The following is a 144,179-nucleotide window of genomic DNA, read 5'->3' as shown; positions in this document are numbered from 1 at the left end:
GCATCAACCATGCCAGTGCTGTATCCTTTCTATAACAATGTCACAATGTGCACACTCATGTTATCTCAATCTAGAGACGGACTGACACATATTAGCACGTCCAGAGCTTAAACAAGGATGTTGTGGACTAATTAATGTGTAATACATAGATGAGTAACATTCTTTGATTAGTTTGATATACACTCCTTTTGGGGGCCATGAGCAAGATTTGGTCGGGAGGCCCCCCCCACCTTGCAGGCAAAACATTTTAATGCCCCCTCTTGACAATGCATTTTGTTTATTTTTTTAGTGCACAAATGTATTTTCTGCAATTCTTCACATTTTGCCATAACGTATTCCATGTTCATATGATATCTGTGTGAGATGGACAAAAAAAATCAATGGGGGCCCCTGGAGGTCAGGGCCCCTGAGCACATGCCCTGCATGCCCGGTCGTTAATTTGGTGATGATTAGGCCTACTGCAAGGTTTAGATCGCTGGCTAGACTACCTTACCTAGCAATTGAGTGACTGGCATAAAAAGTGAAAAACTGCTGATGCGCTACCAAATTTTTGTAAGCTGAGACCCCGACGGGGTTCCTTTTTTTTAGGTTGAGGGCCCCCATGCGAACTCTGGGCCAAACGCGCAGTATGTAGTCTGCATATAGGAAGAGGCTGCACTGTACACTCCATTGTTGTTTTGCTACATTTACGGCCTTGAAGGCAATTCATCTAGTGTCAGTGGGACAGTGGATGGAAGTCCCAACTGCATTCCTGCTTGTTTTGACTCCTTGACATACTAAGTATGTATGGAACTTACAGTTGCTTCAAACATGCACTGCTTGTGCCACCCACACTAACGCTTTGCTGCAACAGTCAAACAAATACAATATTTTTTTGAAACGCATTTTGAAACGTATTTTAAGGGATTCTTTACTGAGCAGATACTGAGAGAGGATCACAGATAGGGAGAGGTTGTGTCAAAGGGCAGTAAGCTAGATTGGAACCTATGCAAACAAATAGTCTTATTTTGCCCTTAACTGCTCCATCTCACAGAAACTAGACTTTGCCAATAATGTCCAGCTGTCCCTGACCCTGGCTGCCCTTTCCCTGGGACTATGGTGGACGTTTGACCGCTCGAGGAGTGGCTTCGGCCTGGGCATTGGGACGGCATTCCTTGCCACCGTTATCACACAGCTGCTGGTCTACAACGGTGTATATCAGTAAGTCAAATCATGCTTTTATTTTTCCATGTTACTCTAAGAGCCAATTTATGCTTGATCCGAAAATGTGGTCAGAGACTCCGTATGGATGGTGTGGTGCAATTACGGCGCCTCCGGAGTCACGCAGAGACCAAATTGAACTCTGTGCTGCATCGCTGTGCACCTCCCAAATGTTGTAACAATGCAGAGGGCTCCGTATATACAGCTGAAGTCAGACGTTTACATGCACCTTAGCCAAATACATTTAAACTCTGTTTTTCACAATTCCTGACATTTAATCCTAGTAAAAATTCCCTGTCTTAGGTCAGTTAGAATCACCACTTTTATTTTAAGAATGTGAAATGTCAGAATAATTGTAGAGAGAATTATTTATTTCAGCTTTTATTCCTTTCATCACATTCCCAGTGGGTCAGAAGTTTACATACACTCAATTAGTATTTGGTAGCATTGCCTTTAAATTGTTTAACCTCTCTAGGGTACGTGGGACGCTAATGTTCCACCTGACCAACATCCAGTGAAAGTGCAGGGCGCCAAATTCAAACAGAAATCTCAAAAGTAATTCCTCAGCCATACATGTATTAAACACCATTTTAAAGATAAACTTGTTGTTAATCCCACCAGTGTCTGATTTCAAAAAGGCTTTACGACAAAAGCATACCATGCGATTATGTTAGGTCAGTGCCTAGTCACAAAAAAAACAGCCATTTTTCCAGCCTCCAAAGCATCTGGTGAAAGTGCAGAGAGCTACATCAATTTACAGAAATACTCATCATAAATGTTGATGAAAATACAACTTATGCATGGAATTAAAGATATACTTCTCCTTAATGCAACCACTGTGTCAGATTTCAAAAAAGCTTTACGGAAAAGCACACCATGGAATAATCTGAGTACAGCGCTCAGAGACCAAAACAAGCAATACAGATACTCGCCATGTTATGGAGTCAACAAAAGTCAGAAATAGCATTATAAATATTCACTTACCTTTGATGATCTTCATCAGAATGCACTCCTAGGAATCACAGTTTCATAATAAATGTTAGTTTTGTTCGATAAAGTCAATCATTTATGTCCAAATACCTCCTTTTTGTTCGCGCATTTAGTACAGTAACCAAATGCGCAAGCACTAGGTCCAGACAAAGTCAAAAAGTTATATTACAGTTCGTAGAAACATGTCAAACGATGTATATAATCAATCTTTAGGATGTTTTTAATCAGAAATCTTCAATAATGTTTCAACCGGAGAATTCCTTTGTCTTTAGAAATGAAAGGGAACGGAGCTAACTCTCATGGGTGCGTGCCTGACTGAGCACATGGCCTTCTGGCAGACCCATGACTCAATCAGCTCTCATTCTCTCCCACTTCACAGTAGAAGCCTGAAACAACGTTCTAAAGACTGTTGACATTTAGTGGAAGCCTTATGAAGTGCAATATGACCCCACAGACACTGTATATTGGATAGGCTAAGAGTTGAAAACTTACAAACCTCAGATTTCCCACTTCCAGGTTGGATTTTTTCTCTGGTTTTTGCCTGCCATATGAGTTCTGTTATACTCACAGACATCATTTAAACAGTTTTAGAAACTTCAGAGTGTTTATCCAAATCTACTAATAATATGCATATCCTTGCATCTGGGCCTGAGTAGCAGGCAGTTTACTCTGGGCACGCTTTTCATCCGGACGTGGAAATACTGCTCCCTACCCCAAAGAAGTTAACTTGGGTCAAATGTTTCGGGTAGCCTTCCACAAGGTTCCCACAATAAGTTGGGTGAATTTTGGCCCATTCCTCCTGACAGAGCTGGTGTAACTGAGTCAGGTTTGTAGGCCTCCTTGCTCGCACGCTTTTTCAGTTCTTCCCACAAATGTTCTATAGGATTGAGGTCAGGGCTTTATAATGGCCACTCCAATACCTTGACTTTGTTGTCCTTAAGCCATTTTGCCACAACTTTGGAAGTATGGTTGGGGTCATTGTCCATTTGGAAGACCCATTTGCGACAAAGCTTTAACTTCCTGACTGATGTCTTGAGATGTTGCTCCAATATATCCACATAATTTTTCGTCCTCATGATGCCATCTATTTTGTGAAGTGCACCAGTCCCTCCTGCAGCAAAGCACCACCACAACATGATGCTGCCACCCCCGTGCTTCACGGTTGGGATGGTGTTCCTCGGCTTACAAGCATCCCCCTTTTTCTTCCAAACATAACAATGGTCATTATGACCAAACAGTTCTATTTTTGTTTCATCAGACCAGAGGACATTTCTCCAAAAAGTACAATCTTTGTCCCCATGTGCAGTTGCAAACAGTAGTCTGGCTTTTTTATGGCGGTTTTGGAGCAGTGGCTTCTTCCTTGCTGAGCGGCCTTTCAGGTTAAGTTAATATAGGACTCGTTTTACTGTGGATATAGATACTTTTGTACCTGTTTCCTCCGGCATCTTCACAAGGACCTTTGCTGTTCTGGGATTGATTTGCACTTTTCGCACCAAAGTACGTTTGGACAGAACGCGTCTCCTTCCTGAGCGGTATGACGGCTGCATGGTCCCGTGGTGTTTATACTTGCGTACTATTGTTTTGTACAGATGAACGTGGTACCTTCAGGCATCTGGAAATTGCTCCCAAGGATGAACCAGACTTGTGGATGTCTACAATTTATTTTCTGAGGTCTTGACTGATTTCTTTAGATTTTCTCATGATGTCAAGCAAAGAGGGACTGAGTTTGAAGGCAGGCCTTGAAATACATCCACAGGTACACCTCCAATTGACTCAAATGATGTCAATTAGCCTATCAGGAGCTTCTAAAGCCATGACACAATTTTCTGGAATTTTCCAAGCTGATTAAAGGCACAGTCAACTTAGTGCATGTAAACTTCTGACCCACTGGAATTGTGATACAGATAATTATAAATTAAATAATCTGTAAACAATTGTTGGCAAAATTTCTTGTGTCATGCACAAAGTAGATGTCCTAACCGACTTGCCAAAACTATAGTTTGTTTCCAAGAAATTTGTGTAGTGGTTGAAAAACTAGTTTTAATGACTCCAACCTAAGTGCATGTAAACTTCCGACTTCAACTGTACCTCCTCATTGAAATGATTGGTTAATGGTAGGTGGGGGCGAAAGGTCCTGTATATAAACACGGAAACTCACTTCCTTGACAACTTCCTTCACAACAGCTCTGCGAAGCACAGTAAGTATGAATGCTCTGACTTCTGCAGAGGCCTTATCACAGTAAATGCTGCACGGCCAATGCAGACGTCGGATTGACCATGCAGCACGAACTGTAAAAAATGCATGGATAGTATATTTTGGAGAGGTAATAATAATATGCCGTTTAGGAGACTCTCTTATTCAAAGAATACATTTTTCATATGGGTGGCACCAATAGGGAATGAACCCATATTCCCGACGTTGCAAGTGCCATGCTCTACCAACTGAGCTACACAGGACCATATTATTATGTTATTATACAACGGGTGGATCTAATCCTGAATGCTGATTTATTAAAACCGCATTCCAGCCGGTGTCTATTCCACAAGTTGCCACAGGTATTTTAATTTACTCTGTTCCATCTGACTGCGAAATCCATTGTCTCATCAGCCCAGCCAGGCAATTTATAAATTTGATCTCCACTATAAAATGCATCAAGACATTATCTCACATTTCTATTAGACTAACATTTAGTTTTCAACAGCGGAGATTTGTATAAACCTTGCTGTCTGTCTCTCCAACATTTGCAACATTGTTTCAATATTTAAATTCGATCTCATGTTGACCTATAGTAATGAACGTGTCAGGACGAGACAGGCAGAGTCAAACAGTCAATCATGAATCAGCTGGCATCATTTTTATGGATTTATACAGAAAATGTCAATTGATAAAAGGTAAGACAAAACCCAGCTAATTTGCAGTCTTTCCAGCTTCAGTTTGAAGTGATTGTAAACCTATGACTGTGTTGTTGGCTAGCTCCTCTGAACAACATTGTCTTGACGAGTGAGCACATCTTCTATTCCAGGTGAAATCGCTCCTCATTAGCTCATTGTTATGGATGTATCCAAAAACAAATCACTAGAAAACTGCTTATGCAAATGCAGCTACTTTGCTGTTATTCTGTCTGCACTTTTTGACTTGACTGTAAGTTAGCCGTAGTTGGCTAGGTAGCAAGCAAGGCATAAGAACGTTGCCAGCCAGTATGGCAATGGAACATTTAGAAAGAACGACTGGGTCGCGTCCATAGATACAGAACAGCAACCTTAGATTTGTGTCGGGACTATATCTTGTGGAAGGATTAAATAGTATGAATAAATTAATCAAAATAATGTTTTTAATGAAAATATGTCAATCATTATTTGAATATGTGTTGGTAACCCGTTGTATAAAAGTGATAATACCCTCAAAGCCAGTATTTGGAGGATATATTGGCACGGTTTGCAACAACACCTACCTTTTCGTGGACATTATGGTATCATTTACTTACCTCATAGTTTGAGAATAGCCAGTGAATCAAATAAGGTGTCTTTAAAAAAAATATATATATCTGCTTTGTGAATGATGTATTGAAGTATATTTTCTGGAACTGGTCCCAGTCACTTGATTCCATCAAAGAGGATCTGACTGATGAAACGAAAGCAATTCTTTTGGAGTCCCCCATGCCTCTACGCCCAATTATTGGCCCTCCTACCTGCCTCTGTGGAACCTCTTCAAAAATGTCCTGGGAAGGAGGAGCACTCTGTTGCTTCAGTGAGGGTTCTTACAAAGAGCTGAGTTCAAAAGGCCTCTGCAGCTTCTGTTGAGTGAAGGGAAGAGGGAGAGAGATGAGATGGAGAGGCAAGATGATTTTATATTTTTTTACCAAACTTTAATAATGCTGCTTTTCCCCCTTCCCGAGATTGCCTTTCCTGTTTTAGGACTCGACATGTCTTATTTGAGGCTAGATTTGACTAATGGGGCAGATATTTCATTTAATCTGATGTATTTTTCTCCCTCTCCTGTAGATACACATATCCAGACTTTCTGTATGTGCGCTCTTGGCTTCCATGCATATTCTTCTCGGGGGGAGTGACTGCAGGAAACATAGGACGCCAGCTAGCCATGGTAAGTCCTGCCCCCCCTCCCCCCCACAATTTTCAAATTCTTCTGGATTGTAAAGCACATGAACACATTGACACAGCACATTGACATGTTCATGTGGTACAAACTTTTGTGAGAGGAAAAAGCCTGACACCACAGTGTCGGCTATAATGCCTTTACCAGGTGTACTGCCGAAGTCGGCCCTTATTCTGTGTAGAATCCTTCACGGTCATGTCCGTTATTCAGTTTGACTCAATTAAAGTGTGAAAACAGATTAAGCATGTTGTTTTGTTTTACACAGTAGCGAGCCAGTCTTCGAGACAGTCCTAGAGCCAAATGTGTATCAAAGGGTCATTTTCAGCTTGTTGTTTTTGTTTGATGGGGTTTGAAATGTTGGCAGTTGGCTCGAGCCCTTGCTTGCTCTTTCTTTCTTTTTTTCTCACTCTTGATTGCTCTCTCTCTCTCTCTCTCTCTCTCTCTCTCTCTCTCTCTCTCTCTCTCTGTGAGATGGATTAAGACTTTAACTTTCATTCAGTCTTTTCAAACTTGCATCTTCATGTTTCTCGATTAACTAGCGGTTGAACTGTTGAGACGCTGACTAATACTTTTTGATATCTGACACACACAAACTTTAAAAAATGGCTCCACCCAGGTTTTGGGCTTCAGAGAGTTTGAAATGGCTGAAATATTGTCTTAATAAATAACATTATTGAAAGTGCTAAAAGCAATGTGCTGTTCCTTTTAGTCCTTCATCAGTAGCCTATAGCTGTTTATGGAGCCAGTTACACTGTATATAACTGATTGTATAAGGGAAAGTAAATTAACTTAGAACAGGGGCTCTGTTCAGTTTTGGGATGTATGTTCTACATCTGCTTAGCACATGAGTGAGTGCTCTGACTGGATGTTCTAAATCGAGAGGAACGGGTGAGAGGGAGCACTTTTTCTTCCAGACTGTATACAGTTAAGGGAGGCCTAGAGGAAGGAATATCACATTTTTACTACAACCCCAACGTAGGAGAATCTTCTCACAGCTATGCCTATACATAGGACCCCATGATCCACTGTAGAATAGTCCTATAGTCTACCGTAAAGGACTCGGAACTGAGCCTTAGGTAAAAGTCATCAATAATGTTCTTCTCTAATCCCCATTGTGGATGATACACTGAGTGTACAAAACGGAACGCCCGTTAGCAAGGACCCATAACAAGGAAAGGTTGAAGGGCAGCACCATAGGAGTTAGTCGTAACAGTATGTCTGTGTCCCAAATGGCACCCTGATCAAAAGTAAGGTGCAAGGTGCCCTTTGGGACGCCGACATCACCACTATACCTCCTATATTTTCCAAGATAGAATAAAACGGCATATTAGTGGTCAAAATTCTGAATAAAATAGCATCTACACTGAGTGGACAAAACATTAGGAACATGCTATTTCCGTGACAGACAGACCATGATCCCTTATTGATGTCACCTGTTAAATCCACTTAAACCAGTGTAGTTGAAGGGGAGGAGACAGGATAAAGAAAGATTTTTAAGCCTTGACAATTGAGACATGGATTGTGTATGTGTGCCATTCAGACAGTGAATGGGCAACATAAAATATTTAACTGCCTTTGAATGGGATATGGTAGTAGGTGCTAGGCGCACCAGTTTGAGTGTGTCAAGAACTGCAACGCTGCTGGGGTTTTCACGCTCAACAGTTTCCTGTGTGTGTCAAGAATAGCCCACCCAAAAGACATCCAGCCAACTTGACACAACTGTGGGAAACATTGGAGTCAACATGGGCCAGCATCCCTGTGGAATGCTTTCGACACCTTGTAGGGGCCATGCCACAACGAATTGAGGCTGTTCTGAGGGCAAAAGGTGGTGCAACTCAATATTAGGAAGGTGTTCCTAATGGTTTTGTACACTTAGTGTACAATTAAACAATAAGGCCCGAGGAGGTGTGGTATATGGCTAATATACAGGCAACGTAGATTGTCTGGATACAGCCCTTGGCAATGGTATATTGGTCATATACCACAAACCCCAGAGGTGCCTTATTGCTATTATGAACTGCTTACCGACGTAATTAGATCAGTAAAAAGTTATGTTTTGTCATACCCCTGGTATACGGTCTTTCAGCCAATCAGTATTCAGGGCTCGAACCACCTGGATTATAATATTATAATATATGCCATTAGGAGATGCTTTTATTGATTGAGACATTGTACATGATATTTGAACATGGGGTTTCCCCTCTCTCCCTTCAGGGTGGTGTCGAGAAACTGCACAACGACTGAACAGAGATCAGCTGAAGAGGAGCGAGAAGAACGGCAACCAATACGGAGAACCAGCATAATGGAAAAAAGTCCGACATCATGGGGAGAGACATTTCAGTTTGAAAGAAAACAGACTCTTTTATTTTTTTTTACTACTTTTCTGTGCATTATAACAAAGAGCTAGCCAGAATCTCCTTTACCTAATGTGCCATGACTTCTGTACCTCCTGGTGGCCAAAATACCTTTCCCCATCCCTGTTCGGGTCCAGATAGCATGAGGTTATAAATTAGCCACTAGGCTATCCGTGTTAGGGTCCAGATAGCATTAGGTTATCAGTTAGTTGCTAGACTATTCCTGTTAGGGTCCAAATAGCATTAGACTAGCAGTTAGCCGCTATGCTATCCCTATTAGGGTCCATGTAGCATTAGGCTAGCTTCTAGCCACTAGCTCTTCACTCACTATGTCAGGACAGTATTTGACCTTCCAGTTCTTCGAAATGAAAAGTTAACTGGTTTCAGAGTGAACTATTTGCTTTTTGCTGGTGTGCGAGTGCACGCGTGCGTGTAGATGTGTGCAGGTCTTAACAGAAAAGACGAGGAAAAAATGTGGAGCTAAATGTTTGCTTTTTTGTTATGCCCGAGTACAAAATTATCATAAAAGGGAAATGTTTCAGAGCTGTGCAAAAATGTCTGACACTCACAGAGACAGTGACTAGCAGTATGTCACCTGATGACATGTATTGTGTGTTCCCAATATTGTATGTAATTCACCAAAATAAGTATTTATCTCTGAGAAATTAGAATGCCAACACCTATAACTCCCAAATCAAATACATGAGATCGCAGATGATGTGACCATGTTTTGAACGAATGTACCATGATGCTACAATAAGTTAGCATATTCATAGTTGCAGTAAAATAAGTAATGATTAAAAAAAAGGCACCTGAATATGATCTGGTGTGAAGCTCACCTTTTGGCTGACTTCCTGGACATGGTGTGCCACCTGGACTTGACCTATGAACCCTCAGATTAGTATATGAATGGTTGATTTTCCATTTAAAGTTTTCCAGACTAGGCATTAAAGTTTGGGAACATACATTAAGAGAAGGAGAGAGCACAGGACATTTTTATTACGGCCTAGAGGATTTGCAATCTGTGATTGCCCTTGTATTATACAATTGAGTGCTTTTTGTCACTACCATACCAGTTCAGTTGTATTACTTGTACATAATTATATATTGCTTACATGTATAATCTCTTCCCTTTATAATCAGACCGGTATTACCACACTTTACCTATTTAGTTCGATAGTTGGGGGTCTAGAGGAATAAAAGTGCAATCACATATATACCTGAGCCGATTATTCTTCCGTATTTATTATTTCTGTAAATGGTTAAGAGGTGAAACTGGAATTATATGCAGTGTGGATATAGAAAATGAGCAGGAAAATTAGCAATAACAGCAGTGTTTGTAAAAAAAATAAAGTGTCAGAGATTACTTGCCTTCTTAGACTGTATACCAATGACTATTCTCACCGTGAGGAGAAGACAAAAAAAAACGTGTCAAACCGTTTGTAAAAAATCTCGTAGTAGTTCAACATTCGTAAATGGGAAGACGGATGTATTTATTATTATTTTTTGTTGGTGATGTATAGATCACGGAGGGGTTGGTTGGTACACCTGGTTCGGTTTGAATCTTTGCTCAAGTTCAGGAGTGTATCCCAAATGACACCCTATTCCCTATAAATTATGTGGGCACTTCCATGGGGCAGAAGTCAGTGTGTTGTTTTGATTTTGGATGGCCAGATTGCTAGCGCAAATGACAAACTGCCACGTGGGGAATCGTAAGTGGCTCGTTTCAGCTCTTTTTATCTTGTTCTTTAATACGTGTTTTGATTGATTTCATGTCAGTGCTAATATGGCCAAAATATGCCAGCTAGCTAACCAACAACTGTAACGGTGTACTTCAGAGACGACAAGTGCTCATTGTGCAAATATATTTATGTTTTCAATAAACAGATATGTGAGCTAGAAGAAATATAGCTCACATGTTGTCAACAATATAAGCCAACCCAATCTGCTTTGCCCCATAGTTGCGCACTCGTAGGTTTTGTCGTTAAACAACCAACCCGTCTACGTAGTGCACTACTGAACAGCGCCCTTATGGCCCTGGTCAAAAGTAGTGCACTATATAGGGAATAAGGTTCCATTTGGCAAGCAGTCCAGGTGTGCTGCTGGGAGAAAAGATAGCTTTATTATTGGGGTGGTTGAAGCACCTATTATTTCAATATGTAGAGAGTGAGTGTGTGTGTTTCTCTTATGTCAGCTGTGTATAATTTGTATTACCTTGAATCCAAGTGGAAAAATAAAAAATAAACTCCTAGTGATGCGTGCTTCTACTTTGTTGCGCCCACATATCTTAGCAGAAGGAAACTAGACAGATACAATATGCTTTGTGTGCAGTAATCTTTTGAGCCCAATGCATGCAGTATTTGTATGAGAGTTTACCCCTTTGGTAACGTTACCATCAGAAAATGTAATTGATACAAACAGACAAGGTATGCAAATGTGACATAAATCAAATAAAAACGCCTTCCTAATATTGAGTTGCACCCCCTTTTGCCCTCAGAACAGCCTCAATTCGTCAGGGCATGGGCCCTACAAGGTGTCGAAGGTGTTCCACAAAGATGCTGGCCCATGTTGACTCCAATGCTTCCCACAGTTGTGTCAAGCTGGCTGGATACCCTTTGGGTGGTGGACCATTCTTGATACACATGAGAAACTGTTGAGTGTGAGAAAACCCAGCAGTGTTGCAGTTCTTCATACACTCAAACCGGTGTATCTGGCACCTACTGCCATAACCTGTTCAAAGGCACTTAAATATTTTGTGTTGCCCATTCACCGTCTGAATAGCACGCATACACAATCCATGTCTCCATTGTCAAAGCTTAAAAATCCTTCTTTAAACCTGTTGTGACTAGGGGGCAGTATTTTCATTTTTGGAAAAATAACGTACCCAAAATAAACGGGATATTTTGTGAGGACAAGATGCTAGAATATGCATATAATTGACAGCTTAGGATAGAAAACACTCTATAAAGTTTCCAAAACTGTAAAAAATATTGTCTGTGAGTATAACAGAACTGATATTGCAGGCGAAAGCCTGAGAAAAATCCAATCCGGAAGTGCCTCGTGTTTTGAAAGCTCTGCGTTCCAATGCGTCCCTATTGAGCAGTGAATGGGCTATCAATCAGATTACTTTTTCTACGTATTCCCCAAGGTGTCTACAGCATTGTGACGTAGTTTTACGCATTTATGTTGAAGGATACCCGTAAGCGGCTACATTGTGTAAGTGGTCACCTGATGGCTCTCAGAGTGACTCTCGCGTAAAATACAGAGGTAGCCATTTTTCCAATTGGTCCTACTTGAAAAAACAATTTTCCCGGTGGATATATTATCGAATAGATATTTGAAAAACACCTTGAGGATTAATTATAAACAACGTTTGCCATGTTTCTGTTGATATTATGGAGCTAATTTGGAACATTTTTCAGAGTTTTCATGACCGTAATTTCTGGTCGATTTCTCAGCCAAACGTGAAGAACAAACGGAGCTATTTCGCCTACAGAAATATGAATGAACATTGGCTATCTAACTGGGAGTCTCGTGAGTGAAAACATCCGAAGCTCATCAAAGATAAACGATTTAATTTGATTGCTTTTCTGATTTTCGTGACCAAGTTACCTGCTGCTAGCTGGACATAATGCTATGCTAGGCTATCGATAAACTTACACAAATGCTTGTCTTGCTTTGGTTGTAAAGCATATTTTGAAAATCTGAGATGACAGGGTAATTAACAAAAGGCTAAGCCGTGTCTCAGTATATTTCACTTGTGATTTTTATGAATAGGAATATTTTCTAGTAATATTTATGTCCGTTGCGTTATGCTAATTAGTGTCAGTCGATGATTACGCTCCCGGATCCGGGATGGGGAGTATCAAGAGGTTTTAACCTGTCTCCTCCCCTTCGTCTAATCTGATTTAAGTGGATTTAACAGGTGACATCAATAAGGGATCATAGCTTTCACCTGGAATCACCTGGTCAGACCACTAATAAGTCCGGGATCCTTGGGACACCCTACCTCATTGAAGTTGAAATGTAAAATGTTAAGGGTTATGGTTAAGGTTAAGGTAAGGGTAGGGTAGGGTAGGTGTTCAGGTAAGTGTTCAGATTTAAGCTAATGCTTAAGTGTAATAAGAGTTGCTGAGTAACATAGTGAGTCATCTCTCTCTGGTGTACAAGGACAAGAAGTGTTATAGGGAGAAACTATTGTATGGTTAGATTATAATAATCACAAAGTGCAGGATTGTTTTCTCTTCCATTTGAATCCTCACTGCCCTAATTCTCACTTGACCTGGCGATGAACTCCACATATGTGTACAAAACTGGATGACAACAATAATTCCTGCCACTTAATTACTGTGTCAAGATGACCTCTACAGCAATGGTTTTCAGATGTGCTGCTCTATTGGAAGCTTGGTTAGCCCGTCTTGTTATTGTTGCGTCTATGGCAGGGGAAGCTGAATAGAGCAAGACAGAATTTTGTCTGAGGCCCTGTCAGTCTCAATTCTCATTATAATGTACTCTGCTTTTTCCCCCTTTTTTCCACCCCCCTATCAAACCTCCCAAACCCACCACCCTTCCTGAACCTACAGTATATACCCTTGCCTGTCAGTAGGATCACCATCATAAGGGGGAACACCCTCTCCCCTCCCCAATCTGCCGCCCCCCTCCTGACACACCTTTCTGGAGAGCAGTCTTCTATTTATACCTAGCAGGGGACTGACAGTTAACCTTTTGCACTGGGGACATTTCTGGGAATGAGTCCAATTTTCGGTCTGAATTCGGCCCTCGTTCTGAGAGCATCAGGTCTCTCCCAACAGGGCAGCGATCTAGCGCCACGGCTACGCTCCCCCTCTTATTAACGTCTCCTCCTCCACTCAGGCAGAATAATTGGCGAAGCTTCAACCCCTTTCATTTCCACCCAGAGCTGACTGAAGGACTCCACTAGACAACTGCTCTCTACCAACACAAATCTCTCTCCTCTGCCTACAATGGCTTGCGAAAGTATTCACCCCCCTTGGCATTTTTCCTATTTTGTTGCCTGACAACCTGGAATTAAAATAGATTTTCTGGGGAGTTTGTATCATTTGATTTACACAACATGTCTACCACTTTGGAGATGGTATTTTCAATTGTGAAATAAGACAAAAAATATAACTTGAGCATGCAATCTTTAAGTCATACCACAAATTCTCAATTCGATTGAGGTCTGGGCTTTGACTAGGCCATTCCAAGACATTCAAATGTGTCCCCTTAAACCACTTGAGTGTTGCTTTAGCAGGGTCATTGTCCTGCTGGAAGGTAAACCTCCATCCCAGTCTCAAATCTCTGGAAGAATGAAACAGGTTTCCCTCAAGAATTTTCCTATATTTAGCTCCATCCTTCAATTCTGACCAGTTTCCCAGTCCCTGCCGATGAAGAACATCCCCACAACATGATGCTGCCACCACCATGCTTCACTGTGGGGATGGCGTTCTCGGGGTGATGAGAGGTGTCCAGTTTGCGCCAGACATAGCGTTTTCCTTGATGGCCAAAAAGCTACATTTTAGTCTCACTTGACCAGAGGACCTTCTTCCATATGTTTGGGGAGTCTCCCACATGCCTTTTGGCAAGCACCACAGCAAAACACCACAGCAAAACACCACAGCAAACACCACAGCAAAACGTGTTTGCTTATTTTTTCTTTAAGCAATGGCTTTTTTTCTGTGGAGTGTACGGCTTAAAGTGGTGCTATGGACAGATACTCCAATCTCAGCTGTGGAGCTTTGCAGCTCCTTCAGGGTTATCTTTTGTCTCTTTGTTGCCTCTGATTAATGCCCTTCTTGCCTGGTCTGAGAGTTTTGGTGGGGGGCCCTCTCTTAGCAGGTTTGTTGTGGTCCCACATTCTTTCCATTTTTTAATAATGGATTTAATTGTGCTCCTTGGGATGTTCAAAGATTCAGATATTTTTTTATAACCCAACCCTGATCTACACCTCTCCACAACTTTGTCCCTGACCTGTTTAGAGAGCTTCTTGGTCTTCATGGTGCCGCTTGCTTGGTGGTGCCCCTTGCTTAGTGATGTTGCAGACTCTGGGGCCTTTCAAAACAGGTGTAGATATACTGAGATCATGTGACAGATGATGTGACACTTAAATTGCATGCAGGTGGACTTTATTTAACAAATTATTTGACTTCTGAAGGTAATTGGTTACACCAGATCTTATTTAGAGGCTTCATAGCAAGGGGGTGAATACATGTGCACGCACCACTTTTCCGTTTTTTATTTTGTATAATTTTTGGAAACTTTTCATTTCACTTAACTTCACCAACTTGGACTATTTTGTGTATGGCCATTACATGAAATCCAAATAAAAATCTATTTAAATTACAGGTTGTAATGCAACAAAATAGGAACAACACCAAGGGGGATTAATACTTTTGCAAGACACTGTATCTATTTCCTCTGCCTCTCTTCTCTCTATCCCTCTCGCTCTCTCTCTGTGACCTACTTGTTGTGTGTATGTATTTACATGTATATTTAACTGATAGATTTGCACACACACACACACACACTACATGTTAAGTGTATATAAATTGTAAAGTATTTTGTCTGTAATGTCTTTTTCGTTATATGTCAGACCCCGGTAAGACTAGCTGTCGCCATTGGCGCCGGCTGATGGGGGATCCTAATAAATCAAATCCAAATCTCTCCTCTGCCTCATGTCCGCTCATACATAAAGGAGTTAGAAAACAACACCGGTCCTGACGCAGTGCCCTGAGGGCCAACTTGCCCCGATACTTGACAGTTGGCCTATACATACATATGGTACCTTATTACGCTCCATCTACCTCAGGTGGGGGTCAAAAGCCTATCGTATGTCATCTCAATCTTCTCTGGGGGAGGCCTTAATGTTGTAGTTGTAATGATTGTGTACCTGATTATGTACAGTGAACATAAGTCATCATTTTTCAGTTTCAGCCAACTCCCGATGAATGCACGTCAGCAAGATAAAATTTGATTTGATTTGATTTGAAGATGCACAGTCCAAATTTCAACAACAACAAACAATTCACTGGCCCTGCAGGCATTCATGACACTCCCAAGCCATCACGTAAGGAACACCAGACATTACAAAGAAAAGAACTGGTGGTGGTAACAGAGAAAAAAAGAATAGGCTATAAAATGTCAACCGTCTGACTGAAACAAACAAGGGCGCCCGTCCCAAATGGCACCCTATTCCCAATGTAGTGCGCTACTTTTGACCAGGGCCTCTGGTCAAAAGAAGTGCACTATGCAGGCTATGGGGTGCCATTTTGGGACTCCGACATGGTCTTCACTACAGGACAGATTCTCCTCGGGGGCAGTCGTCTGCTGAGAGACGTGGCGAAGCTCCCGCGCTGCCTATTTGATCTGATATCCAGACAGGATCCCCAGACAGTCCAGGAAGGGTTAGTGAAGTCATTATATGTACCCCTCATCAACATGAAACTGGCACGTACCCACCCCACAGCCATATCTAATTCAACTGGGTGACTGGATAGATCAACACACTACACCATAAAGGATATTTTATTTACGGCTGTTAGACCTTTGGGATGTTATTTTGACTTGGGACAAACACATTGGGTTAACTTTCATAACAGTAGATGTTATATGTTATGCAAAGCAGAAAAATGTGATGATTTTAAGATGTTTTAACAGCAAAGGAGAACAATCCTATACATTCTATTATGGAGATTCTGAAGAGACATTTCTTAGAATGTAGGCTATAGTATAATTTGTGGTGCAGCTGATGCTCTGTGTGTGTGTGTGTGTGTGTGTGTGTGTGTGTGTGTGTGTGTGTGTGTGTGTGTGTGTGTGTGTGTGTGTGTGTGTGTGTGTGTGTGTGTGTGTGTGTGTGTGTGTGTGTGTGTGTGTGTGTGTGTGTGTTTCCCAGAGCACACAGGAGTGGCTGTGCCCCCTCACCTGGAGTTGACTCAGCGGGGGTGGTACCCGGCAGTGGGGCCTGTCCTGTCTCCCCCTTAACTGATGATACACACATATAACTCTCCCAGGCCTTGTCCCGGCTACAGCTTTGATATTCTCCTTAGCGCTGCTTCTCTCTCTGGGAGTACTAAGTGCTTCTAACTGACACTGGTCCCGCTAGATGGGAGTTTTTCTCCAAATCATTTTTTGGATGTTTTCAAATTAAAGGCATGTATTAGTGCCCTACATTTCAAAGATGGAGATGAAGACATTTCTCCTTCTGCTCTCTGAAAAATTAGACCTTAAAAGCATATGGGGGCGTGTGTGTGTGTGTGTGTGTGTGTGTGTGTGTGTGTGTGTGTGTGTGTGTGTGTGTGTGTGGTGTGTGTGTGAGAGATGAGAGAGAGAGAGAGCAATATATGAGAGAGAGATGGAGAGAGAGAGTGATATGAAGGAGAGATGAAGAGAGAGAGAGGGACCGAGAGAGAGAGAGAGAGAGGGACCAAGAGATGGAGAGAGAGAGAGCCCGAGAGAGACCGAGAGAGATATGGAAGAGAGAGAGAGAATATTGGCCTATGTGCCCTACATTTCCAGACTATCGACTATATTAGACCAAAGACCAAACATTATGATATAAAAGGACACAAACTGAGAACAGGACAACAAGGCAAGATGCAATAACAATTCAGTGGTAATTGCTTTTGTAACCACCAGATGACAGTATTTATCCTCAGTTTGTCTGGACATCATTGACTTGACAGCTGTGGACCCCTAGTGGTAAGGCTGACAATATCAACCACTCTCTTGGCTGGAGTTAACTGTCAACAAATAGTTGGTGGGATGATTACAACTTGGACAAGAATGACTGACTTGTTTCTTAACCAAATGCACACACACACACACAAAGATATTGGACATCTGTTCAAATTAAGAGAACATAGACATATACTATTGAATCACAAGAACAGATGAGGTGGACTGCAGAAGAAAAGGGCAACAGGATTCCATCCTATCCCAGAGTAGAGTACTTGACTACCGAGGTTAGTCATTTAGCAGTGTGTGCTACTGAAACTAGTGTGATACCCTCAGGAAATGTAAATATCTAGCCGTGATCCGTGTGTATATGTTACCATCTAAAAGACAGATTGATTGGTTGACAAGTACTTGGGAATTGAATTGGAACCTGATTTGGATGAACGGATGAAAAGATAGACAGTGTCCTGTTATTTCAGTGTCTCTAACTGGTATTATTACTCCTTTACATATAAGGTTGTGTGTGTGTGTGTGTGTGTGCGTGCGTGCATGTGTGTTTGTTTGAACTGCCAGCAGCCCATTTTCAGTCAGTGAGTGCACATGCAGTGGCATAAAAAGTCATACTAAAAAGCACAGCTTGACAGAAAACACCACTAATGGCTCCAGGGAACTCCATTTTTTACAATTAACTGTCACAATTCAAGAGGAATACAAATGCATTCAAGGGAACACCCAAACAGTGCCTGTGTCCCGAACAGCAACCTATTCCTATTTAATGCACTACTTCTGACCAAAGCCCCTTAGAGATATAAGGAAAAGGATGCCATTTGGGACAGTCGGTGAGTCACACACATCTCAAAAAGGTCAAATGTAAGAATTTGAAGAACAGCAAATGTCCTCGTCTCTGTCTTTTAATAAAACAGCATGGTGGGCCGTTCAGGTCTACTGAGTCTACATTACACTAGATCTACACTATATATACAAAAGTATGTGGATACTCCTTCAAATTCATCTATTTCAGCCACACTCATTGCTGACAGGAGTATAAATTGAGAATACAGCCATGCAATCTCCATAGACAAACATTGGCAGGAGAATGGCCTTACCAAAGAGCTAAGTGACTTTTTTTCAATGTGACAGCATCATAGGATGCCACGTTTCCAACAAGTCAGTTCATCCTCGATTGCAACACTCACTACCGAGTTCCAAACTGCCTCTGAAAGCAACATCAGAACAAGAACTGTTCGTTGGGAGCTTTATTAAATGAGTTTCCATGGCCGAGCAGCTGCACACAAGCCTAAGATCACCATGCGCAATGCCAAGCGTCGGCGTGAAGCTCGCCGCCATTGGACTCTGGAGCAGTGGAAACGTATTCTCTGGAGTGATGAATCCCGCTTCACCATCTGGCAGTACGTCGGACGAATATGGATTTGGCTGATGCCAGGATGAAGGTACCTGCCCCAATGCATAGTGCCAACTGTAAAGTTTGGTGGAGGAGGAATAATGGTCTGGGGTTGTTTTTCATGGTTCGGTCTAGGCCCCTTGGTTCCAGTGAAGGGAAATCTTAACGCTACAGCATACAATGACATTCTAGACGATTCTGTGCTTCCAACTTTGTGGCAACAGTTTGGGGAAGGCTCTTTCCTGTTTCAGCATGACAATGCTCACATGCACAAAGCAAGGACCATACAGAAATGGTTTGTCGAGATTGGTGTGGAAGAACTTGACTGACCTGCACAGAGCCCAAACCTCCACCCCATCGAACACCTTTGGGATGAATTGGAACGTTGACTGTGAGCCAGGCCTATTGCCCAACATCAGTGTCTGACCTCACTAATGCTCTTGTGGCTGAATGAAATAAAGTCCCCGGAGCAATGTTCCAACATCTAGTGAAAAGCCTTCCCAGAAGAGTGGAGGCTGTTATAGCAGCAAAGAGGGGACCAACTCCATCTTAATGCCCATGAATTTGGAATGAGATATTTGAGCAGGTGTCCAAATACTTTTGGTAATGTATTGTATTTCCCAAATGACACCCTATTCTCTATACAGTGTGCTACTTTGACCAGGACCCATAGGGCTCTGGTCAAAAGTAGTGCACTATTAAGGGAATAAGGTGCCATTTGGGACACAACCCAGAGCATAGTCACTTCTGTCCTGCCTCTCTCTCTCTCTCTCAGTACCTCTCTCCTTCACTCTCCATGCCAGCATGGAATAATGAATTACAGCGGATGCCAAAGAGGATCTGACTGAAATGGCTGCAAATGGACTCCATTTTAGGTCAAATGACCTACGGCAGATCCCATTCAAATTGTAGTCGTTAATGTTGTACCCTCTCCTATTCTCCACATATCCTTGTCAATGTGATACGGTTGCGGCCAAATATATTGGCACCATTTGTACTTTTCTACTGGCAATTTGCCCCACTCTTCAGCAGCAACCTGCTCTTTCATTTTTGAGGTGTGCCCTCCACCAACTGCTGTTTTCTTATCACGCCATAGGTTATGGATGTGATTCAGATATGGACTCTTCGCTGGCCACAGAACAGTCCAGCAGCTTGAACCATTTCAGAGGGCTTTGATGTGTGTTTGGGGTTGTTGTCCTTCTGGAAGACCCACAACCTTTAACAGAGACACTGTTTTTGGACACCAAAACACCTTGATAATCCGCTGATTTCACAATGTCTTGCAAACTTTCAAGGCCCCCCCAGTACCAGAGGTAGCAAAGCAACACAGTATTATCGAACCTCACTTATGTTTGATTGTAGGGAGGGTGTTTTTTGTGGGCCACATTGCCGGTAGAGAGCTGCAGCAAGCTCATTGATGGTTAAAAGAAGCATTTGTCTGCAGTCAACTTGCCCAAAAGCTGTATAACCAAGTACTAGCTCTGGGCTGCCAATTAATTTTGTCCATGACATTTCTTTTTATTTTCTAAATTAAAATTGTATACAGAAATTTACTAAAATAAAATTGATTCTGCAATGTTGAAAATCCGACAGCAAAGTGTGGAGACCAAAAGTTTTCATCAATGTAAAAATATTTTAAGAGAAATAGGGAATTATCTAAGAAAAGATGCAAAAACTGTATGTACTTCAATAGTTTTCTTCCATTTGAAAATATTTTAAGAGAAATAGGGAGTTATCTAAGAAAAGTGCAAAAACTGTATGTACTTTGAGACAACTGCTGGTGTAAAAAGGGCTTTATAAAATACATTTGATTAATATCTGACCCACTGTTTTGACTATCATTCATTTAGTTAGTCCTGTAAAAGTGTTGCAGTTGGCTTGTGATGGTCAATGCTCCCTGGACCTTGAACTGAACCGTGCAGAGGCCAATTCAGAATACTGCGTCTATAAATGCCTGATTGCAATATCCCAACAGCAGAAGTGATAGAACAAAAATATTTAAACACCATGTTAAAACCAGACAATTGCTATCCAAGCATTCAACGTATGATGAATATATAACTACTATAGCATGTGCTGTGAGTAAGAATATACAGGAAAATCTACCACAAGTGAATAGCATAGAATATAAATGTAAATATCAACCATGTATTTTAACTTAACATACCCCTTACAATTGGAATAGGAAAGAGAACAAGAATACATGGAGATTAAGGGCTTTGCCTTCTCTGCCTTTATCCCATGTTCTGTGTGCAGTACTGTATGCTGCTTCTGACGCTTTTCTCTTCCCTCCACAGGACAAAATTGAGTTGACACGATAAACCTCAGGTGATGCCACATTATGCATCTCATCCCAACAAATCCTTTAGAGTGCAAATGAAACACAAAGCGCACACACACATCCCATATTACGGTGTGGATTAGCGTATGGTAAACCGGCCCAGCATATTACAACCTAATCGAGTTGAGACATGGCGTTGCATTGGTAAATAGAATCCATCAAGGTGCACCTTTTTGTTACAGGGTTTTAAAATAAATAAGTTCAGACAATGACATTGATGTAGGGTAACTACCCCTCTGGGGTAACTGTCCCCCCTGTAATGCTCACACAAAAAAAACTTTATGTCACCAAAGAAATGTGCAACTAATGTTAATAGTCTCATAAACAATGTTTTTTGTCACTAACAAAAGGGTTCTGAGGTAAATTGATCTAATATTTCATCATTTAGAAAAAGTTATATAAATTATCTAATTAAGTTAGATTTATAAAAGTTTTATATATATACAGTACCAGTGAAAAGTTTGGATACACCTACTCATTCCAGGGTTTTTCTTTATTTTTTTCTATATTGTAGAATAATAGTGAAGACATCAAAACTATGAAATAACACATTTGGAATCATGTAGTAACCAAAGAAGTGTATGTTTTATATTTGAGATTCTTCAAAGTAGGTACACTTTGCCTTGATGACAGCTTTGCACACTCTTGGCATTCTCTCAACCAGCTTCATGAGGTAGTCACCTGGAATGCATTTCAATTAGTTGCCTCTGCTGCAGAGGATAAGTTCATTAGAGTTAATTGCACCTCAGATTGCAGTCCAAATAAATGCATTACAGAGTTCAAGTAACAGACACATCTCAACATCAACTGTTCAGAGACTGCGTTAATCAGGCCTTCATGGTCGTATTGCTGCAAAGAAACTTTTAAAGGACACCAATAAGAAGAAAAGACTTGCTTGGGCCAAGAAACAAGAGCAATGGACATTAGACCAGTGGAAATCTGTCCTTTCATCTGATGAGTCAAAATGTTAGATTTTTGGTTCCAACCAATGTGTCTTTGTGAGACGCAGAGTAGGTGAACGGCTGATCTCTGCATTTGTGGTTCCCACCGTGAAGCATGGAGGAGGAGGTGTGATGGTGTGGGGTGCTTTGCTGGTGACACTGTCAGTGATTTATTTAGAATTCAAGGCACACTTAACCAGCATGGTTACCACAGCATTCTGCAGCGATACGCCATCCCATCTGGTTTGCACTTAGTGGAACTATCATTTGTTTTTCAACAGGAAAATGACCCAACACACCTCCAGACTGTGTAAGGGCTATTTGACCAAGAAGGAGAATGATGGAGTGCTGCATCAGATGACCTGGCCTCCACAATCACCCAACCTCAACCCAATTGAGATGGTTTGGGATGAGTTGGACCGCAGAGTGAAGGAAAAGCAGCCAACAAGTGCTCAGCATATGTGGGAACTCCTTCAAGACTGTTGGAAAAGCATTCCAGGTGAAGCTGGCTGAGAATTCCAAGAGTGTGCAAAGCTGTCATCAAGGCAAAGGGTGGCACCTTTGAAGAATCTCAAATATAAATCATTAGGGGAGCCTAAAGATAAATAATCCACTTGTTTACAGATTTTACAGAAGTCATCTGTTTTTAATAAAGCAATAACATTTAAGGTGAGTGTGTCGGGGACAACTAACCCCCCCCCACCCCTAAATGAAAATTTGCCAAATCATGTCCAGTTAGGTTGGTACTTGGGAAAAACACCCCTTTTGTGAAAACAACATTTCATTAAATAAGTAAAAAAGTATAAACTGTAACCACTTACATCTCATCCTAGTTTATTTGGCTTAGCATGACCATCATTCACATACCTCATTTTTACCAAACTGCTTTTTGTGTAACCAATTGCAAATATTTCTCAGGAAGCCCTAGTTACCCCACTTTACCCTAAATATAAACCCCAAAATGAATGTAACTATCAAACACAAAAACACAGTTATCATGTGATTGGGCTTCCACAATCGAAAGAAGAAGAAATAAGGAGAAGAAATTTACCACAAGAAAAAAAGACAAGAAAATCTGTCTAAATTCATAATGCAGTGAAATGTTATTGGTCATCAATATAACGAACTAACTCCAGGCAAGCATGCACTAGCGCAGAAAGTTAGCAAAATATGCAATAAACCAAAATTCATCCTATACCCTATATTAGAATTATTACATCTCCATTCGTTCAATACTAATTACATATTAACATATTCGAGTTAAGAACAGAGCGCCAGACGAAAAAAGTGCAGGTGCATTGCCCCGAGCAACTTGAGAAACACCTGTTGAGACAGAGATATAAGTGTCATGGATGTGAAGGTGGGTGTTCGGTGGCTCATATGACCACGATAGAGATTAAGTGAATGCATATATACATTAAATTATCAGACGAATTTGACCTAATACGAATACTTTTCAACTTTATTTTGCCATGTGTGTAATGGATGAGAAATCTTACTCACTTGCGTTCTCACCCCATAAGTTTTTAAAAAATGTAGAAACAAGTTCAGAATCACTTCCGTATCGATTGTGTTAGTAACAAAAACTTTTTTCTAAATTGTTTACTTTTGGACCCCATAGGCAACTAACGTTCAATAATGTATCCGCCTTTTCTTGCATATCTTATAAACAATTAAGGTCAACGTGATAGATTTGTAAAACATTTATGTTACGCTCTTAAGACGTTATGCCCTGTAAAGTATTTTTGCGTTATAGTTCATTTAAAGCGTGACCGTCTTTAAAGAAAATTAGGTTACCGTATATGTATACAAAATGTAAAAATGTAAGAATTAAAGTGTAGGCTACTCAGTGCAAAATCTAACCGATTTAACGGAGGCCTATAGTATTATCACGAAAAACATATTTAAAGTTACTCAAGAGTTATAGGCCCTACGTCAGACAATAATGTTCCCACTTCTGACACCCGTGTTATAGCCTAATGAAACATTGTTGAATTGAGGTAATTTACTAATACCGCCTGTCGATTTAAAAGTCACCGTCACCATATTTCACCCTAGGGGGTAAAAACTATTCGGGTAGAGAGGGGTGAAAGGTGCTTCATCGACACATGCATGCTTTCATGAGATCCTGCAGCACTATTTTGGCAAGTTAAAACTGGGGACAGTGCAGGGGCATGATGCCACACAAGAAGAGGGGTCAAATAACCTCTCATAACGATTGACCTCTTCCCTAAGTTAAAAGTAAGCTGGACCTAAAAGCATATTGCAACTGGCCACTCACATTTATAACTGAATGAAACATTCGATTTACAGTGTCCTTGGCCAAAACAGATGTAAGGTAAGGGTCAAATTGTCCATTTATGCTATTTTTACTTTATGATTCCACAGTGCTGTAACATTAACCTTTACACATAATTTAGGCTAATTCATGATTTTGAGTTTAGGCCTAAAAAAGTGTATAGGCCTATAGCCTATCTGAGATTAATGCAAAAAATATATATAGGCCTATATCTAGTGGAAATATCAAAAAACGTTCGAATGGATGATGAATAAACATTATCGACAACCTTCGACACCTTTAACGCATAATAATTTCACAAAGTTGATTTTACAACCGTTTACACCATTTTAGAAACTTGAGAAGTTGTAGTTAACAATGGGCTACATTGAGTTTATAGTCTTGTGGAAGTGGTTGGGTTTGGAGTAGCAAGTGCTTCGCACCTGTCGAGGTCCCTGGTAATTGACTGCAGACCTCCTCAGACAGGTGCAGGGGGCATTTCGATCATCTTAAACGCGCGAGGCATCCGGGATACTGCAGTAAAACAGGCAAATATTCAAGACCCATATACGCTTGGGTGGGGGCCTGTCATATACGTTACAGAAGTTGGATCAGGTACCATACCTCTACTTTATTGTTACTGGGCTTTTGTGCGGTTGACCTTTCAGCATGTTTACATTAAATAGGTGTATTGTTTGGCCTGACGAGGTTTTATTAATGAGCAGATTTGCATTGCCAATTGCCTGAAAGTGCCCCCTCCCCCTGCAGGGTATTTGTTCTGTATGACTGAGAATCTAAACCCATTAACCTCACGGAAATAGCCTACAAGTGGCGTTCATTCTTTACTGTCACAAGTAAGACGTCGTGACACGTGAAACGTCTGGCTGAGCGGCTGTATAAACGTGCATGTGCATGCGCGCTTTGATGTTCATCAACAGGATAAGGTTGCCGATGTATAGCCTATATGTTACCATTGGTGAATAAAAACGTCAACACGGCAAGGCTCCAACATTAGACTGGTGGTAAAATGGTCCTACAATATTAAGTCCAATATTTATTTATTTTTAAAGTTAAATAAGTATAGCAATTTATAGCAATAACTCGAGCGAATCCTAGAACTTTCGTTGAGTTTTGAAAGCAGGCTTAAGACTGGCATCTACAAGGGAAATAACGAACACAAAAAAATATATATTCTCTTCTGGATAAAACCAGTCTTTTACCCAGTCTTTTTTTGTAAGGTCTTTGACATGCAAATAGGCTACACTGTAGACTTCTAGGACACTTTTTTTTCGACATAACTTTTATAGCCCATGCAAGGTTTTTCCTTAAAGACTATGCCTTATATGTGGAATTCAAACTATTAACTGAGAAGATTTACATAGACTGAATTACCGAACTGCACTTCAATAAAAAAAATATATATACTCTGAGTCAGAACAAAAAAACACAATATGCTAATTGCATGTAAAAGTGTCAAAATTGATGTTACCTGCATTTGACACTGACATTGTGTCAGCATTTGACACTGACATTGTGTCAACATTAAAACTTTGATTAGTAAACGTTATCCTATATTTGTACATTATAGGCATATTTGTTGTTATGTTACATTGATTGAATGTAACATTGTTTATACTGAAATAAGCTCAGTTTATTTTAGAAATAGACTATCTATCAAAAGTTCTTGGTTCAGTTGACATAAATAGAAATCCGGATGACAAAGACAGCTCAGCCTTCTAAACTTCTGGAACACATTTTTTTATTAAATCTTTTCAAAAATCTTCACAAGATATCTTAGAAGAATATCAAATTAGACCAGAAATCATAGCCGGATGCTTTTGCAAACAATCAGAAATTTAAGCATGTGGTATTTTCGTTGACTAGGCCTAATGATTGACAGCAGAAAACATTCATCATCAATTAAAGAAAAATGCGTTTGATCTCCGTTGTATCTATTGTAATTAGGTCGTAGCCTATAGAACGGAATTTGATGGTCAAACATTTTGGGAATTGGTTATAGGCCCACCTATACACAATAGGCCAAATCACCACCATGCTCTTTGTTTTTCTTGTGATTAGATACGAGACTTTAATAGTGGGTCTAAACTTCTAGAAATGTAGCTGCAGACAAACATTTAAATGGACGACACTGACTTATAAGTTATAAATAGTTTTTCTCCCAATTCTTCTGCATCTTAAACTCAAGCAACACCAAATAAAATATGTAGATGGTTGCAATAAACAACGGACTGGCGTTCAATTAGCTTTATCTGATCAAGACCTTGATTGCGTTCGGGGGATGCAGCAGTGGTTCGTTCATCAGGGCTGCGGTAAACTCGATTAGGACCTCTATGGTGAAATCCGAAGGGATCCCTAAAGAGCAATCCCAATTCAAAGGAGACTTATCTACGCCAGGGCGATCAAGTGGATTTAAGAGTTATTAAACCTACAAATGATCTCCACCCAAAACCTTCAAGTGGCCATTCGCTAGGCAAGAACTCTACGGTGACACGGTCAGATTAGCTTGAAGAAACATTTATCCTAAAACAAAGGATGGGGATTGGACACCATTAAATCGTAATTACATAGGGTGGAGAATCGAAACTAGATTTTTGGGGGAGCTTCAACTAGGCTATAACCTCGGGTCCCATCACATACACTCAAAGTTTGATGAACTTTAAGTTAAAGGTCCAATGCATACGTTTTTTTTATCTCAATATCAAATCATTTCTGGTAACAATAAAGTACCTGTGATTGTTTTCAATTAAAATGGTTTTAAAAACGAGCTTCTTATAGCAAAAAGCAATTTCTCAAGCAAGAATGTTGCTAGGACTGTCTGTGAGTGGTCTGAGTGGGGAGAGGAAAACTGAAAAACTCCATCCAACCAAATCAGGCTGACATTTCAGGCAGTCTTTTCAAACAGTTCTAACACTAACAGCTCTAACACTACTAACAGAATTTTCACAATTTCACAGCATTTTTCCAACCTCATAGTGTGGAAATATAAAACACAGGAAAATCACGTTGTTGACTCCACTGGGCCTTTAGGAATAGGGAACAATAAAGACAGGGAAGGTTTTGGGCTAGGTTTGATGATGTGTGGATTTGATCTGTACATTGACTGTGATATGACTGTGAGTGAGTGAGTGACCCAGGATGACAAAAAGCAGCTCTCACCGAGACAAAACCACAGAAATTATACAACATCGTCAAAATGGGGGAGATGTGCTTTCACGTTTTGAAAGGGCACATGCAGGAAGCTGGCGGATTTGGGCCGACCCCTGGAGACAGAGCTGATATCTTAGCGACCCCATTCGACGGGAGGGGCGGTGGCCGGGGTGGGAGAGGGTGGGATGCGAATAAGGCACATCTGCAACGGTCTCAGAGCCCTATGATCTGTGAGCTAGCACAGACTGTGCACGGTGTCCATTCACAAATCCTTCCCTGCGCGTCACCTTTTGCAGTGGGGGTTCTCAATCCATGGTAGTGAGTTCTTATGACGTCTCAGAAAAGCCCAAAGAAAAACACAGGACAAATAGGGTTAGGGACTCGAGGACGGTTTGCAGTAGGCCTATACGCATACGCATACGCACACGTAGGCCTAGGCTAACCAATGTCTATTTTAAAGGTATCAGTGGGGAAAACGCTTGTACGCGTGTATGCACAATTGGTAGGCATATAGCTCATATGAAATGTATCAACACTGAATTTGGATCAAATCAAAGATATTGATCATTTGGAATCATTGATCATTTGGAATCAAAAAGGTTTACGAAAAATCTATCGAACGAACAAAGGGGGCTTATGGTGCAGGGATGAGTACCCTGCCCTGAATTTAGTCAGTGTCACTAGCCGGCTACCACCCGGTCACTCATCCCTGCACCTTAGAGGCTGCTGCCCTATGTACATAGACATGGAACACTGGTCACTTTAATGATGGAACACTGGTAACTTTACATATGTATATGTGATGGGATGCATAAACATTATGGACAGTATGTGGATAGTAGGTTAACATTCTTAAAGTGACCAGTTTTCCATTATTAAACACCGAACTCCGACATTGCTCGTCCAAATATGTCTATATTCTTTAATTCCATTACTTTACTTTTAGATGTGTGTGTATTGTTAGGTATTACTGCACTGTTGGAGCTCGGAACATATGCATTTCGCTACACTCGCAATAACGTTTGCTAAACATGTGTATGCGACCAATACAATTTCATTTATATAGAGGGGTGTGCCATAATTGTATGAGACGTAATTGTATGTCACAGCATCTTCCAACGTGGACAGTGTTGAACAGTCTTGGACTGAAATAAACTAACTGTTACTTCTCTGTTCATGTATAGGCTAGTTTACATTAAACATTTGCATAACATTTATTAGTCATTTAGCAGGCACACTGCAGGTTTGTATATCGACTGGTTTCGAGGAACATTTGACAGGTTTGGGTTGTATGCATGCATGGCCTTAAGGATGATCAATATTTCCACCTCCCCTGAAGGTGCACATCATTTATAAACGAAAACATACATTTTACATAACCATAACTGAGTTATTGGTTAAAAACATTAATAGAAGCAGCATTTCTGTCCAATTTTAACTGAATTGGTTAGGATACGAAATGTGAACGTTCATAATAAACTACGGATGGCATTTTATTTATCGTGTTAATAACCTCTTGAATCAGACTCAATTGATTTTTAACGTGGCTATACTTATAATCATAGGGGAAAGTGGCGTAGAATTAAATACCATACGCATGAAGGCCTATACCCATCAACTACATAACTGATATTACCATCGTTCTTTGCCAACTATCGCAAGAGGTGTTTTGAAGAGTAAATCCTTAGGAATTCGTTGAAAATGTAGGCCTACTGCTTTGGGTAAATATCTGATTTCCTTCGCCGCGCCAGTGTCCAGGGAAAAGTAGACCTATAGGGTTGCTGTCAGGGCGCGATGTTTTTTTCTTGGGGATTAGACAGACTGGTGCAGAAGTGCAAATACCCAATACATGTTTAGTAAATCATATAAGGGTATAACGACCGTTGAGGCATTGACCACCAGCTGAATGATACACAATGTGCACAACAACAACAACACATGATAAACAGAATGATGTCACATTCAGGCAGAATAAAAATGTCAATGTAGCACAACCCTTTACGCATCCCACTACGTTTTAAAGGGGGCGTTATTGCCAAACTGACGCAATGGTAAAGCATACATCTAATATAGGCATACCATAGGCTACGAGAGATGAGTTACCATATCCATCGTAAAACTAAATGATATGCACAATGCATAAATGCATAACGAGGGCATATTGCAGTCAGAGGTATCGGTAAAGACTGTCCTCAGAAGGTTGTGAATAAATGCAAGTTTATTATCTTGTATTAATAGGCCTATAATGTATCTAAATGTATAATTTATTCACGCATTTAACACAGCAATAAGAGAATTTAGGCTATGGATCCACACCAAATTAGTCAAATTCGTTACAAGAATAAACTATAGGCTACAATTGCAAGAAATACAGGCCTACAGCGAAAACAGATTATGGGTCACGAAAAGCTGTTGGAAATTATACAACAATAAGGCATCAAATGTATGTGTATTTGTTCCTTTTAAATTCATCCAAATTTGAGTTCGTTTAACCTAACCTTTAGGTAACATAAACCAAATAACAGGATATCGAGACAACGCGGTCTTCTTAAAACATGAAAGTGTGCAGCATAGCCTACAAGGTGCACGCACAGTGGAAGAAAACGTAAGGTATGTTGGCCTCTATGTTAATATTTCAAGAAAACTCTCTTAACCGGGTGCATGTGACACCACAATAGAAGACGCCTACCAATTAATGGATATACTATGCCATATTGTCCAATATAATCAATAAAAAACAACGTAGCCCTTCAATAGCATATTGACACGTATATGCCATTGCGGTCCATAGGAGCCGGCAAAACTAGAACTCGATTTCCTCAATCTTCTGCAACAAGAAACCCAACATAGAGGCCCATTGAAGCATCCTGTTTATTATTGGCTGTGGTTTGATCTGTATGACTCTTGACTCGAAATCGTGTGATTTCCTCCACGCCAGCCCTTTTTTGCTGTGTCTGGCAGCGAGAGACTCGAGAAGCGGGGAGGGGGGTTAGAGGCCATGCCTCCGTGGTAACGGGTCTGTCTGGCCGCCATTGTTTCCTGCTCATTTATTTGTGCTCTGGATAATCTGGACATCCCTCACAAGTGAGAAACAATCACAGCTTGAGAGTGGCCTATCTAATTACATCCTTTACTCAGAACTTTCACTATCAGCAGGAGATATAAGACGGTCACTGCATGGTGCATGATGGTTGTGCATGGTACAGGGAGCGCCGCCGCTTTCAACCATGTGGCACTGCTAGAAAATGAATGACGTATGGAGATCGCTCTATGGTGGAAATGTAGGAATTTATTAACGGCTTTCAAAACCACCAGAGTTAGGCTATTTGTCAAAATGACATAAAAGTAATGTAGCCTATCATTAATATAGCGGGCTCGGGTGGGGTTGGGGTGATAGGCCTACACAATGTGGAAGAAAATGTTTGTATGCCTGTTCTAAGTTTATTTTTATGTTGAGCTGACAAACATTAATTTTAAACGTACACAAAGTGAAAACAAATAGTAATGCAATAGGTCACACACGAAATAGGGCACAGTCCGCCATATGACTTGGAAAAGCTATTTACCGCAGGACAATACCTAAAAAGATGCAGCCTAATTATAGGGTCTTAGTACACCACAGAGGAACTGTCATTCTAAAAACGCACTATTGCAGAGTTATTCCACCGTTCCCCAGCACTCTTTTGGGAAATGAATGTTCGGATGCACCATTGATAATGACCTACACAAAGTTGATATAGGCAATGCACCCTTTACGTTTTGGGGAGACTGAGTTGAAATTATAGACCAACTTTGTCCTCTTCATTTTGTCATGTCAAACTTTTAACATTTCTATGGCACCTATAGACCTACAAAGAATTCGAAATTAGACACTTCACGATTACCTTGATAAGAATTTACATCGTATATTACCCACTTGCCCAGGAGAGGTTGAAAAAACAATTCCATAGTTCAGTTTTTTTTTAACCTAAATTTGACAAATGCTATGTTCTCCTTCACTCGCGCGCTCCAGTCCTTCAGTGATGCCCTTTTACGCAGTGCGTAGCCTACATTACATTTCAGATCAAATAGCAATTTAACTTTGGCGACTATTGCAAGGCACGCCCTGAATCCTGATTTAAGAGAAAATAGTAAAGGAGTTGGTCAGTAAAGTTACTCCCAATTTTTGTCTTTGGCGCGACTCTATGTCATGTGCACGGTGAATACAACAGTTTGTTTGCATCACTGATTTATTTTAAAGGGCTACGGACCCATTTTTGCTTCGAACCTCTCGTTTCTAGACATCAGACTATCGAGCGCAACTAACCAAGGACTCAACACTATCTGCACTTTAAATAATTATGGAGGGAACACGAGGAGATGAGAATGAGTTGGAGATTGCATGACTGGCTATGATTGCATGACTAGCTATGAGATTGCATGAATTGTCAATTTACTATGGCACTTTAGAAACTGGGACGGTCAATGCCCTGTCATTGACATGATGCATGCAAGACGAGTCAGCAATAGCCCCATTAAATATCACTCCTCAAAATTAAGAGCTCTATAAAGTAAAAAAAGGTACACAACGTCCCAAATAGAAAACGCGCGAGTTAAAAAATAACTTAAAAACCCCAAACATAGTAGCCCACTAGTTCGAATCTGCTTCGATGGGAGCTATAAACTATAGCCTCCGGTATCCCCCACCCAATTCTGATTGCAGAGACTATTCTTAGTAGCCTAGTTGGTTAGGACACAGCTTCGACAACTACTAGGCTATTCATCTGTCTGAAACAAAATAGTTGTATAATGTAGACTCCGGTACCACCCACCCAATTCTGGTTGCAGAGACTATTCTTAGTAGCCTAGTTGGTTAGGACACAGCTTCGACAACTACTAGGCTATTCATCTGTCTGAAACAAAATAGTTGTATAATGCAAACTTCACACCGCAGGCTATTAACCGACTCTCCATATTTTACCCAATCTTACAATAACATTTCTAGAATGAGTATATTTCAATATCGTTCTTCTTAAGAAATGGCGCTTGACCGTTTCCAGATTCTGCATGCATTACGCGTGAATTGAAAACAGTAACCTTCAACTACAACACAAAGTCACCAATATAATAGTCAAATCAAACATAAGAGATATTTAGGGTAGGCATTTTGTTTTATTTCAGAACGCTTTTCCTTTAAAAAGGCGAGGCTGAACGTTTGTCGATTCGCTCACTAGTCACTGTCATGTGGTAAAATATCTCCCAGTCTATTGGTCCAAGGCACGTGTCTAGGATAACTGCTGCAACGTCACTTGGGGGCTCGTATTGAAAATAAGAGCAAAACTCAAGAGTGAATGTGTTTCAGGATCAGTTAGAAGCCTCTTTATTTACCCTTAGTTTAGTCATTGAAGCACTTTTATTGGATAGACTGAAAACGGATAGTACCAAGTTGGATGGCCAAATGACAAATGGTGTCTATCCAGTGCAACAATATAGGATAGCCAAGTTTGGGAATATATGACCAAAACGATGTTTTTGTCTGTGGGCACTATCGCAAAGGGTTGCATGGTGTCCTGCACACTCAACAAGATTTGAGTTAATTTTTTAAACCTTTATTCAAACATTTAAAAAGCTACGCGGGACATAGAAGTGGATTGCGCTCATTTCGGTGCGGGAGAGCAATAAAGGGGTTAAAGAAAGAACATTGGAAAGTGTATCAGTATGGAAGAAAATGATCATAGCAACAGAGATGAGGAACGTCAAGTGTCGGCGGATGAGTCAAACAGAGCGATACTTCCCCTATTACAAGCGCCGGGAAACATTCAGCAGATCCCGCATCGAGTCACCAATTTCTTCATCGATAATATCTTACGGCCGGACTTTGGGCGGAAAAAAGAAGGCAACACAGAGCAAGAAGAAAATAGTCACGTTACCAGAGAGAACCACAGCCCGGCTGTTCCAAGAACGGAGCAAGTGGGGAGTACTGTGCCAACGGAAGGAACTTCCACTCCTCATCCAGGCGGTGTGGCCAATAAGGCTGAAATAGTGACCGAAGAGCCCCTGAAACCCCGCGGAGAGAATGGAGATCAGTGCCTAAGCTCGGACTCGGATAGTTCTCAAGCCAGCTCAAATGTACCATCCAAACAGCCTATGCTCTGGCCAGCTTGGGTGTACTGCACCAGATACTCAGACAGGCCATCATCAGGTAGGCTACGATTCTTTTCCACTGTCTTTGTATCCTGAAATGCCCCAACCCGTTGTAACACTGACCTCAAACGCCTCGACCGAGTTCTATAAGGAAAGGAGGGCAAACAGTGTTCGCCTCTTTTACAACATGAAAATGGAAAATAGAAGGTTTAACCTTGCAAAATATTCTAAGTATGTCCGTGCAAACATAAAAATGACAATAAAAACATTACATACGATATCATTATCCACGAAAGCTATATAGGGAACAATTTCAAAACGAATTAAGGCGCTAAAAATAGCATCTTGCACTGGTTTAGAGCTGAAATGTTTAAACGCAGGGGTATTGGAAGTCTACACATTAATGTAGCCTAAGTGTGCGGGATAAATAGCCTAGTAACATGAATGGATGAATGAATCGAATTGTAAATAAATATATATTTCAAAATAGGCTATCAGCCAACAACATTGTTGAAGTCATTTTGGAATAGCCTCCCACGAATTGTATTTTATTTAAGTGTTTAGATTATAACCCCATAATAAGAATATGCTAGTTTTGAGCTAGATCATAGCCAATTAACTACTAGGTTACTACTACTAGTTTATAGGTTACTATAAACATCTGCGCGCATATAACCAAAGCAATAATCGTCCTCCATAGAATTCTTGAATGTCCAAAAAAACATGTTTAACGACTTAATAGCATACTTTTCCTCGATAATTCTGTCGTGCAAATCCATTGTTTTTGTTTATGCATGAGTTTTCGCAATGGAGCTGCTTTGGTCTCTAAATATTTAGCCTATTTAGCACAGAAAACATGAACGTTTCCATCACTATTCGATATAGTACTTATTCCAAAAATCGTATTGTACAAAATGTTCTCATGCATTACGTAACGTTCGTTGCATGGAGTGCACTATTATTCGATGGCATCCCAATTGGCTGCCTATCTTAAAACGTTTTACGTCGTTTTATCATCTCCAGCGAGCTCCAAATGTATTAAATAGTATTTATTTGATTGTCGACCAGGCCTACTTACCCAAACAGATGTCACCACTTTTTCATCAAATCGTTTGGGCTGACGATCTTGTAGGCCTAGGACTCAAAACAATTAAGCCCAAATAAAACCATCAATGCTGAGGTCAATGTTTATTTTTATTAAACAAATATTCAAATACAACCAATCATGCTTACCCACCAAAAGTGTAAACTTGGAATAGTATTTTGCAACAGCCAAAGACCGAATTCAGAAACCTGCTACGATGTATTCCACTAGACAACATCAACAAGCCTATAGGCTATTGCCTCTACTGTATATGAAAGTAGAAAGGCGGTCTTAGAAATCAATTATTTACGAAAAATGTATTTCAGACGGGCATTCCAGTTGTGTTGATACATTTCAGGCCTTCTCAGCAATTCCTCCAATGACCATAACAAACTCCGACATAATCCATCAGTAGCCTATTAGCTCTCTATATCTCTTCCAATGCATGGTTGTAGTCTAAGTAGCCTATAGAAGTGCGGAACTACGGTTTCATTTCTAACTATTTTGACAATTATTGTGTAATATGGATTAGTGTGCGTTGAAATTACCAAATGACACTCAAATTCATATTTTGCATTACGTAGCAAATGGGTTATTTATTGGCCTACCTACAGTGCAATAATTAATACATAAGTAGGGCCTAAATTAACGAATTCATTACTACAGTCGTAGTAACTGGGACACTTACAGCCTAGGCTACACTAAGCTTTCACATTTCATATTATGATTGGTTTTGGCTAATAATATATATATTTTTAAACACAGGACCGAGATCTCGAAAACCAAAGAAGAAAACCGCCAGCAAAGAGGACAAGCGACCAAGGACGGCCTTCACAGCTGAACAGCTTCAAAGACTAAAAACCGAGTTTCAAACGAACCGGTATTTGACCGAACAGAGGCGACAGGCCTTGGCCCAAGAACTCGGTCTTAACGAATCTCAAATCAAAATCTGGTTCCAGAACAAAAGGGCAAAAATCAAGAAGGCCACGGGCGCAAAAAACACCCTAGCCCTGCACCTGATGGCACAGGGACTGTACAATCATGCTACGACGTCAAAAGATGACAAATCAGACAGCGATTGATTTCGAGATACAGATAACAATGCAATAATTTCACAGAATAAAGGGCCAGTGTATAGAATATACCAGCATAAATTGATCAATATATATAGATATTTCTGCAATATCATGTCTATGAAAATATGTTGTAAAAAAATGTATGTTTTCAATCTCTTGTAACGTGTCTCGTTTTTCTTCCAGGAAAAGTACAAATGCTTATTATACGCTTCATTTTATATTGCTATTCATTTTCGATTTTTACATTATAGCGCTTTAAACTGGCACTTGACGTTGAGATCTGTCAGTGAAGTGAAAAACAACCTGCTTAAGTCCAAAGAATATTTTCTGCTGCATCCAGGCAACTGTGAATCTTAATAAATTTGCTGACAAGATATTTTATTTCCATGGTTGTTATGGTTTTATTGGGGTTGAGTTTAGTGTAAAAAGGACATAGCAAGGGTTTTTGAGTGTCAGTGCTGTGCAGACTTAATTGAAAAGTAGATGGATTTTGATACTATTTTTTCGAAAATTCGTATTATCACAGAAGTGATTGGTTAGCAATGTTTTGGTTAGCAGACAGAACACCTAAATTGCTAATACGTAGGATAGCCTAAAGCAAGTTCATTTCCATAAACAATTAGCGTGTTCTGTGTTATATCAATGCACCCGAGGCCTCTATACATAGTTTTTGAAGAGCAATATAAATCATATTTTGTAGCAAAATGTTTTGAATTATTATAATGCTGCCTATAACGCGAGAGACAACTCTGTAGCATAATGACAATGATGACAAAACGTTTCGTGCACTCTTGGCTGAAAGTATTATAGGTCTATTTTATCAAAAGTAGACACAAGGTATCGGAACATATGGTCTATATACATCCCATGGAACTCTTTCTCTATATACATTTTTATTTCATATACATATCCATATATATCATTAAACAGGCGAAATCGTTAGTGACTGTATAACAATTGTTGAAAATCTCTTTTATTGTTGTTGAAAAGACTTCATATGTGTATTTATATAGATTATATTGAGAGAAGAAAAAAATCTATCCAATGACCGGTGTTGCTTTAGAGTAGACTTCTGAGGTTTTTACACGGCTTCTTTATCTTGCAATAACTTCTTTTCGTGAATGAAATTGGTTTATGGGGCCTTTGCATGAAAGCTGCAATTTGTTATACTTGGGCAAATAACTGTGTTTATAAACTTTTTTTTTTTTTGTCGACGAGAGTATGATCGAGCTAAGTTTTAGACTGTATCCATACCAAATTGTGGACTTTTGCCTTTTAATTGTTTTGTTGTGTATCTGGGAAAAGTGTGTGTGAATTAAAACCCACCAAACTGAACACACTTTGCCTTAAAGTTCAAGTGAGAACTTTTTATGAAACAGAACTGTGCCGAATCAGAGAAGCAGTAGCCTATCACTTCAAAATGCAGACTATTGATTCAAGATTATTGCCTTTATGAAAAACTGCTGGTATGACATACAGAATATATTCATCAGCGAATATCTATTATATAGGCCTAGGCTAATATGTTTAAATGAAATTACAACACGGAGTTGTATTATTATACAATGTTATTTTTTATTATTTTATGTTCAAAGTATTCTTTGGTATAATGTACATCATTTGAATCATGTATGTATTCATTGTGTAATTAACTTCCTCCTGAAAAACTGGAAAAGAAAAGTAAATAAACCTCGAAGATAATACACTTAAAACTTCTCTGGCATCATCATTTTTTCTATAATCCAGAGTCCAGGATATCTTAACCATGGAAACAGAATGAATTCATTCTATTTATATGAACGCCTGTGAGACATGGCCATCTCTATGCAAACACAGAAAAATCGGAAAGAAAACGTTGACCCTCCACTGACAAATGGTTAGTGCTATCCGGGATCCTTGTGATGGCCCTACCCTAAACCCTAACCCCAGCCACTACCCTTACATCAAACATTGCCCATAACCTGAACCTATTCCTCACCCGAACCTTAACCCTTACCTAACTGTTCTACATTTCAACTTCAATGGAGTGAGGTCAGAGTTGTTCCAAGGAGTCCATTTGGATGGCGTCATTGTTTTGGCAACACCACTGGGAAAATCACCAATATCATTTGTAGTAACCTTTCGACCAAAAAGGTCAATGACAAAATGCACCAAAAAGCTCAAATCTAAAATATTTACATGATTTGGATTTTGCCACCATTTGTTGCGACTATTACTACCCTGGAGAGGTTAGGTCCAGCCCAGAAGGGTGCATTAGTTTAAGTGGTGAGTACTCCCCTTCCCCAGACCATTGACATTACAGTTATCTTATCAATAAGACTAGATAAATAAAAAGGAAAAATGACACCCCCAAAACAATTAATTTACAATGGCCAACAATAAAATAGCATTATCACAACAAAGCTGGTATAATGTTGGGTTAAGTTCCAAGTAGGCCTTATAACTGTGATGTTTGCTCATGAAAAATCGTAAAGTGAATTTCCATCCAATAGCTTAACGTTCCCAGGTTTGTGTTGTCATCACACAGGTCAGGTTAGTCCATAAAAAGGTGACAAACATACAACTTTAAAAACACAGACATCACATTTGAGGGTGTCTTCATTTTTATTATGAGAAGGACAATCACAACATTACACAAAATGGCAAATAATATTTTTCTCATCACTTTGACAAAACATTTTTTACAAAATAAAGATGGATCAAATGTATTGGATATAATTTGAGATAAATGTTTCTATGTTTCCATATTCTTCCTCATACTACTCCCAGCCTACGACTGGTTCAACTTGTTCAATCATCACAATAACCAAAACCGCCATTGGACTACTCCTCCATTTGGACTGTTGGGGGATACCTGATTAAGACAATAGATATACAGTTGATATATTTTTTTAAATATATAAAAAAACATGTTGTACATACTTACAGAGCTTCTATGACTTACCCAAATAACATATAGCCAGCTTGCAACACGTAATACTAAACAGGCTTGCTTTATACTGTTTTGATTTTTTCCCCCGTAAACGATACATGGCAGTTGTATGTTTCCATATCTAACAAACTATGTAGAATGTTTATCTCAAGGATTACATTCGGGCATGCCTACCTGGTTAAATAAAGGTAAAATAATAAAATAAAATATAATCAGCAAACTGTGATAGGTCATTGTTAACGACATCTTAAATTCAAAGAAACAATAATATGTTATTTACATTGAGGGCTCTGATAATCTGCGTGTGTAGATAGATACCTCCGCTCTACAGATCCGTCAACAACTGAAAATGTTGGCAAAACTTTCAAAACAAAATGCACCAGGCAGTGGTACAAGTGGTGGACGGTGACCATTTCCAGGCATTTAAACCTTTTTTCCCCTCTTTCATTTGTTACAATGATTTATCTGCATTTCCATACTTGTGGCACTAGTTTTTGAACAAAACGCCTAGAGCAGTCAGTGACTGTGGCATGATGGAAGAAAGGCCAGTGTCTCGCTTGCAGACTGGTCAGTCCTCACTGCTTCTGAAAGGAGTCTGTGGTTCTGTGGCCAGGCGGGAAAGGAAAGGAGAATGAAGAAGAGAGTGAGACAGAAAGAGGAGGGAGAAGGAAAGAGAGACCAATGAAGGTCAAATCCTCTGTCATGGCTGCAGGTGGCTCATTCCCACCCCACAGTAACCCATTCTCAATAGACAGTACTTTCTCACCCACAAACTCAAACTCACTCCCCCATTTCTTTCTCCCCCTCTCTGTTATTCCCTCCCTCCCTCCCTCCCTCCCTCCCTCCCTCCCTCCCTCCCTCCCTCCCCCCCTCCCTCCCTCCCTCCCTCCCTCCCTCCCCTCCCTCCATTCTTCTCCTCCCTCCCTCCCTCCGTTATTTCCCTCCCTCCCTCCCTCTCGTCCACACACACCCACACACTTCTGCAGCTTTTCGATGGGAACCTCCGTCAATTTCCAAAGTTTCAAACCCAACATCAAAACCCCATCACACTTCAAAAAACAAAATATCTGCTAAGCCCCAAAACCATTGCTTGTCGTGTGAAGGTTAAATGTAAGCATAGAAAATGTTTTAGAAACCATAACTTTACTGTGTTTGAGAGCTACCTATCCAAATAAAACATTGGTTCCCATTGAGATGAATGGTTAGCTAACTGAGGGAGCACATTACCTTAAGAAACAACTGTATGAACATGCATGTGTGCATTAAAATGCGTACTTCAAAAACAACCATTTTAAAGGAGAGTAAAATTTCTCCACCAACAGGTAGTTAGGTGGCAGAGAGAGAGAGGCCAAGAAAGAGGAAGAGGGAGATAACAGAAAATAACAGAAAAGTATTACTGTCCCTTGCCTACCTAGGATCCCATCCTGCTATGCCCTCACCCTCCCCTACTGTGTCATTTTACCATAGTTTCTAAATGCTTCCTATAGCTCGAGTGGAATCTGCTTCGAGGTGCCCAGGCTTTGTAGCGGAAACATAATTAAAGTGGTGAAAGATGTAAAAGGTGGAGAATGGGGATGACATCGGGCCAATTTCACACTTGGCACTCGAATGGCCAGGCCCAAGCCAGGACCCTTGCCATGCAACACAGATCAAAGCCCAGTGTCACTGCACCACCACAAAAAAAAAGAAGGCAAAAGGGCACCTAACTATGCTAATCCCCAGGACAAATATATTTTAATCTGGTTAGAATACAAGTTAATGCCAGAGCTCAGTGACTGGACATTGTGGAGAGAACCCGAGTGGACAGATGCCCCTTGTACCTTTCCAAATGAGGTACTTTTGTCTGGCACTGCTTGACCATAGTCAGGTCCAACTTTCCTTGGGTAACCACCTCAATGCATTATCAAGCTACATATACACACACACACACACACACACACACACACACACACACACACACACACACACACACACTGCACAGAGCTGAGGACCGTTTACAAACAGCAACTCCAGCAGTTGTGTCATTGACCCTGGCTGAATCCCCAACAGGGCGCACCTAACATGCAAAGGAAATTAGTATTTTGTGGTCCAGTTTGTCCCCTTTCACATTGAGCCCTTCTCTCTCTCAATAGCACCTTGGTAACCCTTGATCTCTTATGTATGGGACTCAGGGCACTGGGGCCTGTAGAAGTTGACTGGGCAGACAATGAGAAGCGGACGCCTTCTAAGAAGTCGCACAGAAGGCAACTCTCATTTCACACACTGTGTTTGAGTGACCCCTTGGCAAAAGAGACACGGGATTGTTTTCATCGGAATGCTAGAAGTTTTTAGGGAACTTTCCATTTGGCTGTTTTTCTCATGTAGGATATCGAATGACCCTTCCTGGTGTAGGCCACTTTACCCATTCTCTCACTTAGGAAGCATTTTCATCAAAAAAGTTTTTTTTAAATAAAAAAAGAGAAGAAAGATATCCCATTGGAATTTAAGAATCAAGAAACTTGTTAAAACCACTTCCTGGACTAAACTAACCAATGATTGATGCATACCAGACAATTAATTTCAATTGCTGAACGATTCGATTCACTTGCAAAAGTAAAAACATGCTACGATATTGTTGAGGGACTGGCAGTAGGGCTCAGAGAAAATAGTCAAAAATGAACGTCAATAAAGCATTTGCTCAAATTCCCCACAATTCTTTCATTTTCATGCCCAAACAACTTTTTCCTCCAATGCTGAAAGTACATTCTGAGTCCACATTTGACATAACAACCCAGATAAAATATTTCTGTTCAATGTCTATAAATGCTGCAGTGAAATACAATAGCAGTGTAGGTGGTTTTTGATTTATTTCATGCCATGGTTTCTGGTTCCTATTCACATTTCACTTCCAGATTATGAAAGGAGGAGTATAGACAGACGAGTATGAAAGGATGTTCATTGCACTGTATGATTTTTCATTACACCTCAGTCAGTTCTACATTTAGTCTATAATTTGGAGTTGACCAATAAACTTTTTTTAGCACAGACTCTTGACACCCCGCGTGTCATGGGCTTCGTTTGGACAGGCAGTCCAATTCAGATCTTTTATTTTTTACTAATTGGTCTTTTGACAAATAAGATCAGCTCTGAAAAAGATCTGATGTGATTGGCCAAAAGACCAAATAGTGGGAAAAAGATCAGAATTGGGCTGCCTGTGTAAACGCAGCCATGATGTAGTTTTCATCACAGAAGCAATCGGAGACCTCCTGATGAACTAAATGCTGAACTCGGCAATAATAGAACAGTGGTTCCCAAACTTTGTTGCTGTGATTTTTAGACATTCAATCTTTTTTTAAGACCCAACAAACAACGTTCCCGAGTAGAAATTGTCCACAGTATGGGGCTGGGTTTGACCCACCATTTTGGGAGCCCTGACAAACATGCCGCAGATCATGAACATAGGAAATGGAGTCAGCACATAATTTGTTCCATACTGAACTGTCATGATCAATCTCTCATGGTGCCAAACCGTGGGATACACAGCGAGAGAAGGTAGGTTTCTCATAGTTAATATTCCGTACCATATTCAAATCCTTAATTTTAACACCGAACATTGTAATTTTTCTTCGTTTATTTATATCCCCAAAACAGATGTATTCTCTTTTGCGTCCCTCAGTGTGTGCGATGTTTGGTGTGGAGTTCTTTTTAAATGCCACTTTAAACGTGTACATGATACTGTAACAAAACAATAAAGTCAGTAATTATAAGTAAGTAGATCTCCGATATAGAATTGTGATGAGGCATACATCTGGGGAAGGGTATACAACAACTTCTAGAGTGTTGAAAGTTTCCAAGAGCACAGTCGCCTCCGTCATTGGGAAATGGAAAAAAAATATAGAACTACCCAGACTCTGCCTAGAGCTGTCCGTCCGACTAAATTGAGGAAGTAGGACCTTGGTCAGAGAGGTGACCAAGAACCCAATGAAATCTCTGACAGAACTACAGAGTTCCTTGGCTGAGATGGGAGAACCTGCCAGAAGGACAACAATCTCTACAATACTTCACCAATCTGGGTTTTATGGAAGAGTGGCCAGACGGAAGTCACTCCTGAGAAAAAGGCACATGACAGCACGCCTGGAGTTTGCAAATAGGCATGTGAGACTCTGAATGCATAAGGCAAAAATATTTTGTGTTCTCATGAGACAAAAATGTATACAAAGCACTACGTCTGGAGAAAAACAAAAACACAGCTCATCACCCATCTAACACCATCCCTACCTTGAAGCATGGTGGTGGCAGCAACATCATGCTATTGGGATGCTTTTCATTGGCAGGGTGTGGGAGACTGGTAACGATAGAGGGCACAATGAATGGAGCCAAATACAGGCAAATCCTTGATGAGAACCTGCTTCAGCGTGTAAACGACCTTAGATCAGGACAATGACCCCAAGCATACAGACAAAGCAATGTTGGAATGGCTTCGGAACAAGAATGCGAAAGTCCTTGAGTGGCCCAGCCAAAGCTTAGACTTGAATCTCATTGAAATTCTGTGGAAAGGCTTGAAGATTGCTGTTCACCGCCGCTCCCCATCTAACTTAACAGAGCTTGAGAAAATCTGCATGGAAGAATGGTAGAAAATCCCCAAACCCAGTTGTGCATACCCAAGACGACACAAAGCTGTAATCGCTGCCAAAGGTCCTTATACAAAGTATTGACTCAGAGAAATGAGCTATTTCTGTATTTCAATAAATTTGCAAACAATTGGCATTATGGGGGTATTGTGTGCAGATGGGTGAGAATGTTTTATTTATTGAAGCCATTTAGAATTTCTGAAGGCTCTGTATGTGTCTGTGTTGCTGCGAGAAACAAAGGTAGCCAGACAGGCAGGGCCAAGGGCACATCCTACTCACCTCAGGCCCCCTATGCTGTGTGGGGACCAGGCTGTCACTCACTCTCTATGGTTACGCATCATGGCCAACAGAGACACAGTGAGAGAGCCACCGCTACAGTACATCACACCAACAACATCAGTGCAGAAACCCATCCTCAGCATGACATCTTCTTCGTGGTGCAGAGCACAGCCATCCTCCTCACACGCTGTGAGGGGGGAAAAAACAAAGAAACAAATACATTGTGAACCAATGAGAATGTCATATTTACCAGGGGTGCCTAAAAATATAACTTTTATTTATATGATCCAACCTAATTTTAACACTATTGCATGATCCAACCTATTTTTTCCTATCTATTGCGTGTAGATTGGATGGCAATGCGCTGTATACTCCATCACACAATTAATTTCCCAGGCAAAATTCCGGTTCGTCAATATATTGTAAAGAACAATCCCAGAATTAGGCTACATCTAAAGTTGCTGGTGCACATGAGCAACAAAATAACATACATGTAATGCGTATAGTGACTTAGAAGCAAACAGATAAGAGTATCGCAAATGGGGTTTGTTATCGTATTCCGTAAAACAGTCATTAGGCATCAACGGGGTATAATCACCACAATGAACCGAAGGTCAAATATATTCACCCATTTGAAGGTTTACCATGTTTCAGACCACTCAATGCCCTCCCTACACCGCAAAAACCCATTCTACTTCTGAGACACAGCACAATTCTGGAATTCAAATGACACAGTGTTCTACGGTGACGCGAAGGATCATCGGAGACATGATACCGCAGAAAAATGGCGTTATGTAAGCGGGAAAAGATATGATCATATAACCAAATCTCTGTTTGCACACATCAATTTGGTAGATAACACATAAATCATCAGGAAGACATTTCAATGCTAAACAGAGGAGCTGGTGAAATTGTGCATAAAACATCCTCGCCTCCTTCTCTAGTGCTGATAACAAAAACATATCCAATGGAAGAAGATAAGCCTCACCGCATGATGTACCGGTTACTGTATCCCAGTGAGCAAAACGTCTAAAAAGACATCCTTTTAACTACACAACTGGTTAAAAAGACGCCATTTGGGCTGTAAAACGGGTTAAAAAGACGTCATTTCAACCAGTGTCGTCACAGGGATGACTATCCCTAGTTGCTTCCTGGACAAACGCAAAAAACAGCCGCCTTAAAAGTCATTTTTCACAAATAACACTACTCGCTAATCCAGATCAATGTACTTCTGTGCGGTCTGCCACACATTACCATGGCGGGGCGACATCAATTCTATCATTGAGCCTCTGAACGGCCTGCACTGTCCACCATTTCTTGTGGTTACAGTCATTGAGAAAATGGTGGCGGGCTAGGCTACCCATCATCTGTATCAGTAGTATCTTCTACCTGAGCTGTCCTATGCAAACGATTCATTCCCTAAGCACTCACTCCCACAATAACTCTCGCCTTCGTACACTACTGTGCTTTAACACAGTTTAAAAGCACCTTAAGACGTATAGAGCGCCCCTAAGCTCGGGTATGGTGAACGGGAAGGGTTATGGTTCAGTGGAGTGTGCCACAGCAGCCACATAGCAGTGGTGGGCGCATCACTCTCTAGTCTCGCTCACTCCATTTTACTGCTAGTCCTGAGTGGCAGGCGAGAGGGCGTGGTGGCAATGGCGGCCATGATGGAAGAATCACTACACCCACCGTTCCACAGGAACAACCACTGCTTCCTGCAGCTGGCTGTATTGCTGGTGAATAGGCGCCAGTCATCACAGACTATGAGAAAATAGTGGTACTACGTGGTAATAACGCTACATGAGTGGGTTCTCCTTAAAAGATGTGCATTGTGAATATGCATGTGTTGCAGAAGATTTTATTTGACGCAAGGCGCAGTAAAAAGTTAGCAAACTACGTAGACACGTTTTGTGACCATTTATTAACAGTGACATTACATATTAAATCGAGAAACCATAGTGTAATAACTGAATTATTTGACAATATTTGATCAATTCTGTTCTCATATAGTCAAGTGGGTGGCTAAGCTGAGTCAAAACTGGCAACAGACCAAATGGATATCTCATGAAATGATACAGCAATTTGTGTCCCTCAACACAAAAACAGTAGTATTGTTTTTTAGTCAACTTGTAAGAAATCATTGCAATGCCTTTGAGTCTAATAAGATTTTTTTTTTCCCAAAACATTTTTAAAAAAACATTTACCATCTTATTGCACTGTATTTGTACATAAAGGGGGGATCACAAATTACTGAAATGTAATAATAGAATACAAATACGTTGGGTTACTTTACACATAACCAAAGTAATACATTTATTTATGTATACACACATACACATATATATATATTTAAAAAAAGATAACTTACTGAAAACTTTTTGAAATTAGATGTCAGAGGAAGTCCAACTGTAAAATACTGAACATCCTGAAAAAAAGCTCCCATGTAGATCATCTGCATGTCTTGGTCCCCAAGTGAGCAGCTATAATCGGCTAACAAACCTATTAAATCTAAATGTTTGTTTGCTTCTCAGAACAGTTAGCTCCACATGTTCACGGAAAACTAAATAAATACAAATCAAATGAAACTTCAGAAAAACTTTTGCATTCATGCTAGTGATCCTTTCCAGAAGATTGTATATTATGTGGGTCACATCCACGCCCCCGCTCTTTTTCCCAACCCCTCAACCCCTCCAAATAAAAAACATCCTTTTGGATGACCAGAGTGACTCTTAACCAACTGCATTTAAGGTCAGAGTTCATCATTTCCCCTTGGCAACACCACAGCAACCTGCGACACTGTCTAGACAGGTCATGGTGGCCACCACCCCAGGCCAACCCCCCCTGGCTCTTTCCGGAAGGAGGTGTCAGCAGCAGCCAAGTACAGGGTAAAGAAGGCAGGTCGGATCGTCGCCATCCTCCCTCCACTGATCAAAGCTGACGCTACTCCGTGCCAGGGCCCTGGTCAAAGGGGGCAGGGCCGGGAGATGAACTCTGTGTTTCTCTAATCTGGACGTGTCCAGACCAAATTGTCTCCTTTCACAGCCCAGAATGGACCCTTCCGGTGCTACTGATTACATTAGGGAGGAGAGGCTCTTTTCACAGGGGCCGTCTGCACAAAAGGGGAGCTTCTGTGCCCCTCCGCCATCTGGTCTCCAAAATAAAAGAAAGGGTCCCAGGAAGAGAATAAGCCCAGCGAGCCACGCCTCCCTTTAATTAAAAGGGATGCTATTTGAATAGATGGGATGGCTGGACAGATAAGCAAACATACAGTAAAGCCTCACACATTCAGCCCAGAGATTGGGACCCAATCTGCATTTGCAAATAAATCCAGTGTGTACAGCTCTGTCAGAAGGGCTCTAACCATTTTGGAGGATTTATGTAAATATGGATTTTTGCTGCAGAACAGCAGAAAACCACCAAAATCTAAATTCGGCTGTCGAGCACCACTCTCAAGCCATCTGTTAATAACCACACATTTGAATTCCTAATTAATCAAACATTTGAGAATGTCTTTGAATTGACAAATACATTGCTGTAGTGTAGAATGGAATGTGTTAATTATTTTGATGGCAAAATTATACCTGGTTGATCTGAAGGTGATAGTTACCAAAGCTTGTCCTTTCTCAACAATGACAGGCCGATGTCTCTTCTTGGCAAATATTAGGGATTTGAATGGTGTCTCTCTGGACATGGTACAGTGTGAGAACAAGAGGATCCAACCGGCCAGCTGTCCTCAAAGAGAGGAGGCCCCTTAACACTTTATCCATTGTATCCCCATTGGAGGTATGGACGGCCATCTTCGAAAAGACACTGGACAGAAACTGGTCTCTATGTGTCGATTCAGAAGCTGAAAATCCTTGCAGATTGCAATTATCTCCAGAGAACTCATCAAACGTTGTCTATGACTAGACATAAAACAAAATCAAGTCTTTGTGTAACATTTTTGAGGACATTGCAATTACATAACTCTCATTATCAGGCATCAAAATAAGATTAGGAGAGACCAGGGTTGAAGGTCTCACGGGTTGGTTGACACAGTGCTAATTACTCCCAATCTAAATGGCACTGTGTAAGAACTCATCCACCTGGTCAATTCATGTCATTGAATTCATGTCATGACAAAACATAGAGGTGAGGGGAATGTATATTTTTCAGGTGAAAGTTTTAAAAAATGATTTATTGGTGTTTTCTTTGCAAATCTTTGAATTATGGGAGTATCCATGAACAATGATGTTGTTGAAAGGAGAAAATGGAGAGCTATATTTCAAACCTATTTCGGTGTTCGGATCGTCACCCTCGGCTCGTCGCCCTCATTAAGATGCTAGTTACCATGTGGTAACTAGCATCTTAATGAGCACATGGAATGAGGGTTGATTGTCACTATCAACATTGCCCCTGCCAGTACACAATACACCCCAAGCTCTTTTGTGCTTGTGCTATTTTATTTAGTATTCATTAGGATCCCCATTAAGTACTTACTGTACCTGGCAGACACCTTGATCACGAATGAGGTTCATCTAGGGTGAGTCTCAGCCATTGTACTCCGGCCATGCTGACCCCTGCGAATTCCCCAAATGTGGGAATCTCAACAGTAATTTGTGGTAGTGGGGGACTACGTCCACGCTCTCCCATGATTGTATTTCTAGGTATTACTGCACTGTTGGAGCCAGAATCACAACCATTTCGCGGCACCTGCGATAACATCTGAAAATGTGTGTCCTCGAACAATACACTTTGATTTGATTTGGATTTGAGCTGCTGCCAAGCTGCTCTTCCATTTATGAACATTTGAACATCTTGGCCATGTTCTGTTATAATCTCCACCCGGCACAGCCAGAAGAGGACTGGCCACCCCACATAGCCTGGTTCCTCTCTAGGTTTCTTCCTAGGTTTTGGCCTTTCTAGGGAGTTTTTCCTAGCCACCGTGCTTCTACACCTGCATTGCTTGCTGTTTGGGGTTTTAGGATGGGTTTCTGTACAGCACTTTGAGATATCAGCTGATGTACGAAGGGCTATATAAATAATTTTGATTTGATTTGATTCCTGGGGGTCCAAACAGAAATAAAACAATTACATCACAACACAACAACAGCCTACATCATAAATAAAACAATTATACAATATATTATTACAAATTTACAATTTCAAATGTACACTACTACAATGTGTGTATGTAGAGTGCGTGTGTTAGATTGTGTTTGCGTATATGTCTCTCTTCACAGTCCGCGTTGTGCCGTGAGGTGCTGTTTTATCCGTTTCTTTAATCTGATTTCACTGCTCGCTTGAGATATCTGATGTGGAAGAGAGTTCCATGTAGTCACGGCTCTATAGTACTGTGTGTTTCTTAGCCTCTGTTCTGGACCTGGGGTGCTGTGAAGAGACCCCTGGTGGCTTGTCTTCTGGGGTATGTATGGGTGTTTGAGCCGTATGTTAGCTGTTGGAACAGACAGATCGGTGCTTTCAACACATCAATACCTCTCACAAAGACAAGTAGTGGTGCAGTCAATCTCTCCTCTACTTTGAGCCAGGAGAGATTGAAATGCATGGTAATGATATCAGCCCTTCATGCACAGTTAAGAGCCAGCCGTGCTGGTCTCCTCTGGGCCAACTGTAATTGCCTATCGGTGTGTCCTTCTTCGTGGCACTTGACCATATAACTGGGTAGTAGTCCAGGTGGGATAAAACTGGGGCCTGTAGAACTTGTTTGGTTGATTGTAATGTAAAAAAGATCCCTTTGTTGCCTTTCTCTCTCTCAAAAACATTTATTTTGTCACACACCGACAGACATGCACACAAAAAGTTACTCAAAATGTCAGATGTTATTCTAAAGGCATAAAATGCTGCATTTTGTGAGGAATATCGTTCGATCAAAGAAAGTTGGCTATTTCTAAGACTTTGTTTGCTATATCGCTTCACTTCCTGTTCCAAAATAAATAAGCTACTCGCAATCATAGCAACAACCAACTCCATACTGTGTGACAACCAACCCCACGATGGGGCAGGTGTGTGTTTGATGGCTTATAACTCCATGTTGGAATAAGATATGTGAATAAAATTGGGCCCCATTTCAAACCAAGACATTGGCCTTTCTCCTAATATTGAAAACGATTATATACTGTTGCTGTCAATAAAAAGTACAGATGCGAGCAGAAAGTGTGACGACCAACCGTTCTCCCCTACACTCTGGATAAGAGCGTCTGCTAAATGACCAAAATGTAAATGTCATACCGTAGCAATATTCCGAAGATTTCTTTACATTGTTCAATAATCCTCCAGGCACCAGTGAAACATTCTTAAGGGTGAACGTTTTCTGAACAATAAGACTTTGAATCCATGATCGTCAGTTCATCCTGGACTGTAAATTACTTTTAATGACTTGTTCCTCCGCAAATGACACTTTAAGGCTAAAGGGCATTGTGATATTGCTGTTGTGATTTCATCTTGATTGTGTGTGTGTGTGTGTGTGTGTGTCTGTCTGTCTGTCTGTCTGTGGGTTAAGGGTGAGGTCTACAGATGGATGTCTGAGACTGACTCAGTTCACTTCGACAGTTTTGGGATGACATGGGTGAGCGTGGCACGAAGAGGGTAGGTGTCTGCAGTCAAGTGGAGTATATGAGCACAGTCCCCGTTGTAATTAGCGTTTGTTCCATACGAGTCTTTTCTGTGCAACAAATGACGTTATCGGGTCTTATGGTTCCCCATTACTTCTGGTAACAAACGAATTGAAAACAACTTCCAATCCTACAGAGACCAGCGAATGGCGTTCCAGGGAGGGACTCGAGTCACTGTGTGAAATGAACAAGAACAGACACGACACCTGGCATTTCCCAGCCAAAGTGTGTTGTTGTACACTGCTGAGCACACTGCTGGAACAGCCTGCTTAATTGTGCTAGTTGAAGAGACTGGTGGAAATGGCAGTCTAACCTACTCCACTTTTGTTTACTCCAGCAACATTCTAAATAAAACCTGGGGCTTTATTGACGAAACGCTTCTGAAAACTGTTTTTCTTCTCGCTATGCACAATTCCTGCTAAAAGTAACCAACAAAAACAGAGACAAAAGCTTTTCAGTAGAAATAAAATGCTTAACGCCATTGCAGCCTGGTGCGATGCGAGCTGCCGATGCATAACGGCTATCCAAAAGACATAGCCTGTGGTTTCCTTGGCACCACTATTTGCCCACAGTCCTGAAGTTAATGAAAGTAAGCAAAGTCTTTAACAATGAGCGCCACGGAAAAACATGCAAAACGCTTAAAAGGCGGGAGAGTAAAGCTACTAGATGGCAAACCAGAGGATCAAATGTGATGTTTTATGAAAATTGGTCAAATAGAGGGAAAAAAGACAAACCCCACATTTGACTCATAAACTTGAGCATTCTACTGATATGCGGTTCCTTATTAATAAATTGGACTTCACCAGACTTTTTTTGTAATATGCACAAGACTTGACATGATCATAAACCCATCATTAATTATGCCCTAGTCACCCAAATATACTGCTCGGTCACAAATGCCATGAAACACTGCATTTTCACCACTAGACATTTGCATACAGCAACTGAGAGTTGACACAAAATATAATTCTGCTCGGAAGATCCCTTTAATATTGATCAACCTTGAATTTTTCATGAAAATTATGTTCACTTGGTGCTCGTATTTGAGCTTCTGTTTGCTTGATAAATAAGGGCTTATGTAACGGCCCCACAGGTGACCAATAGTACAGAGAATGAGATAATATTTTACTCCTGCTTCTTCCATTTTCAAGTGATTCCTCCAAGTCCAGCCAACTCATTAAAACTTTGTTGAAGTTAGTAATTAGCCAACAGTTTACAGCCGTGCAACCATCCATAAGATGGTGTTGAAGATGAAAGAGGTCAAGTCAAAACAAACTTTACCATTGAGATCAATGAGGGATCCTAGAGGTCATGGCAGTAATCCCTGCTAAGAGCCTCAGATGACACAAACTGAACACTGAGCACTTTGTAAGTGTCTATTAAAAAAAACTGCCACACAAACATGAAAAATATCAATTTCACATTTGGTTTAGCGCTTTACCACCTTCGTGTCACCGACACTGAGAGTTGGGCTGTGGAAGACAAAACACAGCTCCTGGATAAGGATTGTGTTATTCCTATCAATTAGCATCAAAAGGGGATTAACCCACATGGCTGATGGGGTGAGGTGGTGCGGGGGCCCGCGCACAGTCACTGAATACCAGGGGTTAAACCTCTGACTTCATTAGGCCTGACCTTTCCACACCATTGTGTGACAGGAGAAAGGACATGGTGCAGTCTGCATTTCCCTTGCTAATTTTGACTTCTGTGGAGTTAAATGTTTAAAACAAGCCAAAGGCATGCTAGCTCGCGCTCAGTGAGATATGAAATCCACCCTAAAGGTCTCCTGACTGATATGGGTTTCCACGGTTTGCAGCAGGTGGGCATTTACCCTCTGACCCCCACCCTCCCTGTACAATAAAGAATTTCCTCCACCTTTGAGCGAGGTGAGATTGACTAATTAGTCATGGTGCGTCGTAGTCTAGTTATGAGGAACCGGCGGTGTAGACTGATTCTAACTCTGCTCTGCCTGGCCGTCAATTTACGAAAGGTCACAGTGCTTTAGGAGAGAAAGCAGGTATTCCAGCTGAAGCTAATGAGAGAGACCCTAAATAAGAAAATATATGAACACACCTGCAGGACGAAAAGTGCCACGCATACGAGGAAGCGCGTAGGAAGGAATACTCCAGGATGGCCGCTAACTTAACTATGCGGGTGATAGGCTATGTACTGTATTTTATTTCCTTTGAGATTTTTTTAATGTAATCTCTAAAAAACTCAGCTGACTCATGGTCAGCCAAAAAGTACAAGTAGTACAACCAAATTTGTATAGAGAGAGAGAGAGAGAGAGAGAAACAGTCCATTTCATTAATCTGCAAAACCGACACCTCCAGATAGGAATACAACTCTCTCATCTCCCTGTTTTATTAAAACCTTCCCATTTGTAGTATAAACAAAACAATAATGACGGAATAGCATGAAAGCAACCCATGCCCATCTGTACCATTGGCCAATTTATCCCAACAACACTAAAGTGTGTGTGTGTGGGGGGGGTTACCATGGCAGCGACATGGCATAAGTGCGTTGTACTGTATCTTACGACGAAAGTGATGCACTTCGTGTTAAGAAAACAAAACGTGTTTAACATAAGACGCCACCCGAGGACAAAAGTTTCCAGCCAAAAGGTCTCTCTATTTCAATCTGGACAAGGCTAGGGGTCGCAGTCACCCACCCCATACCGCTTTTTCTTTACTCTTATGGAGAGTTTTATAGATGAGTACACCCCATTTAAAAGGCAGTGGCTGAAGGATTTGCAGTCAAATGAAAACAGCGGAAATTGCTGGAGCTGTCAGTGTTACACAGCTGAGTGGGAAGGACATGCTGTGTGTGCACATCCTAAAACCAGCAGCTGCATCTAGAACAGTGGAACATGGGAAAGCACTTAGCATTCACACAGAGCAGCGCAGTCAACATCTGAAACAAACCATTCACTTATTTACCATTCAAACTGAATAGCGCGTTCGCGACTGCACTTTTAAGCCGATGTTCACTCCATGTTTCCATTGGCAGATATTATTTGTCCCGCTCATCTTTTTCTGTCTAAAGAGAACCTCCCACCCAAATAAAAAGCCGACCCTTCAAATAGAGACCAGTCAAAAGAGGATCTTCGATGACTTCCAAGGCATTCTTGCTATTTCGGATAAACGCACAGCGTCATCATTGTCTTAACCTTGTCCTTTGACTTTTGAGCGACATCCTATTGCAGATGACCTCCCAGTAACCAAAGATCTGCCTGTCCCAGACATATAGAGGGGTCATGCAGACAACTTTCAAGACGGCTTGATCAATTCTCTCATTTATTAGTGAGGCGAAAGCGGATCCTCATCAGGTAGGCTTTAATGTCTGGGAAGTTCGCCCAGGATCCTGGTAGACGCGTACCAGACTTGAACGCACGAGTAACGTGAAATGTGTACTATACTGTACAAACATGAAAACAGTATTATTTGTTATTATTACAACGTCTCCTTAAATGATTTTACATTTTCGCGAAGGCTCCAGCCTTGTAATATCAGAAGAAACATTGTCTGAGAAAGTGTCCTAAATATCAAGACCTTAAAAGTGGGATAGTTCACTCAAATTACAAAAATACATACATTGGTTTCCTTACCATGTAAGCAGTTTATGGACAAGACCACTATACATGCTTTGGTTTTGTTTACTTGACCAATGCTTACTCTTTAGCAATTTTGACAAATATCCCTGATGTGAGTATTTTTGGCATTTGATGTCATCTTAAAGCTAGAATCTTTATTTGAAATAATGTTTTGGTTGGGCCAGGAAAAATGTAACCACTCCAATTCATAGACAGAGCTATGGATGCACGGCTTGACCATCCATGATAGGGCCATTATAGTTTTAACCATGTTTTGAGGCTATACACAGTTTGTTTACATTTACTTTGTTTACAAACATTGGAGTATATTTGGGGTTCTGATGGAGTACAACATCTGAACTAAGCTCATGAGGCATTTACAAATTATATTCTTTAAGAATCAATGGGTATATATACATAAGTCCAGAAATGGATGTAGCAACTAAGGATTCTAGCTTTAAAGTAACTGTATTAATTAAGCTATGCAGTCCATTTGAGTGACTTTGTGATGATTTGGACATAAAACACAGAAAACACTAATATAAGGTCAGGGGACATGTGTCTTTTCTAAATGCATACCCATAGCGCTATAAATGGATAGCCCTTTAGTCAACGGTAAAAACGAAGTTAGTTTACTTATACATACTGGATTACATTTTACATGTATAGTCATTTAGCAGATGCTCTTATCCAGTGCATACATTTTCATACCGGTCCCCTATGGGGATTGAACCGACAACCCTGGCGTTGTGAGTGCCATGCTCTACCAAGTGAACTACAAGGGAGCAGAGCATAGGCTAAATGGTAGATTGTTACATTATGTTACAAAATACATTTCCTTATATTGAAACACATACTTTCAACTATCGCAGCTGCCTAGAAATGAATACACACATATTTTTTAACACAGGCAAGCCTGTCGTAACTTACTTCAAACCTCTGAGTATTCATACTAATAACACAGTTTAACACCAAATAAAGTTATAATATTCTTCGGCAGAATTTGCGTTGTTGTACTGTTTGTACAGTACAACATGTTACTAAAGCTCAGTCATGCAGTGCCTTGTTTCAAACTTTAGGACCTCTTTACATTTTTGGTTGTTGAGGAAATACTTCAGCCACAACCCCCAATATCAAATTATCTCTAATGCCTGTTATATCAGCCCTTGTTTTCCAAACCCAAATGTGCCCCAGAAATCTCACTTCACAAAACTCAGTGCACAAAACACAACAGTATTGGGCATTGCCTTGTCTCACCCCAAAGGTCAAGAAGTTTGAGCGAACAGTGAAAAACCAAGGACTATAGTGCAGACAACCTGACATTAAGCCGAAGCTTGATTCTCCTACACCACCACCAACCCTCAATGCCCCCCACCACCACCGCCCTCCACATCCTGACACGCACACAAACCAACAGTCCTCTTTCTACTGTCGTGGCGAGGGAGTAGCATGCCAGCTTAACGTGTCACTGGCAGCCATTCTTGTGTTAGGTGGTATAGAAACACAGGTTGACCTTCGTAAAACTTTTTTTTTTTACAGGAAAACCAAGGCCACCATTCAGAGCGTGAAAGTCAGAGGTACCAGAAACCTACACCCCACAATTAGAAAATAGTTTGTAGCTACAGTTTTTACTATATGGGAACATGTTAAGTTTACATTATGAAATACTTTCAACCAGACTATTCAAAAGACAGAGAGAGAAATTTAAATGTAAGGAGATTTACAGTTTAAGGATTCTCTTTGGTATACCATTTTCTCTCACTTTTTGTTTTTTACTTTTAAAAGACCTGATCATGATTTGCTTGTTCAAAAGCATGTTGCCAAATAATATATAGAAAGGTAATTACAAGTAATTCAAAGATAATGTGGGCAATTATAAAACTGCAAACTCAAAGTCTTATAGCTTTAAAGGTTTAGTTGCAAATGTCCACTTCAGGGATTGAGTTCATTTGTTAATTCATTCCTCACGCAACATCCAGTCAGTTATAGTGCAACGATTGATTGAAACATTAAAGTTACCCTTATTGCAAAAGTACACTCATAATATCCGTTTGAGTTTTGCAGTAATGATAAGTCGCAGTAAATATTTCACTGTGTGACAACAAATCACTGCTAAAAGATACAATATTAAAGTACAAAAATTGATGGGTAACCTTTGTTTGAAAAGCAGTCAAATACGATGGGAAATTGCAACAAAAAAAAGAAGATATTGAATTATATGCCAAGTAACGTATCAAAGAATCATTCTATTGTATTTTACAATAATCTAATCAGTTAAAATAATATATTGTGGTCTGTATATGTATATGTGTACATCTAATTTGATTGCAATTTTTCAAGTTCACAATAAATAATAATTTGGTTTGAAAATCTACTAAACACATTTTTTCTTAATATGTGTATTATAGAAACAGCATCTGATAATATTTGATACTAAAGATAACACGATTTGGTACGTTTTTTTAAATGAGGGAATATATAGGTCTGCATGTGTCCTCACTATCTGTATTTATGTATTTTAAGACATTTCAAAACAACGGGATAACCTGTTGTAAATAACCTGAAAACTGAAGAAAAAATATATATATATATAGTGAAATCTTTTAATGTAATAGTTTTATATTTTAAATATGTTTCACTTAATTTTGAATCATATAATGTTGGATCGCGATCAAATGTAAAATCATATAATTTAACTGTGGAGAACAGTAAACCACAAAATGGACAAATTCATATGATAACATTTGATGCAGATTTTGACAAGAAACTTTTGGGGATAGCCAATTAAAAAAAGTGAATGGTTACCCGTCTCAATGCAATCATCTAAAATCAAACGACCTTGTACGAAGGTGGGGGAAAAAGATTAAATAAAGATAAAAAACATAAATCCATGTTCAGGGACCTCTCATATTAGTTCCCTCACTGACAATTTAACATTGTTCAGTTGCATATTGTTTTTTTTTGTGTAGAAATTGTCCTGGTTCCTAATCATACGCCCTGCATTTTCAATTCGCCTGATCCAGTAGCTACATTACAGCGCAAACTCTTTCCCCTTCGGCTGCACCATAAAATGGAGGATGCTGGCCTTGAATTTTCGACAGCTAAGACCAGCAAAGAGCACAGCTGTGCAAATAGTCATGATCTTGTGCAGCCATGGGGGAAGAGGCAAGTGGGCCCATATTCTGGCAGACTGCGAGGAGACCCTTTCAAATACAGCAAAGGCTTTGATTCAAAAAATATGCCACACCGATATCACAGGAAACGCCCTGTTCCCAGAGTACAGCGTCATTACGTAGTCAGGATAGGAAAAACAACCAGCCGTTTAGAAAGCAGCATTGGCTGGTGTCGCTGTTGTGCAGTGCACTGATAAAAGATTAAACAACCGAATTTAACCTACCGTAATATATTGTATGAGCACAGAGATCCCCCAAAAAGTGTTAAAATTAAATAGAAAAATGGCTTTAAGATGAACCACATTCTCTCTGGGCATTTCCATGATGCTAGAATGTAAATCGTGACTGCGGCCACTAGAGCGAGGAAAGCAAAAGGGAACCGATAACAGAGTAGTAAAACGATTCTGAGATATAAGTCAGTATTTTTTCCCAGCTAAAAGCCTCTGGTGAAAAGTTATCCGATTTCAGATCCATATTTTGTAATTATCTTGTGAAGATATCAACAATCTGAGTTTATTAAAAGTGGTTGCTGAAAATGAATGGACTGCAGAGCTGAATGCAAAGTGCCATTTCTCAGCAACAGATCTGACGATGAAAGCTGCTACTCATTTTCTGTTAATATTAGCCTGTGCAGCAGAGTCATGCTCCCCCAAGGCGATAACACTTGCTCTCTTTACCCAACACCTTATAGCATTCCTATTTTCGTTACTATTTTCTCCTTGTAACATGCCCAAATGTGCTTTAGCGAACAGGTCAACAATATTCTTACCATCAGCCATGGAACAGTGTCCTCACCACAGACATGGGGTTTATGTACAGGGTTCAAGATGTCATAAGGGCCTTCTGTAAACAAAGACAACAAACATCTTAATATGCTGCTAAAAAATAACCCATGCTTGACATAGGATTAAAGACATGAAATTAAGGACAGAGTCCATTTTAAGTGTAACTGAAATGTTCCTAATCATTATAATTGCATAACAACCCATTGTACCGGTCTGCTTTCAGTAGTGTTAGTGAAAAATGTACTTTAAATTTGTTTTATTAAAAATGTATTTCAAATATATGTTGATGAGCATAGCAGGTTTCCCACAGGAAGCCAATTTTGTTACAATGTCATCGTGCACAAATTGTGTGGTTTTTGAATTTAAACCAGGTCCATTGGACCGTCATGAACATGCTTACAGACAGACCATCACCATGAGCATGGCTTGCAATGTTTTTCTCCCTCTCTAATTGCAATTGGAATATTGTACATGTCAACCATTTCAGGTCAGGTCGGGGACAAACCCAACCTAGGGTTTTGAAAACATAATCTTAAACCACTCAAAAACCTTTAAAGTAACTGTCCTGTGAAAATCTCACTTTTAAAAGTTCATATTCTGTTAACTCATACCCAAATAACGTTATTGACTCATCCTATACTTGTATGTGGCCAAAGCATACATTGGAGGGGGAAAGAAACACTTCAAAAACCCCACCTCAAACTTGTATCTCAAACAGACAGTTTTAAAAATGCTTGTTATTTCCTCACAGAGGATAGTGAAACGAAATGGCCAATCAGCAGTCTACTCGCATTAATATATTTTATGACAGTATATGCCCACACTATTCTGTCGTTGGGGCACGCCCACGCCATTCAAACACAGAAAAACTGCTATTTAATAGCCATTTTTTGGAAGGAAAACTTTTTCACTCATATTGTAATTATAGGTCATATTTCATAGAAATCTGGAAACTCGAGACAGACTCAGTGAGGGTGAGGTTGGAAGGCAGATGCACAAATCAAGCGTCAACAGGTGATCATTAAGTGATCTGTCCAGGCCGGTCACTGATAAGACTCACAGATTAAACATCACAGAGCCAGCGATAACTTTTACAGTCAGACTGCACCCTGATGGGTGTTTAACAGCACCCAAAGAGGCCTTGCGTCTATTACGATCTCTCTTTAGAGGTCTACTGTACATCATTAACTTGTCATTACAACTCCTTCTGATAATGTGTGGTTTTGTACACTTTTTACTTTATTAAAATGTAGGCTAAGAGATCTTGTGTCCATTAACCACATTTGTTACATCAGAATCAGCATCAAAGACATCACTTGCATAGGTTATTATGTCAAACCATAAGGCCATGAGCCACTATGTGCCATGAGCAAAATGCTGATTGCTGTACCTGTAAGATCTCAATGTTCCAGGCTGCCCTGCTCATTTTCTGAACTCTGTCACTCCCCTCTACTGTGACGACGAGGGGCGTAAGACTGAATACTATGGATATTTTTGCTGAAATATAAACAAAACCAGACAGTGGGATAGTCCATATCATGCGTGCATATGAACAACAGGGTTGATATGGGAAAAAGAGACTAACAGTGCCCAGATTTGTTTTATTATTATCAAAGAAACAAAAAGGGGGTTTTGGTGCAATGAATGCTCACTTTACATTCAGCAGTAACAAATAAATCTATGCTTTCACTGATCTATCACAGATAACCACACTGTGTTCTAGTATTCTGTCCAAGGTTTGTCTCATTACATTCATCAAATAGCCAAAGAATCAATAGGCGATAGAAAATAACAATGCTTTGAGATTTCAGCAGCCGCCATCTTGTCCTGTCAAACCAGAGGCGTGTGGGAGGGTAGCTTCCAAGTCATGTGACTACTGTTTGTTTAGACAGCTACAATGACGAAGCAAAGGTGTCTATTTCACAAACAAAGTAGAATCTCTGACAGAGGCAACAAAAACAAATGAGGATATTCCCGCTGAAGAGCACCTTCTTATCTAAAATGTCAAATTCGTAGAAGCTTATTGTGCATGCAATGGAAAAATCTATGAACTATGTAAATGTTTCAGGCTACACAATTTCATTTTTTAAACACAGTCAATTCGAATGGCTTCTTCAATAAAAACTTAACAGTAATTCTAGTGTCCTATACCAAATTCAGTGAATGGCAAGAGATGACAGGAAACCACCTTAGACAGGTACAGAGGACTACAGCTAATACACATAGGCTAATAAACATACTGGCTGACACAAATCACGTTTTGGTTCATCTTCAGGGCTATTTTGCCTTACCTGAAGTAACAATTTGTGGGCTATAGGCTATTACATCGATTGTGTAAATAAAGAAAACTGCTACCTGTTACTCGTGTTTTGACACAGTTCCAGCATCCAATTTTCATGACTAAGAGCTCTTTTGGCAATTGGTAGCTTAAGAATGTACTTTTTGGGTTATGAGCCATCTCATGTGCTAACCTTGCCTTACCTTAACAGGTAGACGCCACTTTTACAACACCTCAGTAATTTACTTATCATTTACTTGTAATTTACTTTTTCAACCAGAACCAACCTTTTAAATAACTGCTCCATTGAAACGCTCCATTAGGCTTAAACTTCGGGCAAATAGGCTTTTTGTCAGGACGGAAGAAGATGATACCTGCGGGTTAAGAGCACACTAGAAAAGTATTTTTTTCACATGCCAACAATGGCGTGGTATTTACCACACGCGCAGTGCGGCTACACTACACCAGTTCAATGTTCTCATGTAGCCTACAATGTTGCTGTAAAAAAATGTCGTAATCCATCAACAAATTACAAATATTTGGGAGTAACATGTATCCATCGTTCAAGTGCTTGTCGGAACTTTGACATGTTCGACTTGCTAAATGGTTGTAGTCATACACGTGCCAGGTTTAACCAGTTAGCATGTCGGACATTTCCGACTTTCCTAGTTCCAACTACCACATGAACTCGGCATAACACACGGTCACTCGTATAACGTTTTAAAAAGGGCCATCATCCTCTGGCTCTGAAAATGCTGAACAAGTAAGCGGCACTCTCTTGTGAGGTGCTCAAATGGTTAATAGGTATTCACGTGAGCAAAGATGCGTCACCTGCGCATCTTCACAAAGTAGGCAACAGGGCGAAGAATGAGGGATGCATATTTCCTCAAAAGCAACAATGCTGTGGTCTGTTTGGCAGTGCATAATTCACATCACATAAGGAATGCGTTATATACAGCAATGAAGTCAATTTAACAGCATGTGATGTCTGTTGATTATTTTTTGGTATAAAAACACATTTCCCCTTCTATATCATAACATATTAATTTTAACAGCAATGAACGATAGCATTTATTTAGTAAGCTATAAAAAAGTAATCTATCACGCTCTACAGACGGTTGGTTGTCTTACCTGTAAATAATGAATTGTCTGATGATAAACATTGAAAAAACTTTCAAAGCGTCAGCCTAAATATTGATTTATATTGCAAGGTAATTCAATCGCTAGCGTTGTTGAGTGATTGTAAATTCCCATATTGAATTCATTATTTCTTATCAATTTAGATGGAGACTTAAAACTCCATCTCCAATTTGTTCAGTTTCAGACAGACTCCAGACAGTCTCAAAACAGTTACGTGCCTTTCTGTGTTGCGCGTGCACGACCCGCGCAAAAAAAAATGAGCAACACTTCAGACTGACAGCCAAAGAGCCAATGGCATTTGTGAATCTGAACCTGGCATCCAATGACAAAGGCCGTAATGATAACCCTCGTGCTCGCATGCTGGGGTTGAAATGAATCATTCGGCTGGGCTACGTTAAACTGTGTCAAGCTTGAACTTGAAAATAGAATTGGGAGAACTCTCAAAACACTTGACTAGCCCATCTATTGTGAAATAAAGTGCATTGTGGATATGTTAGTGTAGCACACCTATTCTGGATGAATCCTCAACTGAATTAATGCACAATTTAAGTAATTATTTGAATGTATATTACATTACAGCACATTTTACATGCAATAAGTGAGCAAAATGCCAGCAGACAGACAGTTATCAATTCTGTAACATCCTTTCACAGAGGCTACAGTTTATCATGAAATGTAACATTTTTATTCTTGACAATCCCAATAGAGTGCGTCCCAGGACATCTAGACCCTATATGGTAATTGACCATGAAGAAAAATTGGTGGAACTTGCTTTAACTCGTAACACATATTCTTGGGGTAGTGGAATAAGTTTAAAATGTTGTATTTAAGCCAAGCAGTTAAATATAGTCAAACTTAAATTTAGTAAAATAATTGGTCTTATTACTTTGATATTGTAGTTTATCAACCTTATTACTTTGGATTGTGGGACAGATATATCACATATTTCATCTCAAATAACTATACTCAGACTAGCCTAGTACACTTTTATACACTCTCCTACTAGAATACCACAGTGTGTGCCAACTGTAATAATAGAGTACAAACGACAAGGAAGCATTGTTGAAGTTTAAAATAAATTAAACTACTTTATTTTATCCCAAGTGTTTATCCCTTACTTCAACCATACATCAATTTCTTAATTAAATAATAAAGCTGTTAAAATAAAGTTATTACTGGATAGATACATAGGATAGATAAATAAATATATAGATAAAGAGAATAACATATTTTTGCTGAAAAACCAACACGTGAAAATCGAACTCCCGTGTGGAATTCCTTTTTCACGTGTGAAAAACTGTTGAAATGTTGCATCCCCACGCTGTCACATTTATTTCAGATTGAGATAATGTTTTCACATGTGCTCAAATGTGTAATTGAATGGTATCACAGAGATCTTGCTTTCCCGTGTCACCACATTTATTTCACATGAGATTATGTTTTCACCTGTGTACTTTCATGCTATCACGTGTTGCTTTTACATGTTGCCACACATGTATCACATTCTCTTCACATAAGATCACATGTGATCACATGTGAAGTTGGTGTGTTTTTTCTGTAAGGTAAACAACCAATGTTTATTTATTAAGTATAAATGCTTAGGTTTGCTTGTTTGAAACAGGTTCATAGCAAAAGACAAATGTCTTCTTAGGTCTCTGTTACTTCCACTGGATGGCTCACTCGCTTCCTACAATACTATGGTGTTGTCACAGACTTTAGAAGCTGTTACCGAGTTCACAATTGACCAAAAACAATGACAAGGGAGGTCAGATTCATTGTGCTTGGACCCCCCATCTGAAACTCCAATCACATGAAACCAACTGAAAACAAAATAGATTATTGCAGTGCCATTATTGCAGTGCCATAACTTTAAGGGGTGCCAGAGACAGAAGGGGGTGACAGAGAAGGAGAGGAAGCTAGACATCCCACTTCATTTTTTCTTGAACAATAAAAATGAATTAAGCAGACCAGATCCAGCTGCTATTACATTGGTGCCTATGGGAGAGCCACCCTGTCAGGCAGACCAGCACTTACCCCCCTCCAATCCCCTCCCAATGGTAAATGACCTGAGTAAGACATCTTCATTTTAGCTACCATCTTTTGGGTGCTTTTATACATTTTTACATGTTCACCACTACTCATGGTTCCCTGGGAAACAAGGACCAAAACTAAGGTTTATATCCTGTCACACGTAGGCCTATATTACAAGTTGATTGTCATTTTCAGGGGATCAGAGTAGACAGAGTATAGGCTGGATACTATATCCTTTGGATTTTAAAGGTCTTATGTGTGTGTTATTTCACACTCTAAAGTGTTTCTGATAATATCACAACATGCACAAGTAGAATGCTCTGTTATATAGATAATTTCATGTACAGTACCAGTCAAAAGTTTGGATACACCTACTCATTGAAGGGTTTTTCTTTATTTTTAGTATTTTCTACATTGTAGAATAATAGTGAAGACATCAAAACTATGAAATAACACATATGGAATTATGTAGTAACCAAGAAAGTGTTAAACAAATCAAAATATATTTTATATTTGAGATTCTTCATAGAGACTCTTTGCCTTGATGACAGCTTTGCACACTCTTGGCATTCTCTCAACTAGCTTCAGGAGGTAGTCACCTGGAATGCATTTCAATTAACAGGTGTGCCTTGTTGAAAGTTAATTTGTGGAATATCTTCCCTTCTTAATGGGTTTGAGCCAATCAATTGTGTTGTGACAAGGTAGGGGTAGTATACAGAAGATAGCCATATTTGGTAAAAGACCAAGTCCATATTATGGCAAGAACAGCTCAAATAAGCAAAGAGAAATGACAGTACATCATTAATTTAAGACATGAAGGTCAGTCAATACGGAACATTTCAAGAACTTTGAATGTTTCTTCAAGTGCGGTCGCAAAAACCATCAGGCTCTATGATGAAACTGGCACTCATAAGGACCGCCACAGGAAAGGAAGACCCAGAGTCACTTCTGCCTTTGAATCTCAAATATAAAATATATTTTGATTTGTTTACACTTTTTTTGGTTACTACATGATTCTATATGTGTTATTTCATAGTGTTGATGTCTTAACTATTATTCTACAAAGTAGAAAATAGTCCAAATAAAGAAAAACCCTTGAATGAATAGGTGTGTCCAAACTTTTGACTGGTACTCTACATGTTTCGTTGCAATACTATAGGGCTTTCTCGGGATAGTTTGCATTGTTGTAATAATGATTCATTATTTGCACATACAAATGGCTTACACACAAAAACAAAGAAGACGAGGTTGAGGCTTTGTCAAGTGAATCTACACAAGGCAAATTGACAGATTTGCTGTGGGAAGAACTTTTCTCCGTTAACTGAAAATGATAAATTATTGTCGCCTTTGGCTTTGCACCCTCGCATTGTTATGGAAAACCGCTGGATTTGGAAAAGGGCACAGAATCATTCAGGGCGCCGTAATAGAATGTGACAGCTCCCTTTGGCACTTGCTATTGGAAATAACCCAAAATTCTTGGGAAAGACAATCAGGATCGAGGGATGAGTGTATGCAACCTCTCATCATTTAGTTAGGGGAGTAAAACATCACGCAGCATCTTAAAAGCAGCTGTGTTCAGTTGTTAATATTTCTTAAGATGGTATCCCCATTATGAATATTAATATGCACAGCAATAACGTTGATCATGATTAAAGTACTTATTAGTTATGATGGCATGGTTGTTTTGTGTGTAAAATGTATGTTGTGCAAGATAATTGTCTTATTTTCTGAAACATATCTCATCTATAATCTTTTCAATTCATGTTTTTACAGTTGTGCCTTTACCATAATTGGTTACATGTTAGTACTGATAGCTAATGTTGTTCTGTGTTCATTGTACACTGGACATTGGACACACATTTGGAGTATCCTTGACAAGCCCCAAGGGTTTAATTATTCACTGCTTGAGGATTTCCTTTTGTACTTGCATGCATAAAGGCTTGTCTTTATTTACAGACACTATTGGTGAGATATAGTTTTAAAAAATGTGTGTCAGATGTTAAGCCTACTTGCCAAACACCAAAATAAATGGCATGCCATGCTAAGGGAGGCCATTGACAGTCATGGAGAAATAGGGAAAAGGCTGTATGCTTTATCAATACACCACTCCACACGAAAGCAGGAAAACATTCACCAGCTCAACATCTTATCCTCCCAATCCCCACAGTCCATTATAATTCACAGACTGTCTTTCACCAGGAAAGTCCCTTTACGCCTTCTCAAATTAAAAATCTCACGGCTGATCCCCTCCATCGCTCTGGCTTTCAGATATTGACCTTGTGGTGCTACAAAATGGCCTCTTCCTCACTGCGGGACCCCATAATAAGCCAATACAATGAGGCTTCACTTCACTGCTCACCTCTCTTTGGTGTCTCTAGGGGTCTTTGTTGACGTTTGTCAGCCCTAGAGGAATTTGGGGGTTAGACTTTAGCAGTAGCTGGGTCATTCCACGAAAATAGTGACTTTTGCATCTCTTTGATATTTTAAGTAGAAATCGTGCACCAACATTGCATTTTAAAAACATGATATATTAAATGAAGTGCCCTTTAATAAAGACCACGTGTATAATTCAATAAATATGCTTTTCATATTTATTCATGTTTTTAATTTGAAAAAAGTTTTGCTAAAGTGCCAAAATGTATTATTTTGACATGTCCCTCTGTGCACCCTCTGTCAATTCAAGGAACATTTTAACCAACTTAACTCCAGATTTTCTGTAAGTTTTCACCATCATTGTAAAGCCCTAGTAATTTTGTTAAGGTCAACCCTGTTAGGTGAACTGAACTCTTGATTGAAAATGGTGAAATGATTCCTTTTTAAATATATTTTTCAAAAGAAACATTGAACATTAATAGTCAAATCACAGTCTAATAAAGGCAAGTGATCTGATTTGATTCATTTTGGCAATTTTCTGGTGCTTGTGGTGGAATACCGAGTGGGACAAGCATAACATGTCGACCTTGTTACCCATAGATAGACAGGCTAGAAATGTTTAACAGTGAAACAAATTGTGAAGCTTGCATTCAATTGCCACTCCCTGTTGCACACAACAAATGTCCATTCCCCCTGTCACAAGGGGATTTATGGCTGATTTAAGAGGAAATCGTGGACCCTGTTGCGGTCAACCTTGATAAGTCAACCCTGTTGCATTATTTGGCACTTAATAGGCACTTACTATAGTCATGTTTTTACTTAACCTCTTGAGATGGGAAAACTTGTTTTTTATTAAGATGAACATGTGCTCTTTATGACTAACTAGGTGAAATCCCCCTCCAAAATGGACCAAGTTACACCTCTCAAAAGGCACTAAATTGGTGAAACGACCCAGCTACAAAGTCTGGCTGAAGAGTCAGACAGACAACTACTTGGATTCCTTCTTCAGAGCTTAATAGACCCCAGAATTTAGAATGGAAACCTTTGTAACGTTAACTGAACAAGGCTTTGGTCCAAAAAAAAAAAAAATCTAAGGATGGACTTGAATCACTACAATAAGATTAACTCCATTTCTGGAATTGCATAATGACTAGACCTCAATGTAAATTGCATGTGTTTATCTAGAGACATCAAGTAAAATACAATCTATTTACATTGGTCATGTTTACACCAGTCAGTTACTGTACTAAATTATTTGGATCTGAGAGTGATTGATAGCCTCAAGTTATTCCCAAGGGACTGAGTCCTTTGTTTCAAGGATACTTCATGTTTTATTCACAATTCCACTCCAGCATCATTGTGACAAAACCCATTATCCTCAAATCATTTCTGTGACATTTCCCCTCTCTTAATTCCTATAGCTGCCAGTGAGACTGATAAACATTGTCTGTTTCCTATCCAAATCACAATCCCAGAGGAATCTCTATGCAGTCAGACCACAAATTAAATTGATGCGATGCTTCAACGCAGCACAGCACTAAGCTTGATACAGAAAATAAGACAAGAGCGATGGTGCTACTACATGATTTTGACGAGAAAGCATATTAATCCGTCACAATAATGCAACCAAGCAATAGTGACACCTTATAGCATTGAAAAAAATATATTCAATATGTATGTTGGAAAACTGAAAGGTGCCATATCTTTGCTAGAAAAACAATATTTTTGAAGAATGGGTAATTGGGTTAGTAAAGTAAGGTGGGGTAAACAGCCCCCCATAGTAACTGTCCCTCCCCCTTCTGAGGTAAATTGATCTAATATTTTGTCATTTAGAAAAAGTTATAAACTTAATATAATTAAGTTAGATCTATAATCATTGTATATACAATTGAAGTCAGAAGTTTACATACACCTTAGCCAAATACATTTAAACTCAGTCCTTCACAATTCCTGACATTTAATCCTAGTAAAATTCCCTGTCTTAGGTCAGTTAGAATCACCACCTTTATTTTAAGAATGTGAAATTTCAGAATAATAGTACAGAGAATGATTTATTTCAGCTTTTATTTCTTTCATCACATTCCCAGTGGGTCAGAAGTTTACATACACTCAATTAGTATTTGGTAGCATTGCCTTTCAATTGTTAAACTTGGGTCAAACATTTCAGGTAGCCTTCCACAAGCTTCCCACAATAAGTTGGGTGAATTTTGGCCAATTCCTCCTGACATAGCTGGTGTAACCGAGTCAGGTTTGTAAGGCCTCCTTGCTCGCACATGCTTTTTCAGTTCTGCCCACACATTTCATATAGGATTGAGGTCAGGGTTTTGTGATGGCCATTCCAATACCTTGACTTTGTTGTCCTTAAGTTATTTTGCCACAACTTTGGAAGTATGCTTGGGGTCATTGTCCATTTGGAAGACCCATATGCGACCAAGCTTTAACTTCCTGACTGATGTCTTGAGATGTTGCATCAATATATCCACATAATTGTCCCTCCTCATGATGCCATCAATTTTGTGAAGCTCACCAATCCATCCTGCAGCAAAGCACCCCACAACATGATGCTGCCACCCCCGTGCTTCACAGTTGGGATGGTGTTCTTCAACTTGCAAGCCTCCCCCTGTTTCCTCCTAACATAACAATGGTCATTATGGCCAAACAGTTCTATTTTGTTTCATCAGACCAGAGGACATTTCTCCAAAATGTACAATCTTTGTCCCCATGTGCAGTTGCAAACCATAGTCTGGCTTTTTTTATGGCAGTTTTGGAGCAGTGGCTTCTTCCTTGCTGAGCGGCCTTTCAGGTTATGTCGACATAGGACTCGTTTTACTGTGGATATAGATACTTTTGTACCTGTTTCCTCCAGCATCTTCACAAGGCTCTTTGCTGTTGTTCTGGGAGTGATTTGCACTTTTTGCAGCAAAGTACGTTCATCTCTAGGTGGCAGAACGCATCTCCTTCCTGAGCGGTATGACGGCTGCATGGTCCCATGGTGTTTATACTTGCATACTATTGTTTGTACAGATGAACATGGTACCTTCAGGCGTTTGGAAATTGCTCCCAAGGATGAACCAGACTTGTGGAGGTCTACAATGTTTTTTCTGAGGTCTTGGATTTCTTTTGATTTTCCCATGATGTCAAGCAAAGAGGCACTGAGTTTGAAGGTAGGCCTTGAAATACATCCACACCTCCAATTGACTCAGAGGATGTCAATTAGCCTATCAGAAGCTTCTAAAACCATGACATAATTTTCTGGAATTTTCCAAGCTGTTTAAAGGCACAGTCAACTTAGTGTATGTAAACTTCTGACCCACTGGAATTGTGATACAGTGAATTATACATTAAATAATCTGTCTGTAAACAATTGTTGGAAAAATACTTGCGTCATGCATAAAGTAGATGTCCTAACCGACTTGTCATAACTATAGTTTGTTAACAAGAAATTTGTGGAGTGGTTTAAAAACGAGTTTTAATGACTCCAACCTAAGTGTATGTAAACTTCCGATTTCAACTGTATATACCATTAGGGGAGCCTGAAGATATATAATACAGTTGTTTAGAGATAACAATTGTTTATAAAGCAGTCCCATTTAAGGTGAGTGTGTTGGGGGAAATTGCCCCCCATGGGGAAACTTGTCCCCCCAGCAATCCAATGCAAATCAATGAATCCTAAATTAGCATTTTCCAAATCATGTCCAAATCCTCTACAAGTAACTTAATTGAGTTACACAGTATTTTTTTTCTACTTTAGGATGATTTGGACATGATTTGGTGCGGAAATTAGAAGAGGGACTTTACAACAAAATCTCATCATAGTGAGAATATTAATAGTGAGATGTGCAATGCCATTTTGTTAAAAAGTTTTAAAAGTGTCAACTGTAGCCACTAATTTCAATTCATAGTTTGTTTGCCTAAGCATTACCATCATCCACATACCAATTTTTTTTCCAAACTTTTCTTTTTTGTGTCAGTAATTGGACATTGTTGTTAGGGGGGCTAGTTACCACACGTTACCCAAATTACTGATATTGTATAGCTAGTGTATTGTAGGCTATATTTCATGTTTCAGTATCTCCTACTCTAGTTAAGAAAATATGTATACTTTTACAGTTTCATTCATTATGTATTAATGTAATTAGATATCGTGCATACTTATTTGGTCTCATGAACTGCATAGGTTAACCAAACGATCTAGGGTCAGTTTATCCTACACACAAATATTAAAAGGAATTAGTAGCTGGCAAAATAAACTTTATTCGGATCAGGGTTTAGGAAGGACATGATTCTATCCCAGAATGCATCAGAACATATTCACTCTGTAATGGTTATGTTCAGATTCTCTGCCGATTGTGGTAAACAACGTTAGCTTGATTTAAACGCGAAGGAGTAAACATTTCAATGTATTCTTCAATTATATAGAATTTCGCCTACACTGAGGAAACCGGCTTGCGTGATGGCGGACAGCCCCGGAGGTATGGTTACTACAATTATTTCGGTAGAGTTTTGGCTTTCTAGCTAACACGTTTGGTTTGCTAGCCAGACCAGATAGGCCTAAAAGCTAGCTTTTTGTAGCTAGCTACGATAATTAATCCATAAACACTATAGGCATCATGATACAAGTTCATTCGGTGTTGTATTTAGTTCCAAAGTTTGACTGTGCATGTTACCGTGTTATCTATAGTGTGCTGATATTTTTAGCCAACAACCGAGTGGGAAAGGCCACAGTTAGCTACCGTTAGCTAACTAACGTTGCATTGGCTAACGTTAGATAGTTCAAAGCAATGAAAATGTAGCAACAATCTAAAACAGCCTAAATATCATTAAAAGCACTAAACAATTGTTGCTTAGTAAACTGTTATAGCTAGTTGACCATTCATTCATTCATTCATTGAAACAACAGGGGTTGTCAATTGCGATATTTCGTTTCTCTAATTGATTGGCCCGAGTTTTCACATCTGGTTTCCCACATCATCATCATCATCATCATCATCATCATCATCATCATTTGCCAGTTAGAAAGCAAATACGTGCAATGTTTGTGGCCCTCAAGGACTGGGGTTGTGGACCCTGCCATCAAACAAGTTAACAGAGCCTTGTCTTTTTGTTTTCAGATGATGACTTTGAAGATTATGACAAGCCAGGTGCAGAGAGATCACGCAGGAGGAGAGGCGAAGATGATTTAGACAGGTATCTCAGCTGCTTGGTGTAACATACTGTAGCTCTCAAACTCTAGGTGGCATTCTGCCTCCTTACGGTTCTCAGCCATTCACTTCGCCCATGACTGTCTCATGGGAACTACAATCCCGACACTGTGTTTTAACGTTTAGAAACATAAAATCAAACTTTATTTGTCACATGCTCCGAATACAACAGGTGAAATGCTTACTACAAGCCTTTAACCAACAATGCAGTTCAAGAAAGAGTTAAGAAAATATTTACCAAATAATCTAAAGTAACACAAAATATCAAGGCTATATAGAGGGGGTACCGGTACCGAGTCAATATGCGGGGGTACAGGTTAGTCGAGGTAATTTGTACATGTAGGTAGGGGTAAAGTGACTATGCATAGATAATAAACAGCGAGTAGCAGCAATGTAAAAACAGATGGGGGGGGTCAATGTAAATAGTCCCGGGTGGCCATTTAATTAGTAGTATTAGTAAAGCAGTCTTATGGCTTGGGAGAAGAAGCTGTCAAGGAGGCTTTTGGTCCTAGACTTGGCGCTCCGGTGCCGCCTGCCGTGTGGTAGCAGAGAGAACAGTCTAAGACTTGGGTGACTGGAGTCTTTCACAATTTTTGGGGCTTTCCTCTGAAACCGCCTAGTATGGCAGGAAGCTTGGCCCCAGTGATGTACTGGGCTGTACGCACTACCCTCTGTAGCGTCTTAAGGTCAGGTGCTGAGCAGTTGCCATACCAGGCAATTATGCAACCGGTCAGGATGCTCTCGATGGTGCAGCTGTAGAACTTATGGATGATCAGGGGATCCATGCCAAATCTTTTCCATCTCCTGAGGGAGACTGAAAAGCCCTGTTGTTCATGACTGTCTTGATGTGTCTGGACCATGATAGTTCATTGGTGATGTGGACACCAAGGAACTTGAAACTCTCGACCCCCTCCACTACAGCCCCGTTAATGTCAATGGGAGCCTGCTCGGCCCCCCTTTTTCTATAGTCCACGATCAGCTCCTTTGTCTTGTTCACATTGAGGGACAGGTTGTTGTCTTGGCATCACACTGACCTCCCTATAGGCTGTCTCTTTGTTGTTGGTAATCAGGCCTAACACTGTTGTGTCAGCAAACTTAATGATGGTGTTTGAGTTGTGTTTGGCCATGCAGTTGTGGGTGAAAAGGGAGTACAGGAGGGGACTAAGCACGCACCCCAGAGGGGCCCCAGTGTTGCGGATCAGTGTTGCAGACGTGTTGTTGCCTACACTTACCACCTGGTGGTGGCCTGTCTGGAAGTCCAGGATCCAGTTGCGGAGGGAGGTGTTTAGTTCCATGTTCCTTAGCTTAGTGATGAGCTTTGTGGGCACCTATGGTGTTGAGCTGTAGTCAATGAACAGCATTCTCACGTAGGTTTTCCTTTTGTCCAGGTGGGAAAGGGCAGTGTGGAGTGCGATTGAGATTGCGTCATCTGTTGGGGTGGTATGTAATTTGGAGTGGGTCTAGGGTATCTGAGATGATGCTGTTGAGCCATGACCAGCCTTTCAATTCTGATGTGGGTGCTACGGGGCGGTAATCATTTAGGCAGGTTACCTTTGCTTCCTTGTGCACAGACTATGGTAGTCTGCTTGAAACATGTAGGTATTATAGACTCGGCCATGGAGTGGTTGAAAATGGCAGTGAAGACACTTGCCAGTTGGTCCACGCATGCTTTGAGTACACGTCCTGGTAAACTAAAGCAGGAAGAACCATCTGGCCCCACTGCTTTGTGAATGTTGACCTTTTTAAAGGTCTCGCTCACATCAGCTGCAGAGAGTGTTATCATACAGCCGTCCGGAACAGCTGGTGCTCTCATGCATGTTTCAGTGTTGCTTGCCTCGAAGCGAGCATAAAGGCATTTAGCTCATCTGGTAGGCTCGCTTCACTGGGCAGCTCGCGACTGGGTTTACCTTTGTAGTCCGTAATAGTTTTCAAGCACTGCCACATCTGACGATCGTCAGAGCCGGTGTAGTAGGATTCAATCTTATTGACGCTTTGCCTGTTTGATGGTTCGTCTGACGGCATGGCTGGATTTCTCATAGGCGTCCGGATTAGTGTCCCACTCCTTGAAAGCGGCTTCTCTAGCTTTTAGCTCGATGCGGATGTTGCCTCTAATCCATGGCTTCTGGTTGGGATATGTACACACGGTCACTGTGGGGACGACGTTGTCGATGCACTTATTGATGAAGCCGATTATTGTGGTGGTATACTCCTCAATGCCATTGGATGAATCCTGGAACCTATTCTAGTCTGTGCTAGCAAAAGAGTGCAGCATCCGCGTCACAGGACTATCTGATCACTTTCGTATTGAGCGAGTCACTGGCACTTCCTGCTTTAGTTTTTGCTTGTAAGCAGGAATCAGGAGGATATAATTATTGTCAGATTTGCCAAATGGAGGGCAAGGGAGAGCTTTGTATCTGCCTTTGTGTGTGGAGTAAAGGTGGTCTAGAGTTTTTCTTTTCTCCCTCTGGTTGCACATATGACATGCTGGTAGAAATGAGGTAAAACGGATTTAAGTTTGCCTGCATTAAGGTCCCCGGCCAGTAGGAGCACCACTTATGGATGAGCATTTTCTTGTTTGCTTATGGCCTTACACAGCCCGTTGAGTGCGGTCTTTGTGCCAGCTTCGGTTTGTGGTGGTAAATAGACGGCTACGATTAATATAGATTTGAACTCTCTTGGTAGATAGTGTGGTCTACAGCTTACATAAGATACTCTACCTCAGGTGAGCATTACCTCAAGACTTTAATATTAGACATCGCGCACCAGCTGTTATTGACAAATACACAATCTTACAAGATGTAGCTTCTGTCCTGCCGATGGTTGGGAAATCCCGCCAGCTCTGTTATCCGTGTTGTCGTTCAGCCACGACTCTGTGAAATTGGTAGGATCGTCTTGATCGTTTATCATCCATTTTGTTTTCCAATGATTGCATGTTGGCCAATATAACGGATGGTAGTGGGGGTTTACTCACTCTCCTACGAATTCTTAGAAGGCAGCCCAACCTCCGCTCTCTTTTTCTATGTCTTTTCTTCTCACAAATGACAGAGATTTGGGCCTGTTCCCGGGGAAAGCAGTATTTCCTTCGCTTTGGACTCGTTAAATAAAAAATCTTTGTCCAGTTCGAGGTGAGTAATCGCTGTTCTGATGTCCAGAAGTTATTTTCGGTCATACGAGATGGTAGCAGCAACGATATGTACAAAAATAATAGCACACTTGGTTAGTAGCCCGTAAAACGGCAGCCATCCACTCCTGCGACATTCTCAACTATTAAGAATCATTGCTTGCGTTACTGCCTTTATCTTTCATCAGAGAGAAAGAATACTTAAATAAAATGAAATATACACTTACTGTAGCAGTTTTGCACAGATCCATACAGCTATGGGTGCCTCCATCCGATGAAAATACATTTCTACACTTCCCGAGTTACACTTACCCACAGGTGTTCGGAACATGCTAGATAGCTAATTAGCACTGGTGGTCGCCTCCTGTCTTCCTTCTGTTTTCCGTAAACAAGCTTTGTATGATGGAGATATGGCCGTGTGGGAACACTAACCTACATAAGGGATGCCGATGGCATTTCCCGTATGATTGATGAGGATCTCCATATTCCAAATATACTGTCCCTTACTAGACGTCCGCAAATGTTTTTAAAATAGGCCGACGGCCTCAGGCCATGCCCCTAGATAGCTAATTAGCACAGGTGGTCGCCTCCTGTCTTCCTTCTGTTTTCCGTAAACAAGCTTTGTAAGATGGAGATATGGCCATGTGGGAACACTAACCCTATAAAAGTGTGTCAATTTAACTTTAAAAAAAAAGGATTTCCAACAGATATGAAAGAAGGTCCTTAAGCTTCCAATACCGAACATCAGGCGATGGGTGTTAATATTCAGAACTAGCGTCGGGGGCTCTAGACAACACTTCCCCATGCAGAAGTCGCCTTCGTCCAATGACTCTTATGTTTAATGGAACTGAGAGTCATGATCAAGGGCTAGGTGTAACATGACCGTTTTAAACTTTTTTGCAAGTTTGCATGCTTTTTCCCTTTACTGCACTCAGTTTTGGGCTTGTCCTCTGACATTAGGCTATACTAGTACAGTAGTACTCCAACTGTGAAGCCCATAACTCATGCACAAAATATAGGCCTAAAATAGATTTTAGGCAGAGACTTTCTCTTGCGGAGACTTTGTCACAACGTGTGTTCATGAATGGAGCTTGGCGATTATATACAAAAAGGATACTGTTGTAATTTAGACTAAACAATTTTCACAACACTAAGAAACAATATGACTATAATGATCTTATGCTCTGAATATGATGTAGGTTTTTATGAGAGAACCTGGTAAGAGAGTATTTGAGGTGGTACATTTTGAAGTGCTTTCTCCTGTTTGGGACCAACTGAACATGACCCAGGAACGATACAGTGACTGCAGCCTATGAGAACAACATTTCTATCGCTACTATACGGGCCTTGCAGAGTCAGGCCTAGTGTAAATATTGTGGAACATAGGAATCTGCTTATCGTAAACATGCCGTGTAAGAATGTAGCCTATTGCCCGGCCTTGCTCATGAGAAAAATAATTTAGGCTTCATTAAATAATCTTGTCTAGACTAGCTGTAGACATCCGTGGAGAGTAGACCAATACCTAGCTTTGTAAACCGAGTCAGCGTAGCTCCTTTTATCTGGCTAACTTGGTTGATCTCTTCTCTTAAAGTGATCTTGAGAGTGATTTACTGGAGGAGGATTGGCTGACAGCCAAAAAGGTAAGACAAAGAACTCTCCCTGGCTTCTGTTTGTGATTCATAGATGCCTCTGCCATGCTAACCTATTATGCATGCCGTTATTAATGTAGCCTACCAGCTGTAGGATTGGTGAAATAGCCTAGATCCCATAGACTTCACAGTGACGTGGGATTTTGCAGTAGTCTTTTGAAAGGGGGCTCCAACACAGGGGCGTTTATTGATGTGAACCAGGAGGAAGTACAGTGGGCAAAATAAAGTATCTTAACCTGCCCAGATTGCCTTCACCACATGGGAATAAAGCATACTTTTGGACTGGAGGAGACCCCCCCACATGTTTATTTAAACTCACAATTTTATTGATTCAAATATTGACTTAATCTGTTAGATTACCAATCCGATTTGAACATGCGTAGGCCTGCACATTCAATCATAATGTAACTTTTGGTTGATATTCGGGGAGTTGTGTTATAGTCGACCTTGCCATTTTAAAGCCTGGGCTTGCAAGGAATAAACAACATGAGCTAAAACATACTGATCCGTTTCTGGCTTGTTTTTCTTGTTTTTTTAGGATCCCTCAGAAGTGTCAGATGAGGAATTGAACGATGACCTTCTACAAAGCGATGAAGAAGATCAAAACATGTAAGTAAATTGTATCCACGTTGTCTGATCATGCTATGTGCGTTTCCATACTTAGTCTTTAGACACTTGATGTGCCAATTTTTGAGCTACAGTGTCCTTTGTTTATAATTGTTTTTTTTTTGCCTTTCAGCGGCCAGGGCGTTAGCCTCAATGCTACTCTATGCGAATTTGACCAGCAGGTGAACCCCATAGACTACCCAGAAAAAGGAGATATAGAGGGGGGCTACCAGCAGGAGGGGGGAGAGTACATGGACGAGTACAGCCTGCTCAATGACATGGAGATACCAGACGGCCAAATGGAATACTCAGGAGAACAGGCTGGGGGCGACGGAGTGTTAGACATTCAAATCAATGAGCCTCTAGACGATGAATTTCAAGTGAGTCCTCATCTCGCCTCTTTCTATTTTACTCCATTACATCTTGAAACGATAACTTACATTTATTTCCCTGTCTCAGGTTTTAAAGGGCATGTATCAAATATATTCAGGGGATGTGCGTTGGATAGGGGTTGAAGGTGTGTATGGGGGGATTCATTATCACTCTCTGCCAGTTGATTTCTCCTTTTGTTGACAAAGTTGGTGTTGACATCTTGTTTGGCAGTAGGTAGGTAATGCTCTGTGGTCTGTCGGCTGTGACGCCTGGTGCCATTGAGCCCTGTATATTTGTCTGGCTAAGGCCACTTTGTGCGAGGAAGACGCGCTGCCAATCGGCCGAGGTTAACGCTTTTGTATCGGGCGCTCGACTCTGATAAAGTCGCACGTTGATGGAAAGATTATTGACCTTCCTAAGGACAACATACAGTCCTGAAGTGTGATGAAATGATTGATGCGATTTCCTCTAGTTATTTCCCAAACCCCTAAGACAAGAGTGAAGAGGGGAAAAGATAAGACTAGATCCATGTGACGTCTGTTATAGTCCTATTTCCTAAGGTGTGATGCCTGACAAAAGCATTCACTTTTTTTTTTACACACTGAAGATAAAACCTTTGATATTCTAAGTAGGGTTGCACGGTTCTACTTCATACTTTGAAAAACCCCAGTGAGTACGCAGAGCACGTTTGTGTGTAATAACTATGTTTACAAGGTCACTCAACTGCCCGGGCTTAAATACTTCTGTTTGCGGTGGTATTCGGAGGTAACATGTGGAACAGTTTTAAAGGATTAATTCCTTTCTGTTCCCTCGCTACAGTCTGTCCGTCTATCCTTCTGCTGCAACAGGTATTTGTCTGCAATATTATTATGTTTTGGGTTGGCAGGTTAATGGTGCAGAACACCAAACACTGTCCTGCAACCTACACACTGACCTCATTTGACAGTCATGAATCACCTAGTGGCTTCTCACTGGAAGTATGTTTTGAAATGAGTGTAATTACGTGAGTTGTGACCACATGGTATATCAAGTACACGTTGGAGAGCCAACACTTTTTTATTATTAACGGAATTATCATATAACTGGAATCCTGGGTTTCGGCACCGTGAAACTGTAGTCGGCTTCCTGTGTGGGATGTGAACTTGGGCCATTAGTGGGCCATTAAAGCAGTAGCTAGCGTGATGATATTTTCACCATCACTGATCCAGAGGTCGTTTCTATCTCCCCCCCACATTTCTGTATATCATGTCAAACATTTACATCTCATAGAATTTCAAATGCCGTCAGGAATTGGTAACAAAGCCTTCTCCCACTGTTATGTTAATTCAAGAGGCTCCCCCTTTCTAACCCCCCCATAACAGTTCAATGTTTTCTCCTTTTATGCTCGCTGTTAATATTTTCATTAAAAGGAAACGCGGCAGTATTTTTGGTTCAAGCGTTATTCCTTTCACATTTCCATGGGGATAAAGTTAGGCTAAACCCACACAGGCTGTAATCTCAGGCCAGTGTTAATATCCTGCTAGCATTGATAGTAAATATGAGCCATAATAGGATGGTAGAATGTACAATACATCTATGACACTTAGCCTATTTTGAATATTGACTCTGGATCTCTCTACTTGTTGTTGTAGGCGGATGATTACTCACCAAGCTATGGAGGTGGAGAAAAGCAGGAGGAGCAGGCAGCGCAACAGGAAGCCCCAGAGGAGGAGGAGGTCTCTCAGCTCGCAGACACAGAGGTAGGAACAGAACGGGTCTCCTTCACTCACTGGATGCGTCCTAAATGGCACCCTCTTCCCTCTATATTCCCTATACAGAACTTTACATTTTAGCCAGTTGTCCTTTGGACGAGTAGGACTTTTTAATATTTTTTATTTCTAACTTGTCCAAAAGCTCAAGTTGCTTGTCCCCCAAAATAATTTGTGGTCTGTAACACCATTTTTTGTAACACCATTATATGATGCGAGAAACCACTTTACAAAATAAAATGCGTTACTATCTTTTTTACCATAGAGAAACAGAGAAAAATGTAGGTTACACTATTGGATTCTTATATTCAAACTCGTCTCAAAATAAAACACTGCCCCTTTAAGGCTCTCCTGGAGGGGACCCCCAAAAATATGTCTACGAATTCATACAATTACTGCACATAAACTCAGCAAATAAAGAAACATCCTCTCACTGTCAACTGTGTTTATTTTAAGCAAACTTAACATGTGTAAATATTTGTATGAACATAACCAAATTCAACAACTGAGACCTAAACTGAACAAGTTCCACAGACATGTGACTAACAGAAATTGAATAATCTGTCCCTGGACAAAGGGGGATTCAAAATCAAAAGTAACTGTCAGTATCTGGTGTGGCCACCAGCTGCTTTAAGTACTGCAGTGCTCTCCTCCTCATGGGCTGCACTAGATTTGCCAGTTCTTGCTGTGAGATGTTACCCCACTCTTCCACCAAGGCACCTGCAAGTTCCTGGACATTTCTGGGGGGGAATGGCCCTAGCCCTCACCCTCTGATCCAACAGGTCCCAGACGTGCTCAATGGGATTGAGATCCGGGCTCTTCGCTGGCCATGGCAGACCACTGACATTCATGTCTTGCAGGAAATCACTCACAGAACGACAATGCCACCAGCCATACTGCTCATGCTGGAGGGTCATGTCAAGACGACCCTGCGGGTAGGGTACCACATGAGGGAGGAGGATGTCTTGCCTGAAACGCACAGAGTTGAGTTTGCCTGCAATGACAACAAGCTCAGTCCGATAATGCTGTGACACACCGCCCCAGACCATGACGGACCCTCCACCTCCAAAACGATTCCGCTCCAGAGTACAGGCCTCGGTGTAATGCTCATTGCTTTGACGGTAAATGCGAATCTGACCATCACCCCTGGTGAGACACAACCGCGACTCGTCAGTGAAGAGCACTTTTTGCCAGTCCTGCCTGGTCCAGCGACGGTGGGTTTGTGCCCATAGGCGACATTGTTGCCGGCGATGTCTGGTGAGGACCTCACAGTACAGGCATTGCAATTCATTGCCCTAGCCACATCTGCAGTCCTCATGCCTCCTTGCAGCATGCCTAAGGCACGTTCACGCAGATGAGCAGGGACCCTGGGCATCTTTCTTTTGGTATTTTTCAGAGTCAGTAGAAAGGCTTCTTTAGTGTCCTAAGTTTTCATAACTGTGACCTTAATTGCCTACCGTCTGTAAGCTGTTTGTGTCTTAACTACAGTTCCACAGGTGTATGTTCAGTAATTGTTTATGGTTCATTGAACAAGCATGGGAAATGGTGTTTAAACCCTTTACAATGAAGATCTGTGAAGTTATTTAGATTTTTACGAATTCTTTGAAAGACAGGGTCCTGAAAAAGGGATGTTCTTTTTTCTGCTGAGTTTATGTGAAAAAATATCAATGATGCTGATGCAACAGATCAGACCCAAGTTTTATTTATTCATATTATAAGCTCAACAATACACATATGGCTGTAAGCTTGGCGAATGTTCCAACATGCAATTAGCGGGAACGCACTTATCAAAAGTGCACCGCACGCATGAGTGGTTTCATGTGACAGAGATGAAAATATCTGTTCGAAATTAATAGGAGAGACCTAAAGATGCATCAATTAGTGTTGTTTACTGATATGACAAGGATTATGCCTTTGGCTGCTGGACAATAAAATGTTGATTTGAAAACTAATATGGCATGGGAAAAATGCTAGTTTCAATGGCATATTAAGTGTTTTATAAAATAATTCCCTCAATTTCTATGGTCATATTTTGGCTAGACTACTTTGAAACAATGTACAGTGCCTTCCAGAAAGTATTCATTCCCCTTGTCTTATCCCACATTTTGTTGTTACAGCTTGGATTAAAAAATAAATGAAACATCCATCTACACACACTACCCCATAATGACACTGTGAAACATTTTTGTATAATTTACATAAGTATTCACACAAGTCTTTAAGAGCTTTGCACACCTGGATTGTCTAATATTTGCCCATTATTTTCAAAATTATTCAATATTTGTCATTGTTTGTTCGTTTTCAATCCTTGCCATAGATTTTCTTGTAGATTTAAGTCAAACTGATAATCGACCACATTCACTGTCTTCTGTAAGCAACTGCAGTGTAGATTTGGTCTTGTGTTTTAGGTTATTGTTCTGCTGAAAGGTGAATTCATTTTCCAGGTTCTGGTGGAAAGCAGACTGAACCAATTTGTTTTGCCTGTGCTTAGCTCTATAACATTTCTTTTGTTATCCTGAAATTCCCAAGTCCTTAACAATTACAAGCATACCCCATAACATGATGCAGCCACCACTATGCTTGAAAATATGGCGTGGTACTCCGTTACGTTTGGGGCAGATCCAACAACACACATAACACTTTGTATTTAGGACAAAAAGTGAATTGCTTTGCCACATTTTTAGCAGTATTACTTTAGTACCTTGTTTCAAAGAGGATGCATATTTTGGAAAAATGTTATTATGTATAGGCTTCCTCCTTTTCACGCTCTAGCTTAGTGTTGTGGAGTAACTACAATGTTGATCCACCCTCAGTTTTCTCCTATCACAGTCATTAAACTGTTTTAAAGTCACCATTGGTCTCGTGATGAAATCGTTGAGTGGTTTACTTCCTCTCCGGAAGTAAAGGATGCCTGTATCTTAGGAAGGACCCCTGTATCTTTTGTAGTGACTGGGTAATGTTCATTAGGGATAGCGGGACGCCTATCTGCTTGGATTTTCTTCTGATTTTCGCCTGCCGTATCAGTTCTGTTAGTCTCAGACATTATCTTAACAGTTTTAGAAACTTCAAAGTGTTTTCTATCCAATACTACCAATTCTAAGCATATCCTGGCTTCTGGGCCTGAGTAACAGGTAGTTTACTTTGGGAACGTCAATCAGGCGGAAATTCAGGCCCTATCCCAGGTTTTAAGCCATTATTGTACACAGTGAGTCCATGCAATGTATTATGTAAGTTGTTCAGCAAATTGTTACTCCTGAAATGATTACGTCTTGCCATAACAAACAGGTTGAATACTTATTGACTCAAGACATTTCAGCTTTTTATTTGTAATAATGTAAAAAAATAAAATAATAATAATCCACTTTGGGTTAATGTGTGTCGGCCAGTGACAAAAACATTTTATATTCAGGCTGTAACACAACTAAATGTGGAAAAAGTCGAGGGGTGTGAATACTTTCTGAAGAAAGACGTGCCTCATAAACTGGACAGTTTTAAAACAATTAAGTTTATTGTTGAATCATTTTCTAAATGCGGACCGCCTCCGCTCAGATTCAAGGTGGGTGATATGTGGTGCGCAACAGGCACTGTCCTTCACTCTCTGGTCTTGTGACCATTTAGATGTTAATTATCCTTCATTATATTTGTCAAACATGATTATTTATGTACATGGAAAAATAGATTTTAATATTATTTCAATGTTTGCATCTCTGATCCAATTATTGGCTTCTCCTATATATATATATATATATATATATAAATATAATAAAAAATCTGTATTCTTGTCCGACTATTTAATCTTGTACCTGGACAAGAGGACAAGCGTTAATGTTGATCCCTGTTATAATGCACAACTAAGAGACTCTGGTCAAAAGTAGTGCACTATATAGGGAATAGGGTGCCATTTGGGTCACAGACACTGACCAATAAGTCAAAGCCCCTCTCTCTCCGATGCCTCTTTGGCTGCAATTCTGCTATGGACAATGTATAATTTATACTAATGTTTGTAGCTTATTCTATACTTTAGACTTACGTCTTTTGTGAAGTACTGTGAAATCTGATAATGTGCCAGATGTTCAAGTAAGACATGGTTGCAGTTTATAGGCCTGCAAGAACACTATCCATATGCTGTACAGGTAACTGCCAAAAAAAGGAACCACCAACATAGTGTCTTAACAGCTCGTTGGGCCAGAACCACTTCAGTGCACCTTGGCATAGATTGTCTGGAATTCTATTGGAGGGATACGATTAGTGTTGTGTGGTGTATTTAAAAAATAAAATAAAATAAATACATTTTTCCTTTATGCACAGTCAGTTAAGAACACATTCTTATTTTCAATGATGGCCTAGGAACAGTGGGTTAACTGCCTTGTTTAGGGGCAGAACGAAATTTTTACCTACCTACCGATCTTGCAACCTTTCGGTTACTAGTCCAACTCCCTAACCACTAGGCTACTTGCTGCCCCGGTATCACGGTACCAAAATGTCATAATACTTTTGACACTAATATATTGTTTTATACCGTAGTACCGTTTCATATGATACTGCCATATTTTTCATTCCTACTGATCTAAAGATCCTGCTGGTGCATGTTTATAAATTCAGTTGAATTCAAGCAATAGCCACTAGTCTCTTGTATGCGCAGGGCCATTAATATCCACTTCACTCATGTGCATATCACGTGTGGCAGCTGTTATCAGTCCTGTAATCATTCCTCACTCACCTGCTTCTCTCTGTCTGCTCTTCATGCGCATCTATTCCTCCATCAGCTTTTAAAATATACACTGAACAAAAATATAAACGCAGATTTGACTGAGATCCAATTCATATAAGGAAATCAGTGGATTAGTCCCTAATTTATGGATTTCACATGACTGGGAATACAGATATGCATCTGGTCATAGGTACCTTTTTAAAAATAAGGTAGGGGCGTGGATCAGAACCAGTCAGTATCTGGTGTGACCACCATTTGTATTTTGCAATGCCCCACGTCTCCTTCACATAGAGTTGATCAGGCTGTTTTGATTGGCCTGTGAAATGTTGTCCCACTCCTCTTCAATGGCTGTGCGAAGTTGCTGGATATTGGCAGAAGTGGAACACTGTCGTATATGTCGATCCAGAGCATCCTAATCATGCTCATTGGGCAAGTATGTAGGCCGTCGAAGAACTGGGACAATTTCAGCTTCCAGGAATTGTGTACAGATCCTTGTGACATAGGGCTGTGCATTATCATGCTGAGAGGTGATGGCGGCAGATGAATGGAACAATGGTCCTCAGGATCTCCTCATCACGGTATTTCTGTGCATTCAAATTGCCATCGATAAAATGCAATTGTGTTCGTTGTCCATAGCTTATGCCTGCCCATACCATAACTCCATCACCACCATAGGGAACTCTGTTCACAACATCCTTGAAGAGCACACTTCTCCAGTGGCCATCGAAGGTGAGTGTTTGCCCAATGAAGTCATTTATGACCCCAAACTGCAGTCGTCGAGCACACAGTTGAGCTTCCCTGAGACAGTTTCTGACAGTTTGCATAAATTCTTTGTTTGAAGACCCACAGTTTCATCAGCTGTTCGGGTGGCTAGTCTCAGACGATCCCGCAGGTGAAGAAGCTGGATGTGGAGGTCCTGGGATGGCGTGGTTACTTGTGGTCTGTTGTTGGATGTACTGCCAATTTCTCTAAAAAGATTGTGGTGGCAGCTTATGGTAGAGAAATTAACATTAAATTCTCTGGCACAGCTATGGTGGACATTCCTACAGTCAGCATGCCAATTGCACGCTCCCTCAACTTGAGACATCTGTGGCATTGTTGTGACAAAACTGCATGTTTTAGAGGGCTTTTTATTGTCCCCGGCATAAAGTACACCTGTGTAATGATCATGACGTTTAATCAGCTTCTTGATATGCCACATCTGTCAGGTGGATGGATTATCTTTATGCACAAAATTTGAGAGGGATGCTTTGTGTGCTTATGAAATCTTTCTGGGATCTTTTATTTTAGCTCATGAAACATGGAACTGACAAGGTTGTTAGATTTGTACATTTGTTACATTGGAGCAGAGCGCACAGCCAGCGATGTTGATCCATTGTATCATTTCATCACCTGTTATAAGCAAGAGCAAAGGTCAGTCTGAGTAGACTTTGCAAGATCACCTTCATGCGGCCTCTGAGTGCCAGAGGGAAAAATGGACAGCCATGTTTGCAGCTTTACAGCAAAGAAAACTAGCATAAACAGTATGACCCATATTACCAGAGGCCTTTTTTTATCGGGATATGCGTGCATTTAAAATCATTTCACAAACCATGTCGTGTCCCATTTTTTAAAACTAATCCCCGGTCGCTGATTATTGGTTTGATAACAAATTACGTTTTTCGGTCATGTTACCTAGCTAGCTAACAACCTGTTAACTTGACAGTAGGTTTGGGCAAATTTCTTTGGCACAGGAAGAAAGGAAAAGGGTCTGCTACTCATGATGCGCTTCAAAGGTAGGATTCATATTGGCCTAATGTAAGCCTAAACTATATCAATCTATTTATTTTTGGTGCTCCTTAAATTTTGTTCGGTGCCTAACCTTTTAAAAGTTGGGAGGCAGTGTTTGTGGCAGAGCGAGAGAGTGGTGTGAGTTTGAGAGCAAGGGGAGATGGTGTGTGTCAACTCGAGTAAAGATTTCATGCTGTTTTTAGTTTTGAACCTTTATTTAACTAGGCAAGTTTCCCCCTTACTGCCGCAATGACATGCATGTACAGTGGGGCAAAAAAGTATTTAGTCAGCCACCAATTGTGCAAGTTCTCCCACTTAAAAAAGATGAGAGAGGCCTGTAACTTTCATCATAGGTACACTTCAACTATGACAGACAAAATGAGAAAGAAAATCCAGAAAATCACATTGTAGGATTTTTAATAAATTTATTTGCACATTATGATGGAAAATAAGCATTTGGTCACCTACAAAGAAGTAAGATTTCTGGCTCTCACAGACCTGTAACTTCTTCTTTAAGAGGCTCCTCTGTCCACCACTCGTTACCTGTATTAATGGCACCTGTTTGAACTTGTTATCAGTATAAAAGACACCTGTCCACAACCTCAAACAGTCACACTCCAAACTCCACTATAGCCAAGACCAAAGAGCTGTCAAAGGACACCAGGAACACAATTGTAGACCTGCACCAGGCTGGGAAGACTGAATCTGCAATAGGTAAGCAGCTTGGTTTGAAGAAATCAACTGTGGGAGCAATTATTAGGAAATGGAAGACATACAAGACCACTGATAATCTCCCTCGATCTGGGGCTCCACGCAAGATCTCACCCCGTGGGGTCAAAATGATCACAAGAACGGTGAGCAAAAATCTCAGAACCACACGGGGGGACCTAGTGAATGACCTGCAGAGATCTGGGACCAAAGTAACAAAGCCTACCATCAGTAACACACTACGCCACCAGGGACTCAAATCCTGCAGTGCCAGACGTGTCCCCCTGCTTAAGCCAGTACATGTCCAGGCCTGTCCGAAGTTTGCTAGAGAGCATTTGGATGATCCAGAAGAAGATTGGGAGAATGTCATATGGTCAGATGAAACCAAAATATAACTTTTTGGTAAAAACTCAACTCGTTGTGTTTGGAGGACAAAGAATGCTGAGTTGCGTCCAAAGAACACCATACCTACTGTGAAGCATGGGGGTGGAAACATCATGCTTTGGGGCTGTTTTTCTGCAAAGGGACCAGGATGACTGATCCGTGTGAAGGAAGGAAAGAATGAATGGGGCCATGTATCGTGAGATTTTGAGTGAAAACCTCCTTCCATCAGCAAGAGCATTGAAGATGAAACGTGGCTGGGTCTTTCAGCATGACAATGATCCCAAACACACCGCCCGGGCAACGAAGGAGTGGCTTCGTAAGAAGCATTTCAAGGTCCTGGCCAGTCTCCAGATCTCAACCCCATAGAAAATCTTTGGAGGGAGTTGAAAGTCCGTGTTACCCAGCAACAGCCCCAAAACATCACTGCTCTAGAGGAGATGGAGGAATGGGCCAAAATACTAGCAACAGTGTGTGAAAACCTTGTGAAGACTTACAGAAAACGTTTGACCTCTGTCATTGCCAACAAAGGGTATATAACAAAGTATTGAGAAACTTTTGTTATTGACTTTTGTTATTGACCAAATACTTATTTTCCACCATAATTTGCAAATAAATTCATTAAAAATCCTACAATGTGATTTTTCTGGATTTTTCTAATTTTGTTTGTCATAGTGTAAGTGTACCTATGATGAAAATTACAGGCCTCATCTTTTTAAGTGGGAGAACTTTGACAATTGGTGGCTGACTAAATACTTTTTTGCCCCACTGTATATTAATATGTTCCTTCCTCCCATTCCTCCAGCCAAATCCCAGGTACACCTTAGCTCATATTTGCAATCAGCTCTCTGCAGTATTCTATTATCCACTGAACAAGTTCAATTCAATGTGTTGTATTGAGTAGAAGAGTGAATTTCAGTGACAGGATTTTGTGTAGCACACGTACATGATGGGGCGAGCAGGACGCTAGGCCACATGGTACTGTGATACTACTCTGTATCGTGATACTTGGCCTGGTATTGTATCGTGACAACACTAGATGCAACACCATTCTTCCACGAGAAATTCCATCATTTGATGTTCTGTTGATGGTGGTGGAGAACGCTGAGACGGCCATGGCATATGGTTTACAGTGTTTTCATGCTCATCAACCCATTCAGTAACCACTCCTGTCTTGTGGATAGGGACATCGTCCTCCTTTTGGGGGGGATATGGGTCCAAAATAATGGCCTGCCCAGCATTTGTATACATAAGCCTAAGCATGATGGGATGTTAATTGTTTAACTCTGGAACTACACCTGTGTGGAAGCACCTGCTTTCAATATAACATTGTATCGCTTTTATTTATGTAAATTTTTTTTTTTTTTTTTTTGTGTTCCATTATTTTGGCAGTTACCTGTATCTGATGGCTAAGATGATCCCTATATTTCTAAAGGCTGAGAATGAAGCAGAGCCAAAGGAAGAAGTGAAGGAGGAGGAAGACGAGGATGAAGAGGAAGACGACGATGGAGAGTCTGGCCGGTTGCGTTTCAAAACGGAGCGTAAAGATGTCACGTCTGGTGTTGTGCGGCTGGCGGATGCGGGAACCAAAAGACGGAACATTCCTGAAACATTAGGTACATTTATGTACAACCTTCGACTGTTATATAAACTGTAATGTATTTTTGTGCTTTGTTTGGTTATGTTGTTTGGTTGAAGGGCATTTCAAGTTTAACTCCTGTACCTAAACTGTTTGGATCAAAAGAAAATGCTCAAGTGCAGCTTGAGCAAGTCTTACTGAATGGCTTGTATTTGAATGTTCTAATGTTAACCTTGTGGGGATTTGTTTTGCCCTCCAGAGCTGTCTGAAGAGGCCAAAGCAGGCCTGATGGAGTTTGAGGAGAAGGAGCGCCAGAGGAAGCAGGGCCGCTTTGGAGGCCGAGGAGGAGATAGAGGAGGATTCAGAGGTCGAGGATTAAGAGGGAGGTTCCCCGGATTTGGGATGGGAGACTTTGGTGGAGGAAGAGGACGAATGAATGACCTGAGGCTCCCAATGGTGCCTCTACATATGGGCATGCAGGTAAATCTTATTAAAATAATCTGACACAATATAAAAGGATTATCTATCTCTTGATATTCTGTAATGTCACTTTAAATTATAGAATTGTTTACGATTCGCTTACTTGAGTGTATGTGTGCAAGACGATTTAAAGCTATGCTTACTTAACATTGTCGCAATGTTTACTTGCAAAACTAATAAGGCACAGCTATGTAGACAATTGTTTTCTTGTTCTCACATGCCATTGTGATGGCATATTGGATTTAGTTTCTCGCAGCCTTTTTATTATTAGACATCTGTTGAAGCATATAATCCGTCCATTTAAGATGTTCCTCCATATACAGTTGAAGTTGGAAGTTTACATGCACTTAGGTTGTCATTAAAGGGAGTCATTAAAACTCGTTTTTCAACCACTCCACACAAATTTCTTGTTAACAAACTATAGTTTTGGCAAGTCGGTTAGGACATCTACTTTGTGTATGACACAAGTCATTTTTCCAACAATTGTTTATAGACAGATTATTTCACTTATCATTCACTGTATCACAATTCCAGTTGGTTAGAAGTTCACATATACTAAGTTGACTGTGCCTTTAAACTTCTTGGAAAATTCCAGAAAATGTTGTCATGGCTTTAGGAAGTGTACCTGTGGATGTATTTCAAGGCCTACCTTCAAACTCAGTGCCTCTTTGCTTAACATCATGGGAAAATCAAAAGAAATCAGCGAAGACCTCAGAAAAACAATTGTAGACCTCCACAAGTCTGGTTCATTCTTGGGAGCAATTTCCAGACACCTGAAGGTACAATGTTCATCTGTACAAGCAATAGTATGCAAGTATAAACACCATGGGACCACGTAGCCGTCATACCGCTCAGGAAGGAGACGCGTTCTGTCTCCTAGAGATGAACGTACCTTGGTGCGAACAGTGCAAATCAGTCCCAGAACAACAGCAAAGGACCTTGTGAAGATGCTGGAGGAAACGGGTACAAAAGTATCTATATCCACAGTAAAAACGAGTCCTATGTCGACATAACCTGAAAGGCCGCTCAGCAAGGAAGAAGCCAGTGCTCCAAAACCGCCATAAAAAAGCCAGACTACGGTTTGCAACTGCACATGGGGACAAAGATTGTACTTTTTGGAGAAATGTCCTCTGGTCTGATGAAACAAAAATAGAACTGTTTGGCCATAATGACCAAAATTATGTGTGGAGAAAAAAGGGGGATGCTTGCAAGCAGAAGAAGACCTTCACAACCGTGAAGCACGGGGTGGCAGCATCATGTTGTGGGGGGGCTTTGCTGCAGGATGGACTGGTACACTTCACAAAATAGATGGCATCATGGAGGAAGGAAAATTATGTGGATATATTGATGCATCATCTCAAGACATCAGTCGGGAAGTTAAAGCTTGGTCGCAAATGGGTCTCACAAATGGACAATGACCCCAAGCATACTTCCAAAGTTGTGGCAAAATGGCTTAAGGACAACAAAATCAAGGTATTGGAGTGGCCATCACAAAGCCCTAACCTCAATCCTGTAGAAAATTTATCGGCAGAACTGAAAGAGCGTGTGCGAGCAAGGAAGCCTGCTAACCTGACTCAGTTACACCAGCTCTGTCAGGAGGAATTGGCCAAAATTCACCCAACTTTTTGTGGAAGGCTACCCAAAACCTTTGACCCAAGTTAAACAATTTAAAGGCAATGCTACCAAATACTAATTGAGTTTGAGCCTAAAATTGAATTTTTACTAGGATTAAATGTCAGTAATTGTGAAACTGATTTTAAATGTATTTTGCTATGGTGCATGTAACTTCTGACTTCAACTGTATGCAACGCCTTGGAAGGTTGAAGGTCACTTGTTGAACGTGGAAGGAGGGATAGCTCGCTTTGATGTTTTGAACGTTATGTTTTGAAAATTATTCGAATGAAAAAGTTTAGTTACTTGTTCCCTTTTTGGGGGGGGGATCCTGCAACTCAGTTAGCCTCAGTTGCTGTGACCACTATCTGTCCAGGGATCCTGCCTACCAAAAGTTAGAATGAAGAGCTGCTTGGCGTAGTAGCTAGCCTAGCTGTTAACTAGCTAGCAAGGTTTATTTTACAGCTTGAACACAGCCCGTGATGTAGTTATTCCTTGTGGCTGGGACTGCTATAGTGGGCATCAATATTTGACATGTTTTTATACAGTATATTATATATACATCACATGCAACTCGTAATTAGACTATGGAATTAGCCTAACATTATATGACTCAATAAAGATCTACAAGATGCAATAAAATATACAAGCTAGCTTTAGGCAATGAGTTGACGTTGACTAGCAAGAATTGGTATGAAAATGGTCTGTCAAAGGCAGATATTTAATTAACATTGTACAATGAATGGATTTACAAACAAGGCATTAAGCATTACAAGGCATTATTTTAAGCATATAGATCCTAAGATTACAGAACAGGACAAAGCATGAATAAAAAGATGCTTTCTCGGCCAGGGGCCTGCAAGCCTAGGGATTGAGAATTGATCATACAACCTTCCTCCATGGTTTTGAAACAGGATGAGGGAACAGAGGCATTTAATTACTTTTTACAATTTTTATATAAGAAATTCACCTTTTATTTAACCAGGTAGGCCAAGTTCTCATTTACAACTGTGACCTGGTCAAGATAAAGCAAAGCAGTGCAACAAAACAACAAGTTACACAAACATACAGAAAAGAAACATAGAACAATCTATGTACAGTGTGTGCAAATGGGGAGAGGTAGGAAATAAATAGGCCCTAGAGGTGAAAATAATTACAATTTAGCATTAATACTGAGTGATAGATGTGCTGATGATGATGTGCAAGTAGAGATACTGGGGTGCAAAAGAGCAAAAGGGTAAGTAATAATATGGGGATGACATTGTCGGGTGTGCTATTTACAGATTGGCTTTGTACACGGTACAGTGATCGGTAAGCTGCTCAGACAGCTGATACTTAAAGTTAGTGAGGGAGATAAGACTAGCTTCAGAGATTTTTGCAATTTGTTCCAGTCATTGGCAGCAGAGAACTGGAAGGAAAGGCAGCCAAAGTAAGTGTTGGCTTTGGGGATGACCAGTGCAATGTAGCTTTTGGAGTGCCTGCTACGGGTGGGTGTTGCTATGGTGACCAGTGAGCTGAAATAAGGCGGGGCTTTACCTAGTTAAGACTTATAGATGACCTGGAGCCAGTGGGTTTTGTGACGGATATGTAGTGCGGGCCAGCCAATGAGAGCATACAGGTCGCAGTGGTGGGTAGAATATGGGGCTTTGGTGATTAAAACGGATGCCACTGTGATAGACGACATCCAGTTTGCTGAGTAGAGTGTTGGGGGCTATTTTGTAAATGACATCGCCAAATTCAAGGATCGGTAGGATAGTCAGTTTTACAAGGCTATGTTTGGCGGCATGAGTGAAGGAGGCTTTGTTGTGAAATAGGAAGCCGATTCTAGATTTAATTTTGGATTGGAGATGCTTAATGTGAGTCTGGAAGGAGAGTTTACAGTCTAACCAGACACCTAGGTATTTGTTGTTGTCCACATATTCTAGGTCAGAACCGTCCAGAGTAGTGATGCTAGTCGGGCGGGAGGGTGCGGGCAGCAATCGGTTGTAGAGCATGCGCTTAGTTTTACTAGCATGTAAAAGGGGTTGGAGGCCATGGAAGGAGAGTTGTGTGGCGTTGACACTCGTTTGTAGCTTTGTTAGTACAGTGTCCAAAGAAGGGCCAGATGTATACAGAATGGTGTCGTCTGCGTAGAGGTTGATCAGAGAATCACCAGCAACAAGAGCGACATCATTGATATATACAGAGAAAAGAGTCGGCCCGAGAATTGAGCCCCGTGGCACCCCCATAGACTGCCAGAGGTCCGGCACACAGAACTCTGTCTGAGAAGTAGTTGGTGTACCAGGCGAGGCAATCATTTTAGAAGCCAAGGCTATTGAGTCTGCTGAAAAGAATGTGGCAATTGACAGAGTCGAAAGCCTTGGCCAGGTCGATGAAGACGGCTGCACAATACTGCTCACCTTGTCTTCTCCGGACAAGCTTTTTTCCGGATGCCCCAAAGAATCGGAAAGGGAATTCATCAGAGAAAATTACTTTACCCCAGTCCTCAGCAGTTCAATCCCTGCAGAATATCAGTTTGTCCCTGATGTTTTTCTTGGAGAGAAGTGGCTTCTTTGCTGCACTTCTTGACACCAGGCCATCCTCAAAGTCTTTGCCTCACTCACACCTGCCTGCTGCCATTCCTGAGCTGCCATTCCTGAGCAAGCTCTGTACTGGTGGTGCCCCGATCCCGCTGCTGAATCAACTTTAGGAGACGGTCCTGGCGCTTGCTGGACTTTCTTGGGCGCCCTGAAGCCGCCTTCACAACAATTGAACCACTCTCCTTGAAGTTCTTGATGATCTGATAAATGGTTTATTTAGGTGCAATATTACTGGCAGCAATATCCTTGCCTGTGAAGCCCTTTTTGTGCAAAGCAATGATGACGGCACATGTTTCCTTGCAGGTAACCATGCTTGACAGAGGAAGAACAATGATTCCAAGCACCACCCTCCCTTTGAAGCTTCCAGTCTGTTATTCAAACTCAATCAGCATGACAGAGTGATCTCCAGCCTTGTCCTCCCCTGCCTTTTGTGGCAGGGCTGAAATGCTTTTTTTGGGGGTGGGGTTCATTTCATTTAGTTCATTTGCATGGCAAAGAGGGACTTTGCAATTAATTGCAATTCATCTGATCACTCTTCATAACATTCTGGAGTATATGCAAATTGCCATCATACAAACCGAGGCAGCAGACTTTGAAAATTAATATTTGTGTCATTCTCAAAACATTTGGCCACGACTGTATATTGGTTTCCAACTTCCCTGAAAAGTATCGTGGGGACTATTCGATGCAAATGCAAAACGCCACATGATGTTTTTGTGCCTGTCAAAGGCAGTCAAGTCTGGGGTGAACCAAGGGCTATATTTGTTCTTAGTTCTCCAATTTTTGAGTGGGTCATGCTTATTTAAGATGGAGAGGAAAGCACTTTTGAAGAGCAACCAGGCATCCTCTACTGACGGCATGAGGTCAATATCCTTCCAGGATACCCAGGCCAGGTCGATTAGAAAGGCCTGCTCGTTGAAGTGTTTTAGGGAGCGTTTGACAGTGATGAGGGGTGGTCGTTTGACCGCGGACCCAGTACGCACGCAGGCAGTGATCGCTGAGATCCTGGTTGAAGACAGTAGAGGTGTATTTAGAGGGTAGTTTGGTTAGATTGATATCTAAGAGGGTGCCCATGGTTATGGATTTAGGGTTGTACCTGGTAGGTTCTTTGATTTGTGTGAGATTGAGGGCATCTTGCTTAGATTGTAGGACGGCCGGGGGTGTTAAGCATGTCCCAGTTTAGGTCACTTAACAGTGCGAACTTCCCTCAAACTGGGGGCCTATAACAAGCGGTAGCGGTGTGGGACTTGTTTCAGGAAAGGTGTATTTTTAACAGTAGAAGCTTGAATTGTTTGGGCACAGACCTGGATAGTATGACGGAACTCTGCAGTAGATTGCAACTCTGTCCCCTTTGGAAATTCTATGTTGCGAAATGTCATAGTTAGGGATGGAAATTTCAGGAATTTTGGTGGCCTTCCTAAGCCAGGATTCAGACACGGCTAGGACATCTGGGTTGGTGGAGTGTGCTAAAGCAGTGAATAAAACAAACTTGGGGAGGAGGCTTCTAATGTTAACATGCATGAAACCAATGCTTTTACGGTTACAGAAGTCAACAAATGAGAGCGCCTGGGGAATGGGAGTGATGCTGGGGGCTGCAGGGCCTGGGTTAACCTCTACAATACCAGAGGAACAAAGGAGGAGTAGGATAAGAGTACAGCTAAAGGCTAAAAGAACTGGTCGTCTAGTGCGTTCGGAACAGGGAGTAAAAGTGGCAAGTTTCTGGGCGTGGAAGAATAGATTCAAGGCATAATGTACAGACAAGGGTATGGTAGGATGTGAGTACAGTGGAGGTAAGCCTAGGCATTGAGTGACGATGAGAGAGGTTTTGTCTCTAGAGGCACCATTTAAGCCAGGTGCTTTTTTTCGCGAATGTGCTTGTTAAAACAACAACCGTTTGGCGAAGTAGGCTGTGATTCAATGATAAATTAACAGGCACCGCATCGATTATATGCAATGCAGGACAAGCTAGATAAACTAGTAATATCATCAACCATGTGTAGTTAACTATTGATTATGTTCAGATTGTTTTTTATAAGATAAGTTTAATGCTAGCTAGCACCTTACCGTGGCTCCTTGCTGCACTCACGTAACAGGTAAGCCTTCCACGCAGTCTCCTCGTGGAGTGCAAAGTAATCGGCCATAATCGGTGTCCAAAAATGAAGATTACCGATTTGTTATGAAAACTTGAAATTGGCCCTAATTAATCGGCCATTCCGATTAATCGGTCGACCTCTAATATGTAGTAATGAAAGACTAAAATTGCTGTTTTGAATTTGGTCAAGTTTAGTGTGGGAGAGGTGGAAACTATTATCCATAAATAATGATAAGCCACCAGGTATAGAAAACCTTAATGGGAAACTATTGAGAATGGTAGCTGACTTTATTCCCACCCCTATTTGCTACAGTGCCTTGCAAAAGTATTCATCCCCTTTGGCGTTTGTCCTATTTTGTTGCATTACAACCTGTAATATACATTTATGTTTATTTGGATGTCATGTAAAGGACATACACAAAATAGTCCAAATTGGTGAAGTGAAATTTAAAAAATTGTTTCAAAAACAGAAATGTGGTATGTGCATATGTATTCACCCCCTTTGCTATAAAGCCCCTAAATAAGATATGGGCAACAACTTACCTTCAGAAGTCACATAATTAGTTAATTGCACACAGGTGGACTTAATTTAAGTGTCACATGATCTCAGTGTATATATACACCTGTTCTGAAAGGCCCCACTGAAGGGCCCAACCCTAGTTTATGGATTAATATTTAAATGTCTTGGAATGGCCTAATCAAAGCCCAGAACTCAATCCAATTGAGAATCTGTGGTATGATTTAAAGATTGCTGTACACCAGCGGAACCCATCCAACTTGAAGGAGCTGGAGCAGTTTTGCCTTGAAGAATGGGCAGAAATCCCAGTGGCTAGATGTGCCAAGCTTATAGAGACATACCCCAAGAGACCTGCAGCTGTAAGTGCTGCAAAAGGTGGCTCTACATAGTATTGACTTTGGGGCTGGTGAATAGTTAAGCATGTTCAAGTTTTCTGTTCTTTTGTCTTATTTCTTGTTTGTTTCACACAAAAATATTTAGCATCTTCAAAGGGGTAGGCATGTTGTGGAAATCAAATGATACAATCCCCCCAAAAATCTATTTTAATTCTAGGTTGTAAGGCAACAAAATAAGAAAAATGCCAAGGAGGGTGAATACTTTCGCAAGCCACTGTATATATTTAACCAAAGCCTAAAGGAGTGTGTCCACAGGTGTGGAATGAAGCTAAAGTAATTCCACTACCTAAAAATAGTAAAGCATCCATTGCTGGTTCTAACAGCTGCACAATCAGTTTGCTATCTGTTCTTAGTAAATTGATGGAGAGAATTGTGTTTGCCCAAATAAGTTAACTACTGACTTTCAGCATGCTTATAGGGCACTCAACAGTACTGCACTGACTCAGATGACTGATTTGGTTAAAATAAATGGTTAATAACATGATAGTTGGAGCTGTATTGTTAGATTTCAGTGCAGCCTTTGATGTTATTGATCATAAATTGTTAGTGACAACTAAACTCACTTGCTATGGCTATACATTGCCTGCCATCACATGGTTGGAGAGTTATTTATCCAATAGAACCCGGATTTTGTTCTTCAATGGAAGCTTCTCAAATATCAGATATGTACAGTGCGTTGTCCCTCTGGGCACTTCCCTTTAGCCGTTAATCTTCTCTATTTTTACTAATTGTTTTATACAAAGCTATACTGAAAAAAAGTATAAATGCCACATGTAATGTGTTGGTTTCACAAGATTAAATAAAATAAATGTTCCATACACTCACAACACGCTTATTTATCTCAAATTTTGTGCAGAAATTTGTTTACATCCCTGTTGGTGAGCATTTCTCGTTTGCCAAGATAATCCACCTGACAAGTGTGGCATATCAAAAAGCTGATTAAACAGCATTATCATTACACAGGTGCACCATGTGTTTGGGACAATAAAAGGCCATTCTAAAATGTGTAGTTTTGTCACAACACAATGCCACAGATGTCTCAAGCCTTTGAGGGAGCTTGCAATTGGCATGCTGACTGCAGGATTGTCCACCACACCTGTTTCCAGAGAATTTTATGTTAATTTCTCTACTATAAACCCCCTCCAACTGCGTTTTTAGAGAATTTGGCAGTAAGTCCAACCAGCCTCATAACCGCATACCACGTTTAACCACACCATCCCAAGACTTCTACATCCGGCTTCTTCACCTGCGGGATCGTCTGAGACCAGCCACCCGGACAGCTGATATGAAACTGGGTTTGCACAACCAAATAATTTCTGCACAAACTTTCACAAACCGTACCAGGGGGTCTTGACCTGACAGCAGTTCGGCGTTGTAACGGACTTCAGTGGGAAAATGCTCACCTTCGATGGCCGCTGATGAATCCCGGTTTCAACTGTAAACATCAGTATGGCGTCGTGTGGGTGAGAGGTTTGCTGATGTCAATGTTGTGAACAGAACCTCACCGCCACCATGGGGCAATGGTATGGGCAGGCATAAGCTACGGAAAATAAACACATTTGTATTTTATCAATGACGATTTGAATGCAAAGATACCGTGATGAGATCCTGACGCCCATTATCATGCCATTCATCCAACACCATCCATTCATCCAACGCCATCACCTCATGTTTGTTTGATAATGTATAGCCCCGTGTGGCAAGGATATGTACACTTCCGGGAAGCCAAAAATGTCCCAGTTCTTCCATGGCCTGCATACTCACCAGACATGTCACCCGTCGAGCATGTTTGGGATGCTCTGGATCGACGTGTACGACAGAATTCTCTAATTCCGGCCAATATCCAGCAACTTTGCATCGGCATTGAAGAGTGGATTAGGATTAAATCCATAGATTAGGGCCAAATTAATTTATTTCAATATAACTGTAAATTGAATTTATATGTAACTCAGTAAAATCTTTGAAATTGATGCATATTGTGTTTATTTTTGTTCAGTGTAGGTCTATGTATGAGAGTATGGATTATTCCATACTCTACATGTCAGCACCCAATGCCACTGAACTCACTGACATTATTAAGGAGTTAGTCAGTATCACAATGGGTGATTTTAATAATAAATACATCTAAAACTAAAAGCATTGTATTTGGTTCAAAACATTCTAAGACCTAAATCTCAATTGGAGTTGTACATAAAGGGAGTGACCATTGAGGAAGTTAAACTTCTTTGTAGAACATTGGATGGTCAGTTATCATGGGCAAGTCATATTGACAAAGGTTTTGTAAAGATGAGGGGTAAATCTGTTATAATTTTTGACACATTAACTGTTTGTTGTTCAGGCTCTGGTCTTGTTCAATCTTGATTACTGTCTGGTAATATGGTCAAGTGCAGCAAAGAAAGACCTTGCAAAGCTGCAGCTGGCTCAAAACAGAGCCGCATGCCTTGCCCTTAACTGCACATAGAGAACTAACATCAACAGTGTTTCCTGGTTGAGATATTAACTGCTTCTCTTTTAGTTATGAGAAATATTAGTGACATGATTTTCTGCATAATCAAATAACTTTCAGCTCAGACACCCATACATGCCACCAGGGGTTTCTTCACAGTCTCCAAGTCCAAAACAAAATCATGGCAACGCGCGGTTTTAAACAGAGCCTTGATCACATGGAGCTCCCATCTCTAATTACTCAAGCAAAATTACCTTTAAAAAAAAAAAAAGATTACAAAATAACTTGTGGAACGAGGGGGACTGTGAGGGGACACACTAACACATGATTTTATTTGTACTGTTTGGATTATTATTTTTGTTGCAATGTTTGTACAAAACATTAGGAACAACTTCCTAATATTGAGTTTCACCCACTTTTGCCATCAGAACATTTTAAATTTGTTGTGGCATGGCCTCTACAAGGTGTCAAGCATTCTACAGGGATGCTGGCACATGTTGACTCAATGCGTCCCACAGTTGTCAAGTTGGCTGGATGTCCTGTGGGTGGTGGACCTTTCTTGATACATACTCATTTACTGTGCTATATATATATATATATATATATATATATATATATATATATAGCCTATGTACTCGACATCTCTGACTTGTCGGTCTTCCCTCTCTCCATCCCTCTCCATCACTCCCGTTACCCCCAATTTAGCGGTCTCCCTCGAGAATGACTCCCCCTCACCCACGTCATCATCTTCAGCAACACCATCGTCAGGGTGGCCCTCGAGGGCCCTCCTTCCAGGAGCACAGCGGCGGCCCGCTGGCCCTACAGCCCCTCCTCCCCCTGCACATGGCCCAACGCGGGGCACCAGTCAGGCCCCAGACGGACCCACCACACCGCATGATGAGTCCCCCTCCCTCACACAACCACCAACAGCAGCAGCAGCCCAAGAACATCCACATCAACCCCCATTTCAGGGGCCCTGCATCCTCCCCTGCACAAGGTAGGTCTGTACTTTGGGCTGCTCCGCATGTTTGCAGGGCCAAATAGCACCCCATTCCCTAGATAATGCACTACTGTTGGCCCTGGTCAGTGTAGTGCTTTATATAGGGAATTAAGGTGCTATTTGATACGCACACCTGGTCCCCTTTCATTGGCTTCTGACTTATTGTAATGATAGTGCCTCTTCTGTTGAATGTTGTGAGTATTTGCAACTTAGGTGAAGGCATAAGATGCAATTCTGTTGGCAGTTATCAGTGCACTGCTTTGAAAAGTGTCATGTTTGGGTTGAATGACATGTGGACACTTCTCAAAGCCAGTAATAGGTTTGTTGTTTTTTTGGCAGCATCTCCATTCCTCAATCTGTTGGACTGCCATTGAAGTGTGTGTGTGTGTGTGTGTGTGTGTGTGTGTGTGTGTGTGTGTGTGGAGGGGGACAGGATAACGGGAGTGTTTTAAAGAGGTTGGCAAATGTCCCTGAACCCATACAGTGCATTTAGACCCCTTGACTTTTTATACATTTTGTTACGTTAAAGCATTATTCTAAAATGGATTACATCGTCGTCGTCCCCCTCAATCTACACACAATACCCCCATAATGACAAATAAAAATCACATTTACATAAGTATTCAGACACTTTACTCAGTACTTTGTTGAAGCACCTTTGGCAGTGATTACAGTCTCGTTCTTTAGTTCCTTTTTGCCTCTGTCCAGATGTGTACATACAGAGATTTTTCCCAAAACCGCTCCTGCTTTATCTTGGCTGTGTGCTTAGGGTCATAATCCTGTTGGAAGGTGAACCGTCATCCCAGTCTAAGGTCCTAACCTACTCCAGAGCACTTTTCATCAAGGATCTCTTTCTACTTTACTCCGTTCATGTTTCCCTTGATCCCGACGAGTCTCTCAGTCACCTGCCGCTTAAAAACATCCCTACAGCATGATGCTGCCACCACCATGCTTCACCGTAGGGATGGTACCAAGTTTCCTCCAGACGTGACGCTTGTTATTCAGGCCAAGGAGTTCATTCTTGGTTTCATCAGACCAGATAATCTTGTTTCTCATTGTCTGCGAGTCCTTTAGGCGCCTTTATGGCAGGCTATCATGTGCCTTTTAATGAGGCCTGGCTTCCGTCTGGCCACTCTACCATAAAGGCCTGACTGAGTGCTGCAGAGATGGTTGTTCTTCTGGATGGTTCTCCCATCTCCACAGAGGAACTCTGGAGCTCTTTCAGTGACCATCAGGTTCTTGGTCACCTCCCTGATCAAGTCCCTTCTCCCCCAGTTGCTCAGTTTCTCTGGGCGGCCAGCTCTGGGAAGTGTCTTTGTGGTTCCAAACCACTTTCATTTATGAATGGTGATGGCCGTTGTGTTCTTGGGACCTTCAATGCTGAAGACATTTTTTTGGTACCCTTCCCCAATCCTGTCTCGGGGGCTCATGGCTTGGTTTTTGTTCTGACATGCACTGTCAACTGTGGGACCTTATATAGACAGGCGTGTGCCTTTCCAAATCATGTCCAATCAATTGAATTTACCACAAGTGGACTTTGATCATCGTTGAGATGTATCTACAACAATGGGAATAAGATTCTCAATTTCGAGACTCATAGCAAAGGGTCTGAATAATTATGTAATTTAGTTCTGTTTTTTAGGTTTAATGCATTTGCAAAAATTTCTGAACCTGTTTTCCCTTTGTCGTTATGGTGTTTAGATTGATGAGGGGATTGTTTTTTACCTCTTATCCCTTAAGCGCGAATCCTGCTCGAATCCCGTTAGCGGGATTGATTTTTTTTTGCCAAATTCAAACTACAGAAATATCAATATTCAATCTTCACTAAAATTTAAGTGTAATACAACAAAATAAAGCTTAACTTCTTGTTAATCTTGGAACTACCGCTCCCGGATCCGGGAGAATTGTCATCAACGGACACTAATTAGCATAATGCAGCAGACAAAAAATATTACTAGAAAATATTCATATTCATGAAATCACAAGTGAAATATATTGAAACACAGCTTAGCCTTTTGTTAATCACCCTGTCATCTCAGATTTTGAAATTATGCTTTACAGCCAAAGCAAGACAAGCATTTGTGTAAGTTTATCGATAGCCTAACATAGCATTATGCCTAGCTAGCAGCAGGCATCTTGGTCACGAATCAGAAAAGCAATCGAATTAAATAATTTACCTTTGAGCTTCGGATGTTTTCACTCACGAGACTCCTAGTTGGATAGCAAATGTTCCTTTTTTCCATAAAGATTATTTTTGTAGCCGAAATAGCTCCGTTCTTCACGTTTGGCTGAGAAATCAACCGGATATTGAGGTCACGACAACGCAGAAAAATATTCCAAATTAGATCCATAATATCGACAAACATGGCAAACATTTTTTATAATCAATACTCAAGGTGTTTTTCAAATCTATTCGATAATATATCCACCGGGTCAGTTGGCCTCTTAGTAGGAGCGAGAGAAACGATGGCCGCATTTGTCTATTACGCACATATCACTCTGAGAGACACCAGCTGACCACTGACGCAATGTTGTCTCTCACGCTCATTTTTCAAAATAAAAGCCTGAAACTATGTCTTGTGACACTAGACACATTAGGGAAGCCATTGAAAAAGGAATCTGGTTGATATCCCTTTCACTGCTCAATAGGGACGCATAGGAACGCTGAGGTTTCTAAATAAGAGTCACTTCAGTTCTGTTATACTCACAGACAATATTTTTACAGTTTTGGAAACTTTAGAGTTTTCTATCCTAAGCTGTCAATTATATGCATATTCTATTATCTGGTCCTGAAAAATAACCCGTTTACTTTCAAAATGTTATTTTTCCAAAAATGAAAATAGTGCCCCCTAGTTTCAAGAGGTTAATCCAGCTGCTGTGTCAGATTTCAAAAAGGCTTTACGGCGAAAGCAAAACATCCGATTATCTGAGGACAGCGCCCCGCATACGAACACATAAATCATTTTTCAACCAGGCAGGTGCGACACAAAAGTCAGAATTAGCCATATGATAAATGCCTTACCTTTGAAGATCTTTTTGCTATCTCAAATGTCTGTGACACACTGAATGGTCATTTTGTTCGATAAATTCCTTCTTTATATCCCCAAAATGTCCATTTATTTGGCACGTTTTATTCAGAAATACACCGGCTCCAACATGACTACAAAGTATCTAATAAATTACATGTAAACTTAGTCCAAACATTTCAAACAACGTTCCTAATCCCAACCTCCGATATCCTAAATTGTAAATAAACTATCAAATTTAAGACGGAATAAACTGTTTCTAATACTGGATAAAAACAATGTGAAGCGCGCTCCAGTTCATGCACAACAAAAGACTAAAGCCCTTCAGAGTGACACCTACAAAGAACAGCCCTACTTCTTCATTTCTCAAAAGAAAAACATCGAACAATTTCTAAAGACTGTTGACATCTAGTAGAATCCATAGGAACTGCAATCTGGGCCCCCAGGTCTCCCATAGAAAACCATTGGAAAACAGTGACCTCAATTCTTTTCCCCCTGGATGGATTGTGCTCAGGGTTTCGCCTGCCAAATCTGTTCTGTTATACTCAGACATTATTCTAACAGTTGTAGAAACTTCAGTGTTTTCTACCCAAATCGACTAATTATATGCATATCCTAGCTTCTGGGCCTGAGTAGCAGGCAGTTTACTTTGGGCACGCTTTTCATCCGGACGTGAAAATACTTCCCCCTATCCATTTTAGAATAAGGCTGTAATCTAACGAAAGGGGACAGGGTCTGAATACTTTCCAAATGCTCTGTATATACAACGTACTGTCCTTTACAATTTCTGCAGTTAAATTAATCCCCATTGCCAGTTACAACAATCTGATTATGAATTGAAGATGCATGTAATATTTTCTGAAGTCAAAAAGCCTAGCTAATACTGTATGATGAAGTGGCCTCAGAGCCAAATCTACCTTAACCTGTGGTCCTTTAAGAGAACTACAACCGCATGCTTTTACTATGTTCATTCTTTAATTCCTTTTTGCCTCTGTCCAGATGGGTAAAAGAGGGAGCCCATTTTGGAGGTGAAATATAAAAACAGTTCTCAGACGAACGCTAGATCCATATTCGGTGCGATGTGTGAGGCTTAAAACGTGCCTATGTAACAGCTCACAAAGGGGTGTCTAATGGACTGCCTCTCCTTCTCCCCACACTCTCTGCCTATTCCCATTTCTTTCTCGACCCCCAATCTTCTACATCTTTCTCTGTCTGCAGTGCCCTTGCTGCCTCCTGCCCAGAGCCAGCCCAGACCTGCTGTGGGTCCTCAGAGGTTCCCTGTGAGTAGCAGCTGCTCCCCCGTCTCCGTTAACAGTGTGGACCTTTTTGTGAGAGAAATGTCATTATGGCAATTAGATGCCCACTCGGGTCCAAATACTGTTAGAGCGAATCTGTAAACTCTGATACCAAGTCTGTCTGCACAACTGGTAATGGTTGATAGGGGCTTTAGGCAGTGGCTATGGTGGCAGGCTTAGTTTAGTTTGCACTCTTCATGGATGCGCTAGGGCTCAGACTCTGAGGTTGGCATCATAATGAAATCCTGAAATCAGGGCTGCCTCCCAAATTTAACCTTATTCCCTACATAGTGCACTCCATCTGACCAGAGCCCAATGGGCATAGGGTACCATTTGGCACGCAGCCCGGGATAAACCCTACCACCGCCAGTGAAAATACCACTTTTTATTCGCCAGTGAAAATACCACTTTTTAGGACAAGTTTGTCCCAAAGCAGAACAGTCCTTTTAGAAGGCAGTTTGAATGGGTAAAACATGCCCAAAACACAGTTTTTGTTTCATACTCAGGCTAAAAAGATAGTCAGGTAGTCAAAGAAAGGGATATGGAGTCATTGAAGAGCCTCAGAGTAAACTAGAACCCATTACGGAGATAACAGGAAAGGAATGCTTTTTTAAAGTGATTACAAACATTGTGGGGGAAGTGGATTGGCTAGGCAGCCAAATATGACTCAAATTACTCTCATATGCATCCCAAATGGCACCCTATTCCCTACATAGTGCACTACTTTTGGTCAGGGCCCATAGTGCTCTGGTCAGAAGTAGTGCACTATGTAGGGTATAGGGTGCCATTTGGGATGCCGACTCAGTTCTCCCAGCTAATGATGCCCAGGCATCAGGTGGAGCTGGTGCTGACTGACACCTTCCCGGGAAGAGTGTTTTATATGGATTTATGCAAATCAGCTTAAACATTTGAAAATGGTTGCGTCCAATTGCATTTGGCAAAAGGTTTACAAATGAGCCAGGGTCTCGCGTTAGTCTGTTATTTGGAAATTGCCTACATTTTATTCAGTCTTCCTCGTCTCCTCTCCATTTCAATTTTCCAGTGCCAGTTTCCATCAGTCTGTGATGGCGGTGGACATTGATAGCAGAGAGAGTGCTTCAGTGTGTGTAGCAGCTGTTTTACACTTTTGTCAGAGTTTGAGGGAGAGGCTAAGCTGACGCCAAGCATAGTGTTGGCTTCCCCAGCTGTCAATCACTTTTAGGCTGCTGTTGCCACAGACGTGATTTGAAATACATGTGGCAAAAAGACCTGCAATATCCATGTACAACTGGGCACCAGATTACAGATGATTATCCTATATTATCAAATGTAATTGTTCAAGGAGGTGGCGGAGATCATGAGATTATGCCCCTGTAATAATCTGTACTATCGTTATATGAACAATATCGTTAACCAGGGGTTCCAATTAAGAGCTCATTAGGGTGCTATAATGATGAAAAAACTGCTAGTCAGTAATATATTTTTATGTTTGTAATTTGCATGTAGTTGAAATGGTATCCATTATATCAAGTGCTTGGTGGTGCCGTACCATATATTAATTTAGCACTTGCTGGCTGCCACTTCTAAATCGTTGTAGCCACTCCAATAAAAACATTTTAATAAAAAATTGCTATGGTAAAACTAAAACCAGATATAAAGTTGAATAGAAAAAATAAAGGAGCTATATATCTTTGAGAACTAATGATCGGCAATAAAAACTATTCAGAGAATATAAAATAAAATGTCATGACATGAGGGCCCCCATTGATTTTATTATGTTTTAGTCACTCGGATAACATAAAACGCCATAAGCCATAGCCAAATTTGTAGAATTGCAGGAAATTTACTTTAAAGCAGCCAAAGAGGATAGCCTTTAAAATCTTTGGTCGGAGACCACGCAATTTGCCATGCCCACTATCACACCCCCTCATGCTAACTTTGCCACCGCTGCTGAAAAAAATCCTAGGGGAAACACTGTGGTGAAAGTATCATTATATATAGCCATTTTATTTCAAATATGAATACATTGTAATATCATCAGGTTAGATATGGAAAACATGAAAGTAGCCTTGGTTCCACATTGTCCAAGCTACAAAGAACTTTAAACGATGACATAAGTCCCATCGGGAACATTTTCTGTCCGACGGTAGAGGCACTTAATCTAACATGTCTTTCAGACTCATTGGTCAACAGTACCATTGTCCTTAGAAAGGTGAAATCCCTCCCTCATCAGTGGCAACAATATGCAATTTGTACAAAACACTATGTCGAAAGAGGGAACAACCAAAAGAAATGTCACTTCTAATCCTCTTCGTTTCCATTTCTCATTGAATGGTTTGACATTTGGCCCAGTCCATTGTATGACATTTGTCTTAGCTAGCCCTCTTCTCTTTCCGAGGGGGATATCTGCAGCATCAGTTACACATTGAGCACCTCTCAGCCTGTTTATCGAGGATTAACACTCATAGGATGAGCCGCGTTATCAAATTCATACAAATTTCCAGAGGTATTATGTATACACCCGAGCCTCCATTGTGTATACCGGACTGACCTTTGCAACAGAGCTTTAACGTCCAAACTAACAATGTGATCCGCTCCCTCTCCTCCTCTGCTTCGTTAAGCCCCGTTGATTAACTTTCTGTTAAGCAACTTTGGCGACTTTCTCCAGTCCAGCATTCAAAAACACCCCTCGATCCCTCTCTAAATGCTGTCAGTCTACCGGCGAATCAGGATGGATTAAGCTTAGATAGCATCTTAAGTCATTTATAAAGCGGCAAGGAGGGAGGGAGGTCTAAGCACCGCATTTGTGGAAGTGCCACATGTTGAGTTGAAGGTTAATTTTTCAACAGAGACTGATGTTTAAGAGGATAAAGGAGAGACGGGCTGTAAGGGGGGCTTCTTATTCCAAGGAGGGATTAGGGGATCGTTATCTGCTGCTTTTCCTTGAAGGTAGATTAGACGCAGCATGGTGGGGGGGATTGTGTGCTGTGTGGAAAGCTGTTGTACATACAAAATGGGTGGCTGGAACAAAGAAATTAGCACTGATTTAACCCAAGCCCAAAATTCTTTGCCATCCTTGTTCCCGGAACGCGAGCAGGTCACGTCAACAAAGTTTATATGTTGGCGTTAGTGCAGGTTTACAATAGCGATCCTGTAATTCACATTGTTTCATACGATATTTTACAATATTGGGACCGTCTCTCAAATGGCTGTTTTTCTGACCAAAATGGCAGATTCTGTCATGTTGCTATGATCCAATGACTACTCTAGTGAGTTATAGAGGTTTATTCTCAATGGTATTTTCTCTGAAATTTTTGTGCACAAATATACATTTCACGCAAGTCAACATCGTGCCTAATGAGAATAATCCTGGCCATTACATTTTGAGCACTCACTCCCTTTCTAGTATAATATTATTACCTGAAATGTCCATTTTTGGGGGAGGGGGGTTAATTAGTTTGTGATTACAGTGGTTCCCAATGTGGAATTAAATGCATGAGCGTTTTTGTGTGCTCCTCTCCCCACATCACAGCGACCAGGGGACTTCCAGCAACAGCACGTGCCGGGTCATTTCGGCCAGCCGCCCCAGAGGCCCCCCCATCACATGGAGCCCTGGAGGAACCAGCCTCCCCCCACCCCCCAGGACAGAGAGCCCTTCTTTATCGGGGGTGAGACCACAGCTCTGTGTCCCAAACGGCACCTTATTCCCTTTTTAGCGCACCATTTTTTGTTGTCCCAAATGGCACCCTATTCCCTACATGGTGCACTAATTTGGACCAGGGAGCTCTGGTCAGAAGTAGTGCACCACATAAGGAACAGGGTGCCATTTGGGACGTAGCCCTCCTTACCTAGTCCCACACACCCAACTCACCACCCACCCATGCCTCCTTCCCTACCTTTAAGGGGTTATGTCTTCTCTCTCAGCATATCTAACCCTTCTGGGCATTAACCCCTAGCAGTACACCTACAGGGTACACTGCAAGGGTAATTGCAGAGTTCCATTAACTCAATTAATGTTATGTATGTGCTCATGCATGCATTCGAAATGAGTCGGGGCTCCTAATGTACATGCGTATCACTTCTCCATTTACTCATTATGTGGAATGAGAATACCATCAAATATTTGTTATAAACATATACATATAACATATAAGTAAATGTAAGCCTATGTATTGGCAGTCGCTGTCTTTTTATTTCACCTTTATTTAACCAGGTAGGCTAGTTGAGAACAACTTCTCATTTGCAATTGCGACCTGGCCAAGATAAAGCATAGCAGTGTGAACAGACAACACAGAGTTACACATGGAGTAAACAATTAACAAGTCAATAACACAGTAGGAAAAAAAAGTCTATATACATTGTGTGAATAATTACAATTTTGCAGATTAACACGAGTGATAAATGATCAGATGGTCATGTACAGGTAGAGATATTGGTGTGCAAAAGAGCAGAAAAGTAAATTGGGTGGGCTATTTACCGATAGACTATGTACAGCTGCAGCGATCGGTTAGCTGCTCAGATAGCAGATGTTTGAAGTTGGTGAGGGAGATAAGTCTCCAACTTCAGCGATTTTTGCAATTCGTTCCAGTCACAGGCAGCAGAGAACTGGAACGAAAGGCGGCCAAATGAGGTGTTGATGTATTGAAAGTGAGTGGAGATGCGGCAAACAACTTGAAGTCTCAGTTGTGGTTCTTTCCCCCCTCCTATTTCCCCTCCTGTTCTATAGAGCCAGGGCGCTTCCCAGGGCAGCAGCTGCTCATGTTCGATCACCAGAACCCCGGCTTGCTCATGAACAGTAATAACCACCAGCTCTCCAGCCAGGGCCACATGGCCTTCAACCAGCCAAGCCCAGGGGGGTTCAACCAGCCAGGCCAGGGTCCAGGGGGCCAGCTAGGGATGTTCCAGAGAGAGCCACCCAGACCTAACCTGCCTCCCCAGGGCCACCCCCAAAGCCACCAGGGCATGGCCAGCCTGACTGGGCACAGCGGACCCACTAACACCAGGCTCTTCATGGGCCACCGTCAGCCCGGCTTCCCCCAGCAGCAGGGGACTCCTGGGCCGTTCCCCTCACAGCAGCTCCAGTTTGGGATGCAGGTACGGATGAGAGTAAGTGAATCTACTACCAATTAACATGTGTGGTGGTGGCCTGCACTCTGCCTGTGCAAGAGGCGTGCGGAATGATTTAAGCGTTGGTCCACAAATGGGAATGTTATCTATTTGTTAATTTGTTTGTTTAGTATTTACTCTGCATGGAAGGGAATCTGTTCAGTTTGTATTGTAAACTCTGGCTTTTTCCAAGCTTCTTCACTATCCGTAATTATTCTGTACCTGTTGAGATGCATGTCAAATGTGAAATACGGGCCTTTTCTTATTTTATAAACCAATCGTGTATTTCACCCAGTTTTCTCTGGATTATTAAAATGTTGGAAACCCGAGTAATGATCTCATAAATAAGTCAAGCTCGTTGAATATTCCCTGTTAGTGAAGCAGTCATAAAAACTGTTTGTATTTCTGAGACCTCCCTCCCATGTGGTATGTATGGTGAGCCACAGACAAGAGTGCCCTCTAGTGTACGACTCGTAGTTCTACCTCGGTTACCGCGGCTATATGAGGACACCGATTGGAGGTTAATCAAATGCATGTAACAGTTTCTCCTTGAAGACGCTTGAATCGTGTGCATACTACAATTCAGAACTGTGGCTTTTTCCCATGTTCAAATGATTTGTCAAAACCGTACGTCTTAAGACCATGTCAAAGTTAAACTCACTCATTCTGCCCGCTTTGTCTTTTTTTTGTTTTTAAATTAAAACTAGGGCTTGATGCAGCACGGCCTTCTCCACTCGCAGCTCCAGCATCATGACTTGCCTCTATCCCATCAGCAGCAACATCAGCAGCACCACAGACAGGACATGTCTCAGCCGCCTCTCCAGCACCACTCTCACCCCCATCCCAACGAGCAGCGGCAAGGCCCCATGATGCATCGCGGCGGGCAGGCCCAGCCCCCCTTCCACCAGCAGCAGCACGGCAGCCCCAGACAGATGCACCCTAGCGGGCCCCTCCCCCAGAACTTCCAGCAGCGTAACGCCCCCATCAGGCCGAGGATGGTGAGGAGCCTTGTTTTAGTTTTTCCCTTTTCGTTTCAGAATGGTGAAATGATTGTGCTCACAATCGGTCATAGGACTGTTTGGGTTTATGGCAAGTTCCAAACGATTTTTGAATGAATTGACATGCTTTACTTTCAATCAAAAACCCAAACGGGCACAAAAAGAAAATCACATTGGTTATATAGGCTACGCATATCAAGCAAATGTCAATACAAATCATCCCTTTCCACAGAGCCCCCCTGCCCCCAAACTCATTCCCCAGCGCAACAGCAACCTCCGCGAGCTCCCCGTGGCACCTGGCAACCAAAACGCGAACAACGTCCGCCCGGCCTCTGCGCCAAACGCCTCCAACGTCAGGCCCGTTGCCAGGGCAATGCAAGGAGGGGCGCGACCGGGCCTGAACCCTCGGCCGGTACCCGGCGGTGGCAGAGGAAGAGCCCAGCCTGCTGCTGCCAACAAGGCTGCAGCACAGCTACCTGGGCCACTTGGAAGAACGGTGGTTCGCAGGGATTCCACAAGCACTCTGCCAAACACAGCAGTACAGGTCAGTTCTGCACCACATGTAAATGGAACCCTATTCCCTATATAATGTAATAAATCTCTGGGCTAAAGTAGTGTACTATGTAGGAAATAAGATGCCATTTCAGATGCACCTAAAAGGAGTGTCTAAATTAAACAGTGTTGTGGCTAAAACGGGAAAACAACTTGAAACGGCTGGGATTTCCATGTGCGACTCATTTGCAATATAGAAAGAATTTAGAAAATGGGCTTTAGGTTTTATTTGAATCATTCTCTGTTATCACATACTCAAGGCATGGAGCTAATTTGAGAATGCTTTATTATTTTGACAGACGGTGTGCCTGTAAAATTCAGTAACCTGAGATAAGCCGAGCGAAGCCCGCCGTGATCCTAAGTGGGATCATTTTATTTATTTAATGGCCCAATCATAAGGTTAGAAATGAGATGAGACTCGTTCACAGAGGAGTCCATTATAAAAGGAATCAATACCATCGTAGTGTATTTTGCTGGGGTATCGCTTTTCATTGCTACTGTGAATGTCACACCAATTTAGACGGTTCCAATGGTAAACACTGTAACTCTGTGGTGCGTCTCAAATGGCACCCTATTCCCTATAGTGCACTGCTTTAAACGAGCGCTGGTCAGAAGTAGTGCACTATAATGGGAATAGTGTGAGGTAGGGCTGGGAATTGCCAGGGACCTCACAATATGATTATGTATTGCTATTATCACGATTCTATGTATTCACTGAGTGTACAAAGCATTAGGAACACCTGCTCTTTCCATGACAGAATGATCAGATGAAAGTTATGATCCCTTATTGATGTCACCTGTTAAATCCACTTCAGTCAGTGTTGATGAAGGGGAGGTGATCGGTTAAAGATGCATTTAAAAAAAATCCTTGACATGGATTGTGTGCCATTCAGAGGGTGAATGGGCAAGACAAAGATCTAAGTGCCTTTTGAACGGGGTATGGTAGTAGGTGCCAGGCGTACCGGTTTGAGTGTGTCAAGAACTGAAACGCTGCTGGGTTTTTCCTCGCTCAACAGTTTCCTGTGTGTGTCAAGAATAGACCACTACCCAAAGGACATCCAGCCAACTTGACACAACTATGGGAAGCACTGGAGTCAACATGGGCCAGCATCCTTATAGAATGCTTTTGACACCGTGTAGAGTCCATGCCCCAATGAATTGAGGCTGTTCTGAGTGCAAAAGGGTGCTGCAGAGGGACGAGAGAGAACCAGTTTTGATCAATCGTGGAAATAAAAGTGCTGAAAGCAAAATGGGCTCTTTAAAAAGAGAAAGCTATGAAGGAAAAACACTGGCGTTTTGGTGCAGGTACAGCAAGCTAGCGCAGAAATAATGATGCAAAATTGTCAGAAAGATACACTATATCTGCAAAAAATAATATCCTGAGATGAAACTATCGATTTCTTTCCCCATCACTAGTCTGAGGGCCCATTGGACTCTGGTCAAAAGTAGTGCACTATATAGAGAATAGGGTTCCATTGGGGAAGCAAGCCCGTGTTACTAGCACATTGTGAGTTTGTGTCTTTGATGTTTCTCATATTGTTAGGATCCGGACGAGGACGAGGAGACGCGGCAGTACCGTCTGAAGATCGAGGAGCAGAAGCGTCTCCGGGAAGAGATCCTGAAGAGGAAGGAGATGAGGAGGCAGATGCAGGCCAGCGTCCGCAAGAAGGAGCTACTGGAACGCATCAACGGCCAGGGTGACCCACAACAACAACAGCTGCAACACCACCAACAACAACTGCAGCGTCTGTTTCCTCCTAAACCGCAACAGCCCCAGCAAGGCACTTCTGCTTTCCCTCCCAGCGGCACCCCACAGACGCCCACCGCACTCCGCCAGAACGTCAAGACCCACCTGACCAAGGGTGAGCAAGCACCGGCTCCAGGCTGGCAGGGCGGCCAGCAGGGGAGCAACACTGGCCCCGGGTGCCCTGGTCCCAACCCTCACCAGCAGGCCCAGTGGCAACAGCAACACGGGCAGCAGAGGAGGAACGTTACCCAGCTGAACCCTATCAGACCAGGTGGGGCCCCTCCCATGGGGAACATGCCCATTCAGGGAGTCCCGATGGCGGGTCTGGGTTCCGGCCAGGCCCAGTCTCTGGGGCCTAAATCTGGGGTGAAGAGAACTGTGATGCAGCGAGCCAACAGTGGAGACGGAGCAGGGCCACAAGTTCCACAGAAAGTAAGAGTGGTCAAGCTTCTAGGAGGGGTGAGTTCCTGGTTTGGCAATTTACTTTTGGACTGACAGACATAGGGTTGCAAAATTCCGGGAGAATTCCGGAATCCGGAAGGAATAAACAGGGAATCCTGGGAATTTGGGGATAATGTACCGGAATTTTGCAATCCTAAATAAACAGCATCTTTGTTTCGTTTTGCCTTTGTCCTGCGGTTCGTTCGGTACCCTCTATTGTTTCCTTGAAAGTGAATTCAACGTAAGAATTTCCAGATACTTTTAAAGGTCACCCACTCACTAGGACCACATGTTTTGTAACCTATTCAGAATGCCATATGGCTCTCATTTTGGCAAGATGTATGCATAAAGTGTCCCATTTCCTTTGTTTTTGTGGTGGTATTGAAGATGAGGCGCTTCCACACCCATCTTAGCTTTAAAATGCTAATAGGAACCAGTCATTAATGTGAACTGTCTGGCATTTCTCTGACATCTATTAAATGTAATTGGTGTTTGAGACACCACTGCTCTTAAAGGTTGGTGTCTGTCCTTTTTGAAGGCATACCCATATTGTTTTTAAAAGATCTAGACGGGGGAACTTGTGCAAAACAGGCAAGACGGTTATGAGCCAACTCAGTCCAGATTCAGAAATCCCTCCTTTGTCAGCGTTGGATAATTTTATTCTCGTTGGTTCAAATCACTACTGCCGCCTTAATTATGAATTAATCACGGTTGTAAATTGGAAAAGGCTTTGTGTATAAACATTCGTATCTGTCGTTGATGAGGCAGTTGTGAGATGTGATGTATTTTGGAGTAAGCTGCTTTGCTCACATCCCAGAGGATAAGGATGTAAAGGCTGCATCGCAGGCTCTATCTCTCTCTCTCTCTCTCTCTCTCGTTCTCTCTGCTGCCCTAAATGAAGATAACGGAGTGTCAGCCACGTTAATAGAAACCTGTTCCTAGCTATCTGAACTGCCGCATCTCCGAGGGAGAGGGAGGAAGCCCATAGCTGTGCTGAAAAAGCAGATTCTCCAGATGCTCTCTCTTCCACCACACATTGTTCCGCTGTCATCGGCAGCCTGACAATGTTATCTCGCTCCCTCCCTCCCCTCCCTCTCTCCAGCAGCCGCCTCTCAGGTGTGTGAGCCATAGAAACGTCAACCCACGACTCGCGTCAATTAATCTTCCCCTTAGCAGGGCGGCTCTGCGCCATAATACCTGTGTAAGAAAGAGTTGCCACTTTTGAGGGAATTGGATTTGTATAGCTTAGGCAGTGCAGATAAGGGGGGGTTTAATCAGGCAGAATAGGTCCCTACAATGCAACATGCGCTACAAAAGCCAGGGGGGTGGGGAGGAGACTGGGTGGGTTAAAGGGACGGGGAACATGCGAAGCCGGTGTCACTCGGGTGTAATGCAGCTTAGCATCTGATGGGTGCAATCAGCAGCTGTAGATTTCTATAGGAGGATTAATCCATTTACTGTGGGATGACGGCAGGAGACCGGTCAAAGTCAGATAGCACTGCGGTCTTTCTCCCTCGTATTGATCTGTCACATTAAGAGGAGGAGGAGAGAAGAGACAGCCTTCATCTCTTTCCGCGTGTGGGTGTGCATGTGTGTAGCCTGTACGGCCCTAGCTATCTGTAACTATTTAATAACGAGAGCGTAACCATGTTGCATCTATTCTCAGCATGAGGCCCACAGTGCTCCGCCTCAAAGCTAATGTCTTCATGGGTATTGTGGTGTGAGAACAGGAAAGCTAGATTGGCTTCAGATATTGCTGAAGGGCGCATTTCAACAGGACCTTTTTCAACCGTTTTGATTTTCGATTTGATGTCTGGAATCCGTGATCGGTCTTGTGTTCTCTGCGTCGCCAGGCCCTTGGATCCAATCGAAGGACTCCATCCAGACCACACTGTGTAACAGTTAAAACCGAGAAATGAGTAGAAAGTCTGTTGGTCAGGGTTTGCCCCCCAAATGGCACTCTATGGCCTGCGATAGTGCACTACGTTGGCACCCTATTCCATACAAAGTCCCCCCCATAGGACTCCATTTAGGACACAGCCCTGCAGTCTATTTACTTTCCCTGTACTGTGTGAACTCTAGGGAGGAGATGTGAGTGGTGCCAGCACCCCAATCCAGCAGCAGGCCGCCAGGCCAGCCCCCCAGCTCCGCCAGGGCCCAGTGAGGAAGGTAACCCTGGCCAGCCCCCCCGGAGGACTGCCCATACAGGGCCTGGTCACACAGGGGGGCAGAGGGGGCATGGGCAACAGGGTAGGTTGTTATATCTACTCACACCTATCACCATTACGAGCACTACACACACAAAAACTGTGTTTGTGTCCCAAATGGCACCTTATTCCCTACATAGCCATTTGAGGTGCCATTTGGGACGGGACCGGTGGACTCTAATCAGGGCCGAGCAAACATGGGTTACTTACCAGGGCCTGAAACTGTTTTTTGGTCCACCAGCAAGTACTGTCATATTAAGGGCAGGTGTATTTTTGACAGGAGCGCTACCTAGAATTTTCATCTTTTAAATATAGATGTAAGAAAATCATCTCTTAATACATTGCTATTCGCTATGTTTTTCATGCCTCTGGCGTTCCCCTGCCGTTTGTTAGTAGCTGTACCATTTGGAGCAGGTCTGGTAATAACTTAAGACAGGACAGTATGCCAGGTGTAGTGATGTTGACAAGCTGAGAGTCGGCGTGACACGACTGCTACACGGGGTCCCCTGGCCTCTCTGTACGCTTGTCACCAGCCCGCCGTCTCGGCGGACGGGACGGACGCTCTTGGCTCGGGAAAGGCAGCCACCATGACAGGGAAAGGCAGCTACCATGACGCCTGGTTGGCTGGCTCTCTCCTTTGTACTCTGGGGTCGCTCCCCCTTTCCACCGCGGTGGCTGGCGAACGAACACACCACTCCCTCCCTCGCTCGCTCTCGTATGAAGATACAACAGATGTGAGCAGGCAGCATTCATGTTTTGACGTTGACACTGTATGTAGAAATATAATAAGTCAATCAAGCAAAGGCACCAGCCTGGAGATGTTTATGAGAAAATGGAGGAGAAAAAACGGCAGGTTTTTGAATTTTCACTCATGCTGAAAAACAGTAGACCCTGGTAGATGTAAGTCTCTCTGGATAAGACTGCTAAAGGGCGTAAATGTACAGTGTTCACTTTTTCCACATTTTGTTACGTTTCAGCCTTATCCTAAAATTGATTAAATTGTTTTTTCCTCATTAATCTACACACAATACCCCATAATGACATAGCGAAATCATGTTTTTAGACATTTTTGCTCCCTTATAAAAAAGAAAAACAGGAATATTCAGACCCTTTGCTATGAGACATGAAGTTGAGCTCAGGTGCATCTTGTTTCCATTGATCATTCTTGATGTTGGAGTCCACCTGTGGTAAATTCAATTGATTGGATATGATTGTCTATATAAGGTCCCATAGTTGACAGTGCATGTTAGAGAAAAAACAAGCCATGAGGTCGAAGGAATTGACCACAGTGGCCTCCATCATTCTTAAATGGACGAAGTTTGGAACCATCAAGACTCTTCCTAGAGCTGCCTGCCTGGACTAACTGGGGAGAAGGACCTTGGTCAGGGAGGTGACCAAGAACCCGATCGTCACTCTGACAGGGCTCTGACTTGAACCCAATCAAACATCTCTGGAAAAACCTGGAAATAGCTGTGCAAAGACACTCCTGTCCTACCTGACAGAGCTTGAGAGGATATGCAGAGAAGAATACAGGTGTGCCAAGCTTGTAGCATCATACCCAAGAAGGCTTGAGGCTGTAATTGCTGCCAAGGGTGCTTCAACAAAGTACTGAGTAAAGGGTCTGAATACTTATGTAAATGTGATATTTCATTTTTATTCTTTATAAATTTGCTAAGATTTCTAAACTGTTTTTGCTTTGTCATTATGTGGTATTGTGTGTGTAGATTGTTTTTATTCCTCAATGTAATCCATTTTAGAATAAGTCTAATGTAATTGTGGAAAAAGTCCAGGGGTCTGAATACTTACTGAATGCACTGTAGATATCACGCATCTCGTTGCCACTCGGCTGAATGTGGAATTAAAACAACATACCTGCATTTCCTCTCTCTTTCCCCCCTCCCCCTTTCTTTCCTCCCTGCCTGGTGCAGGTGGTTGTCCCGGGGTGTGGCAGAGCCAGCGGGGCCGCGGGAGGGACGGGTCAGCTGGGCCGGGGGCGCCTGATTCCTACCAGACAGAGCCAGAGAGGGGCAGAGGACAGCCAGGCCTGCACTGTGTCCATAGACGGCCTCTCCACATCCACCACCGACACGCAGCTCCGGAACTTGCTCAACTCAATCGGCCCCATCCAGGTAGGCCATCTTTTCTTGTCTCCATCTGTGTTTGCGTCTGAAATGGCACCCTAGAGTGCTCTACTTTAAATTAAAAATGATATATATATTTTTGAAGTAGAGCACTCTCGGGTGCCATTTGGGAAGCTTACCCTACTCTCCCTCCATGGTTCTCTGCTCCACCGGTAGAACGTCTTCTATGCTCCCTCTCATATTGGTGGACTCTTAACTAATGTGGATCCGATTGTGGTCTGCTAGCACCCTCTAGCTACAGAATGTAATATAACCACACCTGCCTCCCCCATCCACCCCTGCTCCCTCTTGTGGATGAGAGAAGCTTAAGACAGGGGTAGCAGCAACTGCTCTGTTCTAAACACGCCTGCTCTCCCCTTGTTCTGCTTATGCTGCCGCAGATGTTCAAAATGCTGCCCCAGCAGAGGAAAGCCATTGCCAAATTTCACAATCCCCAGCATGCCTTGAGTTTCCAAGTCAGCTTCAACAGGTAAATAAACCACTTTGTTTCACTCTCTCTTTTTAAAACCCACAATCCTCTGTCACTACTCTGAAAATGTAGTCATCGCCCCCCCTCCCAAAATGTATCATTATGAAAAGAGCTTACACCTAACACCAAATTAGAACGCTTACTCATCGATGCATCTTTCTTTTGGAACCATACAGGCATATGATAGATTTGTCCCATATTGATGTGTCACTGATTGATGTCTGAAGCCGCGCGGTAGAGGGTGGCGGCGAGTGCCCAGTGCAGGACGTCACGCCTGACGCTCATGTGGCTTGGAGGTTCCGGTGTACAGATCCTTCAGCTATATGTAACAACAGCTCTATGGAACACACAGAACCTACACAGCACCCTCATCCTCCTCACAACAAGCACCCCCGACCTCCTTGCCTGCTGACGGATCTACTGAGGAAAACTTCAACACAAAGCAGCATGTTTTGCTCATGTTTGAATTTCCGTAAAGGGGGAGCTTCAATGCCGGTTTCATATGACAAATATGTTTATGGTCACTGGTCTGGACACTTGGACAGACGTGACTAGAGGGAAGATGCTGGATAGTCTGTAATTTTTCAAACTTTGACAGAAGGAATTTGAGATGAGGAAAAGGTTTGTGCATCGGGCACTAACGACAACAAGAAGTAGTGGTTGACACTGGATAATGGTTGCTCCCCACCCTCAGCTCAGTTGTGAACACCATCTATATCAACGATTAGGGAAAAGAGTTTAGGAGATTTAACTTGTACTTGGAGATTTTACACATTTTCTGACGAGGTGTTTGAGGCAAGCTGCTGATGTAGGTCTTGACTGAAAGAAACGGGTGTAGAATAGGTGCGAAGCTTACCACTACATATTTTCCTTTCTGGCAGTGCCATTTTCCTTCTACAAATGGCAGCATTTCATAATTATTGTGGATTGGATGCGATGGGTTGACTCTGGGTAGAGCCCTTCCTCAAGTAGTGTTTCATTCCTGAGTAAATGGCACAGCCTAGTGGAGAATTTAAGCCATTTAAAAATATAATCTGGAATCTGGTTTGAGGGTATGATTATGGGGATTCAAACTTGACCTTGCATCAGGTAACGATTCCAAGGATTTTTATTCAAATAGAATTTAGATTGATTAGCCATGCAAATATAGGACGTTCTTAACCTATTCTTAACAGAATTTCACAGTTCTGTTAAAGAAAGCCCTTTTGACTGGCCACCATGTCTTCACCTTCACTTCTGGAGGAATACTAGGCTCGATGACATGGATAAATAGTGTGTATTTGTTAGGTTTTCTCTACATTTTAAGGTCATTGACGTTACGCGGATAGACTGGTTTAATTGTCCTTATGATGCTAGTGTGTCCATTTTGACCGTTTAGCGTTACTTGATCATTGGAAAAATGTGTACTTTAATAGGGAGCCGTTAGTTTTGTCTTTTAACTGGGTAAACATGAATAGGGTGTCTATGCTTGTGTGGTCTCGGAATCCGTTTTAGACTTTATTGACATTTTGGATGCACTCAACTTTAGTTTTGTGTATTGTTGGCATATTCTGATTTCATTGGTACATGTCATGTTTAGTGGGTGTGTTCGCTCCATAGTAAATTGTCATTACAGTTCCATTTTAAAGTTTATCAGTGTTTCCCTTAGAATTTGTTTTAGCAGTGGTGGCAACTGTCACAGAAGGTGGGTGGGGGGTCAGGCAAGGATCATAAAGGGGTTTATCTGGTGTTCGTGTTGGAGGGGCGTGGTAATTGGCGTGGTCAGCCCATTGGCGCAGCTTAATTCGATCCAGAATTGTCGGCGGAGAGACAAATTTGCTGTTTCTCAGCAAAATGTCCTGCAATTCTATGTATCACTTTTTGCCATGGCTGTGTTATGCTCACACATAACAAACGCAATGGGTACCCCAATCGGGCCCCTGGGTATGTGCCCGGTCAGTAATCCAGCCAGGCTAAAAATACTTCATAGGACGAATCAAAAATGTACCATATTAACTGTCTAGCTTTTATTTTTTTCGATTTCTAGTTCTCAAAGATTATATTATTAAATAATATATTTAAATTATCATTTCTAAGTACTTTGTCTGGTTTTTGTCATTTAAGTTTACACACAACATTTACCCATTCCACTTTTTTATATAGATATTTGGTGTGGCGGCAACAATTTAGCAGCACCGGTGCACCGCTGTGAAATGAATACAGGGGAAACACTGGGTTTATGATTGTCATGCTACATTGGTATAATGATTCAAATGCTGAGTATGGTTGGTAGTTTTATAGTCTGTCAACAAAATCTTTTACAGATTGATTGGGGGGGGGACTTTGAGGCGTCCAATTTTTGCAGGGTACAATTTTTACATTGCATCAGATGTCTTTTAGTTGCCATAAATTTAGATTCTGTATTGGATTGCTGATATGATTATTATTGGCCGATACGTTCAGAAGATTTTTGATATGGGTCATTTAGAAACCGTTGGAAGTTTAGTTTTGTTTCTGATCATATAGAACTCTAACCTGAGCTAGAACTCTTACTTTCATTTAATAGTAAACTTTAGTTTGACTCAATAGTAAAACAAGGATACTGGTTTGTGGTTTTTGCATTAGGCCACAATTCAGAATGTTGTAGCAGTCTTGCCAATCTATGTTTTTGTTTAGAATTTTGATTAGAACATCAAACCGCAAAAGGAAATGTCATACTTGTTTTTTTTAACTTAAAAACAAATTTACAAACTCATTCTATACTGAGTGCATTCATACATACATCATATTTTTTTTATAATTATTTGTTAATGATGGATTGCAGGTTTACTGAAACCTGGTGCAACAAATGCATATTTGTGTCAAAGTACCTTTCAGTATTGCTGGATCATGGCTCGGTTAGGTTTTTATTTTATTTTGCTTCCAAAAGTGACCAACCTCCTATAATAAGAGATCAGAATAAAACAGTTGCGGTATAATTTCATTATTTAGTATAATTTAGCGCAGTACCTGTTCCATTTGGGAAGGTGTGGGGGCAACCATTGTCAGTGTATTAGTAGTCATGAACATAACATCAAACAATTATAACTGTCACTGAATGTTTCACTTTTCCAAACTTTTTGAGTTCTCATTATGTGCTTTGTTGTATCAAGTTAACCTTTTTTATTTTTATAAATATATATATCTATATATCTAGATATAGATGTGTGTGTGTGTGTCCAGACTTTCATTATTCTACAAGTGTTTCATTTGTATGGAGAACAAAAACTTGAGAGCCTGGACCCTGTTTCTGTTTGTCGATATTTGAAGACGTTTTAAAGGGAAAATAAAATATGGCCTATATATACCATGAAAATATGGTTATGTGAAGCCGATTGAACTATTCTAGCCCACAACTTTGTGTGTCTGATGTCTATTTGTCGTTACGGTGAGGTAGCTCAATTCGGATGCCAGCTGTCCTTCATTGTAATCAAATCTTTTTCTTACAGTATTGGTTAGTTTTTATCCTGCCTGGTTATTGTCTCTTCCAGTATACTGACTCCCCTCCCTGTGCTGTTTTACCAAATCCTTGAACAATTTCCTGTTGCACAATTCAACTTGGGAACTAGGTGTATCAGTAAGATTAGGTAACTTGTGGTTTTGAATGTAGGCTACATAGTTTGAATGTAGGCTACATCGTTCCATTACATGCTAATTGGGTACAATCTGCCATTATTTCTGGCAATGAATCTTCATTTTATTTTTTGTGAAGTATCTTTACTCAAAGTATATGAGTGTATATATTCATAGTTTACATTTAATTACCCCCATCCTCCCCAACACACAGCACTGATAATTCATTATTTGAGATGCCATAGTATTAGCTGTCAGCATAAGGAGCAGAGGATGGCGCATGTGTTACCTAGCAGTTTCCTGTACTCCTTGTAAGTCGTAAAGGGCAACATGTTACAATTGAGTACAATTTTAAAGTTTTTTTTTTTTTTTGGTCACTTACTGTTTTGGGCTTTCTCTGACTACTGACTGAGGTTTTATTTTGTTAGATGTTTGAACTGGCCACTTCTTTGCACGTTGTTCAATGTTTTTTTTGTGCTGAATTTAAATTTGAATCCTATGGATTTGAAAAGTATTGGCAATGCCATTTTAAGTCGCATTAGTAAAAGACATGAATGTTATGTCTTGTAACAGAGAACCAGGTTCATATTGGACCTATTTTTGTACCTTGTTTCTAAGGTGTTTATTGCCGTTGTACTTACGTGTACTGTATGATGAACGTTGTGCTTTTTGTGTCATCAGGTTTGGAGCACTCCACTTTAGCTGTTTTAATGTTGATGATTTTTTTGGGAAGCTGCATTTAATTTAGGTTTTAAACAGGATGCTACATCTACTGATTTGACTGATCTGCTCACATCAAATTGTTTGCTATTGCTTATTTTATTTTAAATGTCAATGGTTTTCTAAGATGCAACTACAGGACATGCTGCTTAAAATGTTATCGTGGCCGTTGGGTTGAAGAAGTGCCTGAAGTTTTAAAAGATCTCCGAACTTTGAAACTACTAACGTTTCTTATTCTTCACTTAGGTTTATTGGATGGGCTCCAGAAGCGCATTGTTTTTTTGTTGTTGCAGGACCACGGCTGAATATCCATAGTTGACTCCTTTCCTCCTTTTATTTTTTAGGTGTGATCCCGTGGACTGGCACCTTGCCTCAATGCTAACACGGTTTGGTTGTTTGCAGGTCCTGTGAGAACACAATTGACTACTTTTTCCTCTTGATAATTCAGTTGATTTTGCAGCATGGTTTTGGGCCTCAAACCCCATTGTCCGGACTTACGCTTCTTCCATCAACCCCTTGTCCTGTAACCCTATCCTCCCAACCTCCAAGGTTGGCATTGACTCAGTTGAGGTGTGTTGTTATTGTGGTTGTTGCTGCTCTTAACCCTCTGTATCAAGCAGGGGCCCTGTCTGGATTACCTTTGTTTGTTAGCCCAATGGATGGAGGTTAACATCTCTGTGACGACACCCGGGTTCACAGATCAGACACGCTTAAAGCCACACGCTTCCACTCCACCCAAGTCATGCCAGCTATGCTCGGCATTCAAATGTTTGGTTGGATCATAAAAAAGACACCACTGATTTGTTATACTGTGGACGGTGTGATATTGTCACTGAAAAAACTGACTTGAATTGTTGAAAATATACCAAAATGTATGTTTCACATTTGTGTTGAAAGAAATGTTGATCAATCAAGATTGTACAAACCAACATTGTTCAAGAATTTCAGTGTTTGTCTGTGAAATGTTTGCTTGAGGTGCCTTTGTAAACTGAGATGCAACATGTTGAAATATGCTATTATTTTTACACAATATACAAGATACAATGTGCATTGTTGAATAATTAAGTGATTCCATACCTAAATAAACACCAATGTATTTTGTCTTTTGGTTTTCTTGAATTAACTTTGAAAATAAAGAAGTGCGATTGATTCTTTAAAAAGTGTTTCACCTTTATTTAACCAGGTGAAATATCGCAGTGCGATTGACGCCTAGTATGATGTGCTAACTATAGGTAGAAACAAATTATGCTCAAGTCATTCTTACGATAATAAAAGTATGCCTATGTACAGTTGAAGTCAGAAGTTTACATACACCTTAGCCAAATACATTTAAGCTCAGTTTTTCCTAGTAAAAATTCCCTGTCTTTGGTCAGTTAGGATCACCACTTTATTTTAAGAATGTGAAATGTCAGAATAATAGTAGAGAATTATTTCGGCTTTTATTTCTTTCATCACATTCCGGGTGGGTCAGAAGTTTACATACACTCAATTAGTATTTGGTAGAATTGCCTTTTAAATTGTTTAACTTGGGTCAAGTGTTTCGGGTAGCCTTCTGTGACTGAGTCAGGATTGCTCGCACACACTTTTTCAGTTCTGCCCACACATTTCCTATAGGATTGAGGTCATGGCTTTGTGATGGACACACTAATACCTTGACTTTGTTGTCCTAAATCCATTTGCCACAACTTTGGAAGTATGCTTTGGGTCATTGTCCATATGGAAGACCCATTTGCGACCAAGCTTTAACTTCCTGACTGATGTCTTGAGATGTTGCTTCAATATATCCACATAATTGTCCTTCCTCAAAATGCTATCTATTTTGTGAAGTGCACCAGTCCCTCCTGCAGCAAAGCACCCCACAACATGATGCTGCCACCCCCGTGCATCATGGTTGAGAAGTACGTTCATCTCTAGGAAACAGAACGCTCCTTCCCTAGCGGTATAACGGCTGCGTGGTCCTGTGGTGTTTATACTTGCGTACTATTGTTTGTACAGATGAACGTGGTACCTTCAGGTGTTTGGAAATTGCTCCCAGTGATGAACCAGACTTGTGGAGGTCTACAAAAAAAATCCTGAGGTCTTGGCTGATTTCTTTTGATTTTCACATGATGTCAAGCAAAGAGGCACTGAGTTTGAAGGTCGGCCTTGACATACATCCACAGGTACTCCAAATGACTCAAATGATGTCATTTAGCCCATCAGAAGCTTCTAAAGCCATGACATTTTCTGGAATTTTCCAAGCTGTTTCAAGGCACCGTTAACTTAGTATATGTAAATTTCTGACCCACTGGAATTGTGATACAGTGAATTATAAGTGAAATAATCTGTCTAAACAATTGTTGGAAAAATTACTTGTCATGTACAAAGTAGTTTGTTAACAAGAAATTTGTGGAGTGGTTGAAAAATGGGTTTTAATGACTCCAACCTAAGTGTATGTAAACTTCTGACTTCAACTGTAAATTCCTTTGAATATTTGGAGTTATGTACTCGCTTTTTCCATCTTACTACCAACCATTTACAGTGTTGCAGACACACCTCAGGGTTGTTGGTGACAGCAGATGCAATACATCAAATGTTTACACAAAATAAATTACGCAAACTTCCATTTTCAACGTGACCCCCCTAAGAAACCAAGTTGTGTTTTCCAAAAATGCCAGATGACTGCTCATGTTTGCAAATGTCCACGATTGTTGAAATGGTTGTTCAAACTGCAGCAGTCAAACATGAGGCCCCCACAGGGATTAGCGAGAGCTTTATTTACCTGCTCTGCGGAATGCTTTCTCTCAGCCGCTTTTGTATCTGCCAGAGACCCAAGGTCAACGCTCTGGAGGAGACGTGCCGCTTTGTCTCTCCCAAGTTTCCACCTCACAATATCAACAACAATACACAATGTAGGTGACTCTGGAGAAGGAAGTGGAATTCCTAGTCGTGTTGCAACAGTGTTCAGACTTCAGAAACCTTGCAGTGGCCCTACCTCTTTTTGAGACTTGGGGGCGGGGGGGGCGGGGGGGGCATTTACTCTGTACTTCTAGTCTTCCTTTGCTCTTACACTCTGCTCAGTGTAAGATGTAGAGAGCTACTCAGTAGTACAGCATTAAACATTGACCAGACATACCGTGGCTCTATAGACCTTTTTTATCACAGTTCATTCATGTAATGGGTTAATAATCCTACCACAATTTATTCAAGAGAGTGAAGCCTAAGTCTTAGTATTTGTGATCGGTCGGCCTCTGAAAGTCGTCATTCCTTGTTTACCTTTCGAACAACATTTTATATGAAGGGGTATACATAAAACTGTTGAATGTTGCAGTATCATTCATAACACGTGAATTCAACATCAAAAAGAGTATCCAAAATTAAAGTCCAACTCGATTCATCCATTTTACAGCTGAACTGTGTGTTCTTAGTGTCACAGTACCCAACCTTCTGAGAAACTATTCACGCAGCATGTTGGGAGAAGCACAAGGTCAGCCTTAAGGGCATTACCCTTCTAACAGTTTTGAGGGTTAAATTAATTGCTAAAGGCCACAATGGCTGTAGGGGAGGGCACCAGCACTGGGTGTGTATCTTTTAAATTCACAAAACAAAAAAATTAACATACAAACATGTCAAAGATTTTGGTGACTTACAGTTCATATAAGGAAATCAGTCAATTGAAATAAATGAATTAGGCCCTAATCTATGGATGTCACATGACTGGGAATATAGTCACAGATACCGTAAAAAGGAAGGGGTGTGGATCAGAAAACCAGTCAGTATATGGTGTGACCACAATTTGCCTCATGCAGCGCGACACATTTCCTTCGCATAGAGTTGATCAGGCTGTTGATTGTGGCCTGTGGAGTTTGTCCTACTCCTCTTCAGCGAAGTTGCTGGATATTAACGGGAACTAGAACACGCTGTCGTACACGTAGATCCAGAGCATCCCAAACATACTCAATGGTGACAAGTATGGTGAGTATGCAGGCCATGAAAGAACTTGGACATTTTCAGCTTCCAGGAATTGTGAACAGATCCTTGTGACATGGGGCCGTTCATTATCAGGGCTGAAACATGAGGTGATGGCGGCGGATGAATGGCACGATAATAGGTGCCAGGATCTCGTCACAATATCTTTGTGCATATCAATTGCCATCAATAAAATACAAGTGTGTTCGTTGTCCGTAGCTTATGCATGCAGATGAGCTTCCCTGAGATGGTTTCTGACAGTTTTTGCTGAAGTTCTTCAGTTGTGCAAACCCACAGTTTCATCAGCTGTCCGGGTGGCTGGTCTCAGACGATCCCGTAGGTGAAGAAGCCGGATGTGGCGGTCCTGGGCTGGCGTGGTTACACGTGGTCTGCTGTTGTGAGGCCAGTTGGACATACTCCATACGTTGGAGGTGGCTTATGGTAGAGAAATGTACAATCAATTCTCTGGCAACTTCTTGTGGACATTCCTGCAGTCAGTATGCCAATTACACGCTCCCTCAAAACTTGACATCTGTGGTATTGTGTTGTGTGACAAAACTGCACATTTTAGAGTGGTCCTTTATTGTCTCCAGCACAAGGTACACTTGTGTAATGATCATGCTGTTTAATCAGCATCTTGATATGCCATACCTGCCAGGTGGATGGATTATCTTGGCAAAGGAGAAATGCTCACTAACAGGGATGTGAACACATTTGTGCACAAAATCTGAGCTAAATAGCTTTTTGTGTGTATGACATTTTTTGAGATTCTTTAATTTCAGCTCATGAAACATTGGACCAACACTTTACATGTTGTGTTTATATTTTTGTTCAGTGTAAATATTTAAATATATAAGCTAGCTGTGCTTGATTGAGCATGCCTGGCCCAATGGAAGAGTCCCAAAAGTGAAAACCCCACCTGACCGTCTGGCACTTCAGGCAGGCTCATGGGAAAGCTCACAGTATTTGAAAGATTTTAAAGACTATTGAACTGGATGCCTGGATGCCACCTGAGCCATTGTTTGCCATTGAAATGTGGTGATAAGCAATCCTAACTGAGACCTGAAGACTTGTACTAGATCCACAAACTAATGCTTAGCCCTAGACTTTACCTGCCATTGTGGTGAGCAGAAGACCCAGGCTTTAACCCACCCAGCCAGTAACACCAATAACCATTTGGCTTACTCCCACCAGATTTTTCTACTAACATAACTTTTTGTATTAGAATAAAAACTTAGTTTTATTTTGAAGACCACTTATGAATGAATAAATGTGTTATGAATGTTGTATGAATGCTGCTGCAACATACATAAAGGTGTTATAAATGCCTTAAGCATACCCCCTTCATGTAAAGTGTTAACTACCTTTTACCTGGGGTGTGTATTTGATGAATACAGTCCATTCGGAAAGTATTCAGACCCTTGACTTTTTCCACATTTTGTTATGTTACAGCCTTATTCTAAAATTGATTACATTTAGTGCTGGGCCATTCAAAGACTGAAGCCACTCCTGCGTTGTCTTGTCTGTGTGCTTAGGGTCGTTGTCTTGTTGGAAGGGGAACCTTTGCCCCAGTCTGAGGTACTGAGAGCTCTGGAGCAGGTTTTCATCAAGGATCTTGCTCTACTTTGCACCGTTCCATCTTTCCCTCCATACTGACCAGTCTCCCAGTCCCTGCCGCTTAAAAATATCACCACAGCATGATGCTGCCACCACCATGCTTCACCGTAGGGATGGTGCCAGTTTTTCTTTAGGCGTGACGCTTGGTATTCAGGCCAAGGAGTTCAATCTTGGTTTCATCAGATCAGAGAGTCTTGTTTTTAATAGTCTGAGAGTCCTTTAGGTGCCTTTTGGCAAACTCCAAGTGGGCTGTCATGTTCCTTTTACTGAGGAGTGGCTTACATCTGGCCACTCTACCATAAAGGCCTGATTGGTGGAGTGCTGCAGAGATGGTTGTCTTTCTGGAAGGTTCTCCCATCTCCACAGAGTAACTCTGGAGCTCTGTCAGAGCGACCATCCCTGACCAAGGCCAGTCTCCCCCGATTGCTCAGTTTGGCCAGGCAGCCAGCTCTAGGAAGAGTCTTGGTGGTTCCAAACTTCTTCCATTTAAGAATGATGGAGGCCATTGTGTTCTTGGGGACCTTCTATGCTGCAGAAATGTTTTGGTACTCTTCCCAGGAGCTGTGCCTCAACACAATCCTGTCTCGGAGCTCTACAGACAATTCCTTCGTCCTCATGGCTTGGTTTTTGCTCTGACATGCATTGTCAATTGTGGGACCTTATATAGACAGGTGTGTGCCTTTCCAAATCACATCCAATCATTTGAATTTACCACAGGTGGACTCCAATCAAGTTGTGGAAACATCTCAAGGATAATAAATAGAAACAGGATGCACCTGAGCTCAATTTTTTTCGATTCTCATAGCAAAGGGTCTGAACACGTATGTAAATAAGCTATTTCTGTTTTTAATTTTTAATACATTTTCTGAAATAAAAATAGCCGTTTTTGCTTTGTCATTATGGGGTATTGTGTGTAGATTGATGAGTGATTTTTTTTTTAAATCAATTTTAGAACAAGGCTGTAATGTAACAAAATGTGGGAAAAGTCAAAAGGTCTGAATACTTTCCGAATGCACTGTATGTCAAATAAATGTAATATTTTATGTGTCCCAATAACATTGCACCACTTTCCCAGCTAGAGCATTTTACAGAACAAGACCAAACATTTAGTATCAGCAATATCATCAAAAGTATAGTCTTCTGGGACATCCTACCAATTCACCAAAAGTTGTGTTCCTATTATTGCTGCTGGTCCATCTTGGCTAGTCACTTCTTAATTGGAAGATTAAAGAATGTTCAGACAATTGCACCCTAGATAGAACCTAAGTCATGGGTGTTGATGCTTGTGTCCTCTTGCTCTGTCGCCTGAGTAAGGAAACATGTTAAGTGCCTCAACCACATGGTGTCGCACTTCTACATGTTAACAGATTGACTTGATGCCGCCGTTTTCACTTTGTTGATTTAAAATCATATAGATTTGATGTGTGTCGATAATCGAATGGGTCATGATGACCAGAACACAGACGTTCAATAGATTTAGGCCAACAAGTACCCTAGCGGGTAAGAGCGCTGGGCCAATAACCGAAAGGTTTATGGTACGAATCCCCGTGTCGATCAGGTGAAAACTGTCGATGTGCCCTTGAGGCACGCAAGGCACATCACTCTGGTAAATAGCATCTGCTGAATTACTCAAATGTAAATATAAGCTTAATCATTTGCCAACTTATCTTTCAGTTGTATGACCATAATGTGTGAAGTAGATACATACCGTACTCCATGCGTTGGTGGGCATGCATCCTCAAGGACTTGGAATACTGCGCCATTGTTTTAGCGCAACAGTCGCTGTTCCTTGAATGGACAGGCAATTGTGTATTAGGCATTTGTGTATTTATGTGGCAGTGAACTCTTCATTGAGCAAATATTTGATTTAACTACGTTTCCTGTAAATGGAATTGCTCACAGAGTCTCCAAGCAGGTTTAGGGCTAACAAACACGGTTCTGTCTCTAAGTTTTTCAGAAGTTATTTGCGAAAGGCTAACCTCGTTAAATTTGACGTAGGGTCTCTACATTTCACAAGCAGACATTAGGCAGTTCAAAGCAGAGCGGAATTCCTGCAATATTATCTCGATACGTTAAACTTCACATTTAATTTATTCATAGCTAAACACCAAACTTTGAGTAAAACACGCGCTTAACTCACATTTTAGACACATGCATTGGTGTCAAAGGGAGACTTGCGCCAAAGTTATGCAATTGAAGCAACAGTTCGAATTTTAATTTTGGTAGTCTATGTTCCCCTATGGACCCAGAATGTCAATTTCCAAGAGATATTAGAAAAAGACATGTAACAACTGCAGGTTTGAATATTTTCTTTATATCATTTTGTAATAAACATATAAATAATAAACTCTAGACATTTTTGACACATCGCCCTGTTATGAAAGTTAACTGGAACGCTATAAACTATCCAAACTGTGCATATGCCGCATGTAATTTCTATAAAACTATTTCCCTATTACAAAATATGAAAGGAAAAATACATTTTAGTAAATTTACAGGAGTTACTTATTCATTTATTCAACGAAACGTTTTTTTTTCTATAGGCTACTACTTATACTGTTACTGAATTGTCAGAATGTGCATTTCACATTTTCTCAAAGAAATAGAAAAAAGAAATACAACAAAAGCAGAGGAAATATACATGAGGCAGAATATCTGTCCCACTCTGACAACTTAAACGAAACGTTTCCAACATAATAGAATTCTTAATAAACAAAACAGTACAAGATTTCCAAGTCGTTTCCCAACTATTTAAATTAAAATATATTCTCGTATCTTACACTATTTCAAATAACGAAATGTGATTCGGTAACGATCTGTCAAAATCTAATTTACAATTCTGTGTATAAAAATATAATTTATGGACCCCCACGAAGTTTGTTTATCCCCAAAATATAACAGTCAGTTGCACATGATATGCACAGAACATTGCAACCTGTCAAGAAGTTTGCTGCTTTTTACATGGTCTTCTTTTTCTTTGCGGTTTACTTGAGATATACAAAAATAGATTTTGCACAACTAGCTGGTCACACAGTTTTAGAATCCATCCGTGTGATACCAGTTAGTTCACATGAGAATAAATTATTCAAATAAAACTTTTAAGGCTCCATTCATTCTTTGAAAGGGACACATGTAAAAGTCACTGAAATAAATATCCCAACTCCGCTGGGGCCTGTCTTTTTCATTCTACTATTGTTTATTGTTCTACATTAGTCTCATTTTGATTTTCCATATGAGGTTTCAACTTGAGTTTATTGACATCCCCAGTGGGTGAAGCGCGTGGCTATCCAAGAGCCACGTTCCTAATTGATATAGAATCTTGGAGTACCAGTGCACTCCGTCCTCGTGTAAGGTGGCGTTGGGCATGGAGTAGTCTTTCGGGGATAGCAACGAGGACAGCCAGTAGCTCATTCTGACAGGTGCAAACGCCAGGTGCGCTAGATTGTGGTCTTCAATTACCGCGTAACATGACGCAAGCACCTGATCTACCACGATGGTTCCTTGAACCGTCACAGGCGCAAATGACCCCTCGTGCTCCTCCGTGTAAATCCGTTCCACGGTGACCGACTTCAGTTGGTTATGCAAATCATCAAAGACGACCACCTTTTGTCCAGGTTTGACTTTGCTCGCAAATACTGCTGACATGCTGTGGAGATCATCCGTTGAGTTGTTGACCACAAAGAGCATATGTGCAGCAGTAAGGATGATTTTCTGGGCTGGTTCTTTAGTCTCTAGCACATAAAACACTCTTCTGGTTGCAGAGTCCTGGTCCACGAACATGATGAAGTCGCTATATGCGAGGTTCCCATCACTGTTGGCTGCCAGCACTTTGTCGCCAACTCTGAGGTCTTTCACTGCCTTCCTGCTTCCATCTTTGAGAGTTACCGAAGCGGTGCCTGGGAAACAGCCTCCTGATTTGGCAGCAACTGAGTTTTCTGTTGAAACAGAAGAGATTATATTAGTGATTGTGAATATATATCCATCAATTATTTGATTTACCCACGAGAGCAGGGCGAGCTGAGCTCAGCACTGTGGAATATGTATATAGCATGGGCCTGGCTATGAATGAACCACTGTCACATAAGCCTATTATCTCTATCCATACTTTATAAAGGATAGAGGACTGAAAATTGTGATTTTAGACGTATTTATCAATATCCTATATGTTACATTACTACCCCCCTGCTTCTTGTTGCATTAGATGAGAAAACCGAAAGCCCTGGGTCTGCTGACGTTAATTAAAAACCAATAAAGAACGGTCATTGTCATTCTAAATCAGCTTGTGGACCGAGCCATTCTTGGAAAAGAACACTTGCGCCTTTCCCAGCTTCTCTTCCCATATTTGCTCAGGTGCAGAAACCTCCATGTGACAATTCACACACATAGCCTAGTACTCTCAGAAAAAAAACATGAGCGCCGCAAAGACTATTTACCCAGTGGAGCCACTTTTCCAAGCCTCTCAAGATGCAGATTTGAATTTAAATGAGGGCCAAGACTCTAAATGCTTGCAGTCGACCAACATCAATGCCCCTTCTTTTTACCACCTCTCCCCCGCTTTGTTGTCAATCTTGATGGCAATAATTTGGGCCTTTGGAGAACTCTTTACATTCCGATCTCCAGGATCACACTGTCAGTAAGCACACACATCCACAGAATAGAACCGACCCCGCTCTGAATTTCTGGATCTAATCTTATTTTAAGATTCCGTGGCATGAAATAAGGTGACAATTGAAAACTAGATTTGCCCCAAACGAATTCAACATTCGTAAGTCTAAATCCCTTTGGTAAAAGTCACATGACCCCCAATGACACGGAATATATGATGTCAAAACGAGTGTGTTGAATTTTAAATAGGTGTTCCATTAAATTCAAAACGCAAAGGTGCTCTTCGGGAAGAATAGGGCTAAGTCGATTTCCATATGTTTTTTTTTGGGGGGGGGGAAACTCAAGAGATGACATTAACCCAAAAGATTTGCCTGAAGTACTTTGGTAAAATGTATATACATTTTGGATGGCCAACACGGATCCAAACAGAGGCCTAGAATTGATTGATTCGTTCGAAAAAAAATCACAAATCTACACATCTAAAGCTGTAATATATTTAGTTAACTCGAATAGTCTTCTCTTGACGTGCAATGATTTTGGAGTCAATAGCCTATCAGTTAGCTTACAGGGCACAAAATTAAAGTATTAGGTCATGGCATTTTATGAGTGTGGGAATAGATTTTGTGAAGTATAAGGTCGTGGTTCCATCTAAGAGACGGTGTGGGGCAATAAAAGATCATTAAAAAAAGGTCTGGTAGGGTCTGTGCATTAAACATGAACAGGAAATGACCCATACACAACACAACTACTATGAAGATGGAGTAGGCCTACTTATTTGAAATCTAAATAGCCCTATAAATCTAGAAGAAATATAACCGATAGGCCTCAAATGAAAGGACAAGAGATCACGGTATAACACGTGAATAGCAAGAGGACACAGAACTCTGAAGGTTGGAGGAAGCATCAAATAATATCCTAGAAACGTTTTTTTAAATATATATAAAATATTTTATTAGAAACGTTGTTTATTTCTATCCAATAATCTATGTTGATTAATTGTCTAGCTGGAGTGGCATATTGGTTAAAAAACAAACAGTTTTATAATCAATAACTTTATTCGTTCATCGGTGAGGAATAGGCCTTTATACAACGTCCATGCAACTTCCTTTGTGGGTTTTGATGTAGGCTAATGTCAGTAACTGGAATTTAGACAAGTTAAATGTGCGAGTTTAAATCGGATATAATAATGTTTTGATGGGGAGGGCAGGGGGGAGGGGGGCTATATTCCCTGTCATTACCACCTTTTCCATTCACATTCGTTTTTAATGTCGGTGATGGTGACGAACGGCTTCTTAACTTGACACCCTACCTGCTTTGACAGAACAGTGGATGTGGGCCTTGGACTCGTAGTAGACCCAGTCGAATCCAGCCTCCACTGCAAGTCTGGACAGCGTGCCGTATTTGCTCTTGTCTCTATCGGAGGTCGTGATATCCACTGCCCTTCCCTCGTAGTGTAGGGACTCTTCGAAATGGTGCCCATCCTCGTCCCAGCCCTCGGTGACGCGGAGCTTGACCCCTGGCCACTGATTCATGACAGAGATAGCCAGGGAATTCAGCTTGTCTTTACATCTCTGGGGAAAGGAAAATGGACCAGTTGTCTATTAAGATATATCAAATTCACGAATCATGCTCACTAGATGCTAATACCCTTTCATGTGTATCAGGCCTGGGTATTAAGCCTCATAACCTTAATTCGATGCCTGAAGGTATGGGCGATTTTGTAGATGCGTGGTTCGAGGCCAAAACCACCGTCCTATAGAGTTGCCATGTTCATATATTTCAAGGTCTTCAATGGTCTTTCCAAAGTACAAATCATTAAATAGTTAACATTTCATTATATCTGGTAAACCTGAATATCTCCAACATTCCACCACACTAAACGTCAACTGAGATTCAATCAAATACCGTCCATCGTGATGTTTGATGGAGTGACATAGCCTATGTGAGGGGATATACGTCTACTCACAATGTGAATGGTTTGTTTGAATTACCTAAGCTCGAATGTTCTGTGTGAAGAGCAGCGTCAGAAGGGCACATCTCAGATAGAGAAGCTTGTGATGAAAAATTGATAAGGCATTGCATTCGCTTCACTGGCCTAAAATATATAGATTTGGTCCTTGGACAGGTGCGACCGCTCAATGGCCTATGTGTACTCTCTTCCACGATGATATAAGATGTGATAGACTCAAATAAAACGAAATGCTGGAATGAATTACATATCTAAAACGCATTAGAATGGGAAAAATGTATCACTTAATGAAACCAAGAATCTTTAGTAGGCTAAAATGTGTGTTTTCTTGGAATAAATAATTGATATTGAGGATCATCTTCAGAAATAACTGAGTTATAAAATAGTTTCCTGTAATCGGAACGTTGCACTTCCTAACCTAACCTTGTGAGATGCTTGGCCATCTCCAAGACAACCCTTCTCAACACTTAACAAATAGGGCCTATGGAAAATATAACATCACAAAAAGCGTATTTTCACCGCAACCAGAGGGAAAGTTGAATTATTCTTGTCGCCACAGTTCTTGGGACGTGACAGGACTACTCAACCGGAGGTTGACAGACAGACACACACAGAGACACACACACACACACACACACAGAGAGACACACACACACACACACACACACACACACACACACACACACACACACACACACACACACACACACACACACACACACACACACACACACACACACACACACACACACACACACACACACACACACACACACACACACACACACACACACACACACACACACACACAGAGAGAGACACACACACAGACAGAGACACACACACACAGACAGAGACACACACACAGACAGAGACACACACACAGACAGAGACACACACACACACACACACACAGAGACACACACACACACACAGACACACACACACACAGAGACACACACAGACACACACACACACAGACAGAGACACACACGCACACACACACGCACACACACAATCCTTTTCCGTTTGTAGGCAACGATCCCCAAGACATGCTGGTCATAAGGTTAGTCTACCAGTGGTATCTCAATTAGCCTAACCGGTCTTTCTTGCGAGAGGTAAAAAAAAAAACACATTATACTCGCACTTGTAGCATGCAGTAGGTGAAAAAAAAACATTCTGAGTACGATAGCCGGACTCAAGAGCCGTGAAGACTAAACTATTTATTAATTCATTGGGTCGTGTGCCGCAAATCAAGCCAAATTATGTTCAGCCACCGTGAAGCCCAGCAGGATCCCTCAGCGGCGCTTTGTGCTCAGACTAAAGTTGTTCAACAAGCCTCGCCCGCAGCCTGCCTCTTAATCTTCCCACAAATGAAATGGTTAGAGGAAACACTTATTACCTGTCAGTGCAAACAACCCACTGCTCCATCTCAATATCGCCTCGTTTGCGTGGTAATATTCCGTTCACATTAAGCTGTGCTTGCTACAGACGACCATTGTGATGTTTTTATTTGCGACACTCTTCGGGGGCTGCGCGCTAAAAAAAATGTCTGTAAAGCGAGGACGTCATTAACTTTCCTCGAAACGAACTTGTCTTTGTAGTTGATGGGACTGCTTGGTTAACCCGCTCACTCAAAATGAGTTGGCGCAGCCCGGGGCATCACGCTTTTATAGTCATCACTTTAACTGGAGTTTTATTTACATTTAGGAAACCACAACAGACACACGTTTAATCTCAGTTGAAATGACAGTTTGATTAAACAACAGTGAGACTATTCCAGGAATCGATCGTCTATAATAGCCTATAACTTTCAGTGCGCCCTGTGCACCCACAGAGCGTCCGCGCGGTCCCCACGACAGCCCACTGGATTGACCTTTACGCACAACAACCATCCAACATAGAAGATGGCAAACATATTCTAGATGCTAACCATTAGCTCTTCATATTATTCAGATATTACGTTGGTTTATCTCTAACTCGTGCTGTTGTTGCAGGTGCGTCTATACATTAAGGCTACGAAGTGCGCCACTAAACAGCAAATAAATACTGGGCACGATATACTTAATACGTGTTTTGTCTGAACTTTGTTTATGCTTCCTCTTCCCATTGACCAAAGGTCATGCCTTCAAATGCTCCCGCCTATGTTAATGAGCCTCCTTTGCCTTGCCTGGTTGATGTAATGCAAACACGTCCTTTCTTTGAATTATAGTCTAGCACAAAACAGAAAGCAATGAGGTTATTTTGTCACTCACAATGAAATAATGTTTTTTTTAATGGTTTTGCGCATTTGTTTATGCGGTCATAACAGAATAAAACCCCCAATACATCCTCTACTCTATTCAGATCGATAAAGAAGGCAGGTAAATGGAGGTAAAAGCGCATGGTGTGTCCAAAAAGCAGAGTCCTCGGCACAATTCCCTGTTCAACCACAGCTTAAACGGGTAGTGGTCGATGGCTACAGACAGAATATAAGGTTGAATCTCACTCTAGCCTCCATTTAAAGTGTGATAACGTATATATTGAAGGAAGGGAAGGGAGCGTTTAAGAGAGATGTTGAGACTGCACGCAGGGTGAATATTTAATCAGAGCTCGTGCCCATGTCGCTGTAGACGGTCCAGGGAGTCCGGCTCGCGCACCTCATCACACTACTTCAGGCTCAGTCGCATTTTAAGGTGGCCGGACTGAAGTAATTCGGTTATTATTAAAATAGCAGCACAGCAAGTGCGGCATAAGCGTAATAAACACCCAATTTAGGCCAAACAGTAGCTGGAAATCAAGTAGCCTTATGGGCGCGAGACATGCTATCCAGACTGTGCATTTCTGACCCATATTTATATGGACAATGCACGCAAGCTAGCCACCCAGAATCTTATGAAGACATCACAGACTAGCATTCGGCTAATGGAAATCAGATTTACAGAAATTACAATGCTTATTTGCCACTTAGCCTTTGCAAAGCAAATGCATTACGCAAGGCGCAGTCGGTGCGCCTTGCTATATCATTGCACTAATTGGCCGCGTCCCACCCATTTATGAAGTGGTAACAGTGTTCAGAACATTCTCAAAGAAATGTCAGTCTTCATGCGCCGATAAACACTATACTGCGAAAGGGTGAATACCATTATGCAAGAATATATCTGAATGCGCCAACCATGCATAAACAACACCGCTGCTATAGTCATAGATGCCAGATCAGATGACTGAAATTAAGATTTAAGACAAGATGTAATCTAAATCTTAACTGTGCAATAGGTGAATATCCTATTGATATATAGTAAGCTAATGCATAACACAGCCTGTGCGCGTCTGTACAAGACAAGGCCTTGATACAAATATAGATATGAGGAGAGAGAACCACGTAAATATTTCAAATAAACTGCCACAATCATGAAGGCCGGGTGTTTTACCGAAATGCCACTAGGCCTATGTCATGTCTCTGGTTTGATTATGAAAGCCTTACCCATGCAGGACCTAATCAAAAGTGCAACGCTCTGAGATTGAAACGGAACCTTTTCACACATCTGCTTTAAAAAGCACAGACCTGAGACCTAAATATGTCCTTATTTGTGCTGCGCAATCTTCATCCTTATGTGAAAGGTTGTGTTAGACAGTGTGCTAGAAGATGCACGGCATTAAACATGTATTCGTTTTACCTGAGTCATGAGCCTGTCCGCACCGGTGTTCTCTTCATCCTTGAAGATAATGTCAGTATTGTAATTGGGAGTCAGTTCTTTAAATCGCTCGGAGTTCCGTGTGATCTTCCCTTCATATCTGCCACTGGCCCCCAGGGTCTTCTCCGCGACGTTTGGGATGAACTGCTTGTACGCAAGAGGTGTCAGCTTCTTCGGATGTTTTCTCCTCCCGTAGCCCCTGCCCGGTCCACAACCCATCCCAGAGGACACCAAGGACAAGGAGATCAACCCGACCAGAACGATTCTTGTCAACAGCAGCATTTCGTCCATAAAATCTAAATTACTCGGAGCCTCTCAGTATGTTGTCAACCGGCGGCGGTTTCTATGTCTCTCCTGCCTCTCGCTCCGCTGCTTCCACAATGTCCTTGTCTCCTCTTCTAGTTCGTCTGTAGGCTACCGGTGCCCCCCGATCACTACCGTGGCAGGTGCGGAAATGAGCGCCTCTTTAAAATAATAACGGAACACATCGAAGGAAAGACGTTGCTGCGTGGGTAAAAAGTGAGAAAATTAGCCACGGAATCTCTGCGTAGTCGAGCTACAGCCGCTTGTGCGAGCAGACCGCTTTTACTGCTATGTATTATAGCACCGATCTATGGCAGGGAGGGACCTGATTGGTTCGCCCAGACAAACCCTTCTGATGTTATCCCACAAAGAGTAAAACAATCTTTAAGATTTTTTTCCACCTGAATGGTGGGTTATAGGGGAGGGGCTGTACTCCATGGGAAAACATCAATTACACTTTTTTTTCTCTCTTCCTCTGTTCCTAAAACTAACCAATTGATGAAAACCCACCTAGTAGCCTATAGGCCTGTGTTGTTATGCTATTTGACTTAGTGTGGGTGATTCGAATGTTGTGTCTAGAATTATTAGATCAACTTTGGTACACGTTGACTCCCCACTTGCGGGAAATATCTTGAAAATCCGTGCGCGCGCACGGGTGCGCATGTCTCTGACTGACTGGGTGTTCCTCCCTGTGTAAGAGTGAGTCTATGTTAGAGTGTCTGGGTGGAAAGACTGCCACGAATAAGCCAGAAGTTGTCAAGAAGTTGTACAATTGGTTAACCAACCAATAAACCTTTTTAAAACAGCTATTACGAAATATAATTTAGGCTAAACTAATGTATGCACACATGTCCAACTATGCCGTTTGACTCGGGCACGAAACCCCTCATTTCAGTTGAAGCATTTTAGACCCCTTTTCAGTCAGAACAGAAAGTAGCAGGACACATTGCGTTTCAGTCTGCTATTGCATAGAAAGAGAACATCCTATGCTAAGTGAAAAACCTTGCGTTTATTTTCTTGCATAAAAATAAATAAAACATATCAATGCGCATGACACTGGCATAGGCCGTGGAGCACACATATGCTATGTGGATGCATGTCACGTTTTAGAGCCACCATCCAAATTCTCTTCAGATAAAGCGTTGCATGGAAGCAGGCTTTTTTTAAATGGACAAAACTGGCAAATTAGGTCTAACTCAAATTCCAATTTTATGTTAATGATACATGCGTAATGCGCGCTGTACATGAGCCTATCCAAAATTCGCCAAATGATAATTATTGAAACGACACTGCAATACCATGTGCAAACACCAATTATAAGAGTAGCCAACACTTTTTTGTTACTTTGTGTAACACCTTTTAATACAAATGTTGAATTACATTTTCTTTATTGTTACAATAGGCCTAAAAGTATGTTGTGTGGAAGCTGTTGTATGTTGTATGTTCAGATGTTCAGCCTTGGAACTAAGGGAATACCTTAGCACTAAACATTTAAAAACACATTTTTTACTTTTAAAAAACTTTTAATATTCAGTCTCTTTCCAAACTAATAATATCCAGGCCTATTATGGAATATAATTATGTTTAGGCCTATCTTAATAAATTCACCCCAAATGCGCATCATCCCCAAAATATGGATAAAACCAGATCAGCACAAAAAGGTGTCCTGGTTTGAATGGTGTTTTTGGGGGAAGAGACTTGGGGTGTTCTGAGGTTGTTATCCCAGGCCTCTCCTTCCTCCACATCCTGGGCCACTGGTTATTGGAAATGGCTTGTCAAGTGTACACAAACACGCTGCTGTCTGTTTGGGCCAGGGATCAGACCACAAAGCTTGTCCCCCAAAGTCCACTTCATTGACAGATTAAGCCATGGTAACCACTGTTTTCACTGGTCCATAGCAGCAGACGAGGTATGTGCGTTAATTGTCTTACTTTCTCTTGTCTTCACACGTTTGCAGGACCGCTCTCAAAGATGGTGTCTGTTTGTCTTGGGAAGACATATTAACGCTCTGCCTGTGCTCCTCGATGGTCAGGCCTTTGTTAGCAGGCCACATTGCAGATAACGATTTGTTTTTGCTTCTGGTGATGACCAAAACTCAATGTATGCATAGAATGTTCATCAGTATCGAATTGATGCTGCATGGCAGATCATAGCTGAGCTTCACAAAGAGATTGTGACCTGTTAAGATTGCTCTCATCAATATTTCCTGGGTTTATCGAAGTAAACTCCTTGTCTAGGACTTGTCAATGAGTGAACCACTCTGGTCTGACACAATATGAAACATTGGCAGAGGCCTTGAAGATATTGCCACAGTGAATGACCATTGTAGAAGCGATAGTGGTCCTGTGTGGCTCAGTTGGTAGAGCATGGCGCTTGTAATGCCAGGGTTGTGGGTTTGATTCCCACGGGGGACCAGTTTGAAAATGTATGCAGTTGCTACTGTAAGTTGCTCTGGAACAGCACATATTGTAAATTGTAGTATTTCTCTGCTCTGATACTGTATATGCATATTACTACATAAAGTATCACAGAAAAAATCTGTGGCTCGGTTGACTAAAAGTCTAATGGGAGGAGCTTTGTACGTAATCACAAAACCCTTTGTTCAGTAAGGAGGTGCTGATTTGGGTCAAGCAAACAATGGATTACTTAGTATTTGGAGATGATTCTTAAAAATGGCTACAAGTAAAAAATAACGTATTCTGGGTGAATTATTGGTTAACATTGATATTCCATATCATAGTGATCATGCAGAAATGTGAATAGTTATGATTAACCTATCTTTGTATGTGGCATGAGAGCGGGGGAGATCCTTCCTCCACAGGAGAGACAGGTTAGGTCTGACTTAAACCTGCCCTGGCTGACCTCCAGCACTGCCAACCCTGTGTCTGTGGCTTAGGGCAGGTGATGTTTGGGCAGGTGATGCTACATCTCACTTAATGTGCACAGGAACACAATGAAGCCCTTGCCAAAAGATGACCAGTTAAGCTAGCAGAGCGTCAGGCCAAACCGAGAGTCCCCCTCTGTTCAGAGTACAAGAAAAATAACTTGATTATCTACGTATAGCTGTGCACACACCCTTGAAATGCCTCTATGTTCTTTGTTTCCAGAGTGACAGGAGAATCTCAGTTGTCTCGGCAGTAGGCACATTTCAGCAGCCGTCAACATGGAAGTCCTGAGTAAACACAGGGAGGACTAGCCTACAGCTGCAGGAGACGTTCCAGAACCAAGGGCAGTGTTAAAGCTGAGGTCACAGGCAGTGAACAGGAGTTCAGGTATCACTACTCTGAGATGTAGACCCAGACAGACATGCCAGTGATGCCACCCAGGTGCCTCAAAATCACAGGGACTGCCACGCGGTGTGGTGGGGACTGGTGAGGCAGGTGGAGCCCTCACCCTCAGACTCCACCAACCCACCACCACATCCGCCCTGGTGGCTGATGCCACAATGTCTTGTACCAACGAACCAACTGGGTACATTACCTCAATCACACGAGGAGAAGAGAAAAAGGCCTCCCTGTAAATTGGTAACTAAATGTGTGAAATGTAAAAATGGTAAGCAATGTAAATAATGCAGACTGGAAGCCATGAATAATGCAACCTGTACAGACGACTAGGAGGCTGTGCTGCTGCCTGGGCTCCGAGGGAACCAACCAGTCCACTGGAAGCACAGCTGACAATAAGAACACAGCCCAGCCAAGCATCTCTTCTCCAGCATTGACACAGCCATAGCCTCCGGGGTGAAGTTTCCCCTAGGTACAGATCTAGGATCAGCTTCCCCTCCCCAATCCTTACCTATTTAGTGGGGGATATGCAAAACTGACCCAAGATCAGCATTTATGGGCAACTTCACCCTACTCTGAGGCCCTGAACAGAGGGTGGGGCGACAGGTAGCCTAGTGGTTAGAGTGTTGGACTAGTAACCGAAAGGTTGCTTGATCAAATCCCCGAGCTGACAAGGTAAAAATCTGTTGTTCTGCCCCTGAACAAGGCAGTTAACCCACTGTTCCTAGGCTGTCATTGAAAATAAGAATTTGTTCTTAACTGACTTCCCTAGTTAAATAAAATGGTGGGGGAGGGGACGTGCGATATCTGGATGATCTGAACACTGGGAGCAGAATCTCAACAGCATAATGTTTATACAGTGGTAGAGACTAGTCCATTTAGAGAAAGCACTCATAAATAGTAGAACATAGTCACCAGGGACAGCAGAGCAGTAGGAGAGAGCCATGCTAACTGCTACCAGGAGTGACACAGCAACAATAAGAGTTGTTTGATGAAATCATTAAAGGGGGATTGAGGGCATTATGAATTGCGTAGTGCCGCTGAGCCTGTTGCATGTGATGGATAATCCACGGTGAGATGGATGACTCATCATTTCCCTCCATGGCCATCTCCATACATCTCCCTTCCAGGTGACTATGGGTATGTCCTATGTAGCAACCTATTCTCTACATAGTGCATTACTTTTGACCAGATCCCTGGTCAAAAATATTGCACTATATAGGGAATGGAGTGCCATTTGGGATGCAGGCTACACCACCTTCGCAACCCTTTTTTTCTGCCATGTGATTGGGGCCATATTCCATAGGCCTTGATTGAAAACACCCATCCACCTCAGCCATACCGAAATAAAGCACTCATTGGTTGTTTGAGCATGTTCCCCTCACCAGTTTGAGCCGGCATGGAGGTTCTCGATTTGCCTCTGATCTGAAAAAGCTAAACAGGTGGCTAATTTTGCACAACACAGTGTTAACCAAGCATGTGGCGAGGTAGAATGAAAGGGGCTGAACAGAGCTTTTGCTGGTCTAAGTCCTTCCATGACTGTTCTAAGTCCTCCTTCTGTCTGAGGTTTTGATGGATTAACGCTGCAGAGTGATCACGCACACACACACACACACACACCCTGTGCCAGCTAGTTCTCTTTTTTGGTTCGGTAAAAGGAGGTTCCTTTATTCGACCCAATAGAAAACCATCACCAAGGACAAGGTTGATCGTTTCAAATGGCAGGTGTCCCGATTCAGGGCTTGAGGGCTTTTATCCTGGCCCGAACCTTTGACAATCTGCAATAGGTGAAACTGGCACACTTACGCCGGTTATCCCACAACCTTTCCCCAGGTGGAACAATCTTCCTATCTTTGAATCACTTTAAGACGGTACAATCCCGCTTTTTAGAGGACATTGGTCGTGATTTGTATTGAAAAGATTGATATGTCCTGAAGGCATTTCATTTGGAGTTACAACGGAGATTGCGCAACAACAGTACCTGGGATTGTAGCTCTCGGTGTGTCACAGAGTCTGTAAAGATGTTTTATTTGCTCCCTGCAGCCGCTCCCAATACTTAAACATTAAGCGCCAAGGCTAGACAGGCAAAACCACTTTGAACTACGGAGTAGGGTGAACCCAACGCGCAGGGGAGGGGTGGTTGGGGCATGGTTAGAACATCCAGGCCTTAACTGGGATAATGCTTGATTAGGAGAGAGTCTCATGCCACTTCTGTTGACATATCACATTCCGTGTGTAACATCGGTCCTATTTCCTTCCCTGGTAGTCACACAAATGCCAAATTATAGATTGTTTGAGAGGATGGGCTAAATAGATCCTGTGTTTCTGTGATACGAGTGGTTTGTCACCCATATGGGTTTAAATGTACTGAAATCATACCTAGAAACAAAGGGCAACAACACAGTGACTCATGTGCATGAAATCAAGGCCCTCTTCTGTTGTGAAACTATAATGGCCATTTCAGCAACAGACAACAAACAAATGATAATTGCGTTGGCGTGACAAATCTGGATATGCAAGGTCAATGTTTATGGTGGGAAAACTCTGCTTCTGCATGATCTGATCAATCTGCGTTTTTTTTTTTTTTTTTTTTTTTTAGAAACCTGAGGACACAGATACTATCTGTGTAATGAACCCGAGTCCTTCAAGTGTGTGCCATTTCACCCCAGGCCTATCAAATAGAGTCTATAAATTAACCCAAGAGCCTTGCAAACGCCAATGTAGCTTAATTATGCCACAGGAACAGGCTACTGCGCTTCCTCATGCCAACCACACTAACCACGCCAGTATCTGCTAGTTATTATGGTATCTGCTCTTTCCCATCTAAGTGAATGATTTCTGTCCTTGGAGCAACAATGCATCAGATTCTCACTTCGTTGGTTCTTTGTCAGAAGTAAGCTTGGAGGAAATGTTGTCCTGGATTGATTCCAAAGTACTGCTCATGCTCTCTGAAGATACAGTCGGTGCCTATTTCCTAATTGATTATGATATTAACCAAAGGTAAAGTAACCATTAACTTCATGAGTCACAGGCTGCATATTTGTAACGTCTGCTTAGACATCATAAAACAAACGAGTCAAAAGTAGACAACTACCTCATACCATTGCAACGGACACAGGCACAGTTCAGTCTACCTAACCAGCTAGCGACTTTGATGATCATTTCTCTTCATGGACATCACACCAGGAGTGAGAGTCGTCTACAGAGTTCACAATCGACCTCCAAAACGTCAAAACCGTCAAACTGACTTACTCCTGGGAAGAACTGTGAGTTCTCTGAGTGTGCGTGTGGTTTGTGAGCGTGTGCGCTTAGACTAGCTTTCAGAAAAACAGCAAAACAGAAGCTAATGAGGCGAGTGACTGATAGCGGAGTGGGTTATGTCAATAGAGTGTGGCAGGCAGGCAGACAGGTAGTGGGGCTTAGACTGAGATTGCATTCCAAATGGCACCCTGTTCACTATATAGCGCACTACTTTTGACCAGAGCCCTTTTGGTCAAAAGTAGCGTGCTATGTAGGGGATAGGGTGCCATTTGGGAAGCATGCTGAGAGACCAGCCCAGCGTGGAGGAGACTGGAGAACCAAGGTGAGGAGAGCAGAGTTGTGAGCGGCGTCGAAGGGATATGTCAAACGGCGCTCTGGAGGATGAGCCTGGATAGTAGCGAGCTGATTAGACATCGGCCGGCGCTGCACCTCTGAGTCACACCTTCTTAGTGACCCCCTGCCAGTCATTCCTCACCCCCCACCTCTCCACCTCACCCCCTCACCTCTCTTCCTCACCCCCCCTCACCATCTCCCAGAATAATATAATCTCCCTTGCAAACAAGACACCTTAACAAAGGCTCAGTCTTATCACTTCTGTTGTTGTCATGTCTGTGTGTTGTTGCCGTGTTGTTGTGTCTCTCCAAATGGCACCCTATTCCCTATGTTGTGCACTACTTTTGACGCGCGCTGGTCAAAAGTAGTGCACTATAATGG

The 144,179-nt window shown here is 41.4% G+C and overlaps 4 protein-coding genes, 1 long non-coding RNA gene and 2 other non-coding genes across 11 annotated transcripts in view; 5 read left to right on the top strand and 2 right to left on the bottom strand.

The window, feature by feature from the left end:
* The window catches only part of insig1 (insulin induced gene 1), a 12,726-nt gene extending 1,817 nt beyond the window's left edge, over positions 1-10,909 (top strand). The window contains exons 3-6 of the mRNA XM_024393097.2: positions 1-20; positions 1,034-1,200; positions 6,193-6,292; positions 8,519-10,909. The exon at positions 1-20 is cut by the window's left edge and continues 105 nt beyond it. Coding sequence (XP_024248865.1) covers positions 1-20; positions 1,034-1,200; positions 6,193-6,292; positions 8,519-8,548 — 317 coding nt within the window. The 3' untranslated portion in view covers positions 8,549-10,909. The remainder of the gene's footprint in view (positions 21-1,033; positions 1,201-6,192; positions 6,293-8,518) is intronic.
* A 21,910-nt stretch (positions 10,910-32,819) lies between these two features.
* Positions 32,820-37,460, top strand: en2a (engrailed homeobox 2a). The gene is made up of 2 exons (XM_024392361.1): positions 32,820-33,660; positions 35,452-37,460. The coding sequence occupies exons 1-2, from the start codon at positions 33,177-33,179 to the stop codon at positions 35,766-35,768; spliced, it is 801 nt and encodes a 266-aa protein (XP_024248129.1). The 5' UTR covers positions 32,820-33,176; the 3' UTR covers positions 35,769-37,460.
* An 887-nt stretch (positions 37,461-38,347) lies between these two features.
* On the bottom strand, positions 38,348-61,369 carry LOC112228003. The gene is made up of 5 exons (XR_002949949.1): positions 61,157-61,369; positions 60,313-60,399; positions 57,732-57,805; positions 43,584-43,770; positions 38,348-39,297 (listed from the first exon to the last, which is right to left on the bottom strand). It is a non-coding gene; the product is annotated as an uncharacterized LOC112228003 (long non-coding RNA).
* On the top strand, positions 48,058-48,219 carry LOC112228070. Its single transcript, XR_002949967.1, has one exon. It is a non-coding gene; the product is annotated as a U1 spliceosomal RNA (small nuclear RNA).
* An 8,484-nt stretch (positions 61,370-69,853) lies between the features above and the next one.
* Positions 69,854-121,908, top strand: rbm33a (RNA binding motif protein 33a). 5 transcript variants are annotated; one of them, XM_024393102.2, is made up of 19 exons: positions 69,854-70,041; positions 70,681-70,756; positions 75,483-75,531; positions 76,079-76,149; positions 76,280-76,526; positions 78,150-78,257; positions 87,272-87,452; positions 87,675-87,895; positions 98,241-98,532; positions 102,780-102,841; positions 106,368-106,503; positions 107,562-107,929; positions 108,715-108,939; positions 109,172-109,483; positions 111,035-111,697; positions 113,762-113,929; positions 115,815-116,015; positions 116,408-116,496; positions 116,673-121,908. In XM_024393102.2, exons 1-19 carry the CDS (start codon positions 70,023-70,025, stop codon positions 116,719-116,721), a joined length of 3,537 nt encoding a protein of 1,178 aa, XP_024248870.1. In that variant the 5' UTR covers positions 69,854-70,022; the 3' UTR covers positions 116,722-121,908. The 5 variants fall into 5 exon arrangements, with proteins under 5 accessions (XP_024248870.1, XP_024248867.1, XP_024248869.1 ...); XM_024393099.2 differs by having other exon boundaries at positions 108,649-108,939; XM_024393101.2 differs by having other exon boundaries at positions 107,562-107,941.
* A 6,758-nt stretch (positions 121,909-128,666) lies between these two features.
* On the bottom strand, positions 128,667-137,280 carry shha (sonic hedgehog signaling molecule a). Its single transcript, XM_024393104.2, has 3 exons — positions 136,603-137,280; positions 132,287-132,548; positions 128,667-130,307 (listed from the first exon to the last, which is right to left on the bottom strand). The coding sequence occupies exons 1-3, from the start codon at positions 136,909-136,911 to the stop codon at positions 129,613-129,615; spliced, it is 1,266 nt and encodes a 421-aa protein (XP_024248872.1). The 5' UTR covers positions 136,912-137,280; the 3' UTR covers positions 128,667-129,612.
* Positions 137,281-139,262: 1,982 nt separating this feature from the next.
* Positions 139,263-139,338, top strand: trnat-ugu. The gene has a single exon. It is a non-coding gene; the product is annotated as a tRNA-Thr (tRNA).
* The last annotated feature ends 4,841 nt before the right edge of the window (positions 139,339-144,179 follow it).

The sequence above is a fragment of the Oncorhynchus tshawytscha genome, linkage group LG29 (assembly GCF_018296145.1).
Source record: "Oncorhynchus tshawytscha isolate Ot180627B linkage group LG29, Otsh_v2.0, whole genome shotgun sequence".
In the NCBI taxonomy this organism is placed as follows: domain Eukaryota; kingdom Metazoa; phylum Chordata; class Actinopteri; order Salmoniformes; family Salmonidae; genus Oncorhynchus; species Oncorhynchus tshawytscha.
The sequence above is the reverse complement of the archived record's forward strand: the minus strand, read 5'-3'. Positions and strand labels throughout refer to the sequence as shown.

What these genes read in the sequence shown, in the direction of transcription:
- en2a (XM_024392361.1), top strand. Translation starts at nt 33,177, where the DNA reads ATGGAAGAAAATGATCATAGCAACAGAGATGAGGAACGTCAAGTGTCG. An exon ending in CTCAGACAGGCCATCATCAG is followed by an intron (nt 33,661 to 35,451) that starts GTAGGCTACGAT and finishes TTTTAAACACAG; the next exon opens with GACCGAGATCTCGAAAACCA.
- rbm33a (XM_024393098.2), top strand. An exon ending in TGCATCCTCCCCTGCACAAG is followed by an intron (nt 98,533 to 102,779) that starts GTAGGTCTGTAC and finishes CTCTGTCTGCAG; the next exon opens with TGCCCTTGCTGCCTCCTGCC. An exon ending in TGGGTCCTCAGAGGTTCCCT is followed by an intron (nt 102,842 to 106,367) that starts GTGAGTAGCAGC and finishes CCCACATCACAG; the next exon opens with CGACCAGGGGACTTCCAGCA.
- shha (XM_024393104.2), bottom strand. Translation starts at nt 136,911, where the DNA reads ATGGACGAAATGCTGCTGTTGACAAGAATCGTTCTGGTCGGGTTGATC. An exon ending in CGGACAGGCTCATGACTCAG is followed by an intron (nt 132,549 to 136,602) that starts GTAAAACGAATA and finishes TCCTTTCCCCAG; the next exon opens with AGATGTAAAGACAAGCTGAA. An exon ending in CCACTGTTCTGTCAAAGCAG is followed by an intron (nt 130,308 to 132,286) that starts GTAGGGTGTCAA and finishes CTGTTTCAACAG; the next exon opens with AAAACTCAGTTGCTGCCAAA.